The sequence below is a fragment of the Molossus molossus genome, unplaced genomic scaffold (genome assembly GCF_014108415.1).
Source record: "Molossus molossus isolate mMolMol1 unplaced genomic scaffold, mMolMol1.p scaffold_m16_p_5, whole genome shotgun sequence".
NCBI classification, from domain to species: domain Eukaryota; kingdom Metazoa; phylum Chordata; class Mammalia; order Chiroptera; family Molossidae; genus Molossus; species Molossus molossus.
The window spans coordinates 111346254-111490432 of NW_023425388.1; the positions used below are offsets into that span (position 1 = coordinate 111346254).

Consider the following 144179-nt stretch of genomic DNA (forward strand, 5'->3'; position numbering starts at 1 on the left):
TTGGTTCACAACTTGGCTTTTCCTGGGCACCTCCAAGCCCAGCACAAGAAGCAGCCATCTGCAGATCACTTTGTAGCTTATGCCTGGTGGCCCTGGTAGAACACAGGCAGTGACTGACCTTGCCCAGAGCCAGCACACCCAGTGGACAGCTTCAGACCACATCGAAACACCACCACCCAAGCACCTCCACCAGTGACACACTCAATGAGTGGACTCAGTGGGTACCAGAAACCTGATGAAGTAAGTCTTGCTCTGTGTGGTGGGCCCCTACACAGCTGATCCTCCAAGGTAGTCAGAGGCCAGTGGTCAGTGGGCACAGCCAGTCCTTACAGCTGATCAGCCTGAGTAAATCCCTTCTATTGATATGCCAACAGCAATCAAGACTCAATTACAAGTGAAGGGTGTATAGTCCATACTAGGGGTGCATCTTGAGGGCCCAGCTAGGGTGATCAGGGAGGCTGTGCCACTGGATCCTATAGGACACCTACAACAATAAACCACCCTATGAAGCCTAGGAGACGTGGCAACTCTACCTAATACATACGAATAATCACAGGGAAACAGCCAACATGAGCAGAAAACAAAACATGTCCCAAATGAAAGAAAAGGACAAAACTCAAGAAAAAGAATTTAACAAAATGAAGATAAGCAACCAATCAGGTGCAGAGTTCAAAACACTGGTTATAAGGATGCTCAAGTAACTAGATGGGACATTCAAGGAACTTAGTGAGAACTTCAAGGAACTTTAGAAGACCTCCAAGAAACATAGTGCAACATCAACAACATAAAAAAGGACCAGTCAGAAATGAAGGATTCACTAACTGAAATAAAGAATAATTTACAGGGAATCAATGGTAGAGTAGGTAAAACCAAAAACCAAACCATGAATTTAGAATATAAGGAAGCAAAAAACACCCAATCAGAACAGCAAAAAGAAAAAAGAATCCAAACAAATGAGGATAGTGTAAGGAGCCTCTGTGAAACTCAAGTGTGCCAACATTCACATCTTGGGGGTGCCAGAAGAAGAAGAGAGACAACAAGAAATTGAAAACCTTTTTGAAACAATAATGACAAAAAACTTTCCTAACTTGATGAAGGAAACAGACATACAAGTCCAGGAAGCACAGAGAGTCCCAAACAAGATGAACCCAAGAGGCCCACACCAAGACACATCATCATCAAAATGCCAAAGGTTCAAGACAAAGAGAGAATCTTAAAAGCAGCAAGGGAAAAGCAGTTAGTTACCTACAAAAGAGCTCCCATAAGATTGTCAGCTGATTTCTCAAAAGAAACTTTGCAGACCACAAAGGAGTGGCAAGAGATATTCAAGGCGATGAAAAGCAACGACCTACAATCAAGATTACTCTATCTTGTAAAGCTATCATTTAGAATCGATGGACATATCAAGAGTTTCCCAGAAAGAAAAAGCTAAAGAAGGTCATCACCACCAAACTAGTATTATATGAAATGTTGAAGGGTCTTCTTTTTTTTTCATCCTCATCCGAGGACATTTTTCCATTTTTTGTTCAGGTAGAGTGGGGGGGAGAGAGAGGAACAGAGAGAGAGAGAAACATCGATGTGAAAGGGACACATCGAGTGGCTGCCACCCGCACAACCGACCAGGGCCGGGGACAAACTGCAACCGAGGTACATGCCCTTAGCGGGAACCGAACCCGGGTCTCTCAGGACCGCAGGCCGACGCTCTAACCGCTGAGCCAAACCGGCCAGGGCGAAGAAGGGTCTTCTTGAAGGAGAAGAACAAAAATATGAACAATAAAATGGCAATACATACATATCTATCAACAATTGAATCTACAAACAAAATGAGCAAGCAGAACAGAAACAGATGCATAGATACTGAGAACTTTTTATTGCTTGCCAGATGGGTGTGGCTGGGGGGATGGGTGAAAAAGATGAAGGAATTAAGAAGTACAAATTGGTTGTTAGACTAATGAACCTCAAAGAGAAGAGGGGAGGGAGGGCAGGATGAGATAAACCAAAGAACTTTGCATATATGCATAACCAATGGACACTGACAATAGTGTGGGGAAGGCTGGAGGGGGGCGGGATTGGGGATGAGGGGTCAATAGGGAAAAAAGGGGGGACTTCTTTAATACATTCAACAATAAAGGTGAGTTTAAAAAAAAGTCAAAGTTCCATTAGGAAGAATGAGTAAATGGTTGACAGCCAACATAGATGATTTACTATGGTTTCATTGCCTTTCTTCTATGCTTCCTGCTTTTCCTGGAGTTAATAATTGCATTTTTAATGATCTAACTGTCATGTTTTCAATGTGGTATCTTGTATTATATTCATGTGATATGGGTCCCTGAGTCCGTGTCCCTCTGTTCCATATTCTGCAAAGAATAAAGCACCATGCTATTAGGAGGGAGGTAAGGAGGAACTCAAGAGAGGGATAGTTTTCTGGCCATGCCAGGTGGGACAGAAGACCTGAGCCAGACATACTTCCTATACATATTTTAAATAAATCCTTTTTTTTTTTATAGCCCTACCACTTAAACTTTCATCCCAAAGTATTTGCTTCCTTCAAATATGCACCTTTCTCTAGCAAGAATTGTTTTCTTCCTTATTGAATCCCTGTCTGCAGGCACACACAGTTTGGCTTCCTCTCACCTGCTGAGAGAGTTAACAAGGCTCTATCTACTGTATGTCCCCATAATTCATTGACATTATCCACTGCCATCTTGTTTTACCTTTTACATTTACCTATTTGGATTCTACCTCGTCGCTTACATTTTAACAGGATTCCTGGAGAAAGTAGATATAAATGTATGTGTTTAATCTGCTATATTTAATTGGATGTCAGTTTCACCTGAGGATATTTTTTCATTGATCTTCAGATAGAGTGGGAGGGAGAGAGAGAGAAACATCGATGTGAGAGAAACACATCGATTGATCACCTCCCACATGACCAGGACCAGGGCCGGACCAAACTACAACTGAGGCACGCACCCTTGACCGGAATTGAACCTGTGACTTTTTGCTCAGGCTGACTCTCTAAAAGCTGAGCCAAACCAGCCAGGGCAGGTGTCTGTTTCTTAATCACATAAAGCTTGTATTTCCCATCAATAAAATGAGAATGTTGATAGCTTCTACCTCATGGTATGATTGATGGGTTAAAGAAGTGAAGCATTAAAATTGCTGGTATCTTGCCCTGGCTGGTGTGTTCAGTGGTTAGAACTCTGACCCACTCACCAAAGGATCATGGGTTTGATTCTGGTCAAGGTTAAGTACCTGGGTTTTACAGGTATGATACCTGGACCCGGTTGGGGACAATCAATGTGTCTCTGTCACACTGATGTTTTTCTCTCTCTCTCTCTCGGAATCAATGGAAAAAATGTCCTTGGGTGAGATTAAAAACAACAAAAAATTGGTAGTATCTTGCCTAACATATAGTAAGCATCAACTTAATGTTAAATATTACTATTTTTTAAAAATATTTTTTATTGCCTTGGCCCAGCGGTAGAGCATCGGCCTGTGGTCCAGAGAGACCCGGGTTCGGTTCCTGCTAAGGGCATGTACCTCGGTTGCAGTTTGTCCCCGGCCCTGGTTGGGTCATGTGGGTGGCAACCACTCAATGTGTCCCTTTTACATCGATGTTTCTCTCTCTCTCCCTCCCCACTCTATCTGAACAAAAAATGGAAAAATGTCCTCGGGTGAGGATTAAAATATATATATATATTTTTTACTGATTGATTTCAGAGAGAGGAAGGGAGAGGGAAAGAGAAACATCAATGAGAGAGAACATCTATTGGCCACCTCCTGCATGCCCCCCACTGGACACTGGGCCCACAACCTGGGCATGTGCCCTGATAGGGAATCTGAGCCACACCATCTGGGCCATTACTATTATTATTGTTATTAAAGTTATACAACAAATATAAATACATTTATATCCAACAAATAATGCATAGGAATATTTAATTCTGTTTTATATTAAAAGTTCCATAAGAATAAAAATGTTGCCTATTTTATTTATTATTAATATATATTTTTCTAATTAGATAAAATAGAATTTATTTAAATATGTTTTTCTTGATTTTTTTAGACAGAGAGAAAGGGAGATATAGAAATATCGATGTGAGAGAGAAACATGGATCGGCTGCCTCCTGCATGTCCCCTACTGGGGATCGATCCCACAACCCGGGCATGTGCCCTGACCAGGAATCCAGCTGGGACCTCTCCGTCCATGGGAGAATGCTCAGTCCACTGAACCACACAGGCCGGGCCTCGGTTGAGGATTTTAATAAAAGAACGAAGTTAGTAGTGACTGGACTTTCCATAGAGAGAAGCGGTGAATCACTTTATCACTAAAGGGCGTCTGAACACTACAGCTGACTGTGGTCCCTGCCTCTCTGCCCTGCCTGGCATTTCTCCAAACCCCTGAATCAGGTGTGCTGTCTCGGGGCGTTTTTATACTTCCTCACACAGGGCTGCGTCTTCCTCTGAGGCAGGGCTGCGCCTGGTTCCCGTCTGTCTTGACCAAAGCCCTGGCAAGATGCCTTAAAAATTGCAGGCATGCAATAAATATTTGATGAATGAACGCATTTATTTTCTACCCCCTTTCTGTCACATATAAAGACTCAATTCAGCTTGGCTGAATCGAATCATGGGCTTGATTCTGGTCAAGGGCGGGTACTCGGTTGCGGTTTGTCCCCGGCCCTGGTCGGGGTCGTGCAGGAGGCAACCATCACAGGGTCCCTCTCAACTAAATGTTTCTTTCTCCCCCTTCTTCCCGCTCTATCTGAAGATAAATAGAAAAATAGCCTCAGGTGAGGATTTAAAAAAAAGACCCAATTCACTGGTTACCTTTTCCTAACCAGTTTTTTTCTTATTGTTGTTTTAGTTTTTTGTACTGATTGATTTTTAGAGATAGTATAAAGGGTGGAGGAAGAGAGAGAGAGAGAGGGAGAAGGAAATATTGATTTGTCATTCCACATATTTTTCCATTCATTGGTTGCTTTTTGTATGCCCTGAAAAGGAATCGAACCTGAAACCTTGGCATATCAGGACAATGCTCTAAACAACTGAGCTACCCGGCCAGGGCTAACCAGGGTTTTAATAATTGATGTACACTTATTTTATTTACTATGCTGAGATTAATAAAACAGGATATTGACTCTTATTATGTAATTTAAATCACCCTCCCTTGCTTCTTATAAAAGCTATAACTGTACTCTCCTGTTTTTTGTTGATTTTCTCTTTTGCATCATTATATCTGAATCTCCAGTTCTTTTTATTCAGATGCTACCAAGTTAGTGTTAAGCCTGTCACCATGCAGTGTCATTTGGGGAAGGGTGACTGACTATTGAACACTGCACCTTTTCAGTCCACTGTGGGAGGCTCCGTTGAGCTATCTTTTTTTTCCTGTCAAATTCGAAACTTTTGTTATAAATAAAAAATAATGTTAGTTTATAGTCTTATATTGTGACATATTGTGAATCTTATCAGAAAACTGGCATTAAAATTATTTTTAAACATGTGTGATGTATTATCAATAGAAAATAATAATATATAATAAGAACCCAAATGTTTTCTATGTGAGTGCCTCTGCCATTTGGTAATAGACATCAATAGGAAAACAAGAGGCAACAGTCAGGCAACTTTGCAAAACTGTAACTGCTTGATGGCATCTTTTCAGAGTTTGATACAGTACGTACCAGTACTTGGTAAGGTCAGTCAGTCTTGACAGGGCTCATTTTTTTGTTAATCCTTACCAGAGGATATTTTTCCATTGATTTTTAGATAGAGTGGAAGGGAGTGAGGGAGGGAGGGAGAAACATTGATGTGAGAAACGTATTAATTGGTTGCCTCCTGCCTGACTCCAACTGGGGACAGGGATCAGGAACTGAATGTACAACCAGGTGTTTGCCCTTGACTGGGAATCAAACCAGAGACACTTTGGTCTGAGGGCCGATGCTCTAACTGCTGAGTCAAACTGGCCAAGGCTCTCCAGAGTTTTGAATTATGAATGTTTTAAGGGAATAGGTTATATGTATGTTGAGGGACTAAATAAAGTTGAATTTGGGGTCATGGCAATTTATTGGAACGTGTCCTTACTTTTTTATTGTGCAGATAAATAGGTTCGGTGTGCCTTTAGCAGTCATTACACTTATGATGATACAATTCATTGCAATCATGGGGCTAGAAATTTCAAAAAATAAGTATAGTCTGTTGGATTAATTTTAAAAGAATAAAAATTATTTGAAGAGAGAATTTTTAAATTAACAATATTTCTTGTAATTTTGAGATAACTTTCCCCCCATGTACATGTCTCCAAAGCCTTTGGTCTTAGCAGCAGAGAAGATCCTATTGGCAGGTGGTGGCAGCCAAAGCCATGTTGAAGAGGCATTTAAAGCACAGCTATTTAACCTGGCCAGTGTGGCTCAGTGGTTGAGCATCAACCCACACGCCAAGAGGTCACTGGTTCGACTCCCGGTCAGAGCATATGCCCAGGTTGTGGGTCCAATCCCCAGTGGGGGGGCACGCTCTATCATTGATGTTTCTATCTCTTTTTCCCTTCCTATCTCTCTTAATTCAATAAAGAAAATTTTTAAAAACAAACAAACATGGCTATTTATAGAAATGTAATCACAGGGTGTGCTCTTTTGTGTCTGGCTTCTTTCACTCAACATAGTATTTTCAAGATTCATCCATGTGGCTGCTGTATCAGGTGCTGTCTTTTGTGTTGTGGAGCAACAGTGTATTGGGTACAGAAATCAGAACAGGGGTTGTTGCTGGGATAGGAGGGCGACATGAGGGAATTTTCTGCGGCAGTGGCAATAATCTGTACCTTAACTGGTGTACTCTCTACCTAGGTTTATATATTTGATAACACGTAAGGTCTGTGCATTTGATTGTATTCTAAGTAATTATACTTCAATAAAGTTTAAATTTGATCTAAAGGAAACAAGGCGATCTGGAGAAAAGTTTTTTAAGAAGATTCTGTAGATAATATGCACTTATTTTATCTGTTGTTACAAAGATATTTCTATTAGTTCAACTAAACTGCCCTGCTTGAATATGTTTCCCCTTCCAAAGTAACCTTTGCTAAAGGTGTTTGAAAGACGGCTCACAGGGTCCACACGGAAACATCTTTCATTAAAACCACGTTGACACTTTATTAGCTAGCAGATGAATTCATTGATTTGTGTACCTTGGGCGTGTGTACCTCCTGAGGCCTGGGGATTGTGTGTGTTCACTAGACAGACCCATTTCCAGTCCTTCGGGACCAGAAGGAATTGCAAGTCTGGGAACTGTCATGAAGGGAGCACCAGATGCTTGGAGGGGGGCTGACTGGAGGGCTAACCTACCAGGGGAGGCGCTGATGAGAAAATGTTTAAATGTTTAACCAAAGACCTGAAGGAGGGGTAGGATTTCACTAGATGAAGGAGCTGAGGATGTGAAGGTCACGAGCAGGAGAGCAAGTTCAAATTGCTGACCAGTAGTGAACAAGGGACGTGTGAGAGGAGATGGGGCTAGAGAGGGGTAGTGGAGTTTGGTGATGGTGGAGGTGGGGTGTCCTAGATTTGGCCTTTGGCCTTCACTCACCATCAAGGCAATCCAAGTCGATGTTGTACCCTCCTTGTCCGTCCTTGCTGAGATATCCATATGTCCATCTATAACAGGATTCCCTGTGGCTTCTTTGCTGCATCATTTGAAGCAAGTTTTAGTCTCATGACTGCGAAGCGGTTGTCATTGAACAAGAGACACAGGTTTCATATTTCCCGGAATCACCACAAGAATCTTCTAATACAACTTGACATCGTGGATGATGTCTCTTGGTGCAGTTCGGCAATAAAATATTTCGACTCGTAGAGGATGTAGCTCATTGTAAAAGAAGAATGGTTCTATAATGGCCACCTTTTGTCCCCGAGGTCTGCTTTTCCAGTGAATTATCACCAGAAATTGCCTTGGCTCACGCCCAGGCCCCTGGCACATGGCAGGTGCAGACTTTCACCAAGGCGTTAACCTGCCCTGCAGCCTGAACTCCAGCTCCCAATCACCTGCCCCCGTGGAAACATGTTTCGTCATTCTGAAATATGAATTAAGTGGATGTAGCATTTTTATTTATTTATTTTTAATCCTCACCTGAGGATATATTTTTTCTATTTATCATCAGATAGACAGGAAGGGAGAGACAGAGAGGGAAACATCGATGTGAGAGGGACACATGGACTGGTGGCCTCCCGCACAACCTGACCAGGGCCTGGGACGAACCGCAACCGAGGTACGTACCCTTGACCAGAATCAAACCCACAATTCACTGGTCCGCCAGCCGACACTCTAACTGCTGAGTCAAACTGGCCAGGGCTGATATAGCATTTTTTTTTTATCCTCACCCGAGGACATTTTTCCATTTTTTGTTTAGATAGAATGGGAGGGGGGGAGAGAGAGAAACATCGATGTGAAAGGGACACATCAAGTGGCTGCCACCTGTATGACCCAGGGCTGAGGTGCGTGCCCTTAGCAGGAACTGAACCCGGGTCTCTCTGGACCACAGGCCAACACTCTAACCACTGAGCCAAACCAGCCAGGGCTGATATAGCATTTTAATACTCCTGTAGAATCACCTGAGAGATAAGTGATTTGGGGTTGTGACAGAAACAAGAGCCCACCACCTATTTTAAAAGTGATATCAATGCAATTTTGTTTTAGGAAACTTTGGATGCTAGTTCCGGAGAGATTTTTTTTAATCAAGTGTGAGTTTTCCCCTTACAAATGGTGTAACTCTTGCTCTATCTGTATAAGCCACAGAATAAACTTAAAATAGTCATGTTAATTTTAAGCTATAGTGGACATGCAAGGAGAATATAGACATTCATTTTTCTAAAAAAGAAAACAAACTTTAATTTGCGGTTCAGTTTAACAAGATGTCTAACTTCATTATTATCATTTTTACAAGAACCATTTTTTCACTGTTTGTTTTTCCAATGAACTAATGACAATATGAATGAATGATATTCAATAACAATAAACTTTCCTGGAAAGTTTCAGTTAAAAAACTAATCTTTGGCTGTTCACCAGTACAAGGCTCCTGAGAACGTTTCTGTCCTATGCCTGTAACAGTTAATAGAGATCTTGGTTTCTGTGAGTTTAAGAGCCAACTCATAATCTCAATCTCAAAAGAATCCTTTGTCTTCTGGTTAACAGGAAAAGGGGAAGCCACCAGTACAAAGGGTTGAACTACCGTCCCTTCCTATTCCCAAAGCTCTCACTGTGCAGGTACCTCCATGCATCATCAATGACCCTCCGCCTGTGCTCTGGGTCAAGGCACTTCAAGGAACTCACACATGAACCCCATGGTCTTCCCTCCCGTATCTGCAACACCTGTCGCCTGTACACTTCCTTAACTTTTGAAAAAAATATGTTTTTATTGATTTTTTAGAAAGAGAGGAGAGAGAGAGAAACATCCATGTAAGAGAGAAACATCCATCGACTGCCTCCTGCACGCCCCCCTTCCCCACACTGGGGAGCGATCCCCCAAACCCCCTGACCGGGAATCGAACCCGGCCCTCTCAGTCCAGGGAGGACGCTCAATCCACGGAGCCCCACCGGCCGGACTCGACATTTATTTAGTTTCTGCTTCTTGTTCGTCACTGTTGTAGGCGGCGAGGCTATGGCGGTAAACATGACGCACAAAGTCCCTGCCTTCTCAGAAATGGTTGTAAGTAGACAGACGGGCAAACAGACGATACTTCGATGCGCTAAGCGCGGGCAGGAGACCAGAGAGATTGGGGGGCCCGGCGCTCTTTCAGGGAGAGGACGTCAGGGCGCGGTCGAGGGCTGGGCCGGGGAAAGGGAGTGAGCTGCCCCAGTTCTGGGAAGAAGGGGCCAGGACCCCAGAACAACCAGGGTTCCTTACGACCTGGGGGGTGGATGGAGAGCTGCCAGAGCGTCTGCAGAAGGAGCAACTTCACCGGGTACAGCGCTGAGAGCCGATTTGAGACGAGTGGGCGGAGGAGATGGGCGATTCAGCCGGGTCATAGGGGTCCTGGTACAAACCGAGTTTTATAATCCGGGGAGTCACTTTTAAAATACGATTTTCCAAACTGTTTTAGCAACAGCACCCTCAGGAGGTGCCCACACGCGCCTCGCCCAAACCAAGTCTTTCCGGAGAGTAAATGGCTCGCTCACAAAGGGTGCGCGTGTGAGGGCAGTTCGGGTCATCACACTCAGTGTGCCTGAGAACTGAACACACACATCACGCCTAGGCAGGGCGACTCACGCGACAACTGGCCTAACCTGGCCTGACCAGCAGGCGTGTGCGCCAGGTGGCCAAGTGAACGCGGTTCTGCATGTTTCCAACCAGGTGTCACAAAATCTGTGCGTGGCTTTTGTGTTGCTGTTGCTTAGTAGTTGGTAGAGGAGAGACAAGGAGGGAATAAAAACCTCAGCTTTGCTAACCAGTCTTTCCAGTGGTTCAGAGTTGGGGAGTAAAGTCTGACTGGCCGAATGTGTCGAAAGACCCCATCCTTTACAAGAGTCACCCCGGCCTGCCATCCTCCATGGAGTGGAAGTAAATGGTTGTATCCCAGTAATTCACGGTGATTCATAACAAACTAGTGATGCTATTCTACTGTACATTTTTCTGGAATGATTTACGTGACTTTAATAAACTTAGTAAGCTTTCTGACTACAAAAAAAAAATACATGTAGGTAGATGGTGTGGTTACTTACGTTTCTTTTCCTCTTCTTGGGAGAGTTACGTAGACTTTGATATGTTTAAATGTCTTCATGGAAACTTTAATGGTCACATAGTGAGCTCTGAGCAGTCTCCTTGAACTCCGAAACCAGGAACGAGTCCTAGCTCCCCCAGGAACTTCAACCAGAGAATCGACGTACACGTGGAAACCCGGCATCTGCACACATTTTTTCCATTTCATTTACTTTACCGCTCAGACTTTGAGGATCTTCCGGTAAATGTGTCTGTGACTCATCCTCGGGTCGATGACTTAATCTAGCCAAGGGAAGGGAACATGATTATTCAACAAATCCACGATCTCTAGTAAGGATGCCAGGAACATCCAAGGGGGCTAATCTTGTGGCTTGGCACTTATCATTTTCCTTAAAAAAAAAAAAAAATCAGTGCTTACAGTCTGTCTGCTGACCAGTATTTCTTTTATCCATCGAGTGTGTTTCTGGGTCTGTGTGCTTTGTAGCTCACACAAGAGCCTGGCTCAGCTTTTTTGTTCAGAGCGAAACAAGCCCGGTTCCTGCTACCCAGAAAAAGAACATTAATTATCTCACTGGAATTCTCACACACTGCTCTCAAAACAAGTCAGGCATTATGGTTTAATTTTACAGGGGCAGAGTGGAGGAGCAGGGGCTTCCTCTCTAGCCCGAAGTCACTTAATCAGCAAGGGCAGCTGCTGGGCTCAGGGCAAAGCCTGGCCCCCCAGTGCCCGCTGGTGCACTACCACAGATCATCCATCTCTGCAGAAAATATCTATACCAATTAATACATGCCCCCCCCCCCACTGCGTATTAGAGCTGTTACAGTTTAAGCCTTCATTGTTCTCTTATCTATGTGTTATCTAGAGTGGCCATTGGTGTGGTTAATGGAGAAGTCTAAACCACAGAGATAATAGTACTTCTTTCTCTTCATTAGACCATTTACTGAAAGAGACTGGTTCAAGTTTGAAACTGACACAAAGCAGCAGTTAGGAGATAAATGTACCCAGTTCCTAGTTTAACCCTGACTGGCTGTACTCTGCGGCTTGTATTTCCACATGAATGGAAGCCAGATAAGACCTGACGGGAGGGTTCTCACCAACCCATCTGTGCTTTTCTTGCTTTAGACCCTTCCCGTGTGGTGCAGAAAAAAATACTCTCAAAATCTGACAGTAGGTTGGTTAGTTGACTGAAAGGAGAGAGAGTTGAGGGTGGCGGGAGTCATAGCCAGAGCTTGGCAGTCAGTTTCTTATTTGTGGAGTTAGGTAGAGGAATTCCAAGAAATGGAGCCAGCTGATACAAAGCCCAGGACTGTTAGGGAAGAGAGATAAATAAAGATGACTCTTAGGTTGTCTTATGGGCATTAGCATGGTGATCTCTCTTTGGTTCCTCCCCAAGTAGTCAGTCTCTTAAGCTCCTTTCCATACACAGATCTACATTACTCTTCAGTGATTTTTTTGGAGGACTATCTGTGTTTGGTTTGTAAGGTTGCCAGATTTCACAAATAAAAAGACAGGAAGCCCAGTTAAATATATTTTCATATAAGCAATAAATAATTTTCTTGTGTGTATGTGCAAGTATCAAATATTGCATGGGACAATCTTTTACTGTAAATTGGTGTCTGCAATTCAAATTTATCCAGGCAGGCTCTGTTTCATTTAGCAACCCTATTCTTTTGGCTAAGACATGGATAAAAGCAAGAACGTTTGTTTTATCAGCTTTAATGCAAATTGCAGGAAAGTTGACGGGGGACTCTCGGGCAGTGCTGCTTGGGGATCCAGCCAGGGTGTGGGATTTTACAAAGCACTTCGGACGATGATAAGGTGTAACATTGAGAAGCTGGGAGACTGATGGCCAATAGTTCCCATCCCGCACCACACAAATGAAAGACCTGAGGGATTTTTTAGTTTTATTTTTTTATTGTTGTTTCCTTTATTGATTTTAGAGGGAGAGGAAGTGGGAAAGAGAGAGAGATTGAAACATCGATGAGAGAACATTGACTGGCCTCCTCCTGCATGCCCCCCACTTGGGCTCGGGCCCATAACCTGAGCATGTGCCCTGACCCGGTGCATGGGTCGACGCTCAACCACTGAGCCACACCGGCAGGACAATATCACTTACCTTTTAAAGGAGTTGCCACATTTCACTTGTAATGGATCAGAACTTTACCAAATCACCACCCAAGGAAATAGTTTGTCTATTTTAGGCTTCACTGTGAGTCAGTGAAATTAGAAGCTGCAATAATATAAAGGAGGAATGTGAGGAGAGACTTGAGTGGATAGAACATCCTCTACCGCAGTCATTCTCCACTCCTGACATTCCATGTAATGGCAGAGGCACTGGAAAACGCTCCCGGCCATTCTCCGTCCCCTCATTTATTTGTCTCAGGGGCGAGGATAATTTACAGTCTGGGAGTTTGAAAGGAGGAACAGGACATCAGTAGTTCAGTCCCGTCTTTTTGTCCCTTTGGAGAGGCAGCCTCTCTGTGGGGGGGCACACAGTGGCAGCTCCTCCATGCGGTCAGTTTCACAGGGGCAGCCTGCACCCGGGACCCCACCAGAGACCCCTCCAGCTTTCCAGCTCTGCTGGAGACAGGGAGGGGAACTCTGATTCTACAGCATTCTGTAAACCTATTGTTGGCAAAGGACGCTGCGTATCCTTAAAACAGCCTCATCAGGATAAAAATGATTTATGTTTCCCTGCTGTGTCTATCTTGGAACTGATTTCATTCACAAAGAATTCTATCAAAACACCAGCAACAGCCCGGCCAGTGTAGTTCTGTGGATTGAGCGTCATCCCATGGACTGAGAAGTCCTGGTTCGATTCCCAGTCAGGGAACATGACTGGGTTGCAGGCTCCATCCCCAGTAGGGGGCGTGCAGGAGGCAGCTGATGGATGTTTCTCTTTCACATTGATGTTTCTATCTTACTCTCCCTTCCTCTCTCTCTAAAAACCTAATAAAAACATATTAAAAACAAACAAACAAACAAAAAACCCACTAGCAATATAAACATAGTTTTCCTTTGAAAGTTACAGATCTATCAGTGAAGAAATTAGCGTGAACTCTCCCTAATTTCCATGTCCAGGCATGTCCTGTGGCCATATCTCAAACAAGGGGCATGAACACATCATAAACAGAAATACACAAGGCCATATAGAATGGGATAAACATACAAACACAGACAGGAGGGGGGTGTCTGGGGGAAAAGAAGAAACATCTATACCAAAAATAAGTTAATAAAAAGAGAGAGAAAGAGAGAAAACTAGCAATGCCCTAACTGGTAGAAAAAATACTAAGAGCAAAGTAACTCCATGTGATAAAATAGACACTGCGCATTGTCAGGAACAGTCCTCATAGCGGACTCTCACCCAACAGATCGCCGTGTCGTGTTTCTGTCATCTGTGGGCCAATGGGCAGACTAGGTCATACCTATGCAAGAGTTGCAAAAGGTGTTCAATTGTCTGTTAGCTATATTTTCCTTTCCTTACTCAGAGTAATGGCGCAAATGTGTCTTTGTTCCACTGATTCCTTTTTGAACCAACTATTACATTTCTTTTTTTTTTAATTATTGATTGATTTGAGAGAGAGTGAGAGAGAGAGAGAGAGAGAGAGATTTGTTGTTTCACTTATTTAGGCATTCATTGGGTGATCAAACCTGCAACCTTGGTGCATCAGGATGATGCTCTAGCCCACCGATCTACCCGGCCAGGGCAACAGTTACATTTCTTTGAAGTAAGAAAATCTATCAAACAATAAATAGCACTTTTACAAAACAACAAAACAAAACAAACCCTAAATGTACATATTTTAATAAAGAAATTGAACTCAGATGTGAGTGGTGACAAGATATCATCGAATAAACTATAAAGGGATGAATAAATAAAATAAACTCCTATGTTATCCGTGACACTATCACTTTAAACATTTCTGTTGTTGTTTTTGTCACATAGTAATTTAGTTTCTTCTTCATGACTAGAAGACCTCTGTGAAATTAGTGTGGTTTACTGCGGTAGATTCTGTAAGCACATGCTTACACATGAGTGAGAGCATTTTTGAAAATTTGAAACTGGGATTTCAGTTCTTTTATTGTTTAAAATTTTGATGTTATGAAGGGTGAAGCATTGAAATGTTCTGTGACTGATTCCCAGTGTAACTGGGTGCACGATCTGAGTCTCCCTGAATGTCTTCGCTTGTAGACTAGACTGCAGAGCAGACAGTTCTTCATGCTCCTTGCAACTTCAAAATCCTTCGCTCTATCCTTTAAAACTTAGAGATGAGTGCCAAGATTATTCCTGGTTGAAAAAAAATGAGCCTAGGTTACTACAAATTGCATGAGCTTGTGCTGCCCCCTGTGGTGAGCGGGCCTGGGCTGGGGCTACAAAGCTGGAGGAAAATTTTGTCATTCGAATGGCTTCCTTGCCTTTCCGCTGGGTGCCTATCCTGCAAAACCAGTTTTAAAATATTATCCAGTTTCTGGTGGTCCGTTCTTACCCGTTATAATGGAAAAAATTAAAACTCAAATAAATTATATTTAGCGACTGTTAGCTAAGACAATGTGAGCAAAAATGCTTTTTAAATTACTCAGGGAAAGGACTGTGTCTGCAATTTCCCCCAAATAGATTGATCTGAGCCTGGGATACCCGCAGAAGCAAAAGCAAGCCTCTCAGAGCGCATGCTCAGACCAGACCGCCTGCGCGCCTCGCGGGCTTCCCAGCGGAACCCTGCCCTGAGTACACCTGAGGTACACGGCCCCAGGGCACTTTGCTGCTGTCTCTCCATGTTTCTGTCAACGCACAAAGAAATCACATATCACACAGGAAGCACAGAGCATAGTGGTTTGAGGTGTAGCCTCTGGAGCCAGCTTCAAATACTGCTGTTGTGGGTCAGCCGGACGCCCCCATCTCCATTGTCTCATCTGCAAAATGCACAGTCTCTGCATCAGGGGGTGGGAGGGTGAACTGAATGAGTAATGTTTGGCATGTCTACCAGAGAGGCAGCCGGTATCCCCGCACAGGGGCGATGCTGTTTTCTGGAACCACTGCTTATTCTACACTTGAATTTAACATCTGTTTGGTGAAAAATTCAGCTAGTAAATTAGTCTGGTCACCAGCTCTTTGTATCATTCCTGGGAAATCTGGTCATTAAGAGAACGTTGTTTGAAAATGCACCCTTCCCTGGATGCAAAGGGCCCACATTTCAACCTGACAAGTTGGGCGGGGGGGCCTGCTTGTGGCCGTACAGACTCAGAGACCTAAAGTCACCCCACGGGAGGGTCTGAAATGAAAACTTTGTAACTAAAAGCAGTTTATGGTGGGTGGTCATGTCCTAGGCCGGTATCTTTCCTGAGAAAGGTCAATCTTTACCTGAATTGGGCCTGTCTGGTGTGTTTTTGCATCTAAGATCACATACCTTTGGAATGTCACATTCAGTTCCTTTTCCTGGAGTCCTCATTCCAGGTACTGCACCAGCGAGGAGACCACAGGTGTCCTCATTGTCATTGTTACCAGGTTGCTGTTGGCTGGTAACTACCTTAATCCTCACCCGAGGATATTTTTCCATTTACCTTCAGATAGAGTGGGAGGGAGGGAGAGAGAGAGAGAGGAACATCGACATGAGAGGGACACATTGACCGGTTGCCTCCTGCACGACCCTGAGCAGGGCTGGGGACAAACCACAAAGGAGGTATGTGCCCTTGACCGGAATTGAACCCATGACTCACTGGTCTGCTGGCCGACTCTCTAACTGCTGAGCCAAACTGGCCGGGGCAACATTGACACATCTCAATAGCCAAAAAGTCTTAACTTGTTTTAGCAACAACTCACAAGCCCAAGTCCCGAGTCTCCTACATTTCATCGAAGTCAGATAAGGGTGAGACTCAGGTATGACTCATCCGAAGGCTCTCCAGCTATGAACCTGGGAAACCAAACAAATGAGCTGTTTTCAAAATAAATGGTGGGACAGGCATGAACAGACATTCTCATTCCAAAGGGAGAAACAGGAAAGAAAAAAAAAAACTGACAGGTCCCAGGTAAGTCCAAGACCAAACAGGACAAACAAGATTAAACCTTAGGGCTCAAGAACAGTCTTTGCCTGCTGGGCCCACTGGGGTGGCCATGTCCCCCACAGGGCTGGGCAGAATGACCTGAGCCTCTAAGTCTGGCCCCGCGGCTGGGGCTCTGAGCCTGCGCTCTACCATACAGCCCTGTCCTTTGAAACCCAGGTAGAGGCACTGTGCTCTCTGCATCACAGTAGAGACTGAGCCACAGGACACAACCCAAGTTTTCTGTCTGCACCCTCTGGACTCGGTGGCTGCTGAAGCCCGTGCCGTAACAGGCTGGCAGAGCCGAATCTGGGTGCCGTTCGAGCATGCGTCAGAGGGCAGCACCTCCACCCTGGAGTGCCAGGCAGCATGCACGGATCCCACGGGTGCCGGCAGCCCTCTGACTGCGCTGCCCGCCAGGCCCTTGCACTGGGCCTGAGTGGCAGCTCTGCTGATCAATAAATCGCCTAGGGCCCGGCCAGTGTGGCTCAGTGGTTGAGCGTTGACCCTGCACCAAGAGGTCACCGGTTCAACTCCGGGTCAGGGCACATGCTCAGGTTGTGGGCCAAATCCCCAGTGGGGGGCATGCAGGAGGCAGCCAATTGATGTTCTCTCTCATCAATGCTTGTCTCTCTCTCCCACTCTCTCTCTAAAATCAATAAAGAAAGTAAATAACTAGCCTTGGGGTGGGGAGGCGGTTCTTCCTCCGTTGTCTTGGAGAGCAGCTCCTGGCTTCCCCTGAGAATGCTGGTCCACATCCATCTTCTTGGCCACAACCTTAGTGTTGATTTACAATATGGATAGGCCAGGAATTTTCCAAATCTCTAAATTCTGCTTCCTTTTGCTTCGCAATTCCCACCTTTCATCCATCTCTCTGCTCACATTTTACTGTAAGCCATTGGGTGGATCCAAGTAGCGCCTTCAAACCTTCGATTAGAACTTGTTTCAGCTGCCCTGGCCAGTTAAGCTCAGCGGTCAGAGCATTGGCCAGCAGGCCAGAGTCATGGGTTCGATTCCGGGCAAGGGCACGTACCTCGATCCCTGGCCCTGGTCAGGGTTGTGCGGGAGGCAACCACTCCATGTGTGTCTCTCTCTCCTTCCCTCCCACTCTGTCTGAAAATAAATGGAAAAATATCCTCAGGTGAGGATTTAAATAAATAAAAAGGGCCAATCTTAAAAAAAAAAAAAAAATCAGCTAAATACCCAGCTTCACTGCTTCCAAGTTCTACCTTCCACAAAACAATAGAAGACAAACACCATTCAGCCAGGCTCTTTTGCTGCTTTATAGCAAGGACTGCCTGCCTCCAGTTTCCAAGGGTCTGTTTCTCTTTTCCATCTTGGCTTTCATGGCCCACATTTCTACCAACATTTTGTTTGGGATGACCTTTGTAGCTCTCCCCAGAACCATCGTCCAAATTCTGTTCATGGCAATCCAGGCCTTTTCTGGAATGCACCTCAAAACCCTTGTCCCTCTGCCTGTTACCCGCCCCCACAGTTTTAGGTACTGGTTACAGCCGCACCTCCCTCCTGTCTTAATCCCTTTGGGCTGCTGTAACAAAATCCTGTGCACAGATGGCGTAGCAGCAAACCTTCATTTCTCACAGTTCTGGAAGCTGGTAAGTCCAAGATCAAGGAGCTGACACATTCCAAGGGCACTAATCCTGTTCACGAGGGCTCCACCCACATGCATAGCACTCCCCAAAGAGCCCACCTCCAAATAGCATCACACTGGGGTAGTGCATACATTTGGAGGGAATACAAACATTCAGCCTAAAGCAAGACTCAATCACAAGTCAAAAAAAATAAGAGTATTTTTTATAAGCCATATCGTATTTATTGAAAAACCAAAAACAGTATGATGAAGCACGAAAACATACAAATTTCAGAGAATACTTTTTAAAAGTAATCTGACCTACTTTACACAATGAACTGGCATTAAGAAATAGAAATTATAATACAAACTATAATATAAAAATATGAGACACATGGTTAAGGAAAGAGGGATTATAACTGTAAGAGACATGTTAATGCCACAACTTTAAACAAAAATTTTAAATGTCATACGTTAAAAATAATTTCTTCTTAGTATTATGCAGCAGGTCTTGGAATGGGATGTAGGCAAGTAAAAGTGAAAAGCTTTATATAGATACATGTCCTTAATACTATTTGTCTGATTTTCTACAGAAATGTCTGACATTATTACGAGGAAAAATATACATGTCTATAACTGCAAGTGCACTTTCAAATACAAGGTAATTAGTATTTTAGAAAGCAGCAGCTTTTACATTTTTAAAAAAGCTTAGTAGTCCTGCATAAAAATTAATGTTACAAGAAACTGAGTAGACAACTTTTGCCATGAAAAGATGAATATAATTAAAAAATGAGGCAGGCCCCACCACTGTGGCTCAGGAGATTGAGCGTCGTCCCAGGGACTGAGAGGTCCTGGTTCAATTCCCAGTCAGGGCACATGCCCAGGTTGCAGGCTCCATCCCCAGTAGGGGGCGTGCAGGAGGCAGCTGATTGATGTTTCTCTCTCATCAATGTTTCTATCTCTCTCCCTTTCTCCTTCTCTAAAAAAATCAATAAAAACATCAAAAAGAACATCGCGCCAAAGTTCTCTATCTCTGTCAATGTTCTGTATTTACTTGCCTTTGTGGAATACTATCCATTGTTTGCTATTTATTCAGCCTTCTTTTTTAAAAAAAGATTTTTATTGATTTTTAGAGAGAGAGGAAGGGAGAGGGAGAGAAAAACATCAGTGTGAGAGAGAAACAGATCAGCTGCCTCCTGTGCGCCTCCTACTGGGGATGGAGCCCACAACCCGGGCATGTGCCCTGACAAATCGAACCCGCAACCTTTCAGTGCACGGGGTGATGCCCACCCAACAGGCCACACCAGCCAGGTATTCAGCCTTCTTGTTCCAGTCTAGCAATTTCATGTGAGTCTTTAAACTCATTTTATTTTCTATTATTATTATTTTCTTTGTTTAATCCTCACTCGAGAATATTTTTCCATTGATTTTTGGACAGAGTGGAAGGGAAGGATGGGGGAAGAGAGAGAGAAACAGCGACGTGAACACATAGACTGCTTGCCTCCTGCATGACTCCAACTGGGGCTGGGGACTCAAACCTGCAACCCAGGTGCATGACCTTGACTGGGAATCAAACCTGGGACCCTTCAGTCCACAGGCCGGTGCTCTAACTGTTAAGCCAAACCGGCCAGGGATCATGTGAGTCTTTTAAAATAAGAAAAAAGTGAAGCAGTTTTCTTTCACTTCAATAAGAACTGTGGGTGAAATCCCTCATCTCAGAATAACGACATCTAACAACACTCAGCTCGCTTGGTTTAACAAGGAGCAGAAGACACATTGCAGTCTACGTACGGGCTCTGTTAAAACACAGTCCGTGTCCAGATGGGACGCTCAGATGTAACAGAAGCAGGTGGATTTAGCAGAGTGCAGTCACTAATATACTATGCTGTTACTTGGTTCCTACAAACAAGTGCAATTTACACCTTAACTACATGGATTGTATATAATCTGTACTGACCTTATATAATCTGTAGAATGTTTACTGTTTTATTATCTTTGCATAGATACAGATTTATCTATTACTTAAAAAGCCACAATGCAATAGTAAGCGGCGTCAGAATTTGTAGTTCTTGCTTTTACAAAGTGCTACACAGACTGTCACATTTCAAAATTTGACAACAAAACTCCAGCTCTTGCCATTAAAACAGCAGAATGATGATCAGCGATCTTCTTGAAAGAAAAGAAGTGATCAGCTCCATGTTCCATCAAAGGAGATTCAAAGGTTCAATGGGCAATCTTAGAGATTTGGCCGCAAATATTTTATACATAAGGCAGCCGTGACCAAGAGAGATTAAATGCATTAAATGCAAGCTCTTTAGGAGGGCACTGATGTGTCTGAGTTGCTAAGAGACCTAGAGTGGCTGTGGCCCTGGTCACCTTTTTTTCCTGACAGTCTGACCTTGACTTCACATATAAGGCATCTCCTGATTGTCCATGCTAGCAGCAACAGGCATGGAAAATATAAACCTTATGATAAAAATTAAAAAAAAAATTATTTTATAATAAAATCAAGTTTGCCTTTGAAACTTTAATAAATTTTTCAAAATGAGGCTTTGATACGTGTGCACAAGTAAAATGTTCCTTGTACAATAAAATATAATGTTTCTGTCTGCCTTCCTTTTTGTTTTTAAAGATGAAGAGTATGACTCTTTTCCCCTGGAATGAAATCTGTCTTTGGTCAGAGGTGGTTGGACATTCCCTGTGCTCTGGGACTCCTCCCCCGTCTCACAGGCAGTGTTTTCCAGCTCCTCATGTCTGTACTTACTTGGTTAATGACTCACAGCTTTTTCAGGATGAACTCTTATTCTACCGGCAGACAATGAGACACATACTCACTGCAACGCACATCAGGCTGTGCTCTTACAGTCTGAGGCCACCCGTCAAAGCCAACACCAAATAAACATGATCTGCACGAGCAGAGAAATGTATCTGCAGACAACTGAGGGTGACTGTGAACCAATCCAGCTTTCCTAAACTTTTTTTTAAAACCATAATTGCTGATTTGCTGTGTCCCTCTATCTTGATGAACGTGATGGTGGAGATCTCTCAAAATACATGAAGTCCTGAAATTGGAAAAAGAATTTATTTATTTATACACACACACACACACACACACAGAATTATATGTATATAAATAGATAAATAATTTTATATAATGCATAAAATATTTCCTTTATAATTTATCTGACAATCCTCCCATAACAGTTAAGCAATAAATCTAATAAATATTTATAAAGAGGACCTAATATAACAAACAGCACTGACAAAATTAAGACTGGTGGTAGCCAATATGTTTTCTATCTGGGATACTAATTAACTGAACTTTTATTGTTAAAAGGAACAAAAATCTCATAATCAATATTAAATAAGTTAAATATACCAATTACAATATGTCAGTGAGGATCTTAGGGTAAATATTATCATTTTCATGTCTATGCTTTACTCATGACTATTGAGCACTAATTAGCCAGAAATACAGCAAGGGGGTTGCACCTAGAAATCTAAGGGTGGTGTAAAACCAAGCACCGTACTGACAGAGAAGCAGTAAGTGGAGGAAAGGGCATCAGCTTCAGAGTCATTTCATTTCATTTCATTAAGAAGTCAGAGGAACAGGCTTTCATTAGTGGCAAAAATAATCAATAGCATGTAGTGATGACCCCATCGGATACTTCATATCTTCCAAGCACTCTCCTGCCCCTTAATTCATGTGGTAGTTCCTATGCATAACACTGAATATATAAGTATTTTTATCTCCAGTTTACAGATGAGGAGAATGAGGCTTTCAAGCACTAAACACTTTCAAAACATGTAACTAGGAAGTGGTAGGGTCAGGATCCGGTCTCGTTTCAAAGCTATCATCTTTCTACTACAAAGCTATCATCTTTCTGCTTCTCGTCAGAAATAATTCCCTCAAGAGAACACTGAAGCGGAAGGCTTACGAGGAGGAAGCACGCTCCGAAGATCATAGCTTTCATCCTCACGTCCAAGTCCAAGGGGAAGGAGATGTCGAAGTGGTCCGCGTCGCCCATGGCGGACATCAGCCCGTTCCACTTGCGCACAATGCTGCCGATGCTGGGCACACCGTCCAGGGATTTGACCTAGGAAGACCAGACTTTGACTTCATGATAACCAAATAATGTTATAAAGCATGTTGTATCCTTCTATTTAGAAGCAGTGTCACTGAGCACAAATACAGTGCAGGGAATGAATAAATATATTAATAAATGACATAATTTCAAATAGGGAATTATGGCCAAGAAGGATTAAGTGTCCTGCCATTGGTTAACGGGCCAGAATACTATGTATCATCTTCATCCTCAGATGCGTTATTAGGGAGGTATGATTGGAACTGATTTTGAAGTTCTCCTCCATCTAGCAAAGGGTGGGACTGGGGGGGATTGGAAGGGAATTGCTCCCGGTGCAGGGAAACACACGAGCATCCGCGATGAGGCACAGTCCTGTGCACTTCACAAATTCCATATAATCATTTCGCCTCTCGTGGGCCAAACCAACCATCCGTGTCTTCTTAAATTGTGCCAGGACTCCAAATGACTTCAGCTTCTGAAAGGGGGACCCTGGCACTTGCCAGAAGGAAAACCCTCAGAGACTGACTTTTGGTGATCCGAATGATCCCACACAGCCTGCCCCTGAAGTTTGGCTTATCTATATTTCCTATCTCGCTACATGGTCTTTTAAAAAATAGGCAATGCTTGATGACATGGTGACGTAAACTGAGTTTTATTGGGTGTCGTGGACAACACCGGGAAGAGTGATTATAGATGCTGAGTCTTTCAAGGCAATCAGAAAAGACTCTAAGAAGCCCAGGAAATATTTCTAGGAATCTCCTTTGTGAAATTCACAGGATTATATGCAATCATTTTGTATCCACTGAGATAAAGGCAAAACAAGAGGATTTTTCTTTTTTTCTGAGAAAATGTTATAACCCAAGAGCTTTATGCATGTTATCAGCATTGTCCTATTGCCTGAGGATAAAGACTTCCAACTTGCAAATAAGTGGCGTGCATGACCTATGTGTTCTGTGATAAGGTGGGCACTTTCATTACTCAGGACGTGTTTTCTGAGCCTGGACATCTTTGGTAAAAACAATTAATTAAATACAACCAAGAATAAAACAAATAGATTTATGTCAGGCTACTTACTCTCAGGATTGATGTTTTAATAGTTTCTCTTATCTTTACCAAACACTAAAATCGTTTTTATTTCTTCAGTATTTAAAAGACAATTTTCCTTTCCTTATTGGTTTTAGAGAGAGAGGAGGGGAGAGGAAAATAAATATAGAAACATCAATGAGAAAGTACATCGACTGGCCGCCTCCTGCATGTGCCCTATAGGGGATTTGGCCCACAACCTGGGCATGTGCCCTGACTGGGAATCAAACCGGTACCTCCTGATGCATGGGTCGATGCTCAACCACTGAGCCACACCGGCCGGGCTAAAATCACTTTTAAAAAGTTCACATTTTGGCCCTGGCCGGTTTGGCTCAGCGGTTAGAGCGTCGGCCTGCGGTCCAGAGAGACCCAGGTTCGGTTTCCGCTAAGGGCATGTACTTCGGTTGCAGTTTGTCCCCGGCCCTGGTTGGTCGTGCGGGTGGCAGCCACTCGATGTGTCCCTTCACGTCGATGTTTCTCTCTCTCTCTCCCTTCCTCTCTCTCCCTCCCACTCTATCTGTATAAAAAATGGAAAAATGTCCTTGGGTGAGGATAAAAAAAAAAAAAGAAAAAAAAAAAGTTCACATTTTGAAAAACATTAAGCACTCCACTAACAATCATTTGAAACTCATATAATGTCAACCAGTTCACTCCTCAGACGAATTTACTGATTCACATGAAAAGTAATCTAAAACCGAATCATTCTGAAGTCTTAGTACACATGGATAAAAATGGAAGCCACATTATGTTTACGTTTGTCTACCTCAAACACAGAATCGGAGCCACAGCCGTAGGTTGAGCACGGCCCACGGATACGCAGCACAGTCTCTCTCTTCTCGTTTTGGATGCTGTACACCGCCCGGCACAGGTTCCAATGGTCCATGACGAAGCCCATGGTGACACCAGGAGGGCACTGCACCTCGAGCTGTAATGAAGCAGTGATGGAGGGATGATGGTGTATATGTGCACACACACACACACACACACACACAACCCAGGTGTGCTCTTGATCCATCCGAGACTGGGGAACTCCTAGGAAAGTCTTCCATTACACCCGGGCTATTTCTTAGGTTTGTATTTCAGTGAACGGCCTTGAGAGTCAAGGTCAAACTTCCCTTTGAAACATAGTTACTATTTATTGTTGTTTGTTTTACTTTGTAAGACTTTTATTAACAGTGAACCCAGGATCAGTATTCCTACACTGGAAACAATAGGAAGCTGAAGTAGCAAAGGAGAAACAGTAGGGATCATATATGAATAGACAAAATCCCTTAAGTTTTCCTATTGCCTTTATACATCAATGTGCAATATTTGAGCATAACTGAATTCCTCATTAAGTGAACATTTTGCATACGCTGCCTTCTCTTTATCTTCCTGCGCCTTTATCTTTTGTTTGACTTTCAGCAGTTCTGCCTGGATAGCTTTGTCTTCTGGTGCTATCTCCTGAGCTTTCTTAAGATCAGCCAATGCTTGGTCATATTTTTCAATCCTTGCCACCCTTGAGCTCTATGGTATAGTGCTTTGGTACTTGATGGATCTATTTCAAGATCCTCCAAACAACTGTCAGCTGCTCCCTGCCAATTTGCATCTTCAGTTTGCAAGCACCAATGTTCAGCATGCAGCTTAAAGCTACAGGCTGCAGCTTCGATCTGTCTGCTTTCTCAATAACAGCTTTTGAACCTTCCACATATCTTAAAACCTTTGCATATTTTTTAATGGCCATCTCCCAGTTCTGGGATTTGAAAAAAGTATTTTCAATGTTTTTTAAGTCTTCTGTTATTAATAATATTTTATCTACATCTCAGCGAAATCTGGATGACTGTCACCAGAACCATTTTTTTGGGAATATTCCCCAATCACCCCCTTCTTTCAATTCTCCACATTCTGCAATAACACACAATTTGGCAGGTTTTCCACCTTTCACTTCTACATTTTCCAGAATTCTTGCCACACCCATTCCTTTAATTACTTGGCCAAATACCACATGTTTCCCATCCAAATGAGGAGTTGGAACTGTTGTGATAAAGAACTGAGAACCATTTGTATTGCAGTCAGCATTTGCCATGCTCAATAAACCCTCCCGGTCGTGCTTATAAGAGAAATTTTCATCTTCAAACTTTTCACCATAAATACTTTCTCCACCTGTACCATTCTGATTTGAGAAGTCTCCACCCTGAAGCATAATTTTTTAAATAATTCGATGGAACGGGCATTCTTTGAAATGGAGAGGTTTCCCAGTGGTTGGCCCAATGCCTTTTTCTTCTGTACACAGTGCACAAAAATTTTCTGCAGTTTTGGGTACAATATCTGCAAACAATTCTAAGACAATTTGACCAACTCGCTCGCCTCCGAGGTCCATGTCAAAGAAGACTCAGGGGTTACTGGGGTTGAAGGGCTTAGCCTTGGGGGAAGGGTACGACGTTTTTACTTGCAGACACCTTAGGAAGGGGATTTGGAGCACCTCGTGACTGCAGAAACCTGAGAGCCTGTTGTTTTTTTTAATAAAAAATTTTTTTCTTTATTGATTTTAGAGAGAGGAAGGGAGAGAGAGATAGAAACATCGATGAGAGAGAACACTAACTGGCCGCCTCCTGCATGTCCCCCACTGGAGATCGGGCCCACACCTGGGCATGTGCCCCAACAGGGAATTGAACCGGTGACCTTTTGGTACATGGGTTGATGCTCAACCCCTGAGCCACGCCGGCCAGGCAAAGTTACTACTTGTTGTATAATGGCCAGGTCTCCAAGCTCTGTGTCCTCGGCTGTGTATGTGGCTGCCCTGGTGGGTATGGTTCCATGGTTAGAGCGCTGACCCGTGGAAAGAGGACCTTGGGTTCAATTGCCGATCAAGAGCATGTACCTAGGTTGCAGGTTCGATCCCTGGCCCTGGCCGGGGCACATGCTGGAGACAACCAATCAATGTGTCTCTCTCACATCGATGATTCTCTCTCTCCCCCCCTCCTTCCCTCCCAATTCTCTCTAAAAATCAATGAAAAAAAATATCCTTGAGTGAGGATTAAAAAACAACAACAAGCAATCCAATTAAAAAATGGGCAAAAGATCTGAATAGACATTTCTCCAAAGAGGACATGCAGATGCCCAACAGACATATGAAAGTATGCTCAAGGTCACTAATCATCAGAGAGATGCAAATTAAAACCATGATGAGGTATCCCCTCATACCTGTCAGAAGAGCTATCATCAATAAATCAATAAACAAGTGTTGGCAAGAACATGGAGAAAAGGGAACCCTTGTGCCCTGCTGGTGGGCATGCAGACTGGTACAGCCTCTGGGAAAAGCAGTATGGAGTTACTTCAAAAACTAAAGATGGAACTGCCTTATGACCCAGTGATACCTCTCCTGGGAATTTATCTGAAGAAACCCAAAACACGAGTTCAAAAGAATATATGCACCTCTATGTTCAACGCTTTTTTTTTTTTTTTTTTTAAATAATAGCCAAGGTTTGGAAGCAGCCCCAGTGTCCATCAGTAGACAAGTGGATAAAAAAGCAGGAGATGTGGTTATAAAAGAGTTTTTTGTGTGGCAATAAAACTACTGTTTGAATCGTGGTGGGGGATACAGGAATCTACCTAGCTCATAGAACTGCAGAGAACTAAACACACACACATCAAACCGGAGAAATTACATTTAGCATAACTTCTCTGGGGACATGTAGATAAATGTGTGTGACGCCTATTCTAGTTGATGGGTCAACTTCTAATTCTGAAGACACAACTCAGAATTGTGGTCACTGAACCAATACTTTGGCTTGACCCACCCACTAGCACTCAAGAGCATGACCCCCCAAGGAAAAGCCCCCCGGAATTTTCCACAGGTGGGGCCACGTGGCTTCCTCCCTCCTCACTGTCCCGTTGTGTTCTGACTGGCGGGCATGTAAACCCTCCTGGGAGGGCTGATCAGCAGGAAACAAGGATTAGATCCCGTTCTCTGACCTCCTGCCGGGTGGAGGGGCAACAGAAGCAGCAGCAGGTGCATCGGAAAGGTCTCTGCATTGTCATGATCTCTCGGCCCATCGCGTCAGTGACGCGGAGGACGAAGGGCCTCAGGGTTCGGTAAGCATTCCTGGTAAAGTCGTCTGTGTCTTCATTTACCACGTAAACCATCTGGCCCAGGTTGTTCTTGATATCGTATTTATTATTCGCTTCAAATCTTGTCATCACTAAAAAATTAAATGAGAAAACCATCTTAAGTTAGAAGTCGTTAAAGAAGGTCTAAAAGGGGGAATATGAGGTATAAACCTCCAATTACTAAACACAAAAGAAGTCATGAGGACGTACTATACCGCACAGGGACTAGTCAATGACATGGTAATAACTTGTGGTGGCAGAAGGTATCCAGACTTATTCTAGTGATCACATTATAAGGAGTGTAAATGTTGAATCACTAGGTTTTACGGTTGAAACTAATATAATATAGTATGTCAACTATACTTTAATAAAACAATAAAAAATAAGTCCTTTTGCCCAGCTGGTGTGGCTCGGTGGATTGAGCATTGTCCCATGCACCAAGAGGTCCCAGGTTCCATCCCCAGTCAGGGCACATGCCAGGGTTGCAGGCTTGATCCCCAGTAGGGGCCGTGCAGAAGGCAGCTGACTGATGTTTCTTTCTCATAGATATTTCTATATCTCTCTCCCATCCTCTCTGTCTAAAATCAATAAAAACATATTTTAAAATAAGTCCTTTTAGGGGCTTAAGGCAAAACACCTTTTATATAATTTCAGGTAAATTATATATAATTGACTAGAATAGTAACATCTTTTGTACACTTTATAAGTATTTAAGTTTAAAAATTTAGCCCTGGCCAGTTTGGCTCAGTGGTTAGAGTGTTGGCAGCAAACTGAAGGGTTGTGGGTTCAATTCCTGGTCCAGGGCACGTACCTGCTCATGATGTTTCTTGCTCTCTCTCTCTCTCCCCCTCCCTCCCTTCCAATATATCTAAAAATCAATGAAAAAAAAAAAAATCCTCGGGTGAGGATTAACAAAAAAAAAAAAATTAAATCATTTCTTTTAAGAAGTTTAGTGTAAAATGATTTTATAACTTTTCCAAATAAAAGACAAGATTGAAACAATATTCCTAGAGTACCTGAATTCAGAAAACAATTACATTACCATATAAATGAATTTATATATCAGACCATAAATCAATCAGCTCATGAAATATGCAGTGATGACTCGGGTCAATACTAATTGCAAATAAGAAAATGAACCAAGAAAAGTCAAAGGCCCCATGTGATGGTCACAGGACTGTGTAGATTAGGGACAGTGAGGGTCAGTAATCTGTGAGGATGGACCGAGAACAAACAGGCACTACACACTGTGACTTCTTCCCACTTCCAAAACAAGGGCACTGGGATAGAACTCAGCTGGTTTGCAGCTCTGCCCCTCGAGGAGGGTACCCCTGGCTAACTAATTTAGACTCTGGCTCCTCCCTTTTCTCATCCATGCGAAGTTCACACAGAGGACCTGGGATGGCAAAGGGTAGGGCAGTTGTCCAGATAAATGAAAATCTTTGTTAGGTCTAAGAGCTTCCATATGATGTACAAATAGATAAAGTTATACCAAAGATCCCCCTTTATTACTTTCCTGAATAGAGGACATCCTTTTTTCTTTGAATCACTAAAAAGTGATCGATACAAACAAGGGACTAGACATTGGATAATGTGAATTTCCACCTGGTTCAAATGCTGCTGAACACTACTGAATTATACGTACTTTCCAGAGGTTCAAAATGCTGAAGAACATGTATGTTGTCCAACTGTGGGGATAGAACAAAGCAATTAGGAGAGATAGAAATAACAGAATTCAATCAAGTCAGCATTAGAAAGAAACTGATGAAATAAGTATTAAAATGTATCAATTAATACCAAACTATCTTTTTGGAATAAAACAACTTTGATCAAGTGGAATTAGCCTGTCTGCGCCTGATTAGATGGTTATTGGTAGAGGGGTGAGACAGGAAAAACATTTTTCTCCAGTTCCACTGCAAAAGAGTAAAACATCTGTCTATAATACCAGAACTTCACCTCTCACCACAGAAACGGCATTAGAAAGAGCTGGGTTGGCGCAGCTTGTCCCTAGCTCAGTTCCCACTCACTGATGTGTCGCTCACAGACTGGAGATGCTCGGGAAGTTCAGGACGTTTTAACAAGGACCAGCCATAGAGAAAGCGAGGCTGGACTCCACTCCACACAGGAGTGTCCAAGTTTGTATCATTTCTCAGTACTTCGCAGAGATGAACATACTGATGTGTGGTCACTAGAGCTACTCCGTACCAAGACCTTCCCTTTAACAATGGGAGGGGCAGGGAGGGCAGGAAGCATGTGACCAGGATGAGGGCAAAGGGGAGAAAACTTTCTGGGGGGGGGGGTCCCTTCAAAGGGAGGTTGGGAATATCATGAAATGAACTTCTAACTTTACTTAGGCATCACTCTAGAGAGAGGCAGTTTAATGGGCCCATTATTTGTTACACATCAGAACGTGCTATCAGAAGAGAAAAAACCTCCTGATCATATCTATACAGTTTTAGGTAATATAGGTCATTCCTAATCCCTAAGCCTAGAACACTGCCTGAAGCTAAATCCACACAGCTATCAGCTGTTGAGAGGACCCTGTGTGCCAAACATATCAGGCACAATGCAAACCTTATTCAAGGTTGTACAGTCAGAGGGAGAAGGGCTAGAATGAAGAACCAGGTTTGTCTGGCTCCAAACCTGTTTCCTTTCCTTTTCTTTCTTTCTTTGTTTTCTTTTTTTAACTCAAAATATTTCTGAAAGGGAAAACAGAATTCATGAAATATGTTAATAAGTTAGTTCAAGTAAATGAAGGAATTGAGAAGCTGTTTATTTGAATGAACAATATTTAAGCTATACATTTTCGAAAGAGAAATGATTCAGATCTTAGATCTCTAATGTCAATTTCAGTTAATTACTGAGTATAAAAAGATTTTGTAGACTTGATTAACTTATAACCCTTTTATAAGCTTCTAAGATAACATAGGGGTTTACTCTAGCACTTTACCCGAATGACTGGCTTTGCATTGGTCATTATTTTGCCCAAACAACAATTTAACAAAAAATTTGGCTCACGTAAAACCCAAAGTTTCCTGATCCAACTGTGCTGACTTGCAAGGATCAAAACTGTTACATTGTACCAGTGGTTTTCAATGCAGGGGATTAGCAGGGTCTCTATCATCATATAGACCCGAAAAGAGAACAATCATCTTCAAGGAATATCTGGCTGACTCTATGGGAAGACACGTATTGAATTGGCAAGTCAGGTACTTGTAAGGTATTTCCCAACACTTCCTTTTTTCAAAAGGGAAACATGACAGTAGTTTCTAAGGGCTCTCCAGTACTATCTTTATCTTATTTTCATTAATCAATCTTTCTGAGCTTCTGACATGGGTTTTGAAACATACCATTTGGTATACCAAGCTGGAATACTGACATTTCTGATCTGGATGTCCCAGTAACTTCAGAATGCCTACATAGATCTAAATTAGGGAGTCCCTGTGCTATAGGAAGGGGTTCTCTGGAATTTGGCGTGAAGCGGTATCTTTGGTAGGTTTCCTATTCTTGTTTACATTGCACGTTGTGGGGGGGACAGGTGTGGCTGATGAAAACGATGGGTGGCGAGAAAAGGCAGTGGGAAAGGCACACAGTGATTTACTGTCTGCTGTTCTGTTCTTTGTCATGTTGCTTTTCCTCATGCTAACTCTACTTTTAAGCAAATGGCACCCTGATAGCATCTTGGATAGTTTTTCTTATACTGGTAATCCTATTTTTAAACTGCCTTCAACAGGCCATCATGAGCGTCTTAAAATTCAATAATATCCTTTACAAAAACCATACTCATTCCACCTACTACACGCCTATGCCCTCTGATCTCCGTCCTCGTGTCTACAGTTAGTTCCATCCCTCTGACAGTCTCACAGAGCAGCATCTGTCATTGCTGACCCATCACTTCATCCCCTCGGTTCAGCCTTCTGTCTCGTGGGATCCTCGGTCACACTTCATTAGGAAATAGAAACTGGATTTGAGTGACGTACCTGGGTCAGGTATTCCAGACCAGGAGGGCAGTTGGGCGCAGGCGTAGGCCCTGGCATCCATGTTATTGGAGCTGACTGACTGGACACTGGATATCTGCCAGGTTGGTACTGGACAGGGTGGGTGCCCCCAGTTGGGGGGCAGTAGGGGAAGGTAGTGGGCTGCTGTGGACCATAATATCCCATAGGCAAGCCTCCTGGGGTGCCTGCAGGTGGAGGAACAGCTGCTCCAGGGGGTCCTGTGTTCAAAAACAAATGAAAGTATTATATATCAGCAACACTGCAATGTACTGGAAGTTAGCATGACTTTCTACGTGAAGATGATATGGATCACATGACATCCACCAAGAAATAAGATGTTCCAATTTCTGAGTGTACCATGTACCAACACAGTACTAACAGTACTGCACACCAATTCATTCAGTCCTCTTAAACTTTATAACCATTCCCATTTCATGGGTGTAGAAATAAGGCTGACACAAGAAGTAATGTGATAAACTCTGTGCATTAAGGTTGTTCCTCTTTTGAGGAAATAATATACCTATTTCATTAGGTTGTAGTGGGATTACAACAAGGCTAGCACTTTATTAACCCTGAAAATGTCTGTTCAATGCAATGGTAGTAAGGTCTACTTAACTTTATTTTATTTTTCTTTGTTCATGTTAGAGAGAGAGGAAGGGACAGGGAGAGAGAAACATTGATGAGAGAAAACACCAACTGGCTGCCTCCTGCATGCCCCCTACTGGAATCGGGCCCACAACCTGGGCATGTGCCTTGACCAGGAATCGAACCGGCGACCTCTTGGTGCCTGGGTCGATGCTCAACCACTGAGCCATACCAGCTGGGCCTGTCTCTTCTCTTTCTTAATAGTATTCTTTGACACACACAAGTTTTTAATTATTATTATTTTTTTTAATCCTCACCCGAGGACATTTTTCCATTTGTTGTTCAGATAGAGTGGAAGGGAGGGAGGAGGGAGGGAGGGAGGGAGAGAGAGAGAGAGAGAGAGATGTGAAAGGGACACATCGAGTGGTTGCCACCCACATGACCCAACCATGGCCGGGGACAAACTGCAACCGAGGTACGTGCCCTTAGTGGGAACTGAACCTGGGTCTCTCTGGACCGCAGGCCGACGCTCTAACCGCTGAGCCAAACCGGCCAGGGCACAAGTTTTTAATTTTTATGAAATTCAATTTATTTTTCTTTGGTTGCTTGTGCTTTTATGTCTCACATCTAAGAAATTGTTACTTAGTCCAAGGTTATGAATAATTATACTTATATTTTATTCTTAAAGTTTTATAGTTATCATTCTTACATGTAGTTTTTTTATTCCTTTTTAGTTTTCTTGGTTGTGTGTGTGTGTGTGTGTGTGTGCACAGTGTGATATAGGGGTTCAAATTCATTCTTCTGTGGATTGATATTCAGTGACCTTAGTACTATTTGTTGAAAAGATGATTCTTTCCCCAAGGAAATGTTTTGGCAACTTTGTTAAAACTCAGTTGGTCACAGATGTCTGGGTTTGTTTCTGGATTTTAATTCTGTTCTATTGGTCTACATGCCAGTCCTCATGCAGTACTGTGTGGTCCTGACTACTGTAGCTTTGTAGTAAGTTTGCAAATTGGGAAGCATGACTCCTCCAAATTTTCCCCCTCCAAGATTGGGCTATTCTGAGTTTCTGAGTGCTTTGTATTTCCATATTTGAAAATTAGCTTGCCAATTTCTTCAAAAAAAGACTACTGAGAAATTATTAAGAATTGTGTTAAAATTGTAGATCAATTTGGAGGGTGTTGCCATTTAACAGTATTTACTTTTCTAATCTATGACTATGGGATATCTTTCCATTTATTTGTCTTCTTTAGTTTTAATAATAATTTGTCTTCAGTGTACAAATCTTACACTTCTCTTATTATGTGTATTTGAAGTATCTTATTTCTGATGTTATTATATGTAGAATTGTACTATTACTTTCTTTTGGCTTGTTCATTGCTCATACATTGATATACCAGTGGATTTTTGTATATCGATCGTGTACCCTACTACACTACTGAACTCGTCTATTAGTGCTATGTGTGTATGCATGTGTATTTCTTAGGATTTTCTGTATAAAAGATCATGTCATTTGCAAATAGAGATAGTTTTGCTCCTATATTTCCAACCTGGATAACTTTATTTCATTTTCTTGCTTAATTACCCTGGCTAGAACCTCTAGTACAATGTTGAATAGAAGTGGCATGAGGAGTCATCCTCTATTGTTCTTGACTGTAGGGCAAACAGGTTCTACTTTTACTAAGTATGTCAGCTGTTCAATTTTCATAGATGCCTTTAAAAAAAATTTTTTTAAATCTTTATTGTTGAATGTATTATAGATGTTCCTCATTTTTCCCCCATTGACCCCCTCCCGCATTTTCCCACACTATTGTCATAGATGCCTTTTATCAGATTGGGAAAGTTCTTTCTTATTCCCAGTTTGTTGAGTGTTTTTACTATGAAGGATGTTTCATTTGGTCGAATGCCTTTTCTGTGTCCATTGAGTGATCAAGTGGTTTTTGTCCTATAGTGTGTGTGTGTATATATATATACACACACACACACACACACACATACACCCCAATACATATATATGCCTCACCTAATTTTTGTTTTAAAAATTGTATTTCTTGAGATAGCAAAGGTGATTATTATATTTTAGGTGTAGAACTTTATAAACATCTGTATGCTCAATTGTGTGCTCACTACCCAAAGACTAGTCTCCTTCTGTCACCATATATGTGACCCCAGTTCCCCTCTTCATCCTCCCGCTACCCACTTTCCCCTCTTGTAACCACCGAAATCTGTGTCTATGAGTCTATTTGTTTTGTTTATTTGTTGTTTTTTATTTTAGATCCCACATATGAGTGAAATCATATGGTTCTTGTCATTTTGTGTCTGCCTTATTGCACTTTACAGAAATTAAATTTCATATGACAAACTCTTGGGGTTAACCTCATTTGGTCATGGTGTACAGCCCTTATTATATGTTGCTGCATTTGGTTTGCAAGTATTTTGTTCAGCATTTTTACATCTATATTTATAAGGGATATTGGTCTATAGTTTTCATCACTTGTGATGTCTTTGATTTTGCTAATAGGGTAATACTTGCTTCATAGAACAAGTGGGATGAGTGGGAACATATTCACTATCACTGCACCACCCCCCCCCCCCTTTTTCTGAAATGTTTGCAAAAGATTGGTATTAAAATCTTTATTGAACATTGAGTAGAATTACCTAAGGAGGCCATCTGGGCCTTGGATTTACTTAGTCAGAAATTTTGAATGACTAATTCAGTCTCTTCAGTTGTTATCAGGTTTCTACTTCCTCTTGCATCAGTTTCAGTTGTTAGTGTCTTTCTAGGACTTTGTCTGTCTCATCTAGGTTTTCTAATTTGTTGGCAGACACCTGTTCATAGTATCCCCTCACAGTACTCTTAATTTATGTAAGGTTGTTAGCAATGTTCCCATATTCATTCGTATTTTAATAATTTGTTATTTTCTTGGTTTTGTCAAGTTTGTCTATTATTTTTCTTTCCTCTACTTCTGTTCTAATCTTTAAGATTTCCTCCTGCTTGCTTCGGGTCTGGTTTGTTTATTTATTTATTTTTTTGTGGTATGTGCCCCTAGCGGGAATCGAACCTGGGACTCTCTGGTCTGCAGGCCAACACTGAGCCAAACCGGCTGGGGCGGGTCTGGTTTATTTCTAAGGTGCACAGTTGGGTTACTTATTTGAGATTCCTTATTGTTTAACGTACATGTTCACAGCTATGAATTCCCTTCTAGGTGCTATTTTAACTGCGTCCTGTACGCTTTGGTATGCTGTGTTTCTGTTTTTTTTCATTTCAAAGTGGTTTCTAAATTTTTTTTGTGATTTCTTTTTGCCTCTTTGATTATTTATGAGTGTGCTGTTTAATTTCCTCATATTTTTGATTCTCCAAATTTCATTCTAATTTTTTAATTCATTTCTAATTTAGTTTCATTGAGGGAGAATATACTTTGCATCATTTCAATTTTTATAATTTATTGCGACTTGTTTTACGGCCTAACTAGGAGGTATAGCCTAGAGAATGTCCTACGTACATTTGAGAAAAATGTGTGTCTGCTATTGTTAGGTAGTGTTGCATGCATGCCTGTTTTGTCTAGGTTGTTTTATAGTGTTGTTTACAGCTTTTTTTTTAATCCTCATTTTTCCATTTTTTGTTCAGATAGAGTGGGAGGGAGAGAGAGAAACATCGACATGAAAGGGATACATAGGGTGGCTGTCTCCCACATGACCCAACCAGGACCGGGGACAAACTGTAACCGAGGTACATGCCCTTAGTAGGAACTGAATCTGGGTCTCTCTGGATCACAGGCTGACACTCTAACCACTGAGCCAAACTGGCCAGGGCTTGTTTATGGCTTTTATTTCCTTTTAGATCATCTGCTTCGTTGTTCTACCCATCATTGTAAGTAGGGAATTACAGTTCCCAACTATTATTTATTGAATTTCTATACCACCCTTTATTTCTTTCTGTTTTTGCTTCATGTATTTCGGATCTCTGTTTTCAGGTGCATATGTATTCTTGATGGGTTGACAGTTTCATTATTATAAAATTCTTTTATTCCAATTAACAATCTTTTTTATCCTCACCTGAGGATATGTTTATTGACTTTAGAGAAGAGAGCAAGGGAGAGAGAGAGAGAAGAAGAGAGAGAGAGAGAGAAGAGAGGGAGAGGGGTGGGGGAGAGAGAGAGAGAGAGAGAGAGAGAGAGAAGAGAGAAGAGAGAAGAGAGAAGAGAGAAATATTGATGTAGAGAAAAACATCTATCGGTTGCCTCCTGCAAGCACCCTGACTGGGGATGAAACTCACAACCTAGGTATGTGCCCTGACCAGGAATCAAACCCACAACCTTTTGGGGTATGGGTGATGCTCCAACCAAGCCACTTGGCTGGGGTTCTAGTAACAATTTCTGTCTTAAATTATATTTTGTCTAATATAAATATAGTGAATTCTTTAATTCTTATCAACAACTAAGTTTGGGAAACATTATTATATACAATGTTTTACAAACTAGATACATTTGTGGGGTTTGAAATCAATTTAATATTTCACTCCATTGATTAGCCCATGTCGCCCTTCAGAACAGAAGGGCTCTTGACCTCCCGACAGAGAGTGGTACCTGTTCCTACCTGCAGGAAGAATGTTGCCTTCACATCAGTAAGTCAGGGCAGGTACCAGAGCCTACAAGGTACCCTTGAGGGCAAGCAGCATGCAGACTGCTGGGGACTCGCTGGAGTACCAAACCCTGCCCCCCCTTCCCTTTGCTACGCCCATAATTATCTTCATGCTGCTGCTAACATTTGGCCCATGTTACTCCATTTATTCCACAAATTCACCACTTCTCACATAGCCGCCACACAGCTCCGAAGGGCTGTCTGGAGGGTCCCAAGCACAACCACACGACAGACCCTCATTCTGGGCCCCGGACAGCAGCAGCCCCTCCCTCGGCCCACAGCCAGCAACCACGGGAACCCTACGCCCACGGAGACTCGCATCAGCTGAAGCAGCCAGAGGGGTCTTCGCCAAAAGACCCCACAGAATTGGGTTCCCCTAACTCGAGGGGGAAAATGTTAGGTAAGAAATTAGACGTGAGCGGCTGCGTGGGGCCTGCCCTGCGGTCCTAACGGGCTGGACCAACACCGCCTTCAGCGGCCTCTCTACGGGCGGCCCTGCAGCCAGCAGTTCCTGAAGCCGACCGCCAGGGGGCAGGTTCTCCCGCAAGCACAGAGGAAAACAGCATAGCCTCAGTGCGACCTTACGAGGGCCCCAGGCTAATTATAATAAAATTTGCGCTACAGCTTTGACAACCCCCCACCCCCAGTGGGTTTTTCTATATGCATTATGGGTAAGGGCATGTGCAGAAGAAATATAGTTATATAACCATTTTCTGTCTATCATCCCTATATGCAAATGAAGTCTCCACCCAGAAAAATTCCTCTTTTAAACCAAATAATCCATGGAGTTCAGAGCCACTGTCTCTGTTGACTGGCCTGCACCGTGCCTGGAGTGTATCTTTAACAAATCCCACTTTGCTTTATTTTTGGTTTTGTTGGCCTTAAATTATTTTCTGTGCCAAGGACAAGAACTGAGATCCCAACAAGTAACTCCAGTCAGTAACAAAATAAGTCAGACAGAGGAAAATAAATGCCATGTGATTTCACTTAAATGTGGAATCTAAAAACAAAATAAATAAGGACAGAAATAGACCAACAGATTCAGAGAACATTTTGATGGTTGTTGGGTGGGAGGGGACTTGGGGGGATGGGTGAAAATGGTGAAGGGATTAAGAAATACAGATTGGGTCCTGGCCAGTGTGCCTCAGTCGGTTGAGAGTCCAGAGGTTACTGGCTCAATTCCCAGTCAGGGCATATGCCAGGGTTACAGCCCAATCCCCCGTATGGGGTGCACAGGAGGCAGGCAATCGATGTTTCTCTCTCTCTTCCTCTCTCCCTTCCTCTCTCTCTAAAGTCAATAAAAACATATTTAAAATAGAAAAAGGTACAAATTGGTAGCTATACAACAGTCACAAGGATGTCAAGTACAGCACAGGAACTATAGTCAGTAATATTGCAGTAACTATGTATGTGTCAGATGAACACTAGATTTATCGAATGATCACTTAGGAAGGTATGTAATGTCTAACGGCTCGGTTGTACACCTGAAACTAATGTAATATTGTATATCAATGGTAAATAAAAAATAAAAAAACTATTTAAAGTTAAACAAATGGTGAATAAGTTCTGACCCTGGTGACTGCAGTTAATAATACCGTATCATATACTTAAAATTTGCTAACAGAGCAGATCTGAAGTGTTCTTAGCATAAAAAAAAAATTAAAAGGTAACTATGTGGAAAAAGAAAGAAGTCTGTTATGGAGCACTGTCCTACCAATATTAGTGTGAGAAATGTTGCCTTGTGGAATCTGTGTGTTTTTATTAGTAATTTTGAATCTTATCATCTTTTTTTTTATTTCAAGAAATTATGTCGTTTTCTCTTTAAGCAGATTATGTATAACAAAGGTTTCTTTATCAAGTATTCTTTTAAACATATTTGGACAAATTAATTTTGGGAAAGAATATGTATCCAGTACCATAATACAAATGAAAATTGTATAATTTAATTTAAATAAATTAATTAAAGCCAAATATTTCAAGTACAGTATTTCAAATTCCTTAATGTGAATCACTGGGATCCAATCTTGTCACCATAAGAAAGTACAGAGTTCAGCCACTAGGTGGTGGTGGCAGAAAATTTTTGTTACTAGTTCATAACAAAATTCATTAGTTGTATGCTCTGCATCATAGTATTTTTCAACTTATCTAGCCATTTAATTTGAAGGAGGTCTACTACACTCTTGCTAATTTTTTTATTCACTCAGGAATAAACATTTTCCCAGATGCCCAGAATGTCTTAGGAATGGTGGAACTTCTGTTCTAGTGGAACTTAGGTGCTCAGATAGAGTGACTGGTGACAGTAAGATTGACTATGTAGATCGTGTCGCTAGTCCCTGAAATAAAAAAATAAAATAGAGAGAAGTGATCAGATACAGCAAGATTATAATTTGGGATTGGCAAAACCTTGGCACTCAGCAGGGTCGAGGCAGTTAAGGGGAGTTATACCGGATCAGACCCACTCGATGGGACACGTGGGAAAGAAAGCCTTGTTGTTTTCAGAAAACACGGGGGCGGGGGGGGGGCGCAAAGGCTACGTGAGCTGCATGGGTCATACTCTAAGGCCGGGACACGGTCTCTGCCGTCATCCTGTGGACACCCGGGTTTCTCCTGCCCTTTCACAGCCTAACTCAATGGTTTCCACATTTAAATAAACATAAATATGTATCTGAAGAAATACTGCTATCCCCTTACCTATCACTTTCTAACTCATTCAAATGCATTTGAATATAATCCTGATGAAAACTATTTCCTTAGAGGTATATTTGTAATTGAAGAACTTTCCTCATTGCACACTTTCTAGAAAGACTTGGACTGACTCAGACCTCAGACGCAGCGAGCATCCATGCCCCGGAGCCCCGAGGCACCACCTGCAGTGCACTCAGACTCCGGCGAGTATCTGCAGAACTACGAGCTCCTCCAGCAGCTGCAGGGCCTTCCACCTCCTCTGGCCGTCTGTCCCGCGCACGCTTCTTACCAGACCTTCCTGACCTGTGCTTTCGGACACCGTGTTCTTCCGCCGGCCGCGGTCCCCTTCCCTTTTGTTTGGCCGAGAAACTATCCTGCCAGCAAAATGTGACTTCCTCAGCTAGGGCTGCCCCAGATCCCTGGCCAGCTGCTGAGCTCTGTGTCCTCCTACTGTCTCCCCACATTCCCACAGTCCAGCAAAGAGAAGGCCGTCGGCGTCCTTCCGCGGGAGCCTACAAACCCGGGGCAGGCAGGGTCTTAACTGACACCTAGTAACCTATTGGCACCCTCTGGGCACTCAATATTTATCAATTCATTAATTACTTTTTAAAATCCTTGCTTTTCTATTTATCGTCAGATAGAGTGGGAGGGGGGTGGGGGGAGAGAGAGGGAGGGAGAGAAACATCGATGTGAGAGAGTCACATCCACTGGTGGCCTCCCTCACGACCCAACCAGGGCTGGGGACCAACCGCAACCAAGGCACATGCCCTTGACCAGAATCGGACCCATGACTCATTGTTCCGTGGGCTGAAGCTCTAACCGGCCAGGGCTCACTAATTACTTTTAAAAACAATCTTCACTAGTACATGGCTGTCGAGAGAGGGGGATGATCCTCTCTGGACACTGACCTACCTGGCACAAAGTGGGAGTTGTAGTCAGGGGGCTCCGCAGGCCTCGGAGCAGGTGACTTCCATTCACTTTCCATTTCATTTGCAGGTGGCGCAGGGGCTGTGGGAGCTACACATTTGGGGGGAGAGGGGACATGATTTACAACGGAAATGATGCTGTAACAGAATAGATTCATTTTTTTGCTTGTTGGATGCACCAATGCATTTAATCAATATGAAATACACTCATATTTCATACCAAAAACATAATTCATTATGTATAGTAGACATCGACCTATTAATATATTTGATGAATTTTCAGGCTGAATGTGGATGAAGAAAGGAAACGGGAAACCACTGAGCAATGCTCAAGGCGACAAGCTTCGGGGCTGCGGCTCAGGGAACCCCAGGCTGACCCCTACCTTCATAAACCCCTTCCCCGGTGTCGGAAACTCGTTTCCTAACACATACAGTCAGATATGGGGTAAATCGGATTTTCCCCTGAACCCATTTTGAAAAATGCCTGTGTTTAACTTAACTCAAAACGTAACATGATAAATGCTTAGGAGGTTCGAAACGGAGCAGTGACCACTAAACGGCCCACAGGCCAGCGCCCTGCACGCTCCGAGTGGGTCAGTCGGCCTCTCCAGGGACTCGCACCCCGCGCCGCTCTCCTAAGGACCCGGCACCACAACTGCTTCAAGGAGGCATGGAAATCACTTTTCGTGATGTTGTAACGTGTCCTCCTGTTGAAAGCAGAGCAGTTCTCCTTGGATTCACCATAAGGAAAAGTTCTGAATCTCTGAACGGATTGACTTTATCTAAAACACACACACACACACCCCGTAACTGCGGCGTCTCTCTCCTGAGACCACCTCCTGCGCTGCCTGACGATGCAGGGGCTCGTCAATGCCATGACACGCTTTTTATTACTACGACCTCTCTTTGCAGACTTCCTTTCCTGCCCATATTTTTCCTTTACCCAAATTTCCCCACATGTTTTAGGGACCTTTCAGTATATATGTGCTCATATAAATCCATTTTAATCCTTTTTGTTAAAGATAGAAAGGAATGTTCATAAGTATAAAAAGTATATATACATGAATATATGTTATGCAAAGACTAATAAAAATTTCAAAATGAAATAAACTCCAATATTTTTTTATTTTTTTAACTCATCTTTATTGTTGAATGTATTACAGATGTCCCCCCTTTTTTCCCCATTGACCCCCCTCCTCCCCAATCCCGGCCCCCTCCTGCCTTCCCCACACTATTGTCAGTGTCCACTGGCTACGCATATATGCAGAGAAGTTCTTTGGGTTATCTCATCCCGTCCTCCCTCCCCCCTTCCATTTGAGGTTCATTAGTCTAACAACCAATTTGTACTTCTTAATTCCTTCATCTTTTTTGATTTTTAGAAGGAGAGGGAGAGAGAGAAACATTGATGAGAGAGAATTTCAACTGGCCACCTCCTGCATGCCCCCCACTGGGTATTGGGCCCACAACCTGGGCATGTGTCCTGACCAGGAATCGAACTGACGACTTCTTGGTGCCTGGGTCGATGTTTGACCAATGAGCCACATCAGCCGGGCATAAACTCCAATTTTTAAGGAAAGCAATCACACAATTCACATTTGAAAATAAAGCATATTAAAACTTATTCAGAAAAACTTACCTGACATTTCGAAGAATTCCAATTAATCCTGAAAAATAAAACATTTTATACCTTAAAAAAGGTTACTATTATTACTTAGTGATACATGTAACACATTCTGTGATTCTTTCACCCTCCAGTTACCCTTCATTCATTCCTTCATTAATTCAACAAATATTTGCTGAGCATTTATTATGTACCAGGCACTATTACAGATGTTGAAAATATAGCAGTAAACCAGATGGACACACTGCTGGACATTATATTCTAGTGGAATGAGAGTTAAAAACATGTCAACAAATATTTACAATTAAGTTTAGATAGTACAGTTATGAAGACAGTACAAAGCTTAAGAAAAACATGAAAGTCAGGATAACCCCTCCCTCCGGAGGTGACCTTTGAGCTATTTGAATTATGAAAGGTGACACTACACCAAAACTGTAGGACGAGAGTTCCAGAAAGACAGAAAAGTAAGGGCAAAGGCATTGGTGTAACCCTGAGCATGGAATACTCAAGGGAGAGAAGGAGGTCAGGTGCGCTGGGACAAAATGAATTAAAAAATCCGAGGTAAGGAAAGGAGACAGAGGTCTGATCATACCCAAAGGCCGTGGCAGAATGTCTGGAATTTGGTGAACCGCAGTGGAGTGAGCAGACCTGACGCTTGCTTGACCTTGAGGGAACAAGGGCACAGGCAGAAAGCAGGGATGAGGGGCGGCAGCAGTTCCCAGGGGGGGAGGTAACACCAGATGTGGTCAGACGCATGACGCGAGTTAGAAGCAGAGCCTACTGACATGCTAAAGAAAATACAGGAGTCAAAGAGAGGTCTCAGTCTCAGGCCAGGGTAACCAAGTCGGTGGCAACGTTACGGACTGAAGTAGAGAGGAAGATAATGAGGGAAATGGTGGGGATGGGGGAGGGGAGGAATCAAATGATCAAATCGGGACATGTCCTGTTTAAGAAGAGGACAAAAGAAGACATGGTAAACATTTAAGTCAAAGATATGTGTGCGTGTGAACATTTGAGAATAACTCAGAGAAGTAAGCTGGAAGATGTGATGTGATTTGAAACCAGGGGTGAGGGTGGGGAGAAATTTCATTCATTCAGTCAGAAAGAAAAAAGGTTATCAGAGAAAGGAATTCCAGTATTTCATGTTTCTGAGTTCTGGGTGATGACTAATAACAAGGAGAACAAGAAGACTATAACTTACTGACTGCTTATCACATGTCAAAGGGTTGAGCACTTTTCATGTATCGTCTTTAATTACAACAGCATCTCTCTAATATGTAAATGACCCACCTAGTTAAACTTAAGTACTTCTAACCCCAAAGTCCATGTTCTTTCCAATGTGTCATCCTGTTTATCAGAGTATAGAGCACGGTCATTGTGTTATTCAGGTAGAGTACATGTGAGTAATCAATGCAGATGCTCAGTTGACTCTGAACGTCACCATGCCATGCGCCAGGATGTAGACTCCTAGCTCAAGTGACTGCCTGGGTCAGACCACTTCCACTCACCTCTGGAGCTGAAGTTAGTTATAGGTGTCCCATGAGTCTTCAAAGTAAAAAACAGATTGGGAGAAATAAAAGATAAGGACGTGCAGGACCCAGCGAGGGTGAGTGTGTGAGAGTGTGAGCGAGTGTGAGAGTGTGAGTGGACATGAGTGTGGACCAGCAGTCTAAGCAGTGCAGAAACATGGGGCAGAGGGTCCAGCGCTGTGGATGGGGAGCAGCTGGTGCTGAGGGAAGCGGCTGTCAGGGAGCTTCTCCTCCCTGGTCTTCCCTGGCAGGAGGCAGCGGGGAGCGGCTAGGGCCCGGCGACCTGAGTCCCCCAGTGCACCCTGCACCGTAGGACCAGTGGACCCCACTGTGTCAACGCGGAGCAGTGCACAGCAGTGGTGCTGTCAAGGCACCTGCAGCAGAAGCTGAGACCCCGCCCTCTGTCTGTCTCCAGGCGGGTCCGCCCACGTGCAATGCGCCCTCAGACAACAGGAGGAGCTGTATTAAGGGTCGGCATTAGGAAGGGTGAGAACCACTGAACAATGCAAAAGATGAATGAAACCAAGAGCTGGTTCTTAGAAAAGATAAACAAGATTTATCAGCCTTTACCCACACTCACCAAGAAAGGAATAAAGAGAATGCAAATTAATAAAATCAGAAACAAAAGAGGTGAACTAACAATAGATGCCACAGAAATACAAATGACTGTAAGAAAATACTATGGCCCTGGCCAATATGGCTCAGCGGTTAGAGCGTCGGCCTGCAGTCCAGAGAGACCTGGGTTCGGTTCCTGCTAAGGGCACGGACCTCGGTTGCAGTTTGTCCCCGGTCCTGGTTGGGTCATGCGGGTGGCCACCACTCGGTATGTCCCTTTCACATCGATGTTTATCTCTCTCTCTTCTTCTCTCTCCCTCCCACTCTGTCTGAACAAAATATCAAAAAATGTCCTTGGGTGAAGATAAAAAAAAAAAAAGAAAATACTATTAACAATTATATGTCAACAATTATATGCAACAACCTAGGTGAAGTGGACAAATTCTTAGCATCATATACTATTCTAAAACTCAATTGGGATGAGGCAGAAAACCTAAACTGACCAATAACAATTAAGGAAATAGAATAAGTAATCAATAAAATCTGAGCAAACAAAAGCCCCAGTGCAAATGGCTACACAGGGAAGTTTTACCAAACATTCAAAGAACTATCACCTATTTTCCTCAAACTATTCCAAAAAGCTCAAGAGAAAGGAAAACTTCCAAGCTCTTTTTATGAGGCCAGCATAATCCAAACCCCAAAACTAGATAAAGACAGTACAAAGAAAGAAAATTACAGGCCAATATCCCTGATGAACGCAGATGCTGAAATCCTCAACAAAATCTCAACAAATCAAATCCAGCAATATATTAAAAAAAAAAAAATTATACACCATGACCAAGTGGGATTTATCCCAGGGATGCAGGGCTGGTACAATATTCACAAATCAATAAATGTGATGCACCACATAAACAAAATGAAAGATAAAAATCATGTGATCATATCAACAGATGCTAACAAAGCATTTGACAGAATCCAGCATCCATTTCTGATAAAAACGCTCAGCAAGGTGGGAATAGAAGGATCATATCTCAACATAATAAAGGCCATTTATGACAGACCTACAGCCAACATCATACTCAATGGGCAACAACTAAAAGCATTTCCCTTAAGAACAGGAACAAGACAGGGATATCAACTTTCGCCACTCTTATTTAACATAGTATTGTAAGTCTTAGACACAGCAATCAGACAAGAAGAAAAAACAGAAGGGATCCAAACTGCAGAGGAAAAAGTGAAATTGTCATTATTCGCATATGACATGATGTTGTACGTAGAAAACCATAAAGACCCCATCAAAAATGTACTAGAGCTAGTAAATGAATTCAGCAAGGAAGCGGGATACAAAATTAACATCCAGAAATCACTGGTATTTTTATACACGAGTAATGAACACACAAAAAGAGAAACTAAAAAAACAATACCATTCACCATTGCAACAAAAAATTAAGATACTAGGAATAAACTTAACCAAAGAAGTAAAGGACCTCGTCACAGAAAACTACTGGACATTGAAAAAAGAAATAGAGGAAGCTATAAAAATGTAGAGGCATATAACTTGTTAATGGATTGGAAGAACTAACATTAAAATGTCCATACTACCCAAAGCAATCTACAGATTCATGCAATCCCCATAAAAATATCAACTACATATTTCATGGAACTAGAATAAACATTCAAAAGTTTATATGGAATTAAAAAAGACTCTGAATAGCCACAGCAATCTTAAAAAAGAAGAACTAAGTAGGAGGGATCACATTACCAGATATACCAGATATCAGGTTATACTACAAAGCGACTGTAACCAAAACAGCCTGGTACTGGCACAAGAACAGGCATATAGATCAATGGAACAAAACAGAGAACCCAGAAATTGACTAAAGACATTATGCTCAATTAATAGTTTACAAAGGTGGCAAGAGCATACAATGGAGTAAAGACAGCCTCTTTAATAAATGGTGTTCGGAAAATTGGACAGCTAATGCAAAAAAAACCCACAAAAAAAAAAAAAATGAAACTAGAACGTCAACTTATACTATACGCAAGAACAACCTCAAAATGGATAAAAGACTCAAATGTGACTCATGAATCCATAAAAACCCTAGAAGAAACTGTAGGCAACAAAATTTCAGACATCATACGCAGCAGAATTTTCACTGTTATATCACCTAAGGCAACAGAAACAAAGGAGAAAATGAACACATGGGACTACATCAAACTAAAAAGCTTCTGCACAGCAATAGATACAATCATCAAAATGGAAAGGCAACCCACTCTATGGGAGAGCATAATTGCCAATGATACATCATATAAGGGGTTAATTCCAAAATATATAGAGTACACATACAACTCAACAAAAGGAAGACAAATAATCCAATTAAAAATGGGCAGAGGACCTAAATAGACACCTCTCCAAAAAGGACATACAAAGGGCCAAGAGACATATGAAGAAAGGCTCAATGTCACTAATCATTAGAGAGATGCAAATTAAAACGACTCTGAGGTATCACCTCACACCTGCCAGAATGGCCGCCATCAACAAATCATCAAACAAGTGTTGGCGAGGGTGTGGAGAAAAGGGGACTCCAGTACACTGTTGGTGGGAATGCAGACTGGTGCAGCCACTATGGAAAACAATATGGTGTTATCTCAAAAAATTAAAAATTGATCTGCCATTTGACCCAGTGATCCCACTTCTAGGAATATATCCTAAGAAGCCTAAAACACCAATCAGAAAGAATATATATTCCCCCATGTTCATAGCAGCACTATTTACAATAGCTAAGATCTATAAACAGCTCCAGTGTTCATCAATTGATGAGTGAATAAAAAAGCTGTGGTACATTTACACAATAGAATACTATGCAGTTCTAAGAAAGAGGGATATCTTATCCTTTGAGACAACATGCAGGGACCTGAAGAGTATTATCCTAAACAAAATAAGCCATTCAGAGAAAGACAAATACCTTATGATCTTACTTATTTGTGCAATATAATAAGCTAAATAAGGTGATGAACAAAACAGACCCAGAGACATAGAAAGGAGTATGATTCAGACTGACAACCTCAGAGGAGGGGGATGGGGGAGAGGGATGAGATAAACGAAAGAACTTATATGCACATATGCATAACCAATGGACACAGACAACAATGCTGGGGGAGGAGGGAGATCGTGAGGAGAGTGTCGGGGGGGGGGGGGAAGGAGAAACATCTATAACAAAAATAATTTTAAAAAATGAGCAGAGGACCTGAACAAACACTTCTCCCCAAAAGACATACAAATGGTCAACAGACATATGAAGAGTTGTTCCACTTCACTATTAGGGAAATTACAGTGAAATACCACCTCACAACCTGTTAGAATGGCTATTATTAAGAAGACAGGGAGTAACAAGTGTTGGAGAGGTTGTGGAGAAAGGGAACCTTAATTCACTGCTGGTGAGAACATGGACTGGGTACAGCCACTGTGGAAGAGAGGCTGGTGTTTCCTCAAAAAATTAAGAATAGAGTTACCATTTGCCTCAGCAAGTGCTCTCCTAGGTATCTACCTGGAAAAGTCGAAAACATGTATTCACAAAGATGTATGCACCCCTATGTTCATTCCAGCATTACTCATGGTGGCCCAGACACGAAACTACCAAAGTGCCCTTTGATAGAGGATTGGATAAAGAAGATGTGGGACACATACACGATGGAATACTACTCAGCCACAAGAAAAGATGAAGAACTGCCATTTGCAACAACATGGATGGACCTTGAGATGATGGCGCTATGTGAAATCAGTCAGTCAGAAAAAGATGAGAACCATATGATATCACTTATATGTGGGATATAAAACTGAAACTCAGAGACACAGACAGACAAGTGTGGTGGTTACCAGAGGAAAGGTAGGGTGTCACATATAAGGTAACAGAAGATCTGACTTTGGGTGGTGGGCACACTATGCAATATACACATCATGTATCATAGAATTGTATACTTGAAACCTATATGATCTTACTAATCAATGTCACCCCAGTAAATTTAATTTACAAGTCATTTGCATCTCCGTTTCTGAGAATTGACAGTCATTTGTCCTTTTTTGTTTGCTAGATTTTTGTTGTTGTTAATCCTCATCAGAGGATATTTTTTCCATTGATTTTTAGAGAGGGTGGATGGAGGAGGGGAAGGGGACAGAGAGAGAGACATCAATGTGAGAGACACACATCAACTGGTTGCCTCCCACATGTGCCCTGACTGGGACTGGGGATTGAACCTGCAACCCAGGTACATGCTCCTGATGGGGAATCAAACCTGTGGCCCTAGGGCGTACAGGCTGACACTCTGAACACTGAGCCATGCCGGCCAGCGTTGTTTGCTAGTTTTGAAATTTTCTTTTGGTGTTGCTTATATGAATGGAATAAGAACTTTTTAAAGTATAGCATCTCTGGACTTCCGGTCAGGATGGCGGGGAGGTAAATGCGGTATCACCTCCTCCCACAACCACATCAAAGTTACAACTAAACTACAGCACAACCATCATTCAAAACCGCCTGACATGAGCTGGATGGAAGTCCTACGACTACGGAATTAAAGCAGCAGCCACATCGAGACTGGTAGGAGGGCAGAGGGGGACAGGCTGGTCCCAGACTCACGTGTGGCGGATAAAAATCAGAGCGACACCTTGGCTGGGAAGGTCCTTCCTGAGGAGGGAGGGGTCCCCGTCCCACACCAGATGCCCCGCTCAGGGTTCCAGTGCCAGGAAGAGAATCCCCATCACTTCTGGCTGGAAAAACCAGAGGGAACTGAGGCTCAGGGGGGCTGAGGCGGCTGGAGCCCCAGGCAGCTCCTTAAAGGGCCCGCGCACACACTTACTCAGACTCGCACCCTCCAGGCTCCAGTGTGGGGGAGGCAGTGTGAAAGACACCAGAGACATACGGGGAAGAACTGAGCTGTTTGGCACTGGAGCGAGGGGTGGAGAGGGGGCTTTCTCCGGGACAGACGTGCTGTAAGAGGCCTTTGTTCCTTTGGTGAGCCCTTCCCTGGGGCAGCAGACAGTCGCCATATCTGGGACTCCAGCAACCTGGCTCACACTGGTAGCCCCGCCCTGGTGACTCCCTGAGGCCCCGCCCCGGCCAACTTTCAGGCCCACCCAAGCTGTTGCCAGTTGCTTAACCCTAGGGTTAGCCTGTCTTGGATCCTGTTTCAGGATTTCCTAAATTCTTTCAAACAAGCAGCATCTGGTCTCAGCTAGACACATACCTCTCGTTAAGTCATACACAGAAACAAACACAGGGAGGCAGCCAAAATGAGGAGACAAAGAAACAGGTCCCAAATGAAAGAACAGAACAAAACCCCAAGAAAAGAACTAAGCAAAATGGAGATAAGCAACCCAACAGATGCAGAGTTCAAAACACTGCTTATAGGATGAACAATGAACTTAGTGAGAACCTCAGTGAACTTAGGGAGGGCCTCAAGAGCATAAAAAGGCCAGTCAGAAATGAAGGAGGCACTAACTGAAATAAAGAATGATTTATACAGAGATGAGTAGGTAAAGCCAAGAACAAACCATCGATTTATAATATAAGAAAGCAAAAAACACTCAATCAGAAGAGCAAAAAGAAAAAAGAATCCAAAAAAAATGAGGACAGTGTAAGGAGCCTCTGGGACAACTTCAAGCGTACCAACATTCGCATCTTGGCGGTGCCAGAAGGAGAAGAGAGAGAACAAGAAATCGAAAACCTGTTTGAAACAATAATGGCAGAAAACTTCCCTAACTTGGTGAAGGAAACAGACATACAAGTCCAGGAAGCGCAGAGACTCCCAGACAAGATGAAGCCCAAGAGGCCCACACCAAGACACATCACCATCAAAATGCAAAAGGTTCAAGACAAAGAGAGAATCTTAAAAACAGCAAGAGAAAAGCGGTTAGTTACCTACAAGGGAGTTCCCATAAGACTGTCAGCTGATTTCTCAAAAGAAACTTTGCAGGACAGAAGGGAGTGGCAAGAAATATTCAGAATGATTGAAAGCAAGAACCTACAACCAAGATTACTTTATCCTGCAAAGCTGTCATTTAGAATCGATGGCCATATAAAGAATTTCCTAGACAAGGAAAAGCTAAAGGAGTTCATCACCACCAAACCATTATTATATGAAATGTTGAATGGTCTTCCTGAAGAAAAAAACAAACAAAAAAACAGGCAGAACAGAAGCATTCTCATAGATACAGAGAACATTTTGTTGGTTGCCAGATGGGAGGGGGGTTGGTGGAATGCGTGAAAAAGGTGAAGGGATTAAGAAGTACAAATTGTTCAGTAGACGAATGGATAAAAAAGTGGTGGTACATACACACAGTGGAGTACTATGCAGCTTTAAAAAAGAAAGATCTCTTATCCTTTGAGACAATATGGAGGGACCTGGAAAGTATTATCCTAAGCGAAACAAACCAAGCAGAAAAAGACAAATACCACATGATCTCACTTATTTGTGGAATATAATGAACATAACAGTCTGAGGAATAGTGTAGACCCAGAGAGACGTGGAAGTAGGGTACGGACTGATAACCCTCAGAAAAGGGGGTGGTGAGGGGAGGGAAGAAATAAATCACAGTACTTTTATACATGTACGCATAACCAGAGGACATGGACAACAAAGCCGGGGATGGGGTGCGGGGGATGGGAAGGAGGGTGTCAATGGGGTAAAAAAGGAGAAATATCTGTAACAAAAATAAAATTAAAATAAATAAATAAAATAAAATAAATATACTAAAAAAAAAAAAAGAGGTACAAATTGGCTGTTAGACTGACAAACCTCAAAGGGAAGGGGGGTTGGGGGGTGGAAAGAGATAAACCAAAGAACTCATATATATATGCGCAACCAATGGACACAGACAACAGTGTGGCAAAAGGCAGGAGGGGGGCAGGAGTCGGGAGGAGGGGATCAATAGGGGAAAAATGAAGAACATCTGTAATACATTCAACAATAAAGATAAATTTTAAAAATAAAATAAAAAAATAAAAATCAATGGAAAAATTTAAAATAAATAAATAAAGTATAGCATCTCTCTCTCTCATCCTTAAGAATGAATATGTTAAAGGTGAGTTTTAGTAAGATACTGCTAAAATATATACAAAACATGAACAGTCCTGCATTTCCTGTTTATAAAGAAATTAACAGGCCCTGGCTGGGTAACTCAGTTTCTTAGAGTGTCATCCCAATATGCCAGTGTTTTGAGTTTGATCCCCGGTCAGGGCACATGCAAGAATCAACCAATGAATGCATAAGTAAGTGGAACAACAAATCGATGTTTCTTTTTCTCTCCCTAAAAAAAAAAAAAAAAAAAAAATTTTAAAGTTAACATTGTGAAATCCCTCAGGCAAAACTTTTCAACTGTATGCCTACAAGAAACATCATAGCAATTAATATTAAGGAAGGAGGAAAGAAGAAGTTGAAAGAAGACATTCAAAGAGAAAATAAATGAAAAGAACAATATAGAAAGCTTTGAGAATAAAACATATTTCTTCTACAGTGAATGACAACTAATTATCCAGAAAAAAATTATTCTGTGTAAATTATTAATTAAATTCTCAGGTCTTTATTATTTAGTGCTTTATGATTTTTCCTATTACATCATTTTTCCTTATAAACATGCATGTATTACAGAACTATGTAATATAATTCATCTTTATTTACAAAAATGTTTTTACTGTGTGTATATATACACACGCACACACATATAAATATATATTGCCTGTGTTTCAACTTATTTTATTTTTTGTGTTTTAACTTATATATTTTGGACATACTTCCAAGTTAGACATTTAGAGCTATCAAATGTTTTAAACTATATATAATTCCACCTTAGGATGTATTAGAAATTATATAACCAAATCCTAATAGTCACACAATTCTTTCCAAGTTTGTTATTACCAATTAGCCTACTGTGATCATCTTTGACATAGATTTTTATTTGTAAACTTAGCTTGATCAATTGCATTGACTGAAGTAATATTCAAAAATTTGTCATCACCATATATAATTTTACCAATACATTCCACTAAGAGTTTGTCAGAGTGTACTTCTCTCAACAATACTGAGTATTATCAGATTTTCAAAATCAGTAAAACAAGCAAAAATTGTCAATTTTAATTGCATTTTTCTGACACTTAGTGGGCTGGGAGTCTTCATACTGCTCATTTGCATTATTTTGCTTTGAAGTGACTCTTTTAATCTTCCAATTGGATTAATTTTTAAAGTCATTAATGAGTGTTCTAGGTATATTAGTAAAATTAGCTTTTCCTATTAATTTCCATAATATATATATACACACATTTTTTATCTTTTATTTTTTGGTTTAATTTAGATTTAAATTTATAAGTCATTTGGATTACATTTGTGTTGAGTGAAGGAAACTTCTTTTTTTTTTAAGAGATATATATTTTTATTTTTAAAAATATGTCTATTGATTTTTTAGAGAGAGAGGAAGGGAGAGATAGAAATATCTACGTAACAGAGAAACATTGGTCAGCTGCCTCCTGCATGCCCCCTACTGGGGATGGAGCCTACAACCTGTGCCCCAACCAAGAATCCAACCAGGACCTCTCAATCCATGCTCAATCCACTGAGCACACAAAGGGGGGGGGGGGGGGGCGAGGGGGGGACAAAAGTTCCAATTTTATTAGTTTTCCCAAAAAATACCTCATTGCCCAACATGATTAATAAATGTTATTTCACCTCTACCCGAGATTCAAAATATATGCTTATCAAACATCAGCTTTTCTTTTATTCTTTTTTTTTTTTAATCCTCACAAGAGGACATTTTTCCATTCTTTGTTTAGATAGAGTGGGAGGGAGAGAGAGGAAGAGAGAGAGAGAAACATCGACGTGAAAGGGATACATCGAGTGGCTGCCACCCGCAGGACCCAACCAGGGCCGGGGACAAACTGCAACCGAGGTCCGTGCCCTTAGCGGGAACCCAACCCAGGTCTCTCTGGACCGCAGGCCGACGCTCTAACCGCTGAGCCAAACCGGCCAGGGCTATTCTTAAATTTGTCTCTTCAGTTTCAATGATGTATTGGTTAGTAAATCTATTCCCTCTTCCACTGCCTTTTAATCACTATAGCTTTATAATACCTTTTATTATGTAGTAAAGTCTCCAGATATATGTATATTTTTCTTTTAATTGAAATCTTCCCAACAAGTATCTGTTTTTCCACATGAGATAAAGAGTTGCTTTAAAACTAAATATTCTGTTAGGAGCTTAATTTATACATTTTTTGAGAAATGATATCTTTATGTATAAAAACTTACTGTATATGTACTTACACACTCTCATATATACACTTAATATATTTTCATATGTCCCTAGAGTGTTATATCTTTAAATAGGTTTTTCAACTTTGTGTTAGTTCATGACAAATTTAATGGTTTATTTTTCTACTGTATTTTCTACTTTATAAATATCACACCTAGTGAGATCTGTAAGTTACAGTTTCGACACTGGTTATTAAATTCTTTGATTTTTTTTTCTATGAGATTTTCAGTTGTTTCCTCTAGACATTCAAGGTATACAATCACATTATATGTAAAAAAGTAATAATTCTGTCATTTTTGCTAATCAGAACGCTAATGTGCTCTTCTGCCTAATGTTACTTGGCCTATAAAAGACACAGTGTCCGAGTGTGGTAATGAGCAGTTTTGGCTTTCTCAAATTTAACAGAAATGATCCTACTGTTTCAATATAACGACGTAAGATACACAGGTGGAGATTATCTTTTTATTACAATTGTCTCAATGTCCAATTTAAAGTACTGAATCCACACCCTTTTAAGTAGTTGGGGAATCAACCTTACCGCATTATAGTTTTACTGGCTACATTTCAATTGCGCAATATAAATTAAAAATTCAATTAAATTGTACATCCTAAGAGAAGATAAACAAAACCAGAAAGTAAATGAAAGGAAAATCTAAGTACTGTAATAAATATATCTATAGATAGTGTTTTCTTACAGAAACAACGCTTGCACCGCCGGAATGAACCGCGTCCCCCGTGCGCCCGCGTCCCTAACGTGAGACGGGTCTGCCCGGCCAGCCCGACCTCCCGCGGGCGAAGTCCTGCAGCCGCGCGCCCTGCCCTGCGCCCGGCCGCCCGCTCGCCCGCTCGCCCGCTCGCGGAGGGGAGCGCGGGCAGGCACAGCCCGGGGACGGCCCGCGGGACAGCAGCGCGCGGGTGGCCAGGGCGGCCCCGCGCAGGACGCCTTCCCGCCGCAGGGGACGCCACGCGGGGCCGCGGCCGGGCGCCCAGCCAGCTCTCCGGAGCGCCTTCGGCCCGGGCCCGTGGGCGCCCCGGCAGACAGCTGGGTCCAGGGCCCGACCTGCCCGGGCTGGACTCGGCTCGCGGCGGGCGCCCCGGAACTTCGCAGCCACCTGAGGATACGGCCCGCGCCCGCGCCCGCGCGCCCCGCTCACCTCGCCCGCCGTCCGCTCGGCCCCCGCGCCGCCAGGCCCGCGGTCGGTCCCGCCGCGGAGGGAGAGGCGGGGCCGCCAGGGGAAGGGGAGGGTGTTTACAGCAGAACCAGCCTGGAGCGCGAGGGTGGGGTGCGCGGGCGCGAGGCGGCGGGCACTCCCCGGGCGGGCTCCGCCCCGCCTGGTGCACCCCGCGGGCCCGGGGTCCGGGAGGCGGGGCGCCCCTGGGGTCGGGTCAACTACCCCGCGAGGGGCGGGGCACTTACAGAAAAACGGGAGCGAGCTGTCCCCGCTCCAACCTGCCCTGGGGGCCAGAGATAAGCGCAAGTGACGGGGCGGCTCCTCAGGGGCAGGCAGGTTCCAGATCCCCGGGCAAGGTCTCTGGGCTCCCGCAGCTCGAAAGGCCGAGGAGAAACCTCAGGATCTCCAGGGCTCCGTCCGCTCGCGTCCGTCCGCACCACACGCCCGGGCTGGGAACCCTGGGCGCGGGGCCCAGGCCTTCTGTTCTCTTCCTGCAGGACTGGAGGAGGCCGGCCAGCTGGCTTCGGGGGAGGCCTGGGAAGACGGAGGGGAGCAGGGGCCTGTGTTTTCTGACATTCGGTGAAAAATGCCACTTGTTCATTGCCCTCCTGAGGCACAAAATCCTTATTATACCAACGGGGGCAGGTCGGTGGTCGTCCGTGCGGGTCAGGGAGAGCCCAGGAGCTGGGGGAATGCTAAGGGCCTTGACCTCATAAACAATCGGAACTGGACAGGAGCAAATGAGATTAAGTTCTGAGGAGTCCTTGGCAGGGCTCCACGTGGGAGAAGTGTGGGAAGGGGAAGGGCTAAGGGAGTGGAGGTCTGGAATTTTCCGTTTTCTTTGGTCTGTATGCCATTTGTTAGTATGCCTCTGACAATAGATTTTTTTTAAATGCATCAGTAATAACTAAGCAGAACATTACCCAAACACAGAGACAGTGTTATATTGAAAGTATGAAACAAGTTGGTGTCCACACCACAGCAAAATACGATATCGTTAGTAGCTTTGTTTTAAGTTCATAAGAGCGATCGAGAAGTTGGGCTCATGAATGCAAACATCTACCATGTCCACAGGAAAGACGACAAAAAATTCAAGAACAAAGTATGTCTTGTGAAACATTGCTGTGGAGGAAAAATACCTGAAAGTATGTCATATACCCCAAATCATAAGTTTTGAGAGGAAGTGCAATGATTGAAACCCATGTATGTCTTTCTAAAGTTCCTGAGCTCATATCATTTCAACTTGAATACTTCAGGTGATGACCAATTTGCTATTTTTGTATCAACTCCATTTCTGGTTGCTCTGTTGCTCCTTATTTATCTCTCTTTGCATTAATTTCTTTTTACTGTTTTTTTTTCTTACATTACCACAATCTGCTTATAGTTAATACTGTACCTCCTTGTATAAAATTATAAATTTGCAACAGCACTTTTTGGTTCCTCCATCCCAGGTATCATTGCCAATGTTACTGTTTCACACGCACACAAGCTATAGACTACATAATAAAATATCATGTTTCCTAAAGTAGCCAGTTGTCTTTCACGGATATGAAGAGGAAAAAATAGAGCTTTTATATTTACCCGCATGTTTACAATTTTATGTGCTCTTTGTTTTTTCATGTAGATAAAGTTTTATCTATTGTCACTTCCCTTCAGCTTTGGAGAATTTCCTTTAGTGTTTTTTGTACTGTATCATAGCTGGAAACAAATGTTCTCAGCTATTTTTTACCTGAAAATATTTTTTTATTTTGTATGAATGTTTTTTAGTGGTATCTTTTTCTCACCATGAGTTTTGACTTTCATTTTTATGTATGGGATTCACAGTATTGCTTTTAAGATGAACTTTTTACTTTTTTGATATATTTGTTTTTATTATTTTTTTATCCTCACCTGAGGACATTTTTTCATTTTTTGTTCAGATAGAGTAGGAGGGAGGGGAGAGAGAGAGAGAGAGAGAGAGAGAGAGAGAGAGAGAAACATCCATGAGAGAGAACATAGACTGGCCACCTCCTGCATGCCCCCCCTGGGGATCTGGTCCACAACCTGGGCTTGTGCCCTGACCGGGAATTGAACCAGCAACATCTTGGTGCATGGGTCTATGCTCAAACACTGAGCCACACCAGCTGGGCAAGATGACCTTTTTTTATCTTGGCTTTTCTGTATTTAGTCTAGGCGTGGTTTCCTGTGTATATTTTTTGTATTTGGAGTTTTCTAAGCATCATAGATATGTACGTTAACATTTTATTCAGCAAATTTGGGAAACTTTCAACATTTCTTTAAATTACCTTCCTAATCCATTCTATCTTTTTTTTTCTGTGAATTCAACTAAATATATGTTAAATTATGTAATATTGCCTCAGAAGTCACCAAGACTTTGTTTACTTTTTTCCAATTTGTTTTCTTTTTAAATTGAATACTTTTTATGAATCATTCTTCAAAATTTGCCAGCCTTCTTTCAATCTTCTGTTAAACCATTGCAGATGTTACTTTTCAGTTCTAATATTTATATTTGTTTCTTTTCAGTTTCCATATCTCTGCTGAGTCTCCACATCTGCATATTCATTATAACCATCCTGTTCTTTAAATTCTTGAATATATTTATAATACCTATTCTACCCTATTACAATATTGGTTTCACCTTGGACTCTCTTCCTACAGGTTGGTTTTGTGTTTTTTTGTTTGTTTGTTTTCTTCACAGTGAGTCACACTTGACTGTTTCTTAGGATCTATATTGTTTTTTTTTAAATTGTGTACAGGATTTTATAAATAGTATGTTGCAGAGATTGTTATTCTGCCTTCATTCTTTGAAAATGATTCATTATTATTTGGTAAGCTGTTAAAGACTGATCATATTTAACATCTGGAGTCTTTGATTTATACTTTTTAAGGCCAGTCAGTCAAATGCCTAAAAGTTTTACCAAGCCCCTCTAGTGCACAGATTCCAGACACTATGTTTTTGCAGCGTAGAGCAGTTGAAATCTCTGCACGGCGTTCAGCTGCTACTACCTGCTGGCATCTCTGGAGTCTCCCCCCGCCATGTACAGTTCAACTGTATGGTCAGTTACGGATTTGAGAACTGTCTATAGATAGATATCAATGTCCTTCCCTCTGTGTCACCCCACTTTCTGAGGTCACCCTCAACGTACAACCACTCTGGCATCATGAAAACTCTCTGCTGTCATCACAAGTCAGTCAGACTGAAGTGTTCTTCTTGAATCTCCCTGCCCTGCCCCTGAAGCCTGGGAAATGCCCAGAGGGGAAAGGAAAAGCTGTAGAAACAGGGATCTCACTCGCTTATTTTCACTCCTTTCTTGAACTGGTCAAATCCCCTGTGGTTTCTATCTCCTTTGGACTGCTCTCTAATGTCTTCAAAGAGTTATTTTAATATTTTTCCAAGATTTATTATTGTTTTCTATGGGAGATTTATTCTAGTACAAGCTAATTTATCATTATGGGAACTCTAATTCTCACAAACTCATAACATTTTATTCTTTTTTTGGTATATGCCCCTAGCCGGAACCGAACCTGGGACTCTCTGGTCCGCAGGCCGATGCTCCAACTGCTGAGCCAAACCGACCAGGACCAAACTCATAACATTTTAAAGCAGTTCTTGCTAGAGAAGCAACATTTCTGCTAAGTGTATGTTTTTACGAAATAAAACTTATATCCACAAGGCATCCTTTGTTGTTTCTTAGTTTTATCCTTTGTTTCAAAAGAGAATATATTTTTTACTTTAATTCAGTTACCCTTAAAAGTTTTTGTAAGTAGCTATACACTATTCCTTAAATATTTTCTAAGACAGAACACTCTTCTTTCCTTCTTTCTATTTTCTATTTGTCGTGATTGCAGATTCCTTATACTGAGATGACCTTCCTTAGAGTTATTAATTGCCTTTTAATATTTGGTCTAATACATGCATAATATAATGAAATGTCAATATGATGCTGTTAATAAGGCCTAATTGCATTAGATTTATTGGCATATTAATTACTTTATTGATTAAAAAAATTTTTTTTCTTTATTGATTTTAGAGAGAGAGAGGAAGGAAGAGGGAGAGAGAGAAACATCGATGGAGAGAATATTGATTGGCTGCCTCCTGCATGCTCCCCACTGGGGATCGGGCCCACAACCGGGGCATGTGCCCTGACCAGGAATCGAACTGGCGACCTGTTGATGCATGGGTCAACGCTCAACCACTGAGCCACACCAGCCAGGCTTTATTGATTTTTTTAAGAGAGAAGAAGGGGTGGGGGGAGAGAAAGAGAGATCAATTTGTTGTTCCACTTATTTATGCATTCAGTAGTTGCTTCTTATATCCTGACAGGAGATCAAACTGCAACCTTGATGTATCAGCACAACGCTCCAACCAGCTGAGCTACCCTGCCAGGGCTGGCATGTTAATTACTAAGAGTGGATTTGTGGGAATTAAACCCTAATCTTAGTTACCCTGGAGTCAGTCTTTTTATTGCATACTAGGTAAATTATTGTAATATTAGTGTTTGGTAGATGACCTTTTATTTCCTGACCTCAGTTCTTTAGTCCAGTAAAAGGGATAAGGGAAATGGAACCCAAAGAATTTCAACAGAACAAAAATATAATATTAAATGAGAGCAGGCTGAAGTTGGGTGTGGGGGGAGATGGGCAGGGGGGGAGATGAGAGTGGTGGGAAAGACCCTTTCCAGCAACTGAAGCTTACTTGCTTTCTTTTTTCTTTTTCTTTTTTATCAACTGAAGCCCTGGCTTGTGTCCAAGGGGGTCTTGCCAACTGAAGTTTTCAATGCCAATCCTCCTTTCTGCCCTCAACATTATTAGAGTTAAATTACTGCAAGACTTCCACTGTGTTTATACGTTTTAACACGCACTAAGACCATAAACTTCCCTTGAAAGAATCAATGCAGAGAGACAGTGAGAAAGACTTGCATCTCTGCGAAGCATTAGATAAGAACAGGATACCAGCAACAATATGTTCCTGAGTCAAGTCTCTTGTCAGATTTCTCCTTAGGGATGGACTTAGCAGAAATGTTATTATGTTTTAAACTAACTTCTTTGGCACATGATCAAGAAAAAGCCAGTAAAAACAAAAATCCTTGCAATGAAACGGTTGCTCTTCACAGCACCTGTAATGGAAATCTTTTGCTCTCTTTGGAAACTTACCTGCTTACTTAGGGCTACTCTGGGAGGTCTCACCCCAAAACTCATTCAATGACAATAAAGAACACAATCTGATTACCATGTTTACGTCAAATCAGCTCTTTTCTTTATTAAAGTGTCCCAGCCTTATAATTAAAAGTGTGGCTCAGTTGTCTTCCTGTGCACCAAGTGGTGGAAGGTTTGTTTCCCAGTCATTGCATGTGCCCCGGTTAGGGGCTCCAACCTGGGAGGCAGAGCATGCGTGAATGGCTGATTGATGTTTTGTTTTCAAATTGATGTTTCTCTCCCATTTCCCTTTCTCACTCTCTCTAAAAAAAAAATCGATGAAAACATATTTAAATAAAAAAGTGTCTCGGCCTATTAAGGTTAATTTCAGTTTGTATTCTGTTAGCTTATCTTGTTGGCTTTTTTCCTTAGACATGGTCATACAAACTTTGATAATTCTGTTTTTTATGATATATTCATGTCACGGAGACAAATATTGGGACAAATAAAGAACCCGGTAGGTCATTACTAGAAACTAATCTCCAGGATGACAGATATTCAATAATCAATACTTTTGATCATTTAATTATGCTATAAATTTGCCAAAATTTATAATGCAATGTATTTTATATTGAATTATTTATTCCAAAGAGCCCTCTTGAAACCTGTGCATAGAAATAGAGCCTCTGCAGAGGTAATCAAGTTAAGATGAGAGCACATTGCACTAGTCCTAATCCAGTGACACAGAGACAGACAAACAAGGAGAATACCACATGATGATGGAGGCAGGGATTGGAGTGATGGGTCGATAAGCCAAGGAACACCAAGGATTATCAGCAACCTCCAGAAGCTAGGAGAGAGGCATGAAAGTGATTATTCGTTTGAGTTCTGTAGAATGAATTAACGCCTCCCCCCGCCCCCAATACTCCAGAACTGTCTAAAGTGATTTAGTTTGTGATAATTTGTAAAGAAAACTAAAACAATGGATAAAAACGCTGTGGTACATATATACAATGGAATACTATGCAGCTGTAAGAAAGAAAGATCTCTTATTCTTTGAGACAACATGGAGGGACCTGGAGAGCATTATGCTAAGCAAAACAAGCCAAGCAGAGAAAGGAAAATACCACATGATCTCACTTATTTGTGGAATATAATCAACAAGGTGGGCTGATGAACAAAATAGACCCAGAGACATAGAAAGGAGTATGGTTCAGACTGACAAACTTCAGATTAGGGGGTTGGGGGATGGATAGATGTGATGAACCAAAGAACTTATATGCATATGTGCAGAACCAATGGACATAGACAACAATGTTGGTTTGGTTTGGGGGAGTGCAGGGAGGAGGGTGTTTAGGGGGAAAAAGGAGAAGCATCTGTAACAAAAATAAATTAAAATTTGAAAAAAGAAAACTAAAACAAAAAGTGTGTGTATATGTAATTTCTACAAGTCAATATTGCTTTTCTTGTTTATAAAAAAATAGTAGTGCTTGCCTTTCATTAGTTTTCTTTTTTATTTTTTTCAGCTTTTACATTTTTAAATAGCAGTTGGTGTACAATATTGTATTAGTTTCAGATGTACAACCCAGTAATTAGACATTTAGTACCCATCTAAACCTTATACAATTATTTCAATATTATTGACTATATTCCCTAGGCTATATTCCACATGGCTGTTCCGTAACTACCAATTTGTAGTTCTCAATCCCTTCACCTTTTTCACCCACCCCCTAATCTCCCTCCCATGTTGTAACCATCCACATCTTCGCTGCATCTGTGAGACTCTTTCTGGTCTGTTTGTTCATTTATTTATTTTTTTTAGGTTCTACATATAAGCGAAATCATATTGTATTTGTCTTTCTCTATCTGACATATTACACTCTTAGCATTATACCCTCTAGGTCCATCTATATTGTTGCAGATGGAAAGATTCATTCTTTTTTATGGCTCACTCATTTTCCATTATATATGCACCGCTTCTTCTTTATCTATTTATCTTAGGCTGCTTCCATATCTTGGCTATTGTAAATAATTCCGCAATAAACACATGGATGCATATGTCTTTTTGATTTAGTGTTTTGGATTTCTTAATAGATACTCAGAAGTGAAGTTGCTGGGCCCTTCTTTGTCTCTGGTTGTAGCCTCTGTTTTAAAGTCTATAATGTCTGCTATAAGTATAGCTACTCCAGCCTTTTTTTTTTTTTTTTCTGTTTCCATTTTCATGTGACATCTTTTTCCAAACTTTACTTTCATTCTGCTTGTGAATTTAAATCTGAAGTGAGTCTCTTGGAGAAACTGTATGGAAAGGTCTTTATTTGTTATTCATTCATTCTTTTGTTTGGAGCATTTAAAGTAATTGTTGATAGATATGTATTTATTGACAATTTATTATTCAGATTTTTTATTCTTTCTTCTTCTTTTTAAAGAAGATTCTTTAACCTTTCTTGTAATACTGGTTTGGTGGTGATGAACTCCTTTAGCTTTTTATTGTCTGGGAAGATCTTTATCTGTTCTTTGATTTTATTTTATTATAATTAGTTTTAATTAATTTATTATTGTTACATATGTTTCTACTTCTCCCCCCACTGATAACCCCCTTCCCCATCCCTCCTCACCCTGTCCCCAGCTTTGCTGTCCATGTCCATTGTTCATGCACACATGCATATAAGTTCTGTGGTTTATCTCTTCCCCACCACCCCTTCTTGTGGGGATTGTCAGTCTGTGCCCCACTTCCACGTCTCTGGGACTACCCCATTCCTTAGAATATTATGTTAATTATATTCTACAAATAAGTGAGATCATATCATTCTTGTCTTTCTCTCTTTGCCTTGTTTCACTTAGGATGATATTTTCCAGGTCCCTCCATGTCGTCTCAAAGGATAAGAGATCTTTCTCACAGGTGCATAGTACTCCATTGTGTATATGAACCACAGCTTTTTTATCCATTCGTCTATTGATGGACACGTGAGCTGCTTCCAGATATTAGCTATTGTAAATAGTGTTGCTAGAAACATGAGGGTACATATATTCTTTCTGATTGGTGTTTTAGGCTTCTTAGGGTATATTCCTAGAAATGGGATAACTGAGTCAAATGGCAGTTCAATTTTGAATTTTTTGAGGTAACACCATATTGTTTTCTGTAGTGGCTGCACCAGTCTGCATTCCCACCAGCTGTGTACTAGAGTCCCCTTTCCCCCCACACCCTCGCCAGCACTTGTTGTTTGATGATTTATTGATGGTGGCCATTCTGACAGGTGTGAGGTAATACCTCATTGTTGTTTTAATTTTCATCTCTCTGATGATTAGTGATGTTGAGCATTACTTCATATGTCTCTTAGCCATTTGTATGTCCTGTTTGCAGAGGTGTCTATTTGGTTACTCTGCCCATTTTTTAATTGGGTTCTTTGTCTTCCTTTTGTTGAGTTGTATGACCACTCTCTATATATTGGAAATTAACCTCTCCCAATTATGCTCTCCCATAGAGTGGGTTGCCTTTCCATTTTGATGATTGTATCTTTTGCTGTGAAGAAACTTTTTAGTTTAATGTAGTCCCATGTGTTCATTTTCTTCTCTGTTTCTGTTGCCTTAGGAGATGCATCAGTGAAAATTCTGCTGCGTATGATGTCTGAAATTTTGTTACCTACAGTTTCTTCTAGAATTTCTATGGATTCAAGAGTCATATTTAAGTCTTTTATCCATTTTGATTTTATTCTTGTGTATGGTATAAGTTGATAGTCTACTTTCATTTTTCTTAAATTTTTTTGCATGTAGCTGTCCAATTTACCCAACACCATTTATTAAAGAGGCTGTCTTTACTTCAGTGTGTGCTCTTACCATCTTTGTCAAATATTAATTGAGAATATTGCCTTGGGTCCATTTCTGGGTTCTCTGTTCTGTTCCACTGATCTATATGCCTGTTCTTGTACCAGTACCAGGCTGTTTTGATTACAGTGGCTTTGTAATATAACCAGAAATCTGGTAATGTGATCCCTCCAACTTTGTTCTTCTTTTTCAAGATTGCTGTGGCTATTCCAGGTCTTTTTGGTTCTGTATGAACTTTTGAAGTATTTGTTCTAATTCTGTGAAGTATGTCATTGGTATTTTGATGGGGATTGCATTGAATCTATAGATTGCTTTGGGTAGTATGGACATCTTAATGCTGTTAATTCTTCCAATCCATGAACAAGATATGTTCTTCCACTTTTTTATATCGTCCTCTATTTCTTTTTTCAGAAAACCTGTAGTTTTCTGTGAATAGGTTCTTTATTTCTTTGGTTAAGTTTATTCCTAAGTATCTTACTTTTTTGCCACAATGGTAAATGGGATTGTTTTCTTAGTTTCTCTTTCTGTGAGCTCATCATTGGTGTATAAGAATGCCATCAATTTCTTGACGTTAATTTTGTATCCTGCTACTTTGCCGAATTCATTTATTAAGTCTAGTAAATTTTTGATGGAGTCTTTGGGGGTTTTCTACATAAAGTATCATGTCATCTGTGAAAAATGACAGTTTCACTTCCTCCTTTCTCATTTGGATCCCTTTTATTTTTTCTTCCTGTCTGATTGCTGTGGCTAAGACTTTCAGTACTATGTGAAATAAGTGTGGTGAAAGTGGGCATCCTTGTCTTGTTCCTGTTCATAAGGGAAATGCTTTTAATTTTTGCCCATTGAGTATAATGTTGGCTGTAGGTCTTTTATAAATGGTCTTTGTTATGTCGAGATATGATCCCTCTATTCCCACATTGCTGGGCAATTTTATCAGAAATGGATGCTGGATTTTGTCAAAGGCTTTTTTGGCATCTATTGATATAATCTTGTGGTTTTTATTCTTCATTTTATTTATGTGGTGTATCACATGTATTGATTTGAGAGTATTATACCAGCCTTGCATCCCTGGGATGAATCCCACTTGGTCATGGTGAATAATTTTTTTGATGTATTGCTGGATCCGATTTGCTAGTATTTAGTTCAGAATTTTGGCATCTAGGTTCATCAGGGATATTGGCCTGTGTTTTTCTTTCTTTGTAATGTTTTTTTTTCTGGTTTTGGAATTAGACTTATGGTGACCTCATAAAAGGAATTTGGAAGTCTTCCTTTTTCTTGAATTTTTTAAAATGGTTTGAGGAGAATGGGTGTTAGTTTTTCTTTGAATATTTGGTAAAACTCCCACGTAAAGCCATCTGGGCCTGGGTTTTTGTTTGCTGGAAGAGTCTTGATGACAACTTAAATTTCCTTCATTGTTATTGGCCTGTTCAAGTTTTCTATCTCTTCCAGGTCTAGTTTTGGGAGACTATCTGTTTCTAGAAATTTGTCCATTTCACTTAGATTGTCAAATTTGTTGCCATATAATTGTTCATAGTAGTTGTTAACTATCTTTTGTATTTTTGTGGTGTCAGTTGTTACTTCTTCTCTTTCATTTCTGATTTTGTGTATTTGGGCTCTCTCTGTTTGTTTCTTGGTGAGTCTAGCTAAGGGTCCATCAATCTTGTTTATCTTTTCTAAAAACCAGCTCTTTGTTTCATTGATGCTTTGAATTGTTTTTTTTGGTCTCTATATCATTTATTTCTGCTCTGATCTTTACTATTTCGTTCCTTCTACTTGCTCTGGGGTTTTCCTTTAGTTTGATTTCTAGTTCTTTAAGTTGTGAGGTTGGATAGTCTATTCGAGATTATTCTTGTTTCTTGAGGTAGGCCTGTAGTGCTATGAACTTTTCTCTCAGAACTGCTTTTGCTGCATCCCATAAATTTTGTTTTGTTGTGTGTTCATTTTCATTGGTTTCCAGGAAGTTTTTAAGTTATTCCTTGATCTCCTCAGTAACCCATTCATTGTTTAATAATATGCTACTTAGCCTCCCTGTGTTCAAATGTCTTTGCATGTTTTTGTTGCAATTGATTTCTAGTTTCATGCTATTGTGATCTGAGAAGATGTTTGATATGATTTCAATCTTCTTGAACTTGTAGAGATTTAGTTTGTGTCCTATCATGTCATCTATCTTTGAGAATGTCCCATGTGCACTTGAGAAGAATGTGAATTCTGTGGTTTTGGGTATAATTCTCTGTAGATATCTATTAAATCCATTTGGTCTAGTGCTTCCTTTAGAGTCTCTTGCTAATTTTTTGTCTAGAGGATCTATCCAGTGATGTCAGCGAGGTATTGAAATCCTCTGCTATGATTGTTTTGCTATTGATTTCTCCTTTGAAGGCTTCCAGAAGATATTTAATATATTTTGATGCTCCTATATTGGGTGCATATATGTTTATCAAGGTTATATCTTCCTGATGGATAGATCCTTTCAATATTATGTAGTGGCCTTCTTTGTCTTTGGTTATGGCCATCATTTTGAAATCTATTTTATTTAATATGAGTATTGCTACCACCGCTTTTTTCCTCTCCTTTTGCTTGGAAGATTTTTTTTCTATCCCTTACACTCAACCTATGTGAGTCTTTTGTTTTGAGGTGGGTCTCTTGAAAACAACATATAGATGAGTCATGCTTTGTTATCCAATCAGCTACTCTGTGTCTTTTTATGGGAGCATTTAATTTATTAACATTTAAGGTGATTATTGATATGTACTTATTTATTGCCATTTTTGTTTAGTGTGGTAATATTTTTCTTCCTATTTCTCCTGTTAATTATAGCAGTCCTTTGAACATTTCTTGCAGTGCAGGTTTGGTGCTAATGTATTCCCTTAGCCTTTTTTTGTCTGGGAAGCTCTTTATTTGACCTTCTATTTTGAATGATAGCCTTGCTGGATAGAATAGTCTTGAATTCAGATCCTTGTTTTTCATGACCTTGATTACCTCCTGCCATTCCCTTTTGGCCTATAGTGTTTCTTTTGAGAAGTCAGCTGAGAGCCTTATAGGGGTTCCTTTGTAGGTAACTTGCTTATATTTTGCTGCTTTTAGGATTCTCTCTTTGTCTTTAATTTTTGGCAGTTTGATTACTATGTGTCTTGGTGTGGGCCTGTTTGGGTTCTTCTTACTTGGGGCTCTCTGTGCTTCTTGAACTTGAATGCCTTCTTCCTTCACCAGATTAGGGAAGTTTTCTGTCTCTATTTCTTCAAATATATTCTCTAACCCTTGTTCATTTTCTTTGTCTTTGGGGACTCCTATGATGCGAATATTATTACATTTCCAGTTGTCCCACAGTTCTCTTAAGCTGTCTTCCTTAATTGTTTTCTCCTTTTGGTTTTCTGATTGGTTGATTTTTTTTCTACCCTCTCTTCTAATTCACTGATTCAGTCCTCAGCTTCCTCTACTCTGCTGTTTAGACCTTCCAAAGTGTTCTTTATTTCTGATATGCCATTTTTCATTTCTTCTTGGTGGTTTTCAATTTCCAACTGGTTGATTTTCTACATTTCTATGTCTTTACTCATGGTGCTCATGTCCTTACACATGCTGTTGAGCTTCCTCAAGATCATGGCTCTGAATTCTAGTTCCGTTATCTTGCTTAACTGCACCTTATTTATCTCATCTTTGGTAGAGGTCTCTTGTTCTTTCATTTGTCATTTGTTTCTTTGTTTCACCATTTTTGCTATCTCCGTCGGCTTTGGAGCCTGCCAAATTTTCCCTGTGGGTGTTGGTGTTCTGCTGTTTGTTGCACCCTCTACTGGTCTTGGATGAGCATGGGAGGACCCATGTTAAACACCACTGTCAAGTCTTAACTTCCTGGGCCGAGTTGCAAGCCCAGGAATTGTTCAGTTATTCTCTAGCTTTTTGCCTGGAGGCTATTAGTCACAGTTACTTGAAGAGCCTTGGGTTGTCAGTTGAATGATAAACTCCCTCCGGTGTTCAGCATAATGGGATTTCCCTAGGGTGGGGCAGATGCTGGTTGTTAATGAACCTCAATGTGAATTTCAATGGCCACTGGGTGGGGTTGAATCCATGAGGGGCAGCTGCCTCTCCCCAAAGCCCTGGGAAGGAGTAAGATGACCACCGTCCTACGTGGCCGCAACTCAGCAAAAGATCTGAGTGCCCTCCAAATCCTGAGTGTCCCCACACAGTTCCAGTCCAGTCCACCCTCCCTCTGCCGGAGCCCAAGGTGAGTGGCTATGGCTATTTTAGCGTCTGTCGTGGCTCTGCACTGTGGAGCCACTTGGGAGTTTAACCTGAGGGCACTGCTCACAGCTAAGGTTGCTGCCAACCATGGTCTCTCATCCCCTCTCTCGTGCCTCCACAATCCTACCAGGATTGAGTTAGTGTCCCTGGTTATAAGGTCCTCCAAGTTGCTTTTCTATTGCTTTTTCCTGATGATTTGTCTTTATTTTCATTGTAATTCCAGTTTGGTCCTGGGAGATGGTCTTTGTAGCTTCCATTCACTCCACCACCATTTTTTCAGTTTCGAGGGGACATTTTAATTTCTTCTGTTCTTTGATTTTAAATGACAGCTTTGCAGGGTAGAGTAATCATGGTTGTAGGTCCTTGCTTTTCATCACTTTGAATATTTTGTGCTAATCCTTTCCAGCCTGCAACGTTTCTGTTGAGAAATCAGCTAACAGTGTTATGGGAGCTCCCTTGTAGGTAACTAACTGTCTTTCTTTTGCTGCTTATAGATTTTCTCTTTGTCTTTAATCTTTGACATTTAAATTATGATGTGTCTTGTTGGGGCGTCTTTGTATTCACCTTGTTTGGAACTCTCTGTGTTTCTTGTGCTTGTATGTCAATTTCCTTCACCAGGTTAGGGAAATTTTCCATCATTATTTTTTCAAATAGATTTTCAATTTATTGCTTCCTCTCTTCTCCTTCTGGCAATAACCCATGATGCAAATGTTGGTACCCTTGAAATTGTCCCACAGAGAGATTACTACTTCTTATTTATTTATTTACTTTAATCTTCACCCAAGGACATTTTTTGCATTTATCTTCAGAGAGAGCAGGGGGGAGAGAGGGAAGAAGAGAGAAAGAGAAACACTGATGTGAGAGAGACACATCAACTGGCTGCCACCCACATGACCCCAACGGGGTCTGGAGACAAACTGCAACTGAGGTGTGCACCCTTAGCAGGAACCAAACCTGGGACTCTCTGGTCCACAGCCTGATGTTCTAACCGCTGAGCCATACTGGCCAGGGCAAGACTACTAGTTCTGGTGGGCTTGATATACCCGGGAGAGGCCAAGCTTCGAATTGAGGCTGCCTGCCACTAGTCCAGGGTTCAAAGCCACTTAGCAAGAGGTACTTAGTATGCAGAGGTCAGACACTGCTTGTTTGACAGCTCTTATTGAAGTCTGAAGCAGGAGCCAAGAGAGGCAATATATGCAAAAGCCACTGGAAATGGCTTGGGTGGGGCTCAAAGTTGGGTGGGATGAGGGTTCAGGAAATCCCCAGGGCAGGTGTACAGTGTGAGACTCAGACAGGACAACTGGATGCCAGCTCTGTGGGAGGAGGGCTCAGAAAAGGGACTCTGGCAGCACCTCTATCTGAGAGAAAGCTGCCTTTCTAGGCTCATCCTGCAGCCAGACAATTCAATTCCTCCTCTATGTCTCTGGTGCCTTTTGAGCTACTGCTCCAGCTCCAGAACTCAGAGCCAGTGAGTCCAAGGAAGTCTGTGTGTGGTACTTTAAGAGGAATGCCTAGGACTCCAAAAGTCTTTGTCTCACTCAGCCACAATTTCTGCTGTTGTTTTTTTTACCGCCAGAAGTTATGGGGTCTTCTCTTCCTGGCCCTGCAATCTTGGGCGGGACATCCTCAGGCTATCGCCAAGGTACCCTTCCATATTTTTAACTGTCACACACGGGTGTGGGGCTAGCCCCTTCTGAGTCTCCACCCCTCTTACCACTCTCTGTGTGACTTCTTTATATCCTTAGTTGCAGAAGTTCTTTTAAGCTAGATTTCAGGGTGTTCTGAATGAGGGTTGCTCTGCAGTTTAGTTGTACCTTTGATGTGGGGTGGGAGGTTCTGAGTATGGTGTTTACCTACTCCATCATCTTGACAGGAAGCCCCACCTTTCACTGGTTTTCTGAGGTTTTACCCATTCCATCATGTTGAAAATATAATTGACCGTGGCTTTGAAAATACATTTTTATGTTGTTTTGTGCCCGTGAATGTAGTGTATGGAAATTAAGAATTTAAAAGCCCTGGCTGATTTAGCTCAGCCCTGAGAGTGTCGGCCCATGGACCAAAGGGTTTCAGGTTTGATTCTTGGTCAAGGGCACATACCTGAGTTGCAGGTTTGATCCATGAACCCCATCGGGGTTGTATGGGAAGCAACCAATTGATGTGTCTGTCTCACATCAATGTTTCTCTTTCTCTTACTCTATCTGAAGATAAATGGAAAAATATCCTTGGGTGAGGATTTTTTAAAAAAGTGATTTCAATATCACCTCAAGAAGGTACAAATAGAAGCGACTGATTAAAGAGAAAAAGAGACCTTAAATCTTTCTGAAGTAAAATTGTACAAAAAAATGTGGTGATTTATTTTGTTTAAAAATATATTCCCATATACATGCATAAATATAGAGATGGATATATATAACATGCGTAGATGTATGAGCACACTATATAAGCTTATATATGATTATATGAGCATAGAAAAGAATTGTAAGGACAAATCACGATTATACACATTGGACCTCTGAGATCTGGTAGTGGAGGTAGCAGTGGAGATCAGAGTGAATGAGAAAACTATGGTTTAGAGAGGATAAAGTAACTTGGCTCAAAAGGTGATAAGATTGAGACCTGAATCAATGTCTGTCTTGAATCTAAACACTACTGTCACAAACTTTGTTCTAAATGTCACTATAATAACCACTTCAGTGTAGAAAGGGACATTATAATAATCCTTTTAAAATGGTGTTCTGGCCTAGCTGGTGTGGCTCAGTGGTTGAGCATTGACCCATGCACCAAGAGGTCATCAGTTCAATTCCCAGACAGGGCACATGCCCAAGTTGTGGGCCCGATCCCCAGTGGGGGGCATGCAGGAGGCAGCCAGTCAATATTCTCTCTCATCGCTGTTTCCATCTCTCTCTCACTTTCTCTCTCTCTCTCTCTCTGTCCCTTCCTCTGTCTAAAAAGCCAATAAATAAAATAAAAATAAAAATGGTGTTCTGTTCCTTGAAATTTAATCGTATTACGTATTCTTTGTTTCTTTCACAGAACATATTAAATAACTTTCTGTTCACTTATACAGATATATTTAAATCTTATTCTTACTTTTTTTTAATCAGTTTTTTAAATCTTAGGTCCACATAAGACTGATTAATATGTATGTGTATGTCTATGAAAATGCATGAAAGTATTGTTTGATTAGTCTATACTTCCTTCACAATTGGCTAAGCCACATGACCAGCACACATTTACGCATTTTTTCAAAATCCCCAAATTTAATGCAGTTTAATAACTAGGAGCTAGGAGATTTTAGAGATCAGTAATCCCAAAAGCAAAAAGGAGAAAAGGATACATTTCTTGAAGTTGGACAAGAAATTTAACTATATGTGGAAGAAAAGACTATTTACAATTTGATTTTTATATATTACAGTCCCATATTCCCCAAACGACACAGTTATTATGACATCAAGGTTTTCGATTCAATGGCATAATTGTTTATGTTGTGACTGGATACCTAAAAGTTGGCCAATGTCCTTAAATGTGAACAAGCAATTAACTTATTAACAGAGCCTCTTTTCATATGCAAAGCAAATTATTTGCTGATTTAAAGATTTTTGGCGTATAATTTTTTTTAATCCTCACCCGAGGACATTTTTGCATTTATCTTCAGATAGAGCAGGAGGGAGAGAGGGAGGAGGAGAGAGAGAAAGAGAGAGAGAGAGAGAGAGAGAGAGAGAGAGAGAGAGAGAGACATCGATATGAGAGAGACACATCGAGTGGTTGCCACCCACACAACCCCAACAGGGCTGGGGACAGACAAACTGCAACCAAGGTACGTGCCCTTAGCGGGAACCAAACCCAGGATGCTCTGGTCTGCGGGCTGACACTCTAAGCACTGAGCCAAACTGGCCAGGGCAAACCTACCGATATTTTGTGAATATATTCAAGAAAGTGAATTTGTGGAACAAGTTGCTTTTTTTTTTTTTTTAAGGAGATTTTATTTTGTTAGAGCAGTTCTCTTGATACAACTGAGAGAGAGTCAGAGATTTCCCCTACACAGGCACAGCCTCCCCACCATCAACATCACTCACCAGAAGGACACACTTTTCACCAAAGATCACGAACACATCACAGTCACCTAAGAGTCCATAGTTCACTTTAGGGTTCACTCTTGCTGTTGTACATTTTATGGGTTTGGACAAATGATTAGTGACGTGCACCATCATTATAATAACATACAGAGTAATTTCACTGCCCAGAAAGTCCTCTGGGCTCTGCCTATTCATCTCTTGCCCACAACCAAAACCCTGACCTTTTTTTACACCTTCATTGTTTTGCCTTTTCCAGAATGTGATACAGTTGAAATCATGCAGTATATAGCCTTTTCAGAATGGCTTCTTTCATTTACTATTATGCATTTAGGGTTCTCCATGTGTTTTCACAACTTGATAGCCCATTTCTTTCTTTTTTCTTTTTTGATATATTTTTATTGTTGAAAGTATTACAGATGTTTCCACCCCCACAACCCCTTTTTCATTTTAGAACTAATTCCTTTGTCTGAATGTAAAAGTTTATGTATTCACTCACCTACTAAAGGACTTCTTAGTAACTACCTAGTTTGGGTAATTATGAATAAAGCCACTATAAACATTCAGGAGCAGGTTTTAGTAAGGACATAAGTTTTCAACTCCTTTGGGTAAAGACCAAGAAATGTGGTTGCTGGATGGTATGCTAAGAGTATGTTTAGGTTTGTAAGAAACCGCAAAACTGTTTTTCCAAACTCACATTCCTACTAGAAGTGGGTGGGATTTCCTGTTGCTCCACATCCTCTCCAGCGTTCGGTGGTGTCAGTGTGTGGATTTTGGCCATCCTTATAAAGATGTAGTGGTATCTCACTGTTTTAATCTCATTTCCCAATGACCTGGAAGGTGGAACACCTTTTCATGAGCTTATTTCCCTGCCCTCTGTAGATTTTCTTTGTTGAGGTGTCTGTTAAGGTCTTTGGGACATTTGTTTATTTTTATTTTTTTCCTTTATTGATTTTCGAGAGAGAGGAAGTGAGAAGGAGAGAGAGATAGAAACATCAAAGAAAGAGAACATTAACTGGCTGCCTCCTGCACGCCCCCCACTGGAGATCAGGCCCACAACCTGGGCATATGTCCCGACCAGGAATCAAACTGGTGACCTCTTGGTGCATGGGTCGATGCTCAACCACTGAGCCACACTGGCCGACTCTTTGGGACATGTTTTTAAATTGTGGTATTTCTTTTCTTTTATTGTTGAGTTTTAAGGGTTCTTTGTATATTTTGCATAAGAGTCCTTTATCAGACGTGTCTTTTGAAAATATTTTCTCCCAGTCTGTGGCTTGACTTCTCAGTCTCTTAACATTGTTTTTCACAGAATAGGAGATTTTAAGTTTGATGAAGTCCAGCTTGTCTATGACTTTTTTTCATGAATAATGTCTTTGGTGTTATAGACATCACCATGTGCAGGTCATCTAGGTTTTCTCCTGTGCTATCATCTAGGAGTTCAATAGTTTAGCATTTACATTTAGGTCTGTGATTCCTCGTTACCCAGAGAGCAAATTTTTGGCATAGACATTTCCTGAAGAATGTGCTATAAATTTCCCTTTGAAACAACTGATCAAAATGTAACATAGCCCTAAAATGGAATATATTTGATTTTTTAAAATAGTTTGCTTTGCCATGTTTCTGGGCAGCAGTTATGATGTATTCTAAAATACTGGTAGACAAAGTGCATCGTCAAATAGTTATTTATTGAACAGATACTATATTGTCTTCCAAACTCCACACAGTCCATGAACATGGGACTCCGCAATTGCCTAAAACCGTGATTCTCAAAGTGGCTGCTTGTAGACAAACCTGCGTGATTTAAAAATGTCAGTGCTCATGCTGTACCCACAGAGGGTCTGACCTACTGTTGGGGTGTGGGGCCCAGAAACCAAGCACTAGGTCTAGTTCTAATATTTTTGGGGAAAAGAGTAAATTCTCTTTCTCCATTTCTTGTTTCCCTATATTATATGTTTTTATTGTTGTTTGTTTATTTATTTATTCTTTATATTAAAGCTTGGCTTTCTCTGCTCCTGAGTTCACATGACAGAAAATTGTCTCTGAGTCAATCATCTGTGATAGAAGAGACAGTCATCTTGTACAGTCATGGATGCTTGTCCAGTAACCCATAAGCGAAAGATGTAGAGTCTTGCAGATGATCAGTTAAAAAAAGCTCAAAGCATGCCTGGCTGGTGTGGCTCAGTGGTTGAGCCTCGACCCATGCACCAAGAGGTCACCAGTTCAATTCCCGGTCAGGGCACATGCCCAGGTTGTGGGCCAGATCCCCAGTTGGGGGCATGCAGGAGGCAGCCAATCGATGTTCTCTATCATCAAAATGTTTCTATCTCTCTCTCCCTGTCCCTTCCTCTCTCTCTAATATCAATAAAGAAAATTTAAAATTTTATAAAGCTCAAAGTAGGTACTGTAATAATGTCTAGTAACTGTGGAACGATCTTGAATCTGTCTTTCTTCCTTATATTGACATGTGAAATAGGACATTTCAAGCAAAACTTCTGTACCTATATTTTCTTACATATTTTTTAAAACGTATTTTTAATTTCCTAGGTAAACTGAATTTTTACTAATGAAATGATTCTGTTTTCTCTAAGCCGAGTAGGTTCTTTTTATTGGTTTTGATGAATAGACATGTTTCCTCTGCTGCGCAGACACAGCCAAGACACAGTGGCCGCTATCATGTTCCTGGACCCCGTTTGCCTGTTGAATGGCCTAACAGGTGGGCCCTGAGAAAGGGGGGAAGAGGGACAGGGAGTGTGGGACTGGTAGGCGATAACACAGGGATGGGACTTTTTCTTTTTAGACTACCTAGTAAAGACAGGCCAGAAGTGTTTCTAAATAGCAAACTAGATTTGCTCATCTTTTTTTTTTTAATGTTTTTTCTTTATTGGTTTTAGAGAGAGAGGAAGGGAGAGGGAGAGAGAGAGATAGAAACATTGATGAGAAAGAACATCAATTGGCCGCCTCCTGCACGCCCCCCACTGAGGATCGGGCCCACAACCTGGGCATGTGCCCTGACCGGGAATTGAACTGGCGACCTCTTGGTGCAGGGGTCGACGCTCAACCACTGAGCCACACTGGCTGGGCAGATCTGCTCATCTGTAAGCAAGAATTTTTCCATTTTTGTTACTGTTGCAACTCTCAGATGACAAGTGTAATCTCCTCTCTCCTTATGTTCTTGAAATAGTCTTTCTTACTTATTACCCATCATCAAAAAAGCATTCATGTTTGACTTTTCAAAGCTTCCGAAGGTATAACTTGTCCAGTGTTCTTCACTACCGTGGTTGCTTTAGCTACACATATTCCATTCGTTGCTCCACTGATGGGCTTTAGCAAAGGAGGGAGGGTTTGAACGGTGTCCTTGGCATGGTCACAGGCTTTCATGAACACTGGAAAAGTGCTCTTTTCGACCTATGCCAAACTCGTAGTAGCTGTCATGTCACAGGAGATTAGCCCCCCACAAGTCACTACTTCTGGAAACAACTGGGTGCTTCTACGATAAACAAGTGCTGGTAAGGGAAACCGCAAACCTTTGAAGACACTGCAGTATACCGAGACCTTAAGGGGTCTGGCATTCCTTCACCAGTAAGTCCGATTCTCACAATTTGAAGCAATTGTAACAAACTAAGAGAATCACCCGTTCTTCCCTCTCCTCACCTTTGCTTAAGAAACATTGACTAGATTTGAAACATTTCTCTTTGAAAGATTAGGTACTCATGTTTCCCTGTAAATCAGGGTAATTTATTTCTTCGCCAACTGAAATGGAAATAAATGATGTTACCATTACAGTTTGCAGAACAGCAATCGACTTCTTGAAGAATAAGGCACTAGTCACTTCTCAAAATCCAACCATTTTGGTGCCTATATCGTTAGTATAATTCCTAATCCTATCTCTAATCAAAAGTCTCTCAAGAAATAGTTGGTAAAACTCACATAATATAATTAAAAGAATTAATAAAAATGCTCTCATTTTAGGTTTCAGTAAACAATAGTTATTGATCACATAGGTCTTTACAGACCTTTCCTTTTGAAATCCTTTAATCTTTATTAAGCCCAGTTTAAAGTTGAGAAAACTTAAACTGTGGGAGGTTAAATAATACATGTGTGAGTTTTCTCTGTGTTGTTGAATGAGTTCATGAATGTTGTTGCAGGGATTCAATCCAGATACTCTGACGTTAGTCCAGTGCCCTTTTCACTATAACATGTGACATCTACTTAAAAATACACTATTAGTAAGCTGTCAGTATTCATGCAAAATAAACAAACAAAAATCTAAATGACTCAGAAGACTCTGCTCAGTACGATTCAGCCATCTCATGTGGCTGAACACAAACTTAGTCTGTGTTAATAGATGTCCAGTGTCCAAGCAAGGAAGGTCGTAAGTTTTACGATATTCTGCAATGCTAAGAGTTTGTCAGAAATATCCTTTAGTTCCTGGAGCTTTATCTCAAATGGGGTTGTGGAACTGAAAGTGTCTTTTTTGTTGTTGTTGTTAATCCTCACCCAAAGATATGTTTCCATTGATTTTTAAAGAGAGTGGAAGGGAGAGAGGGATGGGGGGAGAGAGAGAGAGAGAGAGACGTTGATGTGCGAGAAACACAATGGTTGGTTGGCTCCTACCTGCACCCTGGCCAGGGGCCAGGGATCAAACCTGCAACCCAGATCTGTGCCCTTAACTGGGAATGGAACCCATGACCCTTAGGTGCGTGGGCTGATGCTCTAACCACTGCGCCACACCTGCCTGGGTTGAACGTGTCTTCAACAAGAGTTATCAGAGTGAGAGTGCATCAGATAATCCTTTGTTGGAAAAACTGGTAAAACTGGGATTACTTAGTCCATAAAAATAAAGATTTAGGAAGGGGAAAGAGTGGGCTAGTTGTCTTGAAGTATTTGAACTATTTAGAAAATATCTAGGGAAAACAATAGATTTCCATTTAATATCTCACTTCTAATTATTACTGCTTTGCAGATGCTTCAAAGGGTTACATCACGAGCAATCCCAAACACGTCGTCCCCGCGAGGCCCCATCCAGCCCCTAGCAGTTTAACCTGAGAAGGGAAAATCACTTTTTAATACAAGAGATCATACCATACTCAACACTTTGACCATGATAAGAGTTTGTCTGCAAATACTGATAATGATAATAACAGTAAATTATACTAGTCATCTTTTTTCACATTGGAGAAGTTGAATAGAGTACATTCATTCACTTTCTCTTCATTACTTTTGTGTTCAGGAGGCAAACAGAAAAGCAGAGGAGACTGGGTTAGGTCCTTCCATTGAGAAGCAGCATCCTTAAAAGACAGAGGATCCTGGGGCTGAAAGTGTGGTCCTCGGCCTGCGGAGGTCGGAGCAGAGTGCCGTGGCTGCCCACAGCCCTGCGTGCTCACTGCAACGGGTCCAGGGCTTCTCTGCTTTGCTGTCGCATCAGGTCAGCTAGAAACGAAACCTTGGAACACAGCTTCATGTCTTCACAGATGTTCTGTATTCTTTAGATTTGGGTACTTCCACCCCTTTGGGTGGTTTCATAGCACTGAGAAAGCTGGATTTGAAGGCAGACAAAACCAGTGCTGCCACGTGACACGTGCGGGCCCCTGGACCATGTCTTCCTCTGGAATAGTAAAGTATCAGTACCGCTCAGCACACTGTTGTTGGCAGGGCTCAGGTAACCATATGTGTAGAGAATTTAGCACAATACATAGCACACAAAAAGTGCTGAAAAGATATTGGTTGGTTTGATTATATTCATACTCATTGTTTCCATGAAGCGTGGGCAGCTCTGTGAGATCAACTACAGCTTCACTGTACACAGCCAAAACTTTCTGGGGTGTTGGTTTGTCAATGTCTAAAATTAAGTGTGGTTTGTTGAAGAATATCATCTATTACACAAAATTCATTGTAAAAATAGCAAATAAAGACTTGTAATAAATGCTATCTGTTGAGATAAAGCAACACCTTCATTTTAATCTGTGACTTTTTATTTTATTATTTTCTTTAATGGGAAGGGGATGATGGGAAGATTGCTGCTGACCCTCCACCACCAGCTCCTGTGCGTCCATTTCTCCTGCCTCAGGTGGATGCTGATGCCCACCGGAGTCAGGGCCATTGAGGTTCTGTGTTCCATGGTCATGTATGGACGATGGATGCAGAACTGTGAACTCTGCGGCCAGGTGCGACCCTGGGAGTCAGGATTCACATAAAAAAGCCAAGAGCCCGGCCTGTATGGCTCAGTGGATTGAACGTCATCCCACGGACTGAGAAGTCCCAGTTCTATTCCCAGTCAGGGCACATGCCCAGGTTGCAAGCTTGATCCCCAGTAGGTGGCGTGCAGGAGACAGCTGATCAGTGTTTCTCTTTCACACTGATGCCTCTGTCTCTCTCTCCGTTCCTCTCTCTCTAAACAAATCAATAAAAACATATTAAAAAAAGAAAAAGCCAAGAAGATATTGAATTGTGCACAGATTCCTCCTGCTCTCTGGGTCATCAAGAGATTTTCTTGAGGTGCCTCAGTAAAGAACAATGGACTTGTTTGCTTTTTGTCTACCACTCTTTTCAGAGCAGAAGCCAAAGTCCTCATAGAGACCGACACGACCTGGCAGCTCTGCCCTCATATCCCTTTGCGCTCTCGTGCTTTTGCTTGGACTCCAGGCACTGGCGTCGTTCTGATTCTTGATCATCAGTCACACTCCCACCTGAGGATATTTGCAGTTGTTCACCCTTTGTCTTCTTCCAATACTAAGCATATACTTATTTTATCTTATTTTTTATTTTTCTAAAGGTTTATTGGCATTTATTTTTATTTATTTATTTTTCTTTATTGAGTTTTAGAGAGAGAAGAAGGGAGAGGAAGAGAGAGATAGAAGCATTGATGAGAGAGAACATCGATTGGCTGCCTCCTGAATGCCCCCCACTGGGGATCAGGCCCACAACCTGGGCATGTGCCCTGACCAGGAATCGAACCAGTGACTTCTTGGTGCATGGGTCGACGCTCAACCACCAAGCCACACTGGCCGGGCAGCATGTACTTATTTTAAATTTTTATATTTATTAATGCATTTATTACATTTATTTTCTGCTTCTCCCAAGCAATATTATTTTCATCTATCTTAGAAGAGGAAAGAGTGAAAATATTCCAGGCACAAAAGAGACAACTTTGGAATTTAAGGATACATTTAACAAGAACTGGATATAGTCTTCATAAAGAAGACTGAAATTGAAGAAATGTTGTAAAATACATTGTGAAGAGAACCAATGCTTTTGAATAGGAGGGATCAAGATTTTGAAAATCAATACATTCAAAATTAATATAATGACAACACACAAAAATTCCTAAGTTTAAAAAAACTCGCTAAAATTTTCTTTAAATAAGTGAGGGGAAAATAAATGGCCCAGTCTACCCATAGAACATAGTAAAAGTTCAGTAACAGGGCCATTGAATGCATTTTTTTTTTTTTACAATTATTCTATAAAAAAGGTACAGTATAAAAAAGTTATCCACTTCTCCCTGTACTTGCCATGAAATCTCTTTTCTCCTCTTCTCAGCTAAAAAGAATTTCTAGTATCTCATTTCCCGTTAATTTCTAAACTACTTGCAGTCTGGCTTGCTTTCTTAGTTCTCCATGGGAATGGTTTGGGTGTAGGTCACCAATGACCTCTGTTTCCAAATCCAGCAGAAACAGTCCAGTCTTTATGTACTGACCCCTCCATGGCTCTTTGCTCCCTGATACCACACACTCTCGGTTCTCATACTTTGCCGTTCGTTGACTTTTTCACAACTCAGATCATATTTTCTCCATAACCTTGAAATGTTCATGTCCCCTAGGATACATTGCTTGGAAAATTTTAAAAAATAATCTTATCTTTTAAGATGTTTTCAGTGACTGCCCACATATTCAGAATTCCCAGACCCCTAATTCCCAGAGATCTCTGCCTGCAGACACAGACTCAGCTGCCTACAGGACATTGTTGTCTGGGTATCACGATGGCATTCCAAATTCAACAGATTCAGAACAAGCTTGTTTTGCATATTTTTGTATGTTCCCTGTTTTGATTGTAGCACCACAATCCATTTAGGTAGAAACCAGAGGTTTTCCTCAACACTTCTCTTTCTCTAACCCACTTCTAATAGATCTTGCCTCCTAAATATTTCTCAACTATTTCTCTTCTTTTTATTCCTGAATACATCTAAAGTATTAAGTCATAATGATACAACCAAAATACTATTCAAACAACACTCACCGCCTGTTTAACCCTTCAGTGCCTCACGACGCACTGGGGATAAAACCAGTCTCTCAGAACACGCACAGGCCTCTCTGTGGCCCTCTCTCCATCACTTCCCATCACTAAGTTCATTGGAACTCGATGACTAGCAAACTCCTCTTACACTGTGCTGTCAGTCATTTCTGTTCCTTTGTTCATACCCCCCTGTTCTGGAGCCCTCTTCCCCTTCTAGCTCCCATTTCTGCATTTTACCTGCATAACTACTACAGAAGACTTGGCTCAGCCTTACTTCCAAAGTGATTCCAACTCCTTGCTATTTGAACTTCACCCCATTGGGTGAAATACTTTTGCATGGACTTTCCAGTGCTTCTCCCTATCATCCTGTCACATGGTATGTTACAGTCAGCTTTGTAGGTCTGGGTGTCTGTCTGCCCAGTAGACGGGGTGCAATGGGGGGAAAGATGGTGTCCAAGCTGGCAGCTGTCTAACCCCAGTTCTCAGCACAGCAGTGGGCACAGGCTGGTTTTAAGATATATCTTAATTGGGCAAATGCATTGTTTATTTTACTAGAGTTCTTGAATTGTCACTTACTGAGTGCCAACTAAATGGAAAGTAGCACAGCACTGTGTCTGAGGACATCTTGTTTGTTCCATTTGGCTGACTTTCATTATAATAAGATCCAAGGACATTTGAAAATACATCCTGAAAACTACCTAATAGTGCACTGAATACATATTTGTTAAATTAAATGTTTGAATGCTAATTGGTATTATAATATTTTTCTCCATTACTTTGATGCACATCCAAAGAGGAGGTTAAAGCCATTGTTTTGTTTAACTGTATTTATACATTTCTGTTCCTTTATCCTGCAGAAGTTTTAAACAAACTTAGACTGTTTTTGACATAGGAACAAATATGATACAATCTATCATAAAATTAGCCATGAGCTGGACATGATGGAATAATATCTACTGAATGTTTATTTTAAATTTCAGTATCTATTTTGCTCTGCTCGAACTGAGCAAAGTTTTTTTTTTAATCCTCACCTAAGGACATTTTTGCATTCATCTTCAGATAGAGTAAAAGGGGGAGAGAGAGGAAGAGAGAGAGAGAAATGTTGACGTGAAAGAGACACATCGACTGGCTGCCACACACATGACACCAAACAGGACTGGTGACAAACTGCAACCGAGGTACGTGCCCTTAGCAGGAACCGAACCCGGGTCTCTCTGGTCCACGGGCCGATAATCTAACCTCTGAGCCAAAATGGCCAGGGCCAGACCTGAGCCAAGTCTTAATTTATTTGCTTAAATGATTCACTTCAATAATTGAGATGTGACTGAGCTTCATACTAGTGAGAAAAAAAATGGAGTGTATTTGTCAACCACAAAGCTTGTGTTTTAAAATAATTATAAAATGCAGTAGGTAAATGCAGTATCCCATCCTCCCACAACCACATCAAAGTTACAACTAAACTATAGAACAACCATCATTCAGAACCTCCTGACACCGAGTTGGATGGAAGTCCTAAACAGAATTAAAGAAGCAACCACTTTGAGACTGGTAGGAGGGGCGGAGGTGGATGGGCTGGTCCCACACCCACATGTGGCGGATAAAAGTCAGGGGGACACCTCGGCTGGGAGGGTCCTCCCTGAGGACTGAGGGGTCCTTGTTCCACACCAGGCGCCCCCCTCAGGGTTCCAGTGCCAGAAAGAAAATCCCCATCACTTCTGGCTGGAAAAACCAGTGAGAACTGAGGCTCAGGGAGGTTGAGGCTGCTGGAGCACCAGGCATCTCCTCTTAAAGGGCCTGCACATGGACTTATCGGACACATTCCCTCTAAGCTCAGAGAGGGTCAACTTGAGGGGCAGAAGAGACATACAGGGAAGAACTCAGCTGTTTGCACTGAAATGAGGGTTGGAGAGGGGGCTTTCTCCTGCACAGACATGCAGTCAGAGGCCTTTGTTCCTTTGGTGAGCCCTTCCCTGGGGCAGCAGACAGTCGCCTTATCTGGGACTCCAGCAACTTGGATCACACTGTTGGCCCCACCCTGGTGATTCCCTGAGGCCCTGCCCCACCCAACTTCTAGGCCCACCCAAGCTGTTGCCAGTTGCTTAACCACAGAATTGGCCTATCTTGGATCCTGCTTCAGATTTTTCTAAATTCTTTCAAACAAGCAGCATCTGGTGTCAGATAGCCCCATACCTCTTGTTAAGTAATACACAGAAACAAACACAGAGAGGCAGCCAAAATGAGGAGACAAAGAAACAGGTCTCAAATGAAAGAACAGAACAAAACCCCAGGAAAAGAACTAAGAGAAATGGAGATAAGCAACCTAACAGATGCTGAGTTCAAAATACTGCTTTTAAGGATGCTCAATGAACTTAGTGAGAACCTCAGTGAACTTAGTGAGGGCCTCAAGAGCATAAAAAAGGACCAGTCAGGAATGAAGGAGGCACTAACTGAAATAAAGAATAATTTACACAGATTCAATAGTAGAGTAGGTAAAGCCAAGAAGCAAACCATTGATTTGGACTATAAGGAAGCAAAAAACACCCAATCAGAACAGCAAAAAGAAAAAAGAATCCAAAAAAATGAGATAGTGTAAGGAGCCTCTGGGACAACTTCAAGCGTACCAACATAGAAGAGAGAGAGAACAAGAAATCAAAAACATATTTGAAACAATAATGGCAGAAAACTTCCCTAACTTGGTGAAGGAAATAGACATACAAGTCGAGGAAGCACAGAGAGTCCCAGACAAGATGAACCCCAAGAGGCCCACACCAAGACACATCATCATCAAATTGCAAAAGGTTCAAGACAAAGAGAGAATCTTAAAAGCAGCAAGAGAAAAGCAGTTAGTTACCTACAAGGGAGTTCCCATAAGATTGTCAGCTGATTTCTCAAGAGAAACTTTGCAGGCCAGAAGGGAGTGGCAAGAAATATTCAGAGTGATGAAACCCAAGAACTTACAACCAAGATTACTCCATCCTGCAAAGCTATCATTTAGAATCCAAAGACAGATAAAGTGCTTCCCAGACAAGAAAAAGTTAAAGGAGTTCATCACCACCAAACCATTATTATATGAAATGATGAAGGGTCTTTTTGAAGAAAAAGATAAAATATATGAACAAACAAAATGGCAATGAATACATATCTATCGACAATTCAATCTACAAACAAAATGAACATGCAGAAAATAAACATTCTCATAGATACAGAGTACATTTTGTTGGTTGCCAGATGGGAGGGGGGTTGGGGGAATGGGTGAAAAAGGTGAAGGGATTAAGAAGTATAAATTGGTTGCTAGACTGACAAACCTCAAAGGGAAGGGGGTTGGGGGGTGGGAAGAAATAAACCAAAGAACTTATATGCATAACCAATGGACACAGACAACAGTGTGGGAAAAGGTGGGAGGGGGATGGGAATAAGGTAGGAGGGGGTCAATGGGGGAAAAATGAGGAACATCTGTAATACATTCAACAATAAAGATTAAATAAATGGAAATAAAATAATTGTAAAACAAAAACATATTTTAGATAATGATTTAAATAAAGAACATATTTTAGATAATTTATTTTACATTAATCATAAAGTTGAATTTATAAAAGTATAGTTTTTGGAAGACTTTTTGTATTATTAGTAACTCTGAATACTTCACACCAGAAAATAAACCTTTTACACTCATATACCAGAGGGTATGAACATCATGCTTTTCAGATAAAGAAAACTAGTGTGATACCTCTGCTCTTAGAGATATGATGTTTGAATTTCATGACCTGAGACTATGCTTACAGCCTTGGCTGGGAGATGGTGTTTCACAACCAGTTCCGACTTATCCCATCAGTTCTCTGCATTTCTGCTGCCTGTGGCCATATAGTCTGCCCTAACCAGTGACTTGGGCCACGACCCTTGTCCCAACCTTGTGGGGATGTCCTGCACATCAATCTGACCTTTGATGGGTGATTCTTCTTTTACTTCTCTTCAGAATAAAGTGGTTATGTGGCCTAGAAATTGCCATGGTTGTGTGGTAGGCAGTTGGAAAGACATGAAGAAAGCAAGGACGATGTGTCAAGTACAGAAGGTCACCAGGGCAGAAAGCCCTGGGTGCCTAGCAACAGGAAAAACTGGGAAAACAAGGACTTCACCCTCATGGTGACCTTTCCTCCCCTAGCATATTGCTGGTCATGCAACTTAGAATTCCTGACCTTTCATTTTGCTGGTCCTATGGTTAGGCCCCTCTTCTGACCTTTCCTTCCTTGGCATGTCACTAGTCATGTGGTTTTAGACCACTTCAGAAGAGGAACAAGGGGCCAGAGAATAACCTCACGTGATTCCTGTACATGCCATTGCACAACACTCCCTGAAGCTTTGGACCCTCAGTGCAATGAGGTTCTGACCCTCCTCAGATAATCTTAGGAACAAAGCCTCAGGTCTGCTGACCACAGAGTCAGAGTTCTGGTCAGAATAGAGATGACATTTAGGTCTCAGTTGTGTTTCAGCTCCAGGCCCAGAAAAGCAGCAAAACCAGAAGGAGCAATGCCATGGTTAACCTCAGGACCAGCTGCAGTGACTAATGACCCCCACCCCTAGCTCCAACCAATCAGCGGAAACTATGACGCTGAAATGACAAGCCTGGAAATCTGATGAATTGAGATCCTCCCTCGAGACCTCTTGTAAAATCGCCCACTTTGAAAACAGATAAAACCCATCAAGATAAAGGAAGTCAGCATGCCCATGCCTTTCTTCCCCCTTCCTTCCTCAGGCGTTATCTCTGTTCTCTTTTTCATAAGCTCTAAGGATCCTGGTGAGACTTGCAACCAGGGGAGCAGGGGGCAGTGACAGCTTATCCTGGGCTACCCCCCTGAACCTGTCTCAAGGCCCCTTTTCTCTGGCTTTTTAGTGAGCTAACAGCAGCCCACATGGCTCACTTCTTTCCGATTACCAACTCCCTTCCTTCCTTCCTTCCTTCCTTCCTTCCTTCCTTCCTTCCTTCCTTCCTTCCTTCCTTCCTTCCTTCCTTCCTTCCTTCCTTCCCTCCTCTTTCCTCTTCACCTGAGGATATATTTCCATTTATCTTCAGATAGAGCAGGAGGGAGGGAAAAAGGAAGAAATAAAGAGAAACTTGATGTGAGAGAGACACATTGATTGGTTGCCCCCTGCACCAGGGCTGGGGCAAACTGCAACTGAGGTACATGCCCTTGACTGGAATCGAACTTGCGACTCTTGATCCATGGGCTGATGCTCTAACTTCTGAGCTAAACTGGCCAGGGCTCCTATGTTTTTAGAGAGCCAAAGCAGAACACTGCCTAGGCTCTCTCCTGTTGCTTCTTTTACCTTAAGTCCTTCTTTTGTTTCACTGTCCCCAGCTTTTAAAAATGCACTCTCAAAATCACTTGGACTTGTGTTGTGAAGTATTGCCTGCACAAAATCAAGAACCCACACACTACCAGCCAGCCAGAGACAGATCTGCTTCTGGCTAGGTCCCTTTCTGGTTGCAGATGAATAGCTCTCTCAGCAAAAGAAAATGGTTCCTAAGCATGTGAGTTCAAGAACAGCTAGAGTGTAAACACATGTGGACCCAGATATCCTAGATTTGAACTCCAGCTTTGTAAGTTACTAACAATGAAACCTTGAGGAAGTCATCAATTTGTCCATTTCACCCAGATTGTGCAATTTGTTGGCATATAGCTTTTCATAGAATTTTCTTATAATCCTTTGTATTTCTGTGGTGTCTGTTGTTACTTTACCTCTTTTATTTCTGATTTTATTTATTTGGGTCCTTTCTCTTTGTTTCTTAATGAGTCTGTATAAAGGTTCATCAATTTGTTTATGTTTTCAAAGAACAAGCTCTTGGTTTCATTGATCTTTTGTATTGTTTTTTAGTCTCTGTTATTTATTTCCTCTCTGATATTTATTACTTCCTTGCTTCTACTTACTCTGGGCTTTTCTTGTTCATCTCTTTCAAGTTCTTTTAGCTGTAGGGTTAGTTTATTTTAATTAATTAATTAATTAATTAATTTATTTATTTATTTATTTGAGGTAGGCCTGTAATGCTATGAACTTCCTTCTTAGGACTGCTTTTTTTTGTGTCTCATAGCTTTTGGGTTGTTATATGTTCATTTTCATTGCTGTCCAGAAATTTTTTGATTTATTCATTTAGCTTTCTTTCTGGAGATTCTTGCTCTTCTCTCATTCGGGGCCTGTTTCCTTGTTTCCCCATTTTTGCTGTTTCTTTGTGTTGTTTCTTCATATTGGATAAAGCTACCATGCCTCCCAGTCTTGATGAAGTGGCTTTCTTGCGGGACCCAGTGGTTTAATCTCCTTGATCTTCTGAGCTGGGTGCTCTAACAATGTCCCTTGTTTGGGTTATGTGGGCTCTTCTGTTGTATTTGGGTATCAATTGCTTTTGTAATATTTGTGGGTGGGTTCGGCTCTCAGGTTCACTGGCTGTGAGTCTCAACTCCAACCACATCACGCCTGCTGTATACAGGTGGTAACAGAACAAAACAAGACTAAACCAAAAAGAACAAAAAGAAAACAAAACAAAACCAACAACAAAAGAAAGGCTGAAAAAGAAAAAGAAAAAAGTACTAAAAGACATGAGACCAAAACTATTAGAGTGGAATAACAGAACCAAAAAAAAAAAAAAAAAAAAAAAGAATGTGGAAGAAAGGAAGAGAAAAGAACTAGAATAGGGAATTAAAAAGAAAAGGAAACAAAAAAATACAATAATAATAATTTAAAAAGTAATACTAATGAATAAATTAAAATATAGAATAGAAAAAGAAAACGGGGAAAGAAGAGAAAAGGAAAACAAAATAAAAATGAAAAGAGAGCCATGGCTAGCCTGGATTTGTTGATTGATCGTCTTCCTATGCACTAACAGGTCCCTTGTTTGATTCCTGGTCGGGGCATATGCCTAGGTAGGAGGCTTGGTCCCCAGCGGGGTAATGCAAGAGGCAGCCAATCAATATTTATCTCCCACATCGATGTTTCTCTCTCTCTCTCTCCCCCATCTCTTCCTTTCTGTCTAAAAACCAATACAAACATATTAAAAAAAGAAAAGAGAAAAGAAGAATAGAATAAAAGGAAAGAGACAAATACAGATATGTAAGAAAAAAAAGGAGAATGAAAAACGAACATAAAACAACAAACATTTTGATCTGCTGTTTGTGGAGCTCACTGGAATTCGCTGTGATGTTGTTGAATCTGGTCCCTTGGTGTGGGTCCTGTGCCTTCTGGGAGGCTCTCTGGTCAGGTCAGTGAGAGTTGCTGTTCCTGCCGGCCTGGGGCAACCTGACTGAGTCAGAGCCCTAAGTAGCCCAGTGGAGGGGGCCTCCCTAGCCCAAAGGCTGGGTTTGCCTGGGTCTGGCACCTTGAATGTCCCTGCTCTGAGCTGCTCTCCCTTCCCTCCGGGAACTGGGCTCTTTGGGGAGGTGGGGGTGCGGGGGGATGTCCTGGTCTTGGCCAGGATGGTTTGAACAGACTGGCATTAGGGATGGTGTTTGTGGCTTGTAGGGGTGGGTACTTCCTCTCCTTCCAACTGCCTGGCTTCACTGCCACCTCAAGCAGGAGGGGGTTAAAAAAAAGTGAGCCCAGCTTGGTCTGCAATCTTTCAGCACCACCAGCCCCTGCTGGGCGCGGCCTCTGACCAGGCTCGGACCAGACCCAGTTTCTGAGTCCCCTGTGCTGCCAGGCCCAGCTGCAGGGCTGCAGATTTCCCAGCCTAGAGCCTTTCTCCCTGGCTCGGGGGCTGCCGGCCAGGGCTGCCGCGGCTCAGGTCAGGGCAGGGGCCTTCCCTGTGCTACAGGTGGGCAGGACGACCCTCCTCCCTGGGCCCAGTGCTCAGACCCCCCGACTCTCCACCAAGCTCCTCCAGAAGTACAGGGCCCCAAAGACACACTGGCGGGCGGTGCCTATCAGACCCTCTGCTGGTCCCAGCTCCGCGGCGTGGCCCCGCCCACGGACACAGGTCAGGGCTGACTTCCGGGCCCGACGCTGGCTGGATGCTGGGGGGGTGCTGGCGGGAAGATGGCGGGGTGATGGCGGGGTGCTGGCGGGAAGATGCGGGGTGCTGGCGGTGTGAGGGCGGGGTGCTGGCGGGAAGATGCGGGGTGCTGGCGGTGTGAGGGCGGGGTGCTGGCGGGAAGATGGGTGATGGTGGGGTGCTGGCGGGAAGATGGCGGGGTGCTGGCGGGAAGATGGCGGGGTGCTGGCGAGGTGCTGGCGGGGTGATGGCGGGAAGATGGCGGGAAGATGCGGGGTGCTGGCGGGAAGATGGCGGGGTGATGGCGGGAAGATGGCGGGGTGATGGCGGGGTGCTGGCGGGAAGATGCGGGGTGCTGGCGGTGTGAGGGCGGGGTGCTGGCGGGAAGATGCGGGGTGCTGGCGGTGTGAGGGCGGGGTGCTGGCGGGAAGATGGGTGATGGTGGGGTGCTGGTGGGAAGATGGCGGGGTGCTGGCGGGAAGATGGCGGGGTGCTGGCGAGGTGCTGGCGGGGTGATGGCGGGAAGATGGCGGGAAGATGCGGGGTGCTGGCGGGAAGATGGCGGGGTGATGGCGGGGTGATGGCGGGGCGGTGGCGGGGTGATGGCGGGAAGAGAGCAGCCTGCTTGCCCGGCTCCCCCTACCCCCAGTCTTTCTGTGCCCCCAACTTGACCCGCATGCGCAGCCCTGCCCTGGCCACCAGGCTTCTGGCTCCCTGGCCCAGCCTCAGGTTACTCAGTCTCTGTCCGTCTGCGGTTCCAGGGGCTCCTGGGCCGGTGCAGCCCCTCCCTGCAAGCACGGCAGTTCCCGGACCCTGACTTCTGGCCGCGGGGCCCTGCAGCCCAGCCTGGCACGCGGGCGGCAGTGGTGGCAAGACTGGGTGCCCAGGAGCCACCCTGGCGGCCTCCTGCCACGGAAGACACACGCATGATCGCAAACCGCGCGCTCCCGCTCTCCGAACCTGCGGAGAGGAAGCCCCACCGCGCTGGCGGCTCACACCACCGCCCCAGGCCCCGCACAGAGGGACACGCGCTCTCCCCTCACACGGGCCCGCCTCCCTGTTCTGAAAAGCATTCGACTGATGTTTAAACAAGGGGCCAGCGTTTTCAGTTTGTCCTGGGCCTAGGTAGCTTGTCCTGCTTCTGGAAAAGATCTGGATATCTCTTTTCTTGTGTTTCCTTCTTTTATTTAATTAATTAATTTATTTTTGTTACAGATGTTTCTCCTTTTGCCCCCACTGATTCCCCCCTCCTCGACCCTCCCCGCCCTGTCCCCAGCTTTGTTGTCCTGTCCATTGTTCATGCACACATGCATATAAGTTCTGTGGTTTATCTCTCCCCCACCACACTCTCTCCTGGGGATTGTCAGTCTGTACCCCACTTCCGTGTCTCTAGGACTACCCCATTCCTCCGACTGTTATGTTCATTATATTCCACACATAAGTGAGATTATATGATACTTGTCTTTCTATGTTTGGCTTGCTTCGATTAGGATAATACTCTCCAGGTCCCTCCATGTCGTCTCAAAGGATAAGAGATCTTTCTTTCTTACAGCTGCATAGTACTCCATTGTGTATATGTACCACTGCTTTTTTATCCATTCGTCTACTGATGGACATTTGGGCTGTTTCTAAATCTTAGCTATTGTAAATAGTGCTGCTCCAAACATGGGGGTACATATATTCTTTCTGATTGGTGTTTCGGACTTCTTAGGGTATATTCCTAGAAATGGGATCACTGGGTCAAATGGAAGTTCAATTATTAATTTTTTGAGGTAACACCATAAAAGTATCCATACTACCCAAAGCAATCTATAGATTCAATGCAATCCCCATCAAAATACCAACGGCATACTTCACAAAACTAGAACAAATACTTCAGAATTCTTATGGAACCAAAAAACACCTCAAAAAGCCACAGCAATCTTGGAAAAAAAAAAAGAACAAAGTAGGAGGGATAACATTACCAGATTTCAGGTTACACTACAAAGCCACTGTAATCACAACAGCCTGGTACTGGCACAAGGCATACAGACCAGTGGAACAGAACAGAGAACTCAGAAATGGACCCAAGGCAATATGCTCAATTAATATTTGACAAAGGAGGCAAGAGCACACAGTGGAGTAAAGACAGCCTCTTTAACAAATGGTGTTTGGTAAATTGGACAGCTACATGCAAAAAAATGAAACTAGACCATCAACTTACACCATACACAATAATAAACTCTAAATGGATGGAAGACTTAAATGTGACTCATGAATCCATAAAAATCCTAGAAGAAAATGTAGGCAACAAAATTTCAGACATCATACGCAGCAGAATTTTCACTGATACATCCCCTAAGGCAACAGAAACAAAGGAGAAAATGAACCCATGGGACCACATTAAACTAAAAAGCTTCTGCACAGCAAAAGATACATTCATCAGAGTGGAAAGGCAACCCACTGTATGGAAGAGCATCATTGCCAATGATATATCAGATAAGGGGTTAATTTCCAATATATATGGAGTGCTCATACAACTCAACAAAAGGAAGACAAATAATCCAATTAAAAAATGGGCAGAGGAACTAAATAGACACCTCTCCAAACAGGACATACAAATAGCCAAGAGACATATGAAGAAATGTTCAACATCACTAATCATCAGAGAGATGCAAATTAAAACCACAATGAGGTATCACCTCACACCTGTCAGAATGGATATCTCTTTAAATGGTCTTCGTATCTGGAATGCGTGCTGTAAAACTTAGACCTATTAACCAGCAAAACTGTTCCTGGACATCGTTGGCACTGAACCATTTCTCTTTACTACTGGTAACATACCCCCCGCCCCCGCCCCTTTCAGATATTAGCTTCCTCTATGGTACTTTTACCCCAAACGTGCACACCTGTTGCTGATGTGCTGTCCATCCACGGGGGTGCTGCTGGAGTTCTCCAAACGAAGACACCCCACTGGATCTGCCTACAGTTACCTGGATTGCCTTCCTTTGGCTTGAGAAAACCATTTACCAAACCACAGGACTTGGAACAAATGTGACTTCCTCTAGTTTAGTGAAAATATATTTTGACCTTTCTCAGCAGCTGTCTTTAAAATTTGAAAGCTGAGAGATTGGAAGAAAAAGTTAACACTGTCTGGAGACTTTGTCTTCTACCTAGAGAGAATATATTGATCTCTCACCGAGTTCTTATTGAAACTACATAAACCCCTTTAATTCCCTTTATCATTTGGTAGAGGTTTAAATGTGTTTCTCCTCTACTAGGCTGCTTAAGTAGTGGAATACTACTGCCTTGTTTGTCTTTATTTTTAATCTTTAGAGTACCGATATTTAGGAAAATTTTGATGAAGTCTTTGGTGAAAAAAAATGATATGAATTGCCAAAGTTCCCTTTGTATTTGATGACTTTGGCAATTTTATATTTCAATAACAATTATGCATTTTTTAGGTGAGGTATTTGATAACTTCCCCAGACTAAAACTTAATGAATCCCCACAATGGATGTGTAAGTGCTCCATTATCTAACAGCAATGTTTCCAATTAGTTTCTGCCTCTGGGTTTTATTGTCCCAATGTGATTTAGCTAATGTTTTAGCTAAAGAGAAAGAGCCACTGATTAAATTAATGTTTTAGCATAAGACAGAGTGACTTAATTGGCATAAATCCTTCTTCAGTGGCATTGACAAAAACCACTGCTAATTATCCAGCCAACTATAAATGTGCTTTCAGGCAGTAGGATCATGAGGTTCTTTTAGTCTTTTTCTTCATTTGATTTTTTTTTTTCTTGGAATATGAAGCTTCTTTGGAAACACAATGTTATTGATGCATTTTCTTTGTAAAAGAGGAAGATTTTTCTAGATGAGGATATATAGTTTCAAAAGCGATAGGATCATTGTTCAAACTCATTTATCACAACCCCATGAATACTAAAATCTAAGAGTAAATAGTAACTCCAATCTTAACCTCATTCTTTCAGATACTAAAGCATGATTCTTGTATTACTGTTTTAGGGCTTCCATAACAAAATTCTATGCACTGGATGCTTTAAACAACACAAAATTATTTTCTTACAATTTTGGAGGCTAGAAATCTAGAATCAAGATGCCATTGGTGTTGGTTGATGGTGAGAATCTTCTTCCTGGCTTGCAGATGGGCCTTTTCCCTGTGTCCTCACTTGGGCTTTTCCCCTGCACATATGCAAGAGGAGAGACAGGTCTCATGTTTTGTTTTTTTTTTCTTCTTATGGACATACCAGTCCTATGGATCCCTATTCCACCCTTATGACTTCATTAACCATAATTACCTCTCTAAAGGCCCTACCTCCAAATACAGTCACATTAGGAGTTAGAGCTTCAGTATGAGAATTTTGCAGGGGCACAGTTTAGTTCCTAACAATCCATAACCTAGTATGTGAGGCCAGTCCGTGAGATTTTGGAGTAAGAATACACAGGCTCAGAAGAACCACTTGTGAGCATCTCTTCCAAAATCTGTATTCAGTGACCTGAAACCTGCTTCAGTAGGAACATGAACGAAATAGAGTAATCAACCACTACCATTCAGAGTCGTCTAGGATATATTACTGATATTGAATTGTATTATATACAACATAATAATCTCCATTGTATAAAAAGAACTAAACAAATAATAGTGCCAACAAATGTTGTATGTGTATACATACACACATACACACACATATACATTCATTTATATATATCTCAGTAAAATAATATTAAAAATTTGCAAATCATAAAAATAAAATTTTATATACATTCCTTTGAAATAAATTTACTTTGAAAATTGTTTTCAACTTGGTTAATGAAATGGATTGTGCAAATAATAACTAGTAAGATGAATGTGGTTGCTTTCTTCAATATTTAATTATACAAGTTTTCAAATATAGAGATAAGTTGACGTATATTACAGTGAACACTGATATATCTAGAATTTACAATGAACGTTTTAGTATACTTGCTTCATCTTATATCCATCCATCTCTCTACCCATCAATCAATGCTTCTTAATTTTTTATGCATTTCATAGTGAGTTGAAAACACCAATATAGTTCCACTAGATACTTCAGTGTGCCTATAATTATAGTCTGATATTTGTATTGGTTTCCTTTTTTTCTTTGAAGATAAGATTTCCATAAGGTATTGTCAGTATACAATGTAGTGAGTGCTTATAAATGTATTCACCTGTGTAACTTAGACCATTATCAAGATACTGAATGTTAATCTCAGCCAGAAATTTTGTTCATTTCCTTTCCAAATATATTCCCACTCCACAACAACTGTTATGTTTTTCTTACCATAGAAAAATGTGCCTGCTTGTAGATCCATAAATGGCGTCACACAGTATGTACTTTAGGCTTGAAACTTTTTCTCACTCAGCAAAGTATTTTTTTTTTTTTTATTAATTCATGCTGTTGTATATACCAGCAATTTATTCTTTTTAGTGCTATGAAGTGTTCCATTGTATGAACATATTACACTTTCTTTTTTGAATCCTCACCTGAGGATATATTTTCATTGATTTTAGAGAGAGGAAGGAAGGGTGAGAGAAAGAGAGAGGGAAAGAAACATCGATGTAAAAGAGAAACACCGAGCAGTAACCTCGCATATGCACCCCAACCAGGGATCGAACCTGCAACCTGGGTATGCACTCTGACTGGGAATTGGACCTGAAACACTTCCATGAATGGGACAATGCTCCAACCAACTGAGACACACTGGCCAGGACTTCAATTTCTTTATATGTTTTCCTTTGATGAAAACACATGCTATTTTGAGACACTAACTATTATGAATAAGCTGTTATAAATATTTTTGTACAAGTGCTATTGTGGATATATTTATTGATTGATTGATTGATTGATATTTTTATGACTCTCTCCTCTCCGAATTTGCTCCCCTCCTGCCTTCCCCACTCCTGTCAGTGTCTATTGGTTATGCATATACGAATAGATGTTCTTTGGTTTATCTCATCTTGTCCTCCCTCCCCCCTTCCCTTTGAGGTTCATCAGTCTAACAACCAATTTGTACTTCTTTTTTTAAAAAAAATATTTATTTATTTTATTAATTAATTTATTTATTTTTGTTACAGATGTTTCTCCTTTCCCCCCCACTGATTCCCCCCTCCCCTCCCCTTCCTGTCCTGTCCCCAGCTTTGTTGTCCATGTCCATTGTTTATACATACACGCATATAAGTTCTGTGGTTTATCTCTCCCCCACAATTTGTACTTCTTAATTCCTTCATCTTTTTCAGCCATTCTCCCATCTCCCACCCATCTGGCAAGCAACAATAACTTCTCTATATCTATGAGTCTGTTTCTGTTCTGCTTGCTCATTTTGTTTGTAGATTCAATTGTTGGTAGGTATGTATTCATTGCCATTTTATTGTTCATAGTTTTGATCTTCTTCTCCTTCAAAAAGACCCTTGAACATTTCATATAATACTGGTTTGGTGGTGATCAACTCCTTTATCTTTTTCTTATCTGGGAAACTCTTGATATGTCCATCGATTCTAAATGACAGCTTTGCAGGATAGCGTAATCTTTGTTGTAGGTTGTTGCTTTTCATCACCTTGAATATCTCTTGCCACTCCTTTGTGGCCTGCAAAGTTTCTTTTGAGAAATCAGTTGACAGTCTTATGGGAGCTCCTTTGTAGGTAATGGACTACTTTTCCTTTGCTGCTTTTAAGATTCTCTCTTTGTCTTTAACCTTTGGCATATTGATGATGATGTGTTTTGGTGTGGACCTCTTTGGGTTCAACTTGTTTGGGATTCTCTGTGCTTCCTGAACTTGTAGGTCTGTTTCCTTCACCAAGTTAAGAAAGTTTTCTGTCATTATTGTTTCAAATAGGTTTTCAGTTTCTTGTTCTGTCTCTTCTCCTTCTGGCACCCTTATGATGCAAATGTTGGCATGATGAAGTTGTCCCAGAGGCTCCTTACTCTACCCTCATTTTTTTGGATTCTTTTTTCTTTTTGCTGTTCTGTTTGGGTGTTTTTTGCTTCTGTACATTCCAAATAGATGGTTTACTTCTTGGCTTTACCTACTCTGCTATTGATTCTCTGTATATTATTCTTTATTTCAGCTAGTGCATTCTTCATTTCTGACTGGTTCATTTCTATGTTGTTAATGTTCTCGCTAAGTTCCTTGGAGGTCTCCTTAAGTTCCTGGAAGGTCTCACTAAGTTCCTTGAAGGTCTCACTAAGTTCCTTGAATGTCCCACTAAGTTCCTTGAGCAATCTTGTAACCAGTGTTTTGAACTCTGCATCTTATTGATTGCTTATCTCCATTTTATTTAATTCTTTTCCTGGTGTTTTCTTCTGTTCTTTCATTTGGGACATGTTTCTTTGTCTCCTCATTTGGGCTGCTTCCCTGTGACTGTTTCTATGTATTAGGTAGAGTTGCCATGTCTCCTAGGCTTCATAGGGTGGCCTATTGTTGCAGGTGTCCTGTAGGATCCAGTGGCACAGCCTCCCTGATCACCCCAGCTGAGTCCTCAAGGTGCACCTCTCATGTGGACTGTACACCCTTCTATTGTAATTGAGTCTTGATTGTTCTTGGCACATCAATGGGAGAGATTTACTCAGGCTGATCAGCTGCAAGGCCTGGCAGTGCCCACTGACCACTGGCCGCAGACTACCTTGGAGGATCAGCTGTGCAGGGCCCACCACACAGAGCAAGACTTACTTCAGCAGGGCTGTGGTACCCACTGAGTCCTCTCATTGAGTGTGTCACTTGTGGAGGTGGTTGGGTGGTGGTGTTTTGATGTGGTCTGAAGCTGTCCACTGGGTGTGCTGGCTCTGGGGCAAGGTCAGTCACTGCCTGTGTTCTATCTGGGGCCACCAAGCATAAGCTACAAAGTGATCTATTGATGGATGCTTTTTGTGCTGGGCTTGGAGGTGCCTAGGAAAAGCCAAATTGTGAACCAAGGCTGGTTGCTTCTAGTGCCAAGCCTGGGGCCACTTAATGAGAGGTATGGGGGTCGCTGAGACCAGATGCTGCTTGTTTGAGAGATTTTAGGAATCTCTGAAGCAGGATCCAAGACAGGCCAATTCTATGGTAAAGCCTTTGGAAAGAGCTTGGGTGGGTCCAGAAGTTATGGGGGACTGGGCCTCAGGGAATCACCAGGGCGGGGCAAACAGTGTGAGCCAGGTTGCTGGAGTCTCAGTTATGGCGGCTGTCTGCCGCCCCAGGGAAGGGCTCACCAAAGGAACATCAGCCTCTGGCAGCACATCTCTGCAGGAGAAAGCCGCCTCTCCAGCCTTTCTCCCAAGGCCAAACAGCTCAGTCCTTCCCTGTCTGTCTCTGGTGCCCCTCAAGCTACCTCCCCTCCAAGCTCAATAAGAGCAAGTCCAAGTGAGTCCGTGCGCGGGCCCTTTAAGAGGAGCTGCCTGGGGCTCCAGCCGCCTCAGCCTCCCTGAGCCTCAGTTCCCGCTGGTTTTCCAGCCAGAAGTGATGGGGACTCTCTTCCTGGCACTGGGACCCTGAGCGGGGCACCTGGTGTGGGACGGGGACCCCTCACTCCTCAGGGAGGACCTTTCCATCTGAGGTGACCTGATTTTTATCCGCCACATGTGGGTGTGGGCCTAGCCCGTCCCCTCCGCCCTCCTGCCAGTCTCGTGTGGCTGCTGCTTTAATGTCGTAGTTGTAGGACTGCCATTCAGCTCAGTGTCAGGCGGTTCTGAATGATGGTTGTTCTGTAGTTTAGTTGTAACTTTGATGTGATTGTGGGAGGAGGTGAGACTGATTTCCCTCCCTGCCCTCCTGACCGGAAGTTCTGGACATATGTTTTTATTTCTCTGGGATAAACACTTAGGAGTTGGATTACTCTGTCAAATAATAAATATATGCTTAGTTTCATAAACAGTCACCATAGATTTTTTTCTGATGCAGTTGTACTTATTATACTCCATGGACAATGCGCAAGAGGTACACCTGCTCATGTTCACCCCAACATTTAGTTAGGTCATTCTTTTTTATTTTAACCCTTCAGATGACATGTGTGGGTAGACAGTTCCCTTTCACAAGTGATACTGTGCCTTTCATGTGCTTATTGGCCACGTGTATCTCGTTTTGTCAAATGTCTGTTGAGATATTTTGTTCATTTTCAATAGATTTTACTGTCTTTTAATTATTGAGTTATAAGAGGTTTTTATATATTGTTTTTAGCCGTCTTTTGTTAGACACATGTTTGTAAATATTTCTTCTCTATCTTTGGTTCACCTATTTGTTTTATGAAATATCTTTCAATGAGTTTTTACTTTTCATAAAATCTAATTTATCATGTTTTTTTTTTTTCTTTTATGGTTATCGCTTCCTTAGTTCTATGAAACCTTTGCTTAGTCCTAAATTATAAAGTGATTATACTATGCTTATTTTTTTTATAGATTTAACCAATATATTTTAGTTTATTATACAGCTTGTGTTATTGTTAATAGTATTATTTAGTGAAGTTATTATTACCATATGGATATCCAGTTGTTCCAGATTAATTTGTTGAAAAGATTTTCCTATCCCTTTTGGATTCCTTTGTCACCTTTGTCAAAACTTAATTTACCACCAATATGTGATTATATCTCTGGCTGTATTCTATTGCACTGATATGTTTATCAATCCGATGCTAATTCATATTTGTCTTGATTACTGTAGCTTTGCAGTTAGTCTTCAGGTAAGTCCACACTTTTTTCCTTTTCAAGATTGCTTTGGATTCTAGGAAATTTTTGCATCCATTTAAACATTAGAATCAATTTTTACTAAAGCACCTGCTGGGATTCTGTTTACACTGAATCTATAGATCAATTTAGAAGTGAATTGATGTCTTAATTTCAAGTCTTCAAATCAGTGAATTCCATTAAATGGACTCCATTATAAAAGTCTCCTTTATTATCTGTCTTAATGTATTGTAGTTTTCAGTGTGACTGTCTTCTGTAGGTTTGTAAAATTTGTTAAATTGACTTCAAAATATTTTGTTTTTGATACTGTTGTAATAAATTTCTGAAATTGTATATTTAATTTTTTTTCAGTTAGTGCATGAAAATAAAATTGATTTTTTATTGTATATTGTGGCCTCGCTAGCTCATTTATTTTTTAGTATCTTTATTGTCATTTCTTTAATTTTTTTCTATGGTAAAAATTATGTCATCTACAAATAGAGGCAGATTTATTTCTTTCTTTTTAAACTCTAGGCAGTGAAGTGTTTTTATTTTCTTACAGCAGTCAGCTAGGCCTCCAGTGCAAGGTTCAATAGAATTGGTAGAATAGGCCTCCTGGCTGTTTTTGGTTCTTAGTGGAAAAGCACTTCATACTTTCGCATTAACTAGCATTTTTAGATGCCTTGTCAGGCGTGAAAATTTGTTAATATTTCTAGTTTGCTGAGAGTCATCACAAATCAATGTTGAATTTTGTTAAATGCTTTTTTGTAATCTATTGAAATAATTATATTGGTTTTTTCTTTTATTGTGTTAATATGGTGAGTTACACTGACTGACTTACGAGTGGTCAATCAGCCTTGCATACTACATCTCCAACTCCTGAACTGCATTTGCTAATATCTTGTTAAAACGCTTTGTGACTTTGTTTATGAGAAATTTTGGTGTACAATGGGGTTTTTTTTGGTAATATTTTTCTCAGGTTTCAACACTAGTGTTATGTTGTCTTCAGAAAACCAATTGTAAATTGTGTATTCCCCCTATATTTTTTTCAAAGAGTTTTCGTAATATTGATGGTTTTTTCCTTAAATGTTTGGCAGAATTCACCAGTGAACCATCCATATGGAGAATACCTTGTGGAAAGGATTTTGATACAAATTCAATTCTTGTAATTAAATACAGGATCATGCATGTTTTCATCGTATCTTTCATCAATCTTGGTAAGTTGTACCATTGTATTTTCAAGACATTTATTTACTGATCTCATTTGTTCAATTCCTGATAATCATAATTTATTTTTCTTCTTGGTAAGTCAGCTAGGTTCATTAATTTTGTTGATGTTGATATTTCACTGAGTTCTGATCTTATATTTATTTTCTTCCTTATGTATATTTTGAAATTTTTGCTTCCTTAGATGAAATCTTAAATGATTCACTTTAAATAAATTTTTCTAATAAATAACCTAAGATATGAATTTTCCTGTAAACATTTCTTTAGATGCACTGCACAAGTTTCACTATGTTGTATTTTTATCATTTATTATTATTTTCCTTTTGATTTCTTTTTCATCCATACATTAACAAATATGTTGTTTAATTTTCAAATAATTTTTTAAAATTTGTGTTTATTGTTGAAAATATTACAGATGTATCCTTTTATCCCCCATTGACACCCTCCTCCCCACTCCTGCCCAACCCCCGCCTTCACTGCACTGTTGTCTGTGTTACTGGTTATGCATATAGGCATGTAAGTTCTTTGGTTTATCTCTTTCCATACCCCCACCCCACTTCCCTCTAAGGTTTGTCAGTCTGTTCCCTACTTCCACATCTCTGGATCAATTTTGTTTATCAGCTTATTTTGTTCATTATATTCCACAAATAAGTGATATCATGTGGTATATGTCTTTTTCTGATTGGCTTATTTCACTTAGCATAATATTCTCCAGGTCCCTCTATGTCGTTTCAAAGATTAAGAGATCTTATTACAGCTGCATAGAATTCCATTGTGTATATGTACCACAGCTTTTTTTATCCAGTCATCTATTGTTGGACACTTGGTCTGTTTCCAGATCTTAGCTACTGTAAATAGTGTTGCTACGAACATATATATTTTTTCTAATTGGTGTTTCAGGCTTCCAGGGATATATTCCTAGAAATGGGATCACTGAGTCAAATGGCAATTCAATTTTTAATTTTTTGAGCAAACACCATATTTTTCTCCACAGTGGCCGCACCAGTCTGCATTCCTACCACCAGTGTACTAGGGTCCCCTTTCTCCACACCCTCACCAGCACTTGTGTGGTTTCAAATAATTGTCAATTTAAATATATTTTTATTATTACTAACATAATTTATTCTTATAATGATCAGAGGATATACTCTGCATGATTTCAAATTTTTAAAGTTTATTAAGGCTTTTTTTTTTATTGCCCAGCATATGTTTATCATAGTGAATGTACCATTTGCAATAAAAATAGAACATGGATTCTGTAATATTGGGTGTGGTGTGCTATAAAAATTAATTAGGTTAAGTTGGTTAACACTGATGTTCAGATCTTCTAAGTCTTCATGATTGATTGTTATCATTGTTCTACTAATTACAGAGGGAAGTTTTGTAATCTTCATCTATGATTGTGGAATTGTCAATTTTTTAAACATACTCAAATTTTTCTTTAATTTTGAAGCTTTTGTTTTTAGGTACATCAAAGATTGTTATATTTTTCCATGTTTATATTTATATCTTTATTCAAAATAGTATTATTGTACATGTTCTTACTTATTTTTTATTTTATCTTTATCTCAAAGACTACTTTATATGATACTAATATTGCCACCCCAGCCTTCTTATTCTTACTGTTTGCTTGATGTACGTTTCTATCAATTAATTTCAGTCATTTTGTATCTTTATTTTAAAGTGCAACACCTATATATAGTATATAGTCAGGTCTTATTTATTTTATCCATGCTGAACATTTCAGGCTTTTAATTAATCTATTGGATATTTAGCTGTAATAGTTTACATAATTTTTAGTGTTTTTTTCCCTGAACTATAGTATACATCCTTAACTTTTCAAAGTCCATTAGTGTTTAGATTACACGATTTCATATTATTGTAGAAACATCAAAAACATTGGAGTCCGTTAACTCTTCCCATCCTTTGTACTACAATTGTCACCTGTAGTATACTTTCATGTTATGAACCCATTAGGGCTATAATTTTTTGGTTTAAACATTCATACTTATTTAAAAGAATTAAGAGGATAAAAAATTATTCCATTTACCACTTCCAGTCTTCATTCCTCATACATGTGCATGTGTTCAGCTTGCGTATTTTTACTTCAGCCTGGAAAACTTTCCTTGCATTTCTCGTAGTCCAGGTGAGGTGGTAATAATTTCTGTTCACTTGTCATCACCTTAAAATATTTTAAAAATATGCTTTTGTTGATTTTTTAGAGAGAGGGGAAGGGAGAGGAAAATAGAAACGTCAATGTCAGTCCATGGGATGTCGCTCAATCCACTGAGCCACACCAGCCAGGCATACCTTAAAATATTTTAATGCCAACTCTATTTTGAAACATATTTTCACTTACTATAGATTTCTAGGTCAACAGTTTCTCTTTCATTGTTGAATTTGAGGGTTCTTTCTATGTTCTGTATAGTTGTTTGTTTTTTAATCTGCGTGTAGCATTTTGTTTTCTCCCAATCTGTAGCTTGTCTCTTCATTCTTTTCACATTGTCTTTTTGTGGAGCAAAAGTTTTAAATTTCAATATGGTCCAATTTATCAATTTTTCCTTTCATAAATTGTGATATTGTTGTCAAGTCTAAGAACTCATTGCCTAGTCCCAAATCCTAAAGAGTCTCTCCTTTTTTACTATAATTTTTATAGTTTTATGTGGTACAGTAAAATACCTGAGACATTTTGAGTTACTTTTGTGTAAAGAATGAGATTTGGGTTAAGGTTTATCTTTTTGCCTGTGGATTTCCAATTACTCTAGCACCATTTGCTGAAAAGCTGTATTTCCTCACAGAATTGTTTTTCCATCATTCTAAATTAGTTGAACAAATTCGTGTGGATCTATTTTTGGACTCTGTATTCTGTTCCATTATCTATATGAATATGACACTACCAATATCAAAGAGTCCTCATTATTGTAACTACATATTATGCCTTAATATTGGATACAATGATTTCTACCTATTTGTTCCTATTTGTTCTTTTTCATTGTTTTAGCTATTCTAGGGCCTGTGCCTTTATATATAAATTTTAGATTAAGCTTGTGTATGTCTATAAAAATTTGGGGGGGTGATCTTTTTTTTTTTTTTACTTATTTTTGTTGTTGAATGTATTACAGATGTTCCTCATTTTTCCCCTATTGACCCCTTCCTCTCCACTCCCGCCCCCCTCCTGCTTTTCCCCACACTGTTGTCTGTGTCCATTCATTATGCATATATACATATAACTTCTTTGGTTTATTTCTCTCCACTCCCACCTCCCCCTTTTCTTTGAGGTGTGTCAGTCTAACAACCAATTTGTACTTCTTAATCCCTTCACCTTTTTCACCCATTCCCCTAAACCCCCTCTCATCCGGAACCAACAAAATGTTCTCTGTATCTATGATAATGTTTCTGTTCTGCTTGTTCATTTTGTTTGTAGATTCAATTGTTGATAGATATGTATTCATTGGCATTTTGTTTGTTCATATATTTTATCTATTTCTTCAAGAAGACCCTTCAACATTTCCTATAATAATGGTTTGTTGGTGATCAACTCTTTTAGCTTTTTCTTGTTTGGGAAACTCGTTATATGGCCATCGATTCTAAATGACAACTTTGCAGGATAGAGTAACCTTGGTTGTAGGTTCTTGCTTTTCATCACTCTGACTATTTCTTGCCACTCCCTTCTGGCCTGCAAAGTTTCTTTAGAGAAATCAACTGACAGTCTTATGGAAACTCCCTTGTAGGTAACTAACTGCTTTTCTCTTGCTGCTTTTAAGATTCTCTCTTTGCCTTGAACCTTTTGCATTTTGATGATGATGTGTCTTGGTGTGGGGCTCTTTGAGTTCATCTTGTTTGGGACTCTCTGCACTTCTTGGACTTGTATGTATATTTTCTTCACCAAGTTAGGGAAGTTTTTTTGCCATTATTGTTTCAAACAGGTTTTCGATTTCTTGTTCTCTCTCTTCTTCTGGCACCCCCAAGATGCGAATGTTGGCACGCTTGAAGTTGTCTCAGAGGCTCCTTACACTATTCTCATTTTTTGTATTCTTTTTTCTTTTGCTGTTCTGATTGGGTGTTTTTTTGCTTCCTTATATTCCAAATTGATGATTTGCTTCTTGGTTTTACCTACTCTACTATTGAATTTGTGTAAATTATTCTTTATTTCAGTTAGTGCCTCCTTCATTTCTGACTGGTCATTTTATGCTCTTGAGACCCTCACTAAGTTCACTGAGGTTCTCACTAAGTTCATTTTGCATCTTATAAGCAGTGTTTTAAACTCTGCATCTGTTAGGTTGCTTATCTCCATTTCGCTTAGTTCTTTTCCTAGAGTTTTGTTCTGTTCTTTCATTTGGGATCTGTTTCTTTGTCTCCTCATTTTGGCTGCCTCCCTGTGTTTGTTTCTATGTATTACTTAAAGAGAGATATGGGGCTAGCTAAGACCAGATGCTGCTTGTTTAAAATAATTTAGGAAAACCTGAAGCAGGATCCAAGACAGGCCAATTCTACTGTAACGTAACTGGCAATAGCTTGGGTGGGCCTGAAAGTTGGGTGGGGCGGGGCCTCAGGGAGTCAGCAGGGCAGGGCAACCAGTGTGAGCCAGGTCCCTGGAGTCCCAGATATGGCGGCTGTCTACCGCTCCAGGGAAGGGCTCAGCAAAGGAACAAAGGCCTCTGACAGCAGGTCTGTCCCAGAGAAAGCCTCCTCTTCAGCCCTCGCTCCAATGCCAAACAGCTCAGTTCTTCCCTGTATGTCTCTGGTGCCTTTAAGCTGCCTCTCCTATGCTGGAGCCTGGAGGGAGCGAGTCTGAATAAGTCCATTCATGGGCCCTTTAAGAGGAGCTGCGGGGGGCTCCTGCAGCCTCAGCCTCCCTCTGCCTCAGTTCTCACTAGTTTTACAGCCAGAAGTGATGGGGATTTTCTTTCTGGCACTGGAATCCTGAGCTGGGCACCTGGTGTGAGATGGGGAGCCCTCAGTCCTCAGGGAGGACCTTCCCAGCTGAGGTGTCCCCCTGATTTTTATCCACCACACGTAGCTGTGGGACCAGCCTGTCTGCCTCTGCCCTCCTACCAGTCTCCATGTGGCTGCTTCTTTAATCTCATAGTTGTAGGACTGCCATTCAGCTTGATTTCAGGTGGTTTTGAATGATGGTTGTTCCGCAGTTTAGTTGTAACTTTGATGTGGTTGTGGGAGAAAGTGATACTGTGTTTAACTACCCACCATTCTGACCAGAAGTGGGGGGTCTTGATAAGAATTACATTAAACCAAGAAATCAGTTTGGAGAAAATTGTCTTTATTATATATGTTGAGTCTTCAAAATATGAAAATAGTATATCTATTTATGTATATCGTTGGTTTCTTTCATCACAATTTTATAACTTTCAGTATACAGATCCTGTGTATATTTGTTAAATTTACAAATAAAGTGAAAGAAATCATTCTTCTTAAAATTAAAGTCTGTTAAAGACTACCTAAGTCTATCATTTTCCCGAAGTGATTATAAATTGTATTTCAAATTTTGTTTTTATATTCTCATTGTCAGCATATAGAAATGCTATTGATTTTAATGACTTGATTTGTGTCATGTGACCTTGCTGAACTCAGGCCTTAGTTCTAGGAGTTTTTATTTATTTGGTATGTAGATTTTATGGAATTTTCTATGTAGACTTACACGCCAACTTCTTTAACCTGTGAGTGTATATCTTTTATGAAATTTTGAAATTTTCAGTAATTTTTAAATATATTCTTTTAGTCCTTCTTTTTTTCTTCTCTTTGATGACACATATGTTGGATTCTTTGTTATTGTCCCACAGGTCCGTGAAGCTCATTTTCTTTCTTTCAGTCTGTTTTCTCTTTGTTGTTCAGATTGGGTCAATTATAGTAAGTTCAGAGATTTATTCTCTGTCATGTCTACTTTACCACTGAGACTATCTAGCAAGTCTTCTTTTTTTGTTATTGTGTTTTTCATCTCTCTCATTTCCATTTGGTTCCTCTAAGTAACTTCTATTTCTGTGATGAGATCATCTCCATTTCCATCTGTTTCAAGAGAATTTGCAATTGCTTGTGGAATCATTTTTATGATGGTTGCTTTTAAAATTGTTGTCAGATCATTCAAATACCTGATTCATCTTGGTGTTGGCATCAGTTACTTTTCTGTTCTCATTCAAGTTGTGGTTTTCCTGCATAATGGGTGATTTTTTTTAAAACGTATCCTGGACATTTTGGCTCTTATCTAAGGAGGCCCTGGGTCCTATTTAAGCAGACAGTCCCATGTTTACCTTTGGCCTAATTCTGTGGTCCGTGGCTCCAGTGGCCACCTGATTTTCAGAGCCTCTGCCGCACGCTTGAACGTCTGCTGCCTCTTCGCCCGTTTCCTGGGGCTGCCACTGGTTCAGCTGGTGCTGTTCTGAGTGACCTTGTGACCTTAGGGAAGGGATTCTGCCGTGCATGCAATAAGGAACATTTTGCTGGTTAGGCGTTTATCTTGGCATGATTCCCTTTGCCAGGGCTGCCCGGTAAATGGTGTTTCTGGGCTGGCGAGAAGAGTCTCCTGTCCTCTAGGGGAAAAGAGCACTTCATGGGCTAGGCATCTGTGGTGGAATCCCCTTAGTTGGTGTCCCCTAACTAAATGGTGTCTTTGAAAGGGACAACTGAGCCTCAGGTCTGGCAGGGAAGAAGAGCCCCTCTTCTGGAGAGTTAAAGTCAGTGGGGCTGCCCAATCTGTCCCCTCGCCAGTTCAGTCAGTTTTGCCTGGTGTTGTAGATGGGACTCCTGATCCATCAGGGAGAGTAATGAGTTGACCTGGGCCCCATTCTGTTCTAGACCTCTGGTCAAGACAAGCCCGGGATGATCACCTCCTGTGGGGCAGGGGACTGTAAGACAACTGCTGCTGTGCTGTTTCCCCCGTGCAGGGCCTCAGACCAGTTTCCACCCTTGACCAACGTGCGAGTTATCCTCTGGTTGTCCCTTGAGTTACTCCCAGAGCTCACAGTTGTGTACAGTGGAGAAGAGCACGAGGATGTGCCCTCTAGTGCAGACCAGAAGCTATGCTCAGTTTTTCTGGTATCGTTTTTGTGACTGCATAGTACTAAGTTCCGTAGATATGCAGTTAATGTATGGGCTGAAGTCCTGATGTAGTCTGTCCTTGAACAGGGTTGCATTCAAATTTCAATATCACTTGAAAAAGAATACACATTTTCATGGATGAGGGACCAGTCTTTCATGAGGGGTGTGTTACATATACATTATACAGAAAACTTCAAGGGTCTTTTAAAATTTCTTCAGTTATCAAAGCTTCATTGTTTCTTTAGACGAGACTCTGAGCGTGGATTAAGGAAAAACAGAAGGGGGAGAGAAGTGGAGTTGAAGGAGAAATGAAAGTCAACCAGGAAGAGGAGAGCCAGGAAGTAAGAGGCCTAGAAACACAGCGAAGGGCTCAGTGGACAGCTCACCTGAACTAGCTCCACAAGGGACAGGGAAGGAAGGCAGTGAACGTGGAAAAGGGGAAATACTGCCCACACATCACAAGCCTCGGCATCTGTATACAAAGAGGAGGGTAGGACAGACAGAGAGGGACACCGACACGTGCACACACAGAGATGAGCACGTGAACAGAGTGAAAGTTAGTCATCTACAAACCCAGCAGAAGAGCCTCAGGAGAAACCAAACCTGCCAACACTTGACGTGAGTCCTCCGGCTTCCAGAATTGAGGGAAATCAATGGTTGTTGTTAAAGCCACCCAGTCTGTGTGTTTTGTGACGGAGCCTGAGCACACCAATACAGGCGCACAACTATGTAAATGTACTAACAGCCATTGAATTGTGTAATTTCGATGGGTGAAACTTATGGTATGTAAATAATGTATCGATAAAGCTGTTTTTAGAAATGTTGCATAAGTGATGTCTTCTCCCAGCAGAGGTTGTAAACTTTGGACTAGACGGTGTTACACAGTTACCACCATGTCTGTGCCTGGCCCCGTACTGATGCTTCCAGGGGATGGGGTTTGGTCAGAGGTCAAGCAGCTTGCCGTCCGGTGGGCAAGACTGTCCGAGGACTAGAGAATGCGATCCGGGCTCTAAGCAGATCTAGGTTTTGAAGGACTGAAACAGATATGATGTTGCAAGACCTCTTCAAGGAAAACACTGCAAAATCAGGTATGAAAACGAAACGAGTATGGCTTTAGCTTTGTGAAAGAAATCACAAAATTTACAAATTACAAATTTGAGAAATCCGTGAAAATTCCACAAACATTCTCAAATCCAGAAAAACGAAATATGTTTAGTAATTTAAAACATCCAGAAGTCAAATTGCTACTGTTTATGAGAGCATTATAGAAAATGCTAAAGTATGCTAAAATGGTTGCAATTTAATTTTTTCTTCTATTTTATTTTATTTTAATTTTTTCCATCACCACTTATCCCCCCTATACCCTCTTCCACTTCCTCTCATACCTCTCCCATTGACAATCATCACACTGTAGTCAGAATCTATAATTTCTTTCTCTTTCATTCTTTTTCTATTTTGCTCAATTCTTCTACCCCCTAAGCAGCCCCCCACCAGAGCTGTCTGCCTGCTCTCTATCTATGAGTCTGTCTCTATTTTGCTTTTTAGTTCAGTTTGTTCATTAGATTCCACATATGACTGAGATCATATGCAACTTATCTTCCTCTGACTGCTTATTTCACTTAACAAAATGTTTTCCAGAGCCATCCATGCTATGGCAAAGGGAAAGTTTTTCTTTTTTTTTTTTTTATGGCCAAGCAGGATTTCATTGTGTAAATGTATCATAGCTGTTTTATTTACTCATTTACTGTGGATACTTGGGCTGCTCCCAAATCTTGGCTATTGTAAACAACATTGCAATGAACATAAGGGTGCATATCTTCTCTTGAATTACTGTTTCCTGTTTCTTTGGATGCATTTCCAGAAGTAGAATTGCTGGATCATAAGGAAGTTCCATTTTTAATTTTCGAGGTATCTCTATACTGCTTTCCACAGTGGCTGCACCAATCTGCATTCCCACCAACAGTGCATCCTCGCCAACACTTGTTTGTTGATTTATTGATGATAGCCATTCTAACAGGTGTGTGATGATATCTCATTGTGGGGAAAAATTTCTTTGATGATTAGTGACATTGAGCATGTTTCCATGTCTGTTGGCCATCTGCATGTCCTCTTTGGAGAAGTGTCTATTTAGGTCATTTGCCCATTTTTTAATTTGATTTTTTTTTGTGTGTGTGTGTGTTGAATTATGTAAGTCCCTTATAAATTTTGGATATTAACTCCTCATCAAATGTACCGGCGAATATGTTCTTCCATTTAGTGAATTGTCTTGTCATTTTGTTGATGGTTTCCTTTGCTGTGCAAAAACTTGTTAGTTTGATGTAATCCCATTTGTTTATTTTTTCATTTGTTTCCCTTGCCAGAGGAGATATATCAGAAAAAATATTGCTATGAAAAATGTCCGAGATTTTACTGCCTATGTTTTCTTCTAGGATTTTTATGGTTTTCAGTCTAACATTTAAGTCTTTGATTCATTTTGAGTTCATTCTTGTATGTGCTGTAACATTTTGGTGTAACAAAATGGTCTAGTTTCTTTTTTTGTTTTTTGCACATATCTGTCCAATTTTCCCAACACAATTTATTGAATAGACTGTCTTTTGCCCATTGTATATTTTTCTCTCCTTTGTCAAACATGAATTAACTACAAAGGTGTGAGTTTATTTCTGGGCTCTTTATTCTGTTCCAATAATCTATTTGTCTGTTTTTATGCCAGAATCATACTATAGCCTTGTAGTATAGTTTGATACAAGATAGCATGATTCCTTGATCTTTGTTCTTCTCAAGATCATTGCTGCTATTTGAGGTAGTTTGTGGTTCCATATACATTTTTGGAATATTTGTTCTAGTTCTGTGAAACACCTAATTGGTACCTTTTTTTAAATATATTTTTTTCTTTATTGAGTTTAGAGAGAGAGGAAAGGAGAGGGAGGGAGAGATAGAAACATTGATGAGAGAGAACATCTATTGGCCACCTCTTGTGTGCTCCCCACTGTGGATCCGGCCCACCACCTGGGCATGTGTCCTGACCAGGAATCAAACTGGTGACCTCTTGGTGCATGGACTGATGCTCAACCACTGAGCCATACCAGCCGGGCGCCATTGGTATCCTGGTAGGAATTGTGTTGGATCTGTAGATGGCTTTGGGTAGTATGGATATTTTAATGATGTTAATCCTTCCTTTTCATGAACACAGTATGTGCTTCCACTTACATCTTTTTTGATTTCTTTCTTCCATATCATAATTTTCTGAGTAGAGGTCTTTTACATGTTGGTTAAATGTCCTCCTAGGTATTTTATTCTTTTTTTTTTTTACAAGTCTTTTGATTCATCTCTTCTATCTCCTCCGCCCCCCTCCTCTGAGATTTGTCAGTCTGAACCTTACTCCTTTCTAAGTCTCTTATCCTTTGAAATGACAGGGAGGAACCTGGAGAGTATTATGCTAAGGGAAATAAACCAGTCAGAGAAAGACAAATATCACATGATCTCACTTATTTGTGGAATATAATGAACAAAACAAGCTGATGAACAAAATAGACCCAGAGACATAGAAGTAGGGTACAGACTGACAAACCTCAGAAGAGGGAGTAGGGGGGAGGTAAGAGGTAAACCAAAGAACTTATATGCATGTATGGGTAACCATGGACATAAACAACAATGCTGGGGACGGGGTGGAGAAGGGGGATTGGGAGGAGGATGTCAATGGAGGAAAAGGAGAATATCTGTAACAAAAATAAATTCATTAAATAAAAAGTAAAAAACAAACAGAAACAAGAGAATTGTTTACAATTTTTTGTTTCTGCTCTTTAATATATATACTATTATATAGTTACCATTTTAACCATTTTTAAGTATATAGTTCAGTGGCAATTCTATACCTTTTTATATTTTTTCAATTTATTTTGATTAATAAAATCTCATACAATTATTGTAGAAAAGTCAAAGAAGAAATATTGTTTACATTTTAGTATTTTCTCTGAGTTTTCATACTTTTAGAAAACAAAATTATCCACTTAAAATTATCCATATAATACACATTTTATGATTATTACAAAAGTACTTGTAACCATGACTTTTAAAGGTGGCAATACGTTTTTATCAACAGGTTTCATTATAATGTATTTACTTAACTATTTGCTTGGACTCTGCCCCCTGCTGTGTACCCTCGGGGTCAGGGGTCCACACTGTAGTGTCCGGGTCAGGGGTCCACACTGTGTAGTGTCCGGGTCAGGGGTCCACACTGTAGTGTCCGGGTCAGGGGTCCACAATGTGTAGTGTCCGGATCAGGGGTCCACACTGTAGTGTTCGGGTCAGGGGTCCACACTGCGTAGTGTCCGGGTCAGGGGTCCACACTGTAGTGTCCAGGTCAGGGGTCCACACTGTAGTGTCCGGGTCAGGGGTCCACACTGTGTAGTGTCCGGATCAGGGGTCCACACTGTAGTGTTCGGGTCAGGGGTCCACACTGCGTAGTGTCCGGGTCAGGGGTCCACACTGTAGTGTCCGGGTCAGGGGTCCACACTGTAGTGTCCAGGTCAGGGGTCCACACTGTAGTGTTCGGGTCAGGGGTCCACACTGCGTAGTGTCCGGGTCAGGGGTCCACACTGCGTAGTGTCCGGATCAGGGGTCCACACTGCGTAGTGTCCGGATCAGGGGTCCACACTGCGTAGTGTCCGGGTCAGGGGTCCACACTGCGTAGTGTCCGGGTCAGGGGTCCACACTGCGTAGTGTCCGGGTCAGGGGTCCACACTGCGTAGTGTCCGGGTCAGGGGTCCACACTGTAGTGTCCGGGTCAGGGGTCCACACTGTAGTGTCTGGGTCAGGGGTCCACACTGCGGGGTCAGGGGTCCACACTGCGTAGTGTCCGGGTCAGGGGTCCACACTGTAGTGTCTGGGTCAGGGGTCCACACTGCGGGGTCAGGGGTCCACACTGTAGTGTCCGGGTCAGGGGTCCACAATGTGTAGTGTCCGGATCAGGGGTCCACACTGTGTAGTGTTCGGGTCAGGGGTCCACACTGTAGTGTTCGGGTCAGGGGTCCACACTGCGTAGTGTCCGGGTCAGGGGTCCACACTGTAGTGTCCAGGTCAGGGGTCCACACTGTAGTGTCCGGGTCAGGGGTCCACACTGTAGTGTCCGGGTCAGGGGTCCACACTGCGTAGTGTCCGGGTCAGGGGTCCACACTGTAGTGTCCGGGTCAGGGGTCCACACTGTAGTGTCCGGGTCAGGGGTCCACACTGCGTAGTGTCCGGGTCAGGGGTCCACACTGTAGTGTCCGGGTCAGGGGTCCACACTGCGTAGTGTCCGGGTCAGCGGTCCACACTGTAGTATCCGGGTCAGGGGTCCACACTGTAGTGTCCAGGTCAGGAGTCCACACTGTAGTGTCCGGGTCAGGAGTCCACACTGTAGTGTCCGGGTCAGGGGTCCACACTGCGTAGTGTCCGGGTCAGCGGTCCACACTGTAGTATCCGGGTCAGGGGTCCACACTGTAGTGTCCAGGTCAGGAGTCCACACTGTAGTGTCCGGGTCAGGGGTCCACACTGTAGTGTCCGGGTCAGGGGTCCACACTGCGTAGTGTCCGGGTCAGGGGTCCACACTGTAGTGTCCGGGTCAGGGGTCCACACTGTAGTATCCGGGTCAGGGGTCCACACTGTGTAGTGTCCGGGTCAGGGGTCCACACTGTAGTGTCTGGGTCAGGGGTCCACACTGTGTAGTGTCTGGGTCAGGGGTCCACACTGCGTAGTGTCTGGGTCAGGGGTCCACACTGTAGTATCCGGGTCAGGGGTCCACACTGTGTAGTGTCCGGGTCAGGGGTCCACACTGTAGTGTCTGGGTCAGGGGTCCACACTGTGTAGTGTCTGGGTCAGGGGTCCACACTGTAGTGTCTGGGTCAGGGGTCCACACTGTAGTATCCGGGTCAGGGGTCCACACTGTAGTATCCGGGTCAGGGGTCCACACTGTGTAGTGTCCGGGTCAGGGGTCCACACTGCGTAGTGTCTGGGTCAGGGGTCCACACTGTGTAGTGTCCGGGTCAGGGGTCCACACTGTAGTGTCTGGGTCAGGGGTCCACACTGTAGTATCTGGGTCAGGGGTCCACACTGTAGTATCCGGGTCAGGGGTCCACACTGTGTAGTGTCCGGGTCAGGGGTCCACACTGCGTAGTGTCCGGGTCAGGGGTCCACACTGTAGTGTCCGGGTCAGGGGTCCACACTGCGTAGTGTCTGGGTCAGGGGTCCACACTGTGTAGTGTCCGGGTCAGGGGTCCACACTGTAGTGTCCGGGTCAGGGGTCCACACTGCGTAGTGTCTGGGTCAGGGGTCCACACTGTGTAGTGTCCGGGTCAGGAGTCCACACTGTAGTGTCCGGGTCAGGGGTCCACACTGTGTAGTGTCCGGGTCAGGGGTCCACACTGTAGTGTCCGGTCAGGGGTCCACACTGTGTAGTATCCGGGTCAGGGGTCCACACTGAGTAGTGTCCGGGTCAGGGGTCCACACTGCGTAGTGTCCGGGTCAGGGGTCCACACTGTAGTGTCCGGGTCAGTGGTCCACACTGCGTAGTGTCCGGGTCAGGGGTCCACACTGCGTAGTGTCCGGGTCAGGGGTCCACACTGTAGTGTCCGGGTCAGTGGTCCACACTGCGTAGTGTCCGGGTCAGGGGTCCACACTGCGTAGTGTCCGGGTCAGGGGTCCACACTGCGTAGTGTCCGGGTCAGGGGTCCACACTGTAGTGTCCGGGTCAGTGGTCCACACTGCGTAGTGTCCGGGTCAGTGGTCCACACTGCGTAGTGTCCGGGTCAGGGGTCCACACTGCGTAGTGTCCGGGTCAGGGGTCCACACTATAGTGTCCGAGTCAGGGGTCCACACTGTAGTATCCAGGTCAGGGGTCCACACTGCGTAGTGTCCGGGTCAGGGGTCCACACTGTAGTGTCCAGGTCAGGGGTCCACACTGTAGTGTCCGGGTCAGGGGTCCACACTGTAGTATCCAGGTCAGGGGTCCACACTGCGTAGCGTCCGGGTCAGGGGTCCACACTGTAGTGTCCAGGTCAGGGGTCCACACTGTAGTGTCCGGGTCAGGGGTCCACACTGTAGTATCCAGGTCAGGGGTCCACACTGCGTAGTGTCCGGGTCAGGGGTCCACACTGTAGTGTCCGAGTCAGGGGTCCGGGAGGCAGAGGCCCCCCGGGGTCAGCTTCCAAATACAAGCTGCGGGTGGCCGGAGCGAGGAGAAAAGCAGAACCGTGGTCTCCGCTCTGACGCACGAGGATCGGAAGAGGTGAGCACACGTCAGGGAGATGGTGACTAATCAGGGGCCGGCCGGTCCCGAGCCGCGAGGACAGCCTCTGCCTGGGGCTCACTGAGCTGGAGTGTGTTATGAGCGAGAGTGGGGTATCCCTTTCCCATGAGTGCTGGGGGTGGTGTCCTTACGACATTCTGAGAAAGAGGAGACTTGCACGGGAGGATGGATGATCTTTACCAGCGCGGAATTATACCCCTGAGTTTCCAAAGTCCCTTTCCCTCTCCAGTCCTGGAAGACGTGCAGCTGGGGCTTCTGTAGAGCCAGAAGCAAAGCCAGTGTCCAGAGTTCCCCTCCCGTGGTGGAGTTGGGTTCTGTGTAGTATCAGGCCAGATCTAGTCCACGAGTCCACTGTGTGGGGTGCACACGGCTGTGGGCCGTGGGGGCAAATGCAAGCGAGCAGGAGCATGAAAGGCCCACAGGTCAGGCGGCAAATGTAACACAGCAAAAGCCGAGATCCCAAGAGTCCAAGAGAAACCAAGAATGAAAACCAAGACAGCAAAGTCCTTTGTTTAGGGACTTAAGTATCTCAAATCTTCCCATGTTTGCAGTGACCACGCCTACTCTGGCCAGTGACCTGTTCCCAAGTGTGAGTGACAGGCAGGTGTCTTCCCTATGTCACCCAGACTTTACTGGGCATGCGTCCCTTCTCCCCCTGTCTAGTCCCTTCCCCCAGCAACCTGCGGGGAATAAATGGGCGGCCACCTGGGGGGTGTTCGAGGCAGCTCCCTGGCAAAGCTGCAGCGATGGCAGGCCTATGCTCTTTGGTCTTCCCCGTCTCCTTTCCTGGTATTCATAACCTGGTTAGTTATGACAGTACCAAAAAGAGGAGGAGAAACCTCTCCCAAAGACTCCAACTTGTTCCCACCCACACACCCTTGGCTGGGAACTGGCCCTGACCATACAAGGCTGGGCTGGGAACACTTGGGCACCGGGCCCAAGCATTTTTTCTTTTCTGCAGGATCGAAGGAGGCCACTTGGCTGTGGAACGAGGCTTGGGAAGAGGGGAGGGGAGCAGAGGGCCTGTGTTTACTGACATTTGGTGGAAAATGTCATTTGTTAATTGCCCTCCTGAGGCACAAAATCCATTTTATACTAATGGGGTCAGGTGTGTGGTCGGCTGTGCGGGTCTGGGAGAGCCCAGGAGCTGGGGGAATGCTAACGGCCTTGACCTTATAAACAACCGGAACTGGACAGGAGCAAATGAGATTAAGTTCTGAAGAGTCCTTGGCAGGGCTCCACGTGGGAGAAGTTCGGGAAGGGGAAGGCGTAAGGGAGTGGAGGTCTGGAATTTTCTCTTTTCCTTTGTCTGTATGCCATTTGTTAGTATGCCCGTGAGAAAAGATGATAAAAATTCACATTATATGTTTTATTAGCAATTACACGGGGCTTTTCTGTAGTGTAGAAATAGTGTGTTAACGTATGAAACAAAGAAACAGGCACCAACGCTATACCATCCAAATGCAAGGTTGGTGATGTTCCATAAGTAAGGCGATAACAACCATATTATTTTTTTCCCTTTAAGTATTTGACTTTACTTGTCTTGATGCTGTTCAGATACATCTTTTCATATTTCTATAATTATGTTTAACTGGTTGCATTTATGTTGCCATAGTCTGCTTAGAGGCAATATTATATCAGCATAAAATTAAGAAGTTTGCAACAGCACATTTCAGTTCCTCAATTTTTTTTTATTTTTTATTTTTTTGTTATAGATGTTTCTCCTTTTTCCCTCCGCAGACACCCTCCTCCCGATCCCTCCCTCCCCCAGCATTGTTGTCTATGTCCATTAGTTATGCATACATGCATATAAGTTCTTTGGTTTATCTCATCTCCTTCCCTCCTCCCCTCTCTCTGATTGTTAGTCTGAACTGTACTCCTTTCTATGTCTCTGGGTCTGTTTTATTCATCAGCTTTTTGTTGTTGTTGTTCATTATATTTTGCAAACAAGTGAGATCATGTGGTATTTGTCTTTCACTGCTTGGCTTGTTTCGCTAAGCATAATGCTCTCCAGGTCCCTCCATGTCGTCTCAAAAAATAAGAGATCTTTCTTTCTTACAGCTGCATAGTACTCCATTGTGTATATGTACCACAGCTTTTTTTATCCATTCATCCATTGATGGACATTTGGGCTGTTTCTATATCATAGCTATTGTAAATAGTGCTGCTACAAACATGCGGGTACATATATTCTTTCTGATTGGTGTTTCAGGCTTCTTGGCATATATTCTCAGAAGTGGGATCACTGGGTCAAATGGCAGTTCAATTTTTAATATTTTGAGGTAACACCATAGTGTTTTCCATAGTGGCTGCACCAGTCTGCATTCTCAACAGCAGTGTACTCGAGTCCCCTTTGCTCCACACCCTCACCAATGCTTGTTGTTTGATGATTTGTTGATGGCGGCCATTCTGACAGGTGTGAGGTGATACCTCATTGTTGTTTTAATTTGCATCTCTCTGATGATTAGTGATGTTGAGCCTTTTCTCATATGTCTCTTGGCCACTTGTATGTCCTGTTTGGAGAGGTGTCTATTTAGGTCCTCTGCCCATTTTTAAATTGGGTTCTTTTTCTTCTTTTTGTTGAGTTGTATGCATACTATATATATTTTAGAAATTAACTCTTTATCTGATATATCATTGGCAGTTATTCTCTCCCATAGAGTGGGTTCCCTTTCCATTTTGATGGTTGTTTCTTTTGCTGTGCAGAAGCCTTTTAGTTTGGTGCAGTCCCATGTGTTCATTTTTTCCTCTGTTTCTCTTGTCTTTGGCTTGGGAATGCCTGTGTTTTAACATATTTTACTTCTACATGAGATGTAAACTTCATATACATTGTTATAATTTTGTCTTCTAGAGTCAGTTGTCTTTTATAGAAATGAGGAGAATGAAAAAACATATAGCTTTTATATTTACCCACACACACAATTCCATGTGCACCTCATTCTTCCTGGACATTCTTGTTTTTTTGTTTTTGTTAATCCTCACCTGAGTGTGTGTGTGTGTGTGTGTGTATGCATCTTTAAAAAAAATATGTTTTTATTGATTTTTTTTTTTAGAGAGAGAAATATCCATGGGAGAGAGAAATCTCAATCAGCTGCCTCCTGCACACCCCCTAACTGAGGACCAAGCCTGCAACCCGGGCATGTGCCCCGACAGGGAATTGAACTGGGACCTCTTATTCCATGGTTTGAGGCTCAACCCGCTGAGCCACATGAGCCGGGCCTGAGGATATTTTTTCATTGGTTTTTAGATAGCATGGAAGGAAGGGAGGGAGGAAGGGAGGGAAAGAGAGAGAGAGAAATTTGTTGCCTCCCAAACAAAAATAATAACCACAATGTAGGTATGTGCCCTTGACCGAGAATCAAACCCATGATCTTTAGTCCTCGGGCCGACGCTCTGACTGCTGAACCAAACTGGCCATGACAAGTACATTCCAGTTTTATGTGTAGTGTCACTTAGAGTGCAGACCTACTGGCAATAAGTTCTCTCAGCTTTTATGAATGTCAAATATATTTATTTGTCTTCACTTTTGAAGGTCATCTTTACTGAATGCAGAATTGTGCATTGGCAGTTTTTCATTTTATTTCCCAATGCTTTAAAGACATCACTTTGCTGTCCATTTTTTTTCTGTTGACAAGTAGGCTATCATTGCCTTAAAATACGTTTTCTTTCTTTCTTTTTTTTATTCTCACCCGAGGACATTTTTCCATTTTTTGTTCAGATAGAGCAGGAGTGAGAGAGAGTAAGAGAGAGAGAAACATTGACGTGAAAGGAACACATTGAGTGGCTGCCACCTGCACGACCCATCCAGATCTGGGGACAAACTGTAACCAAGGTACATGCCCTCAGCGGGAACTGAACCGGGTCTCTCTGGACCACAGGCCAACACTCTAACTGCTGAGCCAAACCGGCCAGGGCAGGATATGTTTTCATTGTTGGTTTTCTATAGTTAGTCTACAGTATATGTTTTCTTTGTATTTTTCCGGTTTGAGGTTCTCTGAGCTTCGTGTGTGTCAGTTGATACTTTCCGCCAAATGTGGTTACATTTCAGCCATTTAAAAAAATGTTGTTCTCTGTTCCATTCTTTTCTTTAATTTTAGAAATCCAACAGAATATATGTTAGAACTCTGGAGTTTGTCTTTGAGGTCACTGAGGCTTTGTTTTTATTTTCATTCTTTTACCCCTTTCTTATGGAAAGGAGAGAGAGGCATAGATGGGCCGCCTCCTGCACGCCCCCTGCTGGGGATTGAGCCCACAACCTGGGCATGTGCCCTGACCTGGAGTTGAGCTGGAACCGCTCAGACCACTGGGCCACACCGGCAGGGCTCTAATGGCTTTTAAAATGTATTTTTAAGTCAATAATCAATGAGCTTAAATGTCTCTAACATATAGAAGTCTGCAAGCTTTCCAACACCGAAAGCTGAATGCTGCAATGCATATTTGTATACACTGTATTTTATCAAACGTGTGAGTTTAAGTATGATGGTTAATTGTATGTGTCAACTTGACTGGCTGTGGGGAGCCCAGATTAAACATTATTTCTGGGTGTGTCCTTAGGAGTGTTTCCAGACAAGATTAGCACTCAGTGGCTCAGCAATGAAAATGTCCCTCCACCCCCCATGTGGGTGGGCATCAACTAATCCGTTGAGAGCTTGAATAGTACAAAAGGTGAAGGAAAGAGAAATTTGCTCCTTTTTTCCTGCCTCACTGGGAACATCTAATCTCACATTCTCCTGCCCATTGATTGGGTTTATACTAGCAGTGTCTGTGGTTCTTGGGCCTTTGGATTCAGACTGAATTTTACCACCAGCAGGGATGCTGGGACTTCTCAGTCTCCATAATCATGTGACTCATCATCATCATCGTCATCTCTCTCTCTTTCCCTCCCTCTCTCTTTCTCTCAGTACACACACACACACACACACACACACACACACACACTCTACTGGTTCTGTTTCTCTGGAGAACCCTGACTAATACAATATGTATAGATTAAGTTTCTAATAGCTAAATGAAATACAGCTATATTGACATAAATAATTCACCTTTTATTCATTAATATACCCATATAGTAGCAACTACATGTATCAGAAGTGAGTCTTAACATGTATCTCTATTAGCTTAAGACAGTTTTATCATTACTTGGCTCATCCAGGGGCAGATATAAAGGCAGCCCAACATGTTACATTGGACAAGCTGAAAACGTCACCCTTCTTCAAAGTAATATGCTTCCAATATTTTCCAGCCCTTTTTAGTGCGATTGGGTAGAAACTTATTTTAAATCACTTCTAATTCCCTTTCTGAACATTTTGTCAAACTAAGTCTAGTCTGAAGAAAACTGGAGAAACTTTATTTTTTCATAATTCTTCTTCTTCTTTTTTAAAAACTTTTTTCATTTCTTGAACCAGAAAATTTTTTGGGATTCATATTACAACTTTTTTTTAATCCTCACCCGAGGATATTTTTCTATTTATCTTCAGATAGAGTGGAGGGAGGAAGAGGAAGAGAGAGAGAAGCATCGATGTGAGAGAGACACATCGACTGGCTGCCCCCTGCACAACCCTGACCAGGGCCAGAGATGAACTGAAACTGAGGTATGTGCCCTTGATCAGACTCGAACCCGCGACTCATTGGTCTGTGGGCCGGTGCTCTAACCGCTGAGCCAAACGGGCCAGGGTAAGACTTACAACTTTAATAATATAGTAAATCACTTATTGCCTTAAGTATGAACCATGTCCTATTTGATTTTGCTATTTCAGCCAGACTATAACTTATCAAATCACAGACAGTTATCAGTGATTAGTCATCAGGAGAAAATGCTCTCCTTCACTCTAACTGTGGTCCGCTTTTCACACTATGGTTCACTTGACAAATCCCTCCCATTCACAGGCTTCCTCCGGGCACCTTTCTGACCGGTTACTTTCTTAAACCTGTGTTTACCCTCAGAGTGAAGTGTAGGCTTAGATATTTCTAAAATGATAGTCTGTGATGTGATCACGTTTCTATTTTTTTTTTTTTTTACAGATAGAGTGGGAGGGAGAGAGGGGAAGAGAGAGAGAGAGAGAAACATCGACGTGAAGGGACACATCGAGTGGCTGCCACCCGCACGACCAACCAGGGCCGGGGACAAACTGCAACCGAGGTACGTGCCCTGAGCGGGAACCGAACCCGGGTCTCTCTGGACCGCAGGCCGACGCTCTAACTGCTGAGCCAAACCGGCCAGGCTGATCACGTTTCTAAATATGGTCTTTATATTTAGATTTTATATTTTGCCTGCAAGTCTTTATTTTATACACATTGTATATTTCACCGATGTGTGTTATACTGTATACAATAAAAACATTACCCTGTAGCAGTGGACAAGATAACACTTGTTTCAGTTGAATAAGTAGGGGATTTAGAAAGGGAGAGTCGAGAACAAGAAAACTAACAAAGTTGTAGGAGGTTCAGAGCTAAATTTATACAAGTAAGAATATTAGCTATATCTCAGAATTTGTAAAGTTAATTAATTCAGTCTTTAAATAAGCACTAATGGAATAAGAAAATTGAAGTACATCAAAAAACCTACTCTGGCCCTGGCCAGGATGGCTCAGTGGTCAGAGGATTGGCCCATGGACCAAAGGGCTGTGGGTTTGATTCTCACTCAAGGGAGCATACCTGGGTTGCAGGTTCAATCCCCAGCCCTGGTTGTGTGGGAGGCAACCAATCAATGTGTGTCTCTCCTATCGATGTTTCTGTCTCTCTCCCTCCCCCGCTCCATTCTATCTAAAAATCAATGGATGAGGATTAACAGCAACAACAAAACACCTGTTCTGATATCATTTCATTGACCAGACACTTTGAAGTGTCTACTATTTGGGTTTCTTGTACATCGACATGCGGACGAATAGTGAAACAGCATTTCCTTTCGAAAGCACAAGCCTAAATTTTCTTTAGAATCTGTGATAAAACAAATGACAGACTGACTCGGCAGCATCTCTTCTCTGTCTTATACCTGGGAGGATCTGCGTTGGGGAGGCTCTGGGCTGGGTTCGAGTGATACATGTTCTATAAGCAATCGCTGCTGCTTACCTCCCTGAGAGCTGCCCCTGCTCCCGCTCTTAAAGCTACACAAGGCTGGACACCAGTTAAAATGGTAAGATCAGATTATAATTAGTAACATGCTATTGCATTAAGAAAAACAGTATAACCTTAACTTCAATTTGTATAGAGGCGACTGGTTGTCTTAAAGGGATCATGAGAGAACACAGAGGGGCAGGTAAGGACTCACGAGAGTCAGGAGAGGAAAAGATTACCCAAAGCAGGAAGGGGTGATTGGTCTTTGTGAAACTTCTCTGGGTTTGGTAACCTGTGCATTTGAAATTAGGTTCCACCCTGCCACAGAGGCTGGAAGACGGGATTCTGTCTTAGGGTGTTGGCTGTTCATCTGTTTATCACCTTGAGTTTTCTCAGGCAGGGGCATTAAAGAGGGTTCGGATCATCCTAGGAAGATGGCCTGGAGCTGCTAGAGGCCATGTTAGCGTGTTGTTCAAATCCTCATGGGACAAGGCTGAAGTGTAGTGAAGAGGACGTAGAGGAACCTGCAGAAGGTCAAGGTGGGCATCTGTCATCCCTGCACCTTGATGTTCCAGCATCTTTTTACTCTCGGTACAAGCTCCAGTTTCCCGTCTCTTCCATGTTAATACTTTCCCACATGCATACCTGGCTGCAGGCAAATACACCATGTCTAGAAACAAAAATATTAAAAAAATGTTTGACACGTGAGAGAAAGAAAACAAAGAAATTGTGGTTATTGTAACCTTTCGTTTTTCAGCTGCATCTCAACGTTGTCACACACGGAGTGGAGAGGAAGTCCAGGGACTAGAGAAGTGATGTAAGAGAGGGCAGCTTGAAAATATTAAAGTTCACCTGAAAATATACATTTGCTATGTGTCTACAGAACCTGTGGCAAGGTAGTAAGAGCTTCGAAAGCATTCCCATGAGGAAATCTAATCATTTCTTTATGAATCTTAAACCGTCTTCAAGGTGAATAAGTAATTCAGTGCCTAAGAATGTATCTATGGAACTCAATTTCATGGAAATGTCCCAAGTTGGCATTTGACATGTTCATTACATTGCGTGAAAGAGACTTTGTAGTGGATTGTGAAGTTTTACAGTGGAGAGGAGATGATACATTCATATGCGGCCAAAGAATGGAGGGATCACCTGATGCATGTGGGTTGATAATGACACAGAAGCAGGAATTCTGCAGCTTCATAAAGGTAAACCTAACAGGACTCATGACATTCAGCCTAGTTAGGATGGAATGTAACTATCTGATGCACCAAGAGATGAAAATGGGAGGAAGTGAGACATATATCCTATTAAGTTCTAGAAAGTCTGTGCTGGTCCTTTATCTCGGAACGAGTTGGAGTGAAGCCAAACACAGGCTATGGTGCATGTCAGGCACCGCATACCTTGTGGACTGGAGGGATGAATCCAGCGGAGAAACAGGAGTATCTTCTTGGCCAAGAGGTTGCTTCCAAAAAAGCAACCCAGTTACAATAATTCAGAGTATAAATTATCCAAGTAAAAAGAACCAAAACAGATGGTTCCATTTCTTTTATTTTCTTTCTGCATTTATTCTTGGTATTTTGGCATCAAGATTGAAAAAAAAAAAGAAGATTTAAACACCAATTTTACTCTAAACACGACCTTGAATAATGCCAACTGTCATGTTTCAGAGAATCTTTGTAAAGCTTAAAACAGAAAAGGCTATAAGCCCATGTTGACAGCTTCTTCACATCTGTGTTTAGGGTTTAGTATATTCCTGGCACAGCAAGTAATTAATAAGGACTTGCTAAATATTTCATAATCGAATGGTTATTCCAGTGAGGGCTGTTTAACATAACATTGGATAGAACACTTCTCTTTCAGGTCTTTCTAGCTTGCAGTTGGAATGCTTTTCCTCCAGTTTGGTTATTTTTTTGTTTTACTTGTTTACATTACCAGGTTGCCATTTCTTTCTTTCTTTTTTTTTTTTATCCTTACCCGAGGACATTTTTTTGTTTTTTGTTCAGATAGAGTGGGAGGGAGAGAGGAAGAGAGAGAGAGAGAGAGAGAGATCAACGTGAAAGGGACACATCGAGTGGCTGCCACCTGCACGACCCAACCAGGGCCGGGGACAAACTGCAACTGAGGTACGTGCTCTTAGTGGGAACCGAAGCCGGGTCTCTCTGGACCACAGGCCAACGCTCTAACCACTGAGCCAAACCGGCCAGGGCCCAGGTTGGCATTTCTGAGCTGATAGAATCAATTTCTATAATTTTTTTTTAACACAACACTTTTCCTCCAATGGGATAAATGGTACATGAAAACCTTCCTTGTCTATCAATTTTGGGGAATTCTACGCTGTTTGAAAACTGTGACTCTGTCCCTCTATAAGAAGATGAAAGACATTTCCGTCAATGTTTACTTCTCTAGTTCTTGGAAAACAAATAAAAAAAAGTTTGCAGAGACCTATACACTTTCTGATTAAATCCCCTACTGCATATCAAATGCTAGAGAAAATACCAGGAAAAAAAAAAAAAAAGATATGAAAAACTCATTGAAGAATGAAAAATAGAAAAATGTACCCTAAGGGAAAAGAGAGACCAAAAGAAGTTTTCAACCAAATCTAACAAAAGCAACACTTGGAAGATGGTTCTTTTTAGGAAACAAGGTCAATTTGCAAATAATTTTTATTTTCCCAGGGACTGTACCCTATCAGAGTGTATGTGGTTTCCACATATCAGGCAGGTGAGTTTGATAAAAACAGCACTTTGGTCAACATCTGGGAAAACGAATCATGCCTAGGAAGCAACTCCTGGCATTTGTCTCTGGAGGAGAAAACCTCTGAATGGACGTATTATCTCACACTTACGGAGGAAGAGTCTCAAAATCTCTCATCTGTGTTCAAAACCCATGGGGACAGAGGCTCTGATAGAATGAGAAAACAAATACTCAAATCTGAAAAATAGCTGGACAAGGATGATGCAAAGGATGGAGGATGGAAGGACAAGTAGATCTGGAATGCGTACGTTGCAAATACGTTTCAGTGAACAGTATACACCTGCTCTGTTGTTAAAGCCTTTGGCTCAGATGACACAGTATGTATGAATATAGTGTGGAAATGTCTTCAACCTAGACGCATTTGGATTCCTCATGGAATAATCTGAAACTGAAGTGTGTTTGCGTTAATAAGGAACAAAGAGAATGTTTATTTTCTTGGTTTATTCCCCTCTTGGTTTTTTTCTCTCTCCCTTTAACATGAACATGAGGATAGTTAAGTTAAAAAGCAGATGTCGTCTAAAAATAATATAACACTTCTCCAACTACTGATTTGCTAGAACAGCCAAGTATGTACAAGGGGTTTTGGTTAGGATTTTGCCATTAACTTACATTCTGAACTCAAGCAAGTTTTTTAGAGAAAGGGGTTTAGCCTGCCTTAGGCCTGAAACTCAGATTCCCACTAAGCCTATTTAATTATATATGTTTTGTATGTTCATATCGGACTACAAAGTCATATCCCTTTAAAACCTTTGGTCAAAAGAATCACACTGTAAATATATGGCACATTTCTTTCTGAGTCAACTACGAAAAGGGAGCATTGTACTAAAATGCCATATATTTGCTGTTTGCTTTGCTCTCTCTCTGCAGCACTGCTGATTTTGGCAGAGACCCTCCATTAATTCAGATTAGTTTAATTGGATGGATACCGGGGTTATCTGTCAAGCTCTACATGGGAGATGCATTTGAGCTTTAACATCTGTCCAGAAACATGATTCTCAAACCTGGCAACGCAGTCTGGAGACATTTTTAAAAATACAGCCTTTACCCACAGACTCTGACTTCATTGTTCTGATGTAGGGCCCAGAGATCAAGTGCTGCTTCTAGCGATTGTATTTCAGTGGAGCCAATATATCTTCTCTCTGTCTCTTTCCTCGGCCTCTCTCTGTTTCATTTATTTTCTAATTGCCGTCTGGCTTCTTCTGCTTCTGTGTTCACATGGCACAAAATGGTCCTGAACCAACTGACTATGAAGAGTGGAGCTGGTCATCATGGAAAAGCTTGGTGGTTTCTGCAGAAACCTCTAGATAAAATGTGGTCCAGGGTAGATGTCCAGCTTCTAGAAAAAGAGGTGCAGAGCAGGTAATATAATAGTCCCAGTCACAGAGTGATTGCCAAGGGCTTTTACTTCTATTTCCCATGGTGACATGTGCAATAGGACAGTTCAACAAAACTTCTCTAACCCCATTATTTCTTTAAATTGATTTTTAGAGGAAAGGAGAGGGAGAGAGAGAAACATCAATGTGAGAGCGAAATATTGATGGGCTGTCTCCTGTATGCCTCCCACCAGGGACTGAACCCACAACCCAGGCACGCGGGAATCAAACTGGCAACGCTTTGATGAACAGTCTGACGCCCACCCAACTGAGCCATACCTGCCCGGGCTCCAACTACATTTTTAAATAATTTTCTTTGATTGAAGTATTTTCACTTTGCTAGGTAAAGTTAATTTTTGATAATGAGATGTTCCCTTTAAACTCACTCAGTTCTATGTTTGTTATATTTCTTGAACAGAATTTTAATCCCTGCTGTTCACATATGTCTGCCACCTGGTGGCAGCTATCATGTTCTTGAGCCTTAGGTTATCTGATGGAGGGGGCAATGACAGGGAGAGGGAGTTCTGAAAATTCTTTTTGCATTCTGTTTCTTTGTTGGATATGTGGTTTGTGAATGTTTTCTCCTTGTCTGTAGCTTGTCTTTTTATCTTCTTCCTTCTGCTTGCCTCTCTTTATTTAATTTCTTGTGGTATAAATTTAGAGTCTTGAATTAAGACATTTCCTCTTTTGTAATATAAGAACGCAATGCTATAAAATTTCCTCTCAGGACCGCTTTAGCTGCATCACACCGATTTTACTATATCATATTTTATCCTATTTATGTCTTCTTTCACCCATGGATTACTTAGAAATGTGTTATTTAAATTCGAAGTGTTCAGAAGTTTTTCTCTTGTCTTTGCATTTTTTTTATTTCTAGTTTGATTCCATTATGATCAAAGCACACATTCTGTATTATTTCTACACTTTTAATTTGTTGAGATTTATTTTATGATCTACCTTGGTGTGTAGTCCATGGACACTTGGGAAAAAAATGTGTTTTTTTGCTGGAGTGTTCTGTACATGTCAGTTATTCCCTACTGGTTCTATTCTGTAGATCATCTACATCCTTATAGTAATCTACATCTGTATAGTAATTCTCTCAGTTGCTTAATGAGGTATGTGGGACTCTGTCTTATTTCAATCTTTTGTGTTTAGTGAACAATCACCCTGTTTAGTTATAGCAAGTAGATCCTGGCCTACTTTTTGGACTGTGGTTCTAATAATTATTTAATTTTCAGAGCCTTTGTGGTGTTAGTTTTTTCTGCTTATTTAATCTGGGGCTGCTGAGGTCGCCACTAGTATTCTTCGCACTGCCTGAGGGTGAGGTAGGGGTATACCCAGGCTGGGCGGCTGGGCCGCCAGGTGTCACCCCGTGGGGGAAGGGGGTCTCAGGCCAGCAGGGTCAAGCGGTTTCTGGGGCCAGGTCTCTGGTGGTTACGTCCCAATTGCCTGCCTTGCTCTCTCCCAGCTGAGAGGGAAGTCCCAGCTCCACAAGACCAACAAGACATGTAATACTTTAACGTCAGCACTTTATTGCTGCGCACACTTGCTACTGTAACCACCGACTCCGAGTTCGTTAAACAATTTGGCCAGAGCCTCTTCTGTCCTCCAAGCCCAGACCTATCACCACTTCATGAGCGTGAGGCTAGTTTTTCTGTTTTTTAATGTAAACACACAGAGAGATAAAAAGGAAAAAATAGCACATCCATATATGTGATCTTTATAACATATTGACTCCGTCAATCACTAAATGTGACCCTGATGGTGCTTTGAAATCAGACAAATCAAATTAGCAACCCCTGTGGTGACGGGATGATCAGGAAGGTGATTGGCACATGGCAGTGACTTGCTTCTCATGGAAGAATGTCTAGTGAAATTCAAGCAAACACATATGCAAAGCGTGAACTTGTCCACACACTGCACACAGAGCTATTGGGTACTGCTGTGTGACAGGTGCTTCCCGTTTATGTCACTTAATCCTCCAAACAAACATATGATGTAGACCTTATTATTCCAATTTTATTGATCAGAAAGCCAAAGCTTGGGGAGGATAAACTTTCCCAGGATCGGGCAGAGAGCCAGTCAGCGACTTACATTTTATTATATGACACAACCTTTCAGAGAAAGAAAGCTAAGATTAGATCAGTAAACAAGTCTGAGAATGTAGTGGGAGTATCATGTTCTGTTCTTGACATCTCATTTCAAATGGGGTTATGAAAGGTGAGAATGTCTTTAAAAATAGCCATCAGAGTGACAGAGCACCAGAACATGGCTTCATTTGAAAAACAGCTAAAACCAGAGAAATTTAGCCCAGAAAGAGGAAGGTTTAAGGTAGAAGATGAGTGAGATCATTGTCCTGAAACATTTGAAAAACACTTTGGAAGTGTCTTTGCATCTCAGTGTGTTTGAGCTGTAAACAAAACAAAACACGAAAATGACGACAAGTTTTCACTTGGTGTATGTTGTCACTTTCTAACCATGAAAAACTTTGAAGAGTGACCTCATACCCATTCCCAAAGGCCCAGCTGGCCAGTGTATTACAGAGAGAATGCCAGTCATGCATTGGGTCATGCTGTGGGTCCCCCAGCAGTTTTACCTGAAAAGGGGAGATCAGAGAGGCTCACTTTTTAGTGTGAGAGAGCATACACAATATCTAACCATGGAAGGGCTTGTCTGCAAAGATGACGATGATGATGGTATATTAAACTCTGCAGAACCATGGACACGTGGGCTTGATGGTCCCTGAAAACTAGGACTCACCGGATAGCCAGTAGTAACTTGACCTTCACGCCCCTCTGTCGAGGAGAGCTCTAGTAGATCTGAGTGTTGAGTCTTCCTCACCTGCCCCAGAAAGAAACAGGTGACTTGCCTACTGTAATCCAGCCAGTCCACTCAGTGTTTACCAAAGTTTGTATAATAACCCACACAGTCTGGCCACTCACTCTCATCTCCTTGCTTTCTTACTCCTGCTTTTACTCAAGAACACTGGCCCTAACTTTTGAACGTCCAAGGCTCCCTCTCATCTTAGGATCTTTGCCAATGCTGTGGCCTCTTTCTGGAAAGCACTTGCCCAGAAGGCCACGTGTTTGCTCTCTGAGCCCTTCAAATACCTTAAATATGAAGCTTTTCCTGATTATTCTATTTAACGTCATAACCCTTCAGCATGCTTCCTATTCCAGTTCCCTGACCTTTCTTAATGTACTGGTCACTTATACTTATAGCTTTGCCAAATAATATAAATTTACATATTTATAATTTGTTTCATATATTTTACTGATTTATATATTTTTTAGTTTATGAATGTATTCATTAAATTTATATTCTACCTCCCCCAAGAGATGAGTTTCAATAGTTTTAGAAAAGCAAAATTTTTAAAAAATCATGTACAATACAGACAAGTTTAGAATTTAAGAATAATTTAGGGAAATACAAATCAAAATCACAATGGAACATCACCCCACATCTGTGAGAATGGTTACTATCAGCAAGACAAGTAATAACAAGTGATGAAGAGGTTGTGGAGTAAAAGAAACCCTGTGCTCTGTTGGTAGGGATATAAATTGGTGCAGCCACCATGGACAACAGTATGGAGGTTCCTCAAAAAAATTAAGAATAGAATCACCACATGATCCAATCATCCCTCTTCTGGGTATCCCCCCAAAAAATTGAAAACATTTATCCATAAAGATATATGTGCTCCTGAATTCATTGCAGCATTGTTCATGGTGGCCAAGACAACCGAAGTGTCCTTTTATAGATGATTGGTAAAGAAGATGCGGTCCCTATACACAGTGGCACACCACTCAGCTGTTTGCAACAACGGAGATGGATCTTGAGAATATTATACTAAATGAAATGTCAGACGGATAAAGTCAAGAACCAAAAGATTTCACTGATAGGTGAGATGTAGAACTGAAAAACAAACAAGACAAACAGAGAAGAACTCATAGACAGCGACAGCAGCATGGTGGTTGCCAGAGGTAAGGGGATCGAGAGGTGGTAGCAAAGGGTAAGGAGGACAAATACACAGTGACAGGAGGAGACCTGATTTGGGTGGTGAACACACACTGCAGTGTACTGGTGATGGATTCTAGAACTGTACACTGGAAACCTATGTAGTTTTAGTAACCGTTGTCACCCCAATAAGTTTAATACAATTAAAAAATAATAAACTCAAGAGAGAGGTATAAGTATTCATGAGCAGGACTATGAAATTTTAATGAATTTTGTAAAATTTAGGAAATGCCCTTAGATGGGATAGCTTAAGATAAAAAAGTTAATTAATCTAAAATTAATGTAGTACAAAAATAAATTAATAAAAAAAAGAAAATATGAAAAAAAATTGAAATTAAAAAAATTAATGTAGTAATTTAATACACAAAGAAATCATAAGATTTAAATAGTTGTCAAAAATTATGTTCAAATTATGGGGAACAATAAGTGTCACCAAACAGACAAGAAAGATGTTGGAAATGTAATTTAAATGATAGTTTAAAATAATAGAACCACTGAATATTTTCTACAACAGTGTTTCCTCACAAGAAATCATTTTTCCATTTAAATCATTTGTTTGAGAGGTGATGCTGAGAAGCACCAGTAGGGTGTTGAGAGATAATTCTCCATGGTTTTCTCCCATTTCTGTTCACTTGCTAGTAGAGGCACTAACTGCCCTTGTTCCAAACAAGGGTGATTATTATAGTGAACAATTCTTTCAAGGGTGATTATTATAGCCTACGAAGATAGAGATAGCATCTCCCTCTAGGGAAAACGGCAGATTTGTTTATTGTCCAGTAAAATAAAGATAATATTTCTCTATGAAGTAAAGGTTGGGCAAATTTGCTTATAGTCTATTATAAAATATCTGGGTTCCCTTAGCCCAAGGTTCCTCTCCTGTAATGCAACCTTCTGCATGTGCTAGCATCAGCTGGCCCTTACTGAGTTACCTTCTGGGAACTGGGGTTCAGAGACTGGTGCAAGAAAATGCTGAGCCTCTGACTACTGCTGCTGCTGTGCGTAATAAACTGATTTTCATTTCTGGAAAAAAAAAAAAGTAATGATTTTTTTCAGTGCATATTTATTGGCTTTCAAAGTGTAACAGCTTTGCCATTGGCTCAGTGTTCACAAATACATGATGATTGTTAAAAATTTTGATAATCTATTTTATACTTTTTGCTTGTTTGATCCCCTTAGTGTTTTTTCTTTCATCATAATTATATAGTTAGGCATTTTGAATTTGGGGAACATCATGTAACTACTAGAACTTGTCTATAGGCTCTAGAAATAGAGTGAACATGTTAGAGTATTTTAAGCAATGTTTATTTCCAGTGAATTTGGAGAATTTGGTTCCTGTCTAATTTTGGATATATTTTTGTAAATTGAGCACATGTTACATGTAGGTTTATTGCCTTCCAGTTAATGATACTAAGAAAGAAACTTTGTCCATTTCTCTTCCATTAGTTATGTGTTTGTCTTCAACTTCCCTAGCCCGTTGGTTCTTGTTCCATCATAAAGTGTATTAGTCAGGGTTTTCCATAGAAACAGGGCCAATACAATATCTATTTATCATCTATCTATCTATCTATCTATCTATCTATCTATCTATCTATCATCTATCTATCATCTATCTATCTATCTATCTATCTATCTATCTATCTATCATCTATCCATCATCTATCTATCTATCTATCTATCTATCTATCTATCTATCTATCTATCTATCTATCTACCTACCTATCTATCTATCATCTATCTATCATCTATCTATATCTATCTATCTATCTATCTATCTATCTATCTATCTATCTATCTATCATCTATCCATCATCTATCTATCTATCTATCTATCTATCTATCTATCTATCTATCAATCAATCAATCATCTATTATCTATATGATATACCTATCTATCAAGACTGGTTAATTTAAAGGAACTGGCTCATGGGATCATGCAGGCTGGCCAGTCCAAAGCCTGCTGTTTCTATGTTAATTGGTGGGGAAATTTTCTGTTCTTGAACAAAATAACCACCCAAAGAAGGTTCTTTTTCACATATCTTCAAGAGAGCTCCAGCCAAATAAGAATGTTCTTGGGTCTACGGCCATACCACCCTGAATGCACCCGATCTCACCTGATCTCAGAAGCTAAGCAGGGTTGGGCCTGGTTAGTACTTGGATGGGAGAATGTTCTTGGACATAGAAAAAAAAAAGAGAAATATTGCATTGACCACAAAATTCAATTGAGTTTCAGCCATTACCTGTCAATATATGTTACATAGTATTTGTTTTTATTTCTGCTTTTTTTCATTTTCTTGTTTTATTTATTTTTCACAGAAACTTATTTATTTTGGAATTGTATCATTTTATTTGACACTTATTAAAGCTGTATGCAAGCCATACACAGTTTATTTACAATATTGTACATTAACTATGTTTGAAAATTACATTAAAATTTCATAAAACTATAACTAATATGAAGAGACATGTGAAGCATTGTTTACGAGCTTTGGAAATTTTAGGTACAGAATCTTGCAAAAACTATTTTGGTTCATAAGTGTTACTGAAGCACTAGCTTGAAATAAGATGGACAAAAAAATCTAAGGAAGTAGAATTTCAAAACATGAAAAACTAAAAATGTATAACTAAAAGATACAATAGCATATAGTTGAAATACTCCCTTTAGCAATGGGAATTTTTTAAAATATATTTTTATTGTTGACAGTATTACAAAAGTCCCCCATACCCTCCCCCTTTGCTCCCCTTCACCCAGGCCCTGCCCCACCCCAGGCCTTCACCACACTGTTGTCTATGTCCATGGGCTATGCACATGTGCATGAAAACACTTCTGTTAATCTCTTCTCACCCCCTCCACTCCTCTCCCCTGGATCTGTCAGTCTGTTCCATGCTTCCATGCCCCTGGACCTATTTTGTTTGTCATTTATTATTTCCATTAAATTCCACATATACGTGAGACCATGTGATATTTGTCTTTCTCTGACTGGCTCATTTCACTTAGCATAATATCTCCAGGTCCATCCATGCTGTCTCAAAGGGTAAGAGATCCTTCTTTTTTACAGCCACAAAATATACCATTGTGTACATATACCACAGCTTTTTTTATCCATTTGTCTACTGATGGACACTTGGACTGTTTCCAGATCTTAGCTATTCTAAATAGTGCTGCTATGAACATAGGGGTGCATATATTCTTTCTGGTTGGTGTTGGTGTTTCCAGCTTCTTAGGACATGTTCCTAGAAGTGGGATCACTGGGTCGGTGGCAGTCCCATTTTTTAGTTTTTGAGGAAACTCCACACACTCTTCCACAGTGGCTGCCCCAGTCTGCATTCCCACCAGCGGTGCACGAGGGTCCCCTTTCTCCATGCCCTCTCCAGCACTTATTGTTTGTTGATTTAATGATGACAGTCATTTTGGCAGGTGTGAGGTGATATCTTATTGTGATTTTAATTTGCATCTCTCTGATGATTAGTGACATTTATAAAACAGGAAAGGTTATTCCTTAACAGGCTTTTCTGAAGAATGGACTCTTGGTAACAGTCTATAAAAACATCCCCAAAGTTTCTCAAGTTATGTTCATCACCAAACTTATGTTTTGAGTAGTGATTGGAGCTGTGAGTTTTAAATGTTTATATCCTGTAGAGGAACTCTCTCTCAGTCTTCTCCTGTGGAGCGTAGGGTAGGGGACGGGGTGGGAGAAGAAAACTAATCAGGAAATTTAGGTTCAATAAAAAATCTGGTACAAATATCATGGCCATAGAGTGGGGAGTCGCAATAACTGGCAAGTCCGGATGATTTTAGCTGTACTCTTAAAATAGGCGTGTAAACTTCAGGTTTGTTCAATTTCAGACCTCCTATCAGGAAGTAAATGCCTCATCCCTCAGAGCTTAAAAAATGTCGATAGGTATTCTTCTCCCGCTGCATCGTTCCCACGTTCACTCTTGCGGCCCAAGTCATTTAGATATTCAGACTGTCCCAATCGATACGTTGTGTTCCTTTCACGACAGACATCCTGGAGCCTCTCCTGGGATATCTGTTTAGAGTGTCAAAAGCGTGTCGTGTCACAGTGACTTGCGTCACGAGCACTATGTTATGCACTGTGAAGGACACCAGTGGACGGAGACGAAACACAGAATTCCTTCTCCCTTCTGTTAGTGGGCGTGATCACTCTGCCTCATGTCCGGTGGGCCAGCACTTACGCTGCCTCAGCATGCCTTTCCAGTAATCGCCTCTGGAAACTGCACTTGAGCAGTGATCTCCAACTGCAACAGAATAGTTATTGTTTGTTATATTTCACGTGTTCATGATATTTAAATATATAGTTTCTTTCAGAACATCGTAACTGATGCATGTTGATTTTATGCCGATGTATTTCACCTCGACAGAGTGAGGGAAAGGGAAAAAGCAGCCAATTCAGAAATCAGCAGACCAACACAGAAGCCACGCCACAGAGTTTTGTTCTCCTTGGCCTTAATCTCTGACCACGCTGTGGAATTAATGCCACCTTCTGGTCTTGCCTCCCCTAGGGATTCTTTCTGTTCCTTGACAAGTGGGGCAAAGGACACTATCTCTTCCTGTAAATTACACATTTGGAAACTAAAAGACATCTCCACTTCTCCCATCTTCATGTGGACTTCACCATTAACCTATCCATTTCTTATATTTCCATTTGATGCTGTGTCACCATAGCATCTTTATTTTAATGCAAAGGCAAATGAGAAAAATACTTTCCTATGTCGACACGCCGGGGCGCTGTGCAGTCCCAGCGGATAATGCTGCTGACTCAGGTCTGCAGACAGGGTCAGGATTAAGGAGTCCCTCCTGGGTGCTAGGGCGGAGCCCTGGGCCTGCAGCAGAGTTGGCAAGGTGTCGGGGGAGGGGCCGGTACATGCTTCCCTTTAGAATATATACTTATGTTCTGCAAGGCCTCACAAAGTCGTAATCATTTGTTTAGGGAAATCAGGAGGGGACTGAACTTCCTGCTGGCAAGAACACAGTGCAGAAGTATTTGATTTTATTTAATTTATATTTTCCATCGCCATTTACCTTCCCTATAGCCCCTTACACCCCCACACCCCAAATAACCAACTGTTGTGTCCATGAGATTTTTCTCTTTCTCTTTCGGCTCAATCTCTCCATGTCCCTTGCCTGCTCTGCTCCCCTCCAGAGCTGTCTGCTCTCCATCTGTGAGTCCGTCTCTATTTCACATGTTAGTTCAGTTCGTTAATTAGATTGCACATATGAGTGAAATCATATGGTACTTGTCTTTCTCTGACTGGCTTATTTTACTTAGCAAAACGTTCTGCAAGTCCATCCATGCTGTCCCAAAGGTAAAATTTTCTTCCTTTTTAGGGCTGAGTAGTATTCCATTGTGTAAACGTACCATAGCTGCTTAACTGGTTGTTTTTTTTATTTATTTTTATTGTTGACAGTATTACAGATGTGCCCCATTTCCCCCCCTTTGCCCCTTCCACCCGGGCCCCACCACACCCCAGCCTTCACCGCACAATTGTCTGTGACCATGGGCTATGCATATACGCATACAAGTTCTTTGGTCAGTCTCTTTCTGCCCCACCTCTTCCCTCTGAGATCTGTCTGTTCCATGTATCCATGTGTCTAGCCTATTTTGTTCCTCAGTTACTTTGTTTACAATAGCTGTTTTATTCACTCATCTGCTGACTGATAGACACTTGGGCTGCTCCAAATCTTGGCTATTGTACATAACTTACAATGAACATCAGGGAGCATGCTTTCTTTCCAATTCATGTTTCAGATTTCTTCAGATAAATTCCCAGAAGTGGAATCACTGGGTCGTAAGGCAGTTCCATTTTTAATTTTTTGAGGTAACTCGATACTGCTTTCCACAGTGGCTGCACCAATGTGCATTCGCACCAACCGTGAACGAGGCTCACGTTCCTCCACATCCTCACCGACACTTGTTTGTTGGTTAATGGTAGCTATTCTAACAGGTGTGGGATAATATCTCATTATGGTTTTAATTTGTATTTTTCTGACGATTAGTGACATTGAACATCTTTTCATATGTCTACTGGCTATCTGTATGTCCACTTTTTTATTGTTAAAAGTATTACAGATGTCCCCCATTTTTCTCCATTCACCCCCCCACACACACACCATCTCAACCTAGTGTCTGTGTCGATTGGTTGTGCATATATAACTTGTTTGGATTATCTTTTCTCAACCCCACCCCCATCCCTCTGAAGTTTGTCAGTCTGTTCCCTACTTCCATGATTCTGGATCTCTTTGGGTCCGCAGCTTATTTGGTTCATTGTATCCCACAAATAAGTGAGATCATGTGGTGTGTCCACTTTGCATAAGTCTCTGTTCAGGTCCTTTGCCCAGTTATACATTGGATTGCTTGTTTCTTGGTGTGGAGTGTCATAATTTCCTTATACATTTTGGATTTATCAGAAGTATAGAAGGATATGTTCTCCCATTCAGTGTGCTGTCTTTTCCTTTTGTTAATGGTTTCCTTCGCTGTGCAAAACTTATTAGTTTGATGCAGTCCCATTTGATTACTTCTTTTTTTTCCCCTTGCCCAAGGGGATATATCAGAAAATATACTGCTATAAGAAATGCTCGAGATTTTACTGCCTATGTTTTCTTCAAGAATTTTTATGGTTTTGAGTCTAACATTTAAGTCGTTAGTCCATTTTCAGTTTATTCTTGTGTGCACTCAGCTCCATTTCATTTAGCTCTTCTGTGGATTATCTTGTTCTTTCATTTGGGGCCTGTTTCCCTGTCTCTCCACCTGGCTGCCTCTTTGCTTTTGTTTCTGTATATGAGGTACACCTCTCAGCCCTGGCCGGGTGGCCTTACACAGCAGGTGTCCTGTGGGACCCAGTGGTGCAGTCTCCTGATCACTGCAGCTGGGTGCTCTAGGAATACCCTTTGTGGGAGTTGCGTGAGCTCTCCTGTTGCAATTGAGTTTTGATTGCTATTGGTCCATTTGTGCAAGGGACTGACCCCCAGGCTGGCCAACTGTGAGGCTCAACCCTCAACACAGCGTGCAATCTTCTGTGCAGTGCTGACCACATGAAGCAGAGTTTGCCTCAGCAGGTCTGGTACCTGCCAAGATCTATGGATATGCTTCTGGTGAAGCTTATTGTATCCTGCTCTGTTTATGTCTGAATCTGGCCCCTGGGTGCCTAGGTTGTGGGCCTCGTGGGAGGCACTCTGGTCCAGGCCCATGTCAGATGCTGCTTGTTACCGGCCCTGGGCAACCTGTTTGGAGCTATGAATGGTCCACAGCTGGGGCTCCCTGCTTGGGCCTGGGCATATACAGAGAGTACCAAGCTACACACCAAGGCTGGTTTTACACACCGAACCCGGCCTGGGGGCAGATCAGGAAAAGTCTGAAAGCATCCAGAGATCCCCCGGTGTCTGCAGGCTGCCTGTCAACCTAGTCACCCAAAGAGTCTCTCTCTAGCTGCTCTCTCAGCAGGGCATAGGCTCCACAGGGTGGGGCTCCTGGGATTCCAGGGGTGTGGCTGTTACCGTCTCCCAGGTGAGGCCACTGGGGTGTGCTCTGCCCCATAAGGAGAGCTCCTGAAGTGGGGAGTCACTCAGCAGCAGGATCCTGGCGGCGGACCCTCAGCTCTCTCCCCAGAGCAACCACCTCCAGACTTCCATCCGTGGCCCCAGTCTGCTCTGCCCTCCTTCTGCCAGACCCCAGGGTGAGCGAAATTTCGTGTCAGCCCTTTAAAAGTGGGCCTGCATCTCTAGCCACCTGTCCCTGGGGGACGGAGATGGTGTTGCTTTCCATAGCCAGATGTCATAGGGTACCTTTCCTGGCTTCCGTGCTCTCGGCCGGGGCGCCTGGCTTGGCATTCGGACCCCACACTCCTCAGGAGAACCCCATGACTGAGAGATTCCTCCGCAGCATCAGCTGCCAGCCCTCCTGTGTCCCTGCGCTTCCTTCCAGTCCCGATGTGGCTCCTTGTGTGAGTCCGTGGTCATAAGGCTTCTCTCCAGCTAGTCTCCAGATGGTTATTCTGGGCAATTTTTTTTTTTTTTTATAATTTAGTCGTAGTTCCAGCTCGGTCCTGGGAGGAAGCGAGTATAGCTTCCACCTGATCTGCACCATCTTGGATCCCTATTCTGCAGAAGGACTTTAAAGCTACAAAATATGTGTCTAAAATTAATTATAAATGAGAAATATAGTATAATGATGGAAAGAAAATATTTTATAATAGTATTACCATTAAATTCATAAAAAATATGAGTTTTTAGACTATAGCTTTGATATCCTTCATGACTTCGAAAGCATCAGAATAGAAAATAAAATCCTTCCTTTCAGAAGCCACAGGTGCTGGTGGTATTATTTTCAGATCGATCGTCCATCTGCCCGCTCAGCTCTCTGACGTACATCCGAGTTCCTCCTGTGCTGGTGTTCGTGGCTAGGAGATGCCAGTGTGCAGCCACAAAGGTGTCCTAGCATTTGAGGACTTGGGGCTGCCAGTACGCATATTTGTTTTAAGTATATAGTCTATTTCCCAGCTCATGCTAAATGGAACCTAAGAACTACCAATATCCCCTGGGACACTGCACCCCGAGTTACCCTCTCTTTGGGGTCCACTGGTTCTGTGACCTGGGGAGAGACGCAGTCAGGCAGCTCTCCGTCGCTGGGAAAGGGTTCCTGAGCCCATCCGTGTCTTCAAATACACTTTGAAAGTAAGAACACGGACTCTGGACCCAGACCACTTGGATTTAACTTAAACTTGGCACTTCAAAGATGTCCTTGAGGAAATCACCAACTTTCTTCTGGCCTCGGTTACCTCCGCTGTAAATCGGGAGTAATAATATTACCTGTCCTAGGGGTTTGTTGCAGTATTAAATATGTCAACAATGCACGACGTCTGTGAGAGCATCTGGTATAGATTTTATTTGGAAGCCTACATCACTGATGGTTTGTCTTGGAATGGGAAGATCAAGTGCTACCTCAGTGCTGATTACTAGATTTGTGACCTTGCGTATTTCACTTCAGTCTTCTGACTTTATGTTTCTTGCTACTAATAAACAGAGACGAATCATCCTGCCCCTGTTATCTCGCAATGACTTAAGGGTTACCTCGCGAAGTCTCGGGCCCACAGCAGCAAGCATCGCATGGGAGTGTCAGCACACTGCGAGGCCCCAATTCCTGCAGTTTCCTCAAGAGGTGCTTGGGCCAGGAAGCTAGGCGCCAGCAGGGGTACTCTGTCCCCCACTGTTTTCCCTTTGTAACGGGGAGAGCATAACAGTGATCTTGCTCAGGTAATAGATGCTTGGCGCTGGGGTTTCAGGTTCTTAATGATGTGCTAGAAAAAGCCAGCTCCCCAACACCTCCCTGGAGAGAGTGAAGGAAGGCCACCCAGAGAGAGGTGCACGGTGCAGAACCAGCACTGCTGTTTCTATGTACGATGATGAACTACAAAAGATAGCAAATAACTCTTTTTATTGAGGTATAATTGACACACATTATTATTTTAGTTTCAGGTGTGCAACATAAGGATTCAACATATGTTTATATTGTGAAATGATCACCACAAAATCTAAATTAATATGGTTCACCACACACAATTACAACATAGTTACAAAATATTTTCTCTTGTGTTGAGAAGTTTTAAGATCTACTTTCTTAGCAACTTTTAAGTATGCAATACAATATTATGTACTGTAGTCACCATACTGCACATTATATTTTTATGACAGTTATTTTATAACTAGAAGTTTGTACCCTTTGACCCCTTCCCCATTCCTAACCACCAATCTGCTCTCTGGGTCTGTGAACTCAGTTCTATTTTTTATTCCACATATGAGTGAGATAATATGGTATTTGTCTTACACTGACTTCTTTCACTTAGCATAATGCCCTCAAGTTCCATGCATTTTGTCACAAATGGCAAAATTTTATGCTTGAATAATATATATATGACATATGACACACATATACACACACACACGACATATGACACACACACACATATATATGCACACACACACACACACACACCATTTTCTTTATCCATTAATCCATTGATGAACATGTAGGTTGTTTACACATCTTGGCTATTGTAAATAATACTGCAATAAAAATAGAGTACATATATCTTTTGGAGTTGATATTTATATTTTCTTCAGATAAACAACTGGAAATAGAATTGCTGTATCATATGATAGTTCTATTTTTAATTTTATTGAGAACCTCCATACTGTTTTCATAGTGGCTGCACCAATTTACATTCCCATCAATAGTGTACAAGGATTCCCTTTTCTCCACATCCTCGCCAACACTTGCTATGTCTTGTCTTTTTGGTAGTAGTCATTTGAACAGGTGTGAGGTGATATCTCATTGCAGTTTTGATTTGCATTTTCCCAATGAGTAGTGATGTTGTTGAGTATCATTTTATGCACCTGTTGTCCATTGGCATATCTTCTTTTGAAAAATACCTGTTCAGGTCCTCTGCCCATTTTTCAATCAGATTGTTTTCTTTTTGTTGTTGTTGTTTACTGTTTTGGATATTAACCTCTTATCAGATATTTGGTCTACGAATATCATTTTGTTAATGGTTTCCTTTGCTAAGCAGAATCCTTTTAATTTTGTGGAGTTCCACTTGCTTATTTTTGTTCCTTTGCTTTTGGTGTCAAATCTAAAAGTTCATCACCAAGACTGACATCAAGTTTTCTTTTAGGAGTTTTATGACTTCAGGTCTTACGTTAAACTCCTGAATCCATCTTGAGTTCACTTTTGTGGATTGTGGATTGATGCCCAGTTTCATTCTCTTCATGTGGCTGCCCAGTTTTCCCAGCAGAACGTGTTGACGAGAGGGTCCTTTCCCCATTGCATGTTATTGGCGTCTTTGTTATAAGTTAATTGATCATATTATGTGTGGGTTTATTTCTGGGCTTTCTATTCTGTTCTATTCTCTATATGTCTGTTTTTTTGGTGCTAATAACACACCATTTTAGAAAGTCTTAACAATTCTTTTTAAATTGATTTTTAGAGAGAAAGGAAGGGAAAGGGAGAGAGAAACAGCAATGTGAGAGCAGAACATTGACTGGCTGCTTCCTGCACGCACCCCGCCGGCGGTCAGCCTGCAACCCAGCATGTGCTCTGACCAGGAATCGAACCAGGAATCTTTCGGTGCACAGGATGATGTCCAACCAACTAAGCCATACCTGTCAGGGCAGAAAGTAATTTTTTAATTTTGTTAAATACAATGTAAACTAATGTTTCTGTAAGTAGTCCAAAGTAATGGTAAAATATTACAATAAAAATATAATATGCAGAATATATAATGCCCATGATATTATGTTCTTGATCTTAAATACATAACTTTTATTTAAATATTTACAAGTCTGACCATAAATGGTCTTTATGGTAGATCAACGTTGTGGTTGGTAGTTCATGACTGAGATGAGGGATGCCATCAATGGACTGGAGAATAAAAAGCAGAAATCAAAGGATTTTTAAAATTTAACATAATTACTTTTCTAAAACCAGCAGCTATATTATAAAGCCACTAATTTGTAAACACTCTCTTTTATAAAATACTTACTTATAAATACATTAGAAGTAAATTCACATGTGTATTTATGTATTATTGGGATTTGCAACAGAAGTTTCAATTAATATGGCCACATTTTAGTGAAGAAAAAAAAATTTTGTAATTTGTCTAACATCTAGTAGGTGATATGTGATGGAGGAAGGATTCAGACCTGTATTTGCCCTATTCCAAAGCTTATGGGTTCTCATTCTAGATCAAAGGAGAAAGATTTAGCTGCTTCCGAATGTGAAGTGCTGCTGCCCCCAGGTCAGGCCGGCTCCGGTTCCGGTTCCGGTCACACAGGGTCCCGTATGTGGCATAAATGTTCCCATTGCCACCTTGAAAATGTGATGGTATTTCAACAAGTGCCCTGCATTTGTAGTTGGCACTGGCCTGGCATATTATGTAATTAGTCCTGCTTCCTGGAAATATCTCGAGAGCTCTTTTCACAGTCCTCATGTTTAAAGATATGTTAAAACCTACCCTAATCAACAAGCAGGTTTTCTCCTAGAATTCTGAGACTGACCCGCTTCTTTTCATCATTAGTAACACAGCTTCACCTCTCAGACGTCAGCTTTCGCCCTCCTGCGAGAAAGGCACTCATGACCCCGAAGCCACGCTCGTGGCCGAAGTGCTGCTTAGCCATGGTGATGCTTCTGTGGCTGTCCAAAGGCAGGGGCATTCGTGCTGGGAGTGAGCCAACCTCCTCGTTTGGGTGGAGCAAATCTTAGCAAAGCACAGGACTTGGAACAAAAGTGACTTCCTCTAGTTTCCCGAAGGGATACTTTGACCCTTCTTTAAATGATCTTCAAAATATTATATCTATGTGAGGAGGAAGGGAAGAATAAGGTGAGGAAGATTGAAAGATAGGTGATAGATAGATGATAGATAGATAGATAGATAGATAGATAGATAGATAGATAGATAGATAGATAGATGATAGATAGATAGATAGATAGATAGATAGATAGATAGATAGATAGATAGATAGATAGATAGATAGATAGATAGATAGATAGATAGATAGATAGATAGATAGATAGATAGATAGATAGATAGATAGATAGATAGATAGATAGATAGATAGATGATAGATAGATAGATAGATAGATAGATAGATAGATAGATAGATAGATAGATAGATGATAGATAGATAGATAGATAGATAGATGATAGATAGATAGATAGATAGATAGATGATAGATAGATAGATAGATGATAGATAGATAGATAGATAGATAGATAGATAGATAGATAGATAGATAGATAGATAGATGATAGATAGATAGATAGATAGATAGATGATAGATAGATGATAGATAGATAGATAGATAGATAGATGATAGATGATAGATAGATATGATAGATAGATAGATAGATGATAGATAGATAGATAGATAGATAGATGATAGATAGATAGATAGATGATAGATAGATAGATAGATAGATAGATGATAGATAGATAGATAGATAGATAGATAGATAGATAGATAGATAGATAGATAGATAGATAGATAGATAGATAGATGATAGATAGATAGATAGATAGATAGATAGATAGATGATAGATAGATAGATAGATGATAGATAGATAGATAGATGATATGATAGATAGATAGATGATAGATAGATAGATAGATAGATAGATTAGATAGAAGATAGATAGATAGATGATAGATGATAGATAGTTGATAGAGAGATAGATAGATAGATAGATGATGATAGATAGATAGATAGATAGATAGATGATAGATAGATAGATGATTGATTAGATAGATAGTAGATAGATAGATAGATAGATAGATAGATAGATAGATAGATAGATAGATAGATAGATAGATAGATAGATAGATAGATAGATGATAGATAGATAGATGATAGATAGATAGATAGATAGATAGATAGATAGATAGATAGATAGATGATAGATAGATGATAGATAGAACAACACTGCTAATAGTCCCATCTGGAAAGTGAATAGCTTTCTCATTGGGTTCCTATAGAACTTTATATAAATCTCTTTAATTGCCCTTATCACCTGGTAAAGTTGTTATTGGTTTGAGTGTGTTGCTACACTCCTTAAATAGTGGTATAGACCATTGTTCATTGTTTTATCTTTGGACTGCTAAAATTTAGTCAAAATTTTGATGGAATGTTTGGTGAAATAGAATGCCAAATTCTCCTTTTATTCAGATTATGGCAATTGTATATCTCACTCACATTTATGCATTTTTTTTTCAAGTGAGCTTTGTGAAAACTTCCCCAAACTAAAACTTAATGAATCCCCACAATGGATGTATAAGTGCTTCATTACCTAACAGCAATGTTTCCAATTAGGTTCCACCTCTGGGTTTTATTTTCCCAATGTGATTTAGCTAATGTTTTAGCTAAAGAGAAATTGAGCCACTGATTAAACAAGTGTCTTAGCATAAGATAGAGTGAATCATTAATTAGCATAAATCTTTCTTCAATAGCACTGACAAAAACCACTGCTAATTATTTAGCCAACTACCAATGTACTTGTCAGGCTATAGGATCATGAGGTTCTTTTAGCTTTTTTCTGTGTTTGACTTTCTTTCTCCTGAAATGTGACAATATGTTACTTACATATTAAATAAAGGCTTCTCTTGAAAAACACAGTGCAACTGTGGACATGTTCTTTGTAGAAGAGAAAAATAATTTACAGTAAGGAAAATGAGAAAAATTATATCTATTTCAGGAGTGATAGGATTAATGTTCAAACTCAATTAAAGCCCTGGCAATGCTAACAAAGATTTAAAGAAGAAGTAGAAATACCAATAAATACAAATATTACACCAATTCTTTCAGAGTATAGATCAGGAAGAAAAAATTCCCGAATGTTTTAGTTTTATGGGGAGAATGCTGGAGTCAGCTTGCACAGATTAGCAGGAGCCAATGGTGAGCATCTCTTTCCACCTCTGTGTTCAGTGACATCACAATGGTCGATTGAAATCAGCTATGATAGGAGTATGGTCACCAATGTAATAATTGATCATTAAAATGAAAGCCTTTTATTCCCCTGGTAAGCCAATGAGTTAACATTTACCAGCACACCACTGGGTCAGGTTAACCCTGATTCCATCACTCAATAAGGATGTTACATGAAAGGAAAATTCCAGACTAGAATTACATATGAACATAGGTATAAATATCTTCAACAGAATATCAACTACTATAACCCAACGAAAACAAAGAAAATATGATCAAATGGGATATGGAGATATGATTGATATTTTAGGAATGCAAAGTTACTTAATCCAAAATCCATCAATGTAGTATACCAACATTAAAACAAGAAGAAAAATCATATGATGTCATCACCAGATGCATAAAAATCTTTTAATTACATTTAAATTGTTAAAAATTTCAGCAATTTAGAACAGAAAAAAACTTCTTCAATTTGATTAAGAATATCTGTTAAAAACCTAGAGCTCAGCAGTTAGAGCATCAGCCTGCAGACCAAAGGATCATGGGTTCAATTCTCAGTCAAGAGCACATACCTGGGTTACAGGTTTGATCCCTGGTCCCAGTTGGGGCACGTGCAAGAGGCAACCAGTTGATGTGTCTCTCTCACATTGATGTTTCTCTCTCTCTCTCTCTCTCTCTCTCCCTCTACTTCCTACTCTCTCCCTCTCCCTCCCTCTACTCTCTCTAATATTCAAAGGAGGGGAGTTAATTCTCTGGTGAGGATTAACAATAACAACAATAACAAAAAAACCCTAGAGCTAACAACATACAGGTTTGAGGCAAAAGTAGTCTTACAGTTGTGAGTACTTGATACACAGAGTTTATTCTTGTATTATTTATTATTAATTATTGTATTTATTATTATTATTATATCTATCTACTTTTACCCACCCATGTTTATAAGGGTGAAATAGCAAGGTTATTTTTTTATCCTCATCAGGGGACATTTTTTGTTCAGATAGAGTTTGAGGGAGAGAGAGAGAAACATCGATGTGAAAGGGACACATCGAGTAGCTGCCACCCGCACGACCCAACCAGGGCCGGGGACAAACTGCATCTGAGGTATATGTCCTTAGTGGGAACCGAACCTGGGGGTCTCTGAACTGCAGGTGGATGCTCTAACTACTGAGGCCAGTTTTTTTTTTCCCTTAAACAAAGTTGAGAAAAAAAAGCAAAGATATCT

At 41.5% G+C, this 144179-nt stretch overlaps 1 protein-coding gene, 1 long non-coding RNA gene and 2 pseudogenes across 8 annotated transcripts; 1 reads left to right on the plus strand and 3 right to left on the minus strand.

The window, feature by feature from the left end:
• Positions 1-12915: 12915 nt before the first annotated feature.
• On the minus strand, positions 12916-54625 carry PLSCR4 (phospholipid scramblase 4). 7 transcript variants are annotated; one of them, XR_004956812.1, is made up of 10 exons: positions 54574-54625; positions 42056-42083; positions 40406-40510; positions 31565-31800; positions 29230-29272; positions 27450-27676; positions 24259-24420; positions 22266-22424; positions 21092-21389; positions 12916-12930 (listed from the first exon to the last, which is right to left on the minus strand). XR_004956812.1 is itself a non-coding variant. In XM_036243040.1 (9 exons), the coding sequence occupies exons 2-9, from the start codon at positions 42060-42062 to the stop codon at positions 21342-21344; spliced, it is 987 nt and encodes a 328-aa protein (XP_036098933.1). In that variant the 5' UTR covers positions 42063-42083; positions 54574-54625; the 3' UTR covers positions 19941-21341. The 7 variants fall into 7 exon arrangements, 5 of the variants coding, with proteins under 5 accessions (XP_036098933.1, XP_036098937.1, XP_036098936.1 ...); XR_004956813.1 differs by lacking the exon at positions 12916-12930 and adding an exon at positions 16595-16609; XM_036243040.1 differs by lacking the exon at positions 12916-12930 and having other exon boundaries at positions 19941-21389.
• Positions 24786-27390, minus strand: LOC118617585 (annotated as a pseudogene).
• Positions 54626-54783: 158 nt separating the features above from the next.
• LOC118617739 lies at positions 54784-59065 on the plus strand. Its single transcript, XR_004956848.1, has 4 exons — positions 54784-55236; positions 55666-55847; positions 57115-57249; positions 58916-59065. It is a non-coding gene; the product is annotated as an uncharacterized LOC118617739 (long non-coding RNA).
• A 73277-nt stretch (positions 59066-132342) lies between these two features.
• Positions 132343-140654, minus strand: LOC118617040 (annotated as a pseudogene).
• Between the last annotated feature and the right edge of the window lie 3525 nt (positions 140655-144179).

What these genes read in the sequence shown, in the direction of transcription:
- PLSCR4 (XM_036243040.1), bottom strand. An exon ending in CAACTCCCACTTTGTGCCAG is followed by an intron (nt 31,801 to 40,405) that starts GTAGGTCAGTGT and finishes TTTTGAACACAG; the next exon opens with GACCCCCTGGAGCAGCTGTT. An exon ending in GCATTTTGAACCTCTGGAAA is followed by an intron (nt 27,677 to 29,229) that starts GTACGTATAATT and finishes TTAATTTTTTAG; the next exon opens with TGATGACAAGATTTGAAGCG.